Source organism: Panicum virgatum, chromosome 4N (genome assembly GCF_016808335.1).
Source record: "Panicum virgatum strain AP13 chromosome 4N, P.virgatum_v5, whole genome shotgun sequence".
Taxonomy (NCBI): Eukaryota; Viridiplantae; Streptophyta; class Magnoliopsida; order Poales; family Poaceae; genus Panicum; species Panicum virgatum.
This window is the reverse complement of record NC_053148.1, coordinates 39,481,527-39,621,799: the sequence shown is the minus strand read 5'-3', so window position 1 is coordinate 39,621,799 and position 140,273 is coordinate 39,481,527. Positions and strand designations below refer to the sequence as shown.

At 47.6% G+C, this 140,273-nt stretch overlaps 9 protein-coding genes and 2 pseudogenes across 15 annotated transcripts in view; 5 read left to right on the top strand and 6 right to left on the bottom strand.

Annotated features, from left to right (window-relative positions):
* Nucleotides 1-2,113, top strand: part of LOC120671628 (pentatricopeptide repeat-containing protein At4g02750-like) — a 3,530-nt gene extending 1,417 nt beyond the window's left edge. Inside the window, exons 2-4 of one of the 4 annotated variants that reach the window (XR_005673732.1) lie at nt 1-128; nt 672-1,141; nt 1,393-2,113. The exon at nt 1-128 is cut by the window's left edge and continues 98 nt beyond it. Coding sequence is in view for 1 of the 4 variants with exons in the window: in XM_039952018.1 (XP_039807952.1) it covers nt 1-128; nt 672-843 (300 nt within the window). In the remaining 3 variants the exon portion in view is untranslated. Of the gene's footprint in view, nt 1,142-1,392 lie in introns of all 4 variants that reach the window. The other 3 variants (XR_005673734.1, XM_039952018.1, XR_005673733.1) reach the window with 3 other exon arrangements.
* Nucleotides 2,114-31,149: 29,036 nt separating this feature from the next.
* LOC120671070 (serine-threonine kinase receptor-associated protein-like) lies at nt 31,150-37,270 on the top strand. The gene is made up of 7 exons (XM_039951307.1): nt 31,150-31,577; nt 33,586-33,721; nt 34,515-34,596; nt 35,213-35,388; nt 35,498-35,635; nt 35,724-35,863; nt 36,566-37,270. The coding sequence occupies exons 1-7, from the start codon at nt 31,460-31,462 to the stop codon at nt 36,790-36,792; spliced, it is 1,017 nt and encodes a 338-aa protein (XP_039807241.1). The 5' UTR covers nt 31,150-31,459; the 3' UTR covers nt 36,793-37,270.
* A 1,586-nt stretch (nt 37,271-38,856) lies between these two features.
* On the bottom strand, nt 38,857-41,086 carry LOC120671066 (3-ketoacyl-CoA synthase 11-like). Its single transcript, XM_039951302.1, has 2 exons — nt 40,926-41,086; nt 38,857-40,758 (listed from the first exon to the last, which is right to left on the bottom strand). Exon 2 carries the CDS (start codon nt 40,755-40,757, stop codon nt 39,192-39,194), a length of 1,566 nt encoding a protein of 521 aa, XP_039807236.1. The 5' UTR covers nt 40,758; nt 40,926-41,086; the 3' UTR covers nt 38,857-39,191.
* Nucleotides 41,087-42,581: 1,495 nt separating this feature from the next.
* On the top strand, nt 42,582-44,439 carry LOC120671069 (pentatricopeptide repeat-containing protein At5g04780, mitochondrial-like). 2 transcript variants are annotated; one of them, XM_039951306.1, is made up of 3 exons: nt 42,582-43,886; nt 43,993-44,124; nt 44,208-44,439. In XM_039951306.1, exon 1 carries the CDS (start codon nt 42,664-42,666, stop codon nt 43,624-43,626), a length of 963 nt encoding a protein of 320 aa, XP_039807240.1. In that variant the 5' UTR covers nt 42,582-42,663; the 3' UTR covers nt 43,627-43,886; nt 43,993-44,124; nt 44,208-44,439. The 2 variants fall into 2 exon arrangements, with proteins under 2 accessions (XP_039807240.1, XP_039807238.1); XM_039951304.1 differs by having other exon boundaries at nt 43,993-44,439.
* LOC120669390 lies at nt 43,689-45,933 on the top strand (annotated as a pseudogene).
* Nucleotides 45,934-59,457: 13,524 nt separating this feature from the next.
* LOC120671068 lies at nt 59,458-63,162 on the bottom strand (annotated as a pseudogene). Its single transcript, XR_005673486.1, has 9 exons — nt 62,711-63,162; nt 62,490-62,627; nt 61,651-61,719; nt 61,498-61,569; nt 60,806-60,888; nt 60,580-60,711; nt 60,161-60,371; nt 59,761-59,880; nt 59,458-59,598 (listed from the first exon to the last, which is right to left on the bottom strand). The product of XR_005673486.1 is annotated as an uncharacterized LOC120671068 (transcript).
* A 225-nt stretch (nt 63,163-63,387) lies between these two features.
* LOC120671064 (protein FAR1-RELATED SEQUENCE 5-like) lies at nt 63,388-67,068 on the bottom strand. Its single transcript, XM_039951300.1, has 2 exons — nt 66,492-67,068; nt 63,388-65,791 (listed from the first exon to the last, which is right to left on the bottom strand). The coding sequence occupies exon 2, from the start codon at nt 65,719-65,721 to the stop codon at nt 63,706-63,708; it is 2,016 nt and encodes a 671-aa protein (XP_039807234.1). The 5' UTR covers nt 65,722-65,791; nt 66,492-67,068; the 3' UTR covers nt 63,388-63,705.
* A 4,184-nt stretch (nt 67,069-71,252) lies between these two features.
* LOC120671067 (aurachin C monooxygenase/isomerase-like) lies at nt 71,253-72,933 on the bottom strand. Its single transcript, XM_039951303.1, has 4 exons — nt 72,673-72,933; nt 72,271-72,578; nt 71,940-72,150; nt 71,253-71,857 (listed from the first exon to the last, which is right to left on the bottom strand). Exons 1-4 carry the CDS (start codon nt 72,904-72,906, stop codon nt 71,330-71,332), a joined length of 1,281 nt encoding a protein of 426 aa, XP_039807237.1. The 5' UTR covers nt 72,907-72,933; the 3' UTR covers nt 71,253-71,329.
* A 4,165-nt stretch (nt 72,934-77,098) lies between these two features.
* Nucleotides 77,099-79,373, top strand: LOC120671065 (pentatricopeptide repeat-containing protein At1g31430-like). The gene has a single exon (XM_039951301.1). It carries the CDS (start codon nt 77,127-77,129, stop codon nt 78,759-78,761), a length of 1,635 nt encoding a protein of 544 aa, XP_039807235.1. The 5' UTR covers nt 77,099-77,126; the 3' UTR covers nt 78,762-79,373.
* Nucleotides 79,374-79,693: 320 nt separating this feature from the next.
* Nucleotides 79,694-93,629, bottom strand: LOC120671063 (protein argonaute PNH1). Of its 2 annotated transcripts, none has more exons than XM_039951297.1 (23): nt 93,438-93,629; nt 86,782-87,274; nt 86,466-86,677; nt 86,198-86,344; nt 85,749-85,882; nt 85,542-85,651; nt 85,252-85,358; nt 84,813-84,951; nt 84,572-84,688; nt 83,229-83,336; nt 83,040-83,111; nt 82,826-82,948; nt 82,561-82,720; nt 82,350-82,471; nt 82,124-82,261; nt 81,882-82,024; nt 81,699-81,761; nt 81,390-81,453; nt 81,176-81,311; nt 80,829-80,902; nt 80,415-80,509; nt 80,301-80,332; nt 79,694-80,148 (listed from the first exon to the last, which is right to left on the bottom strand). In XM_039951297.1, the coding sequence occupies exons 2-23, from the start codon at nt 87,187-87,189 to the stop codon at nt 79,979-79,981; spliced, it is 2,874 nt and encodes a 957-aa protein (XP_039807231.1). In that variant the 5' UTR covers nt 87,190-87,274; nt 93,438-93,629; the 3' UTR covers nt 79,694-79,978. The 2 variants fall into 2 exon arrangements, with proteins under 2 accessions (XP_039807231.1, XP_039807233.1); XM_039951299.1 differs by having other exon boundaries at nt 86,782-87,263.
* A 43,044-nt stretch (nt 93,630-136,673) lies between these two features.
* On the bottom strand, nt 136,674-138,194 carry LOC120671320 (auxin-responsive protein IAA23-like). Its single transcript, XM_039951623.1, has 4 exons — nt 137,807-138,194; nt 137,392-137,682; nt 137,238-137,299; nt 136,674-137,138 (listed from the first exon to the last, which is right to left on the bottom strand). Exons 1-4 carry the CDS (start codon nt 137,974-137,976, stop codon nt 137,116-137,118), a joined length of 546 nt encoding a protein of 181 aa, XP_039807557.1. The 5' UTR covers nt 137,977-138,194; the 3' UTR covers nt 136,674-137,115.
* Between the last annotated feature and the right edge of the window lie 2,079 nt (nt 138,195-140,273).

Here is a 140,273-nt window from a genome sequence, read left to right as displayed (position 1 = left end):
TTGATGGTTGCTAGGTATTTTCAGGATGGGAAGATTGACAAGGCTTTTGATACTTGTGGAAGAATGATGGAGACTAATCTCAAGTTTGATTGTGTGACATTGGCGTCCATTATCGTGTCAGTTCTGAGGTACTAAAGCTTTTAGATCAAATGCAGTCGGATTCAGTAATTTACCCTTTTATAAGAAATGTCAGTTTGAAGATGCTCTAAACTTATCCAACTTGATGCTTCTGACTATAACACGCCCCAATCTGAGCCTTTTAATCAATGGATTATCCCAAAATTGCATGCATCAGGAGGTATCGAATCTATATTGCAAGATGCAGGAAGTAGAGTCAGCATCCAGTCCAACAATCTATTTAGAAGTGATCGTCACTGTTAAAACTTAAAACTGCAGCTTCTGTACAAAAGGTGATTCAAGGATGCATTGTTAAAAAGGGCCTGTTGCTGTCCAAATCAGTGATACAATTGCTTCTGAACATGGCTAGTAGTTTTGATGATGGAGGTATACTGGACAGTTTAGTAAGATTGCTAGCTGAATGCTGTAAATGACAGAAATGGTCCCGATAATCTGGCACATAAAGCTGTACACATACTGACATCACTCATCTTTATTGGTGTGGTTGCGAAGTAAATATCCACTGTCCCTAACACATACAGGTCTATGTGCAGTAAAATCACTAACAGGCTTATGTTGACATCTCTGATATGGTATGGACTTGCACCAAATGGAGAGGAATTTTCTAGAGGTCAGAAGGTTCCAATCAGAAAACAGGCACCTTGTAGAGCGCGGACAAGCAAGAAAATAATGCTGCTATTTGTGTTGCCACAGAGCTTGCTCTGAAGCCTTGCAGGTACAAATGTTTGGCCCTTGAATTGTTTGCAAAAAGGTGTACTGTGACTACAAATAACATGTTGGGAGATGTTCACTGCGTTCGGCAGGCTGGAGCTGGAGGCTGGAGCTGGTGTGGTGTGAGAGAAAAATACTGTTACCTGGCTGGTGGCTGGAGGGCTGGAGACCAGCCGAACGCAGTGGTTGTGGTTATGTCTGCCCAGTTTGCTCAATTGTTTTTATCAAAACATGCACTCTGTGCTGGGACTTTTGTGGAATTGTTAGAAGATGCTATGGGCACATTATTGTTGTAAGTCCTGGTTCTTTTCAGACAATAGAATAACAGTATATTCCATACTGAAAAGTATAATTAGCTAATTTTGCATATCTTCCATTCTTTTAGATAAAAGTCTAGAGGATTTTAAAATTCCTTAATTTATTTGTCATCATATGATAAAAGAGTTCTCTAACTTATGGTTAGATTTTGAGATGTTCAACTCTTTCATTCTCTTGTGATAAGCATCAAAATTACATCGTTGACGAAATTTCTTTGCTGTTCAGTTTACAGGGTCTGAATAAGAAGCATCCCAATTTTCATAAATGGTTTGTGTTCATCATCAGTTCTTGTCAAGCAAATATCTACTGTTGCCAACATAAACAACTTTGTATGCATTAGCATATCTTACAGGCGTATGTTGCCATCTCTGATATGGAGTTGAGTCGGGATCTGATTCGAGTGGCATGTTCAGAAAGTTCCAATCAGAAAACAACACTTTTAAGAGCCGGAGCAGCGCACAAACAGTGGTGCTGTTTGTGCTAGCACAGAGCACCCTCTGAAGCTTGCGGCTACTGATGTTTGAATTATTTCTAGGAAAGAGCATATTGTTTGGCTTATAAATCCATATCAGGTTGACTGTTGCAAAATGTTGTGATGGCTGCTCAGTTAGCTCAATTTGGGATCAGACTCTGCGTTTTGTGCTGGCCCTTTTGGGAATCAAAGTCAAAATCTGTACTAATCACTGCAGTTGTTCTTTTCACAGTTCATCGATAGATTAAGTGTACATGCATACTGTGAAAATGTAATTATTTCCTTATACACATTCTCTTGATAAAGGAACAGTAGAAGAATTTTCAGATGATAAAGAGTTCTCTGATATACTGTTACTTTGTCAGTGTGCCAATCAATTTTCCATATCTGCAAGATGGGCATCAACTCCTTTAGAAAAAGGTTTTCAGTAGGCTCCTGCATTTTCATGGGTTCCGTTCAAGTATTTTTTGTGAGTATTTACTAAACAAAGTATTACTCATTTTTATATATTTTCACCCGTCTCAAAACTATGTTTCGTATATTTTTGTTGATGGCCAGTATATACCAAAAAATTATGTTGCCTATGTGTTGGGTATATTGAGTCACAACTAGAAAGCTTAATCCTTGTTCTTCTGTGTTCAATGTGGCTGAACTTTAAAAGTGATTACAAGTCTGGTTTGGTTCTTCTGAATATCATTATCGCACAGGATATATGCACCTGTCTATAACCAATATGTTTCTATTAGCAATGTCAGTGAAATGAAAAGTATTTTTAGGAGTTTGGTGTTATCTACCTACAGCACTAACTGTTATGTTGCTCTAATTATCCCAAATACATGGATCCGTATCTAATCTAAAGTAGTAGATGGCCTAGAGGTGAGACTGAACAAAGGAAACACACATGTTTGACTATCCCTTCACATGTGTTTTTTATGGCACATAGAACTCACTGCATAAAGTTGCAGTAATATGAATGAAAGATGTTTGAGGTGTCAAAAGCAGCCTTCCACGGTGAGAAGCTAATTATCCTTGTGATGCCTGGCTCTGATGCTTGGCAAGATTTCAAGCATCAATTATGCTACCATTGGTTGATTAATTTATATTTTCAGCAATTGAAGTTTCTAATTAGACCAATATTTCTTTAATTTGTTCCAGATTACATCCCTGACACAATTAGCATTACTTGTGTTGGTCCTGTGTATTTCATAAATAACACTCAATGATGAAAACCACTAAACAGAATGTTGTACAACAAATATTTTGGTGAAGTTTTATGCTTCACTAACCTATCGCCTAAATATGAGAACATGAGGTGCCTTATTTAGATGTGTTTTTTAAATTATTTTCATTAATCATATGTGTAATGTGTATTCGGTACATACTCTGATTTTACTGACTTGGGTACATACTATTTGTCAAACGAGTAGAAATGTAAAAATCTAGCACATCATTTCATTTGCAGGTAATGTTCTAATTAATAATGAATTAAGACAAGTTTTTACGGTGTTGCATGCTGGTGTTGCTACATTTTTTTGAGTCTTGCATGCTGGTGTTGCTTCGATTAGGCCATATTTTAAAATCATGTATCAATCAATAATCAATAATGAATTAAGACAAGTTCTTATGGTGGATTTGATATAATATTTTCATTGAACTATTATTATTGTTAATTTTATTTTATTGATGTGTCCATTAGGTGCTGACCAATATGTGATATATATTCTTGATCTGTCCACTTGACAGAACTCTTACACTAGTATATTATGTACTTCTATAGACACTACTACAAAAACTGATTAACCGAGACGCTTTGAAAAGGCCTCAGAGGCGGGCATGTTAATAAACCGCCTCGGTTAATGCCTGCGATTAACCAAGGCGGTCATTTTTTATTAACCGAGGCGGTTTGCAAAACCGCCTCGCGAAATCGATTAACCGAGGCGGGCACACTATAAGGTCCGCCTCAGATAATACTGGCCCAACACGGAGCCCAGATGGCCCATCACAGCCCGATATGACGCTCCGCGTATATAAACATGAGTTAGGTTTTCCTCCTCACTCCTCCCTCTCCTTCACTGCTCCTCTCCCGGTGGCGCACCTCCCTCTCTTTCACTTCCTCTTCCTCACTCCTCCCTCTCTCGAGTCCCGACGGCGCGGGGTCCGGCAGAGGCGGCGGGGCACGGTGAGGCGGCGCGCGGCCCCCCGGCGGCGGCGGGCACGGCGAAGGGGCGGGCGGACTAGGCAGCGGAACTGGCAGCGGGCTTGAGGCGACGGCGGGCCGGATCCGGTGGCGTCGGGGCCAGATCCGGGCGATGGTGGCCCTCCTTCGTCCTCCCGGCGGCGGGATCCGGCGGCGGCGTGCCCTCCTGGGGCCGGATCCGGAGCCGGCGGGGCCGGATCCGGCGGCGGGACGCGGCGGCAGCGGGATGCGGCGGCGGCCGATGGGCTCGCCGGGCCTCTGATGGGCTCAGTGGGCTTTTCTCTTTTTTTTAATTTTTTTCTGATTTACCAAAGCGGGCGTGAAAACCGCCTCGGTTAAATCACGATTAACCGTGACGATTCCTCCGAGGCGGTTGTGCCTGCCCGCCTCAGTAAATACTTTTCGACCGCCTCGGAAAATAATTTTTGTAGTAGTGAGAGTTGATATCGAATTAGTTTCAAACACGTGCCCCGTGCATAACCACTAGTATAAAATAAAGTATTATGAGATGGGAGTCTTTTTCCTTTTCTATTAAAGCCACATGTATTCCAAAACTCACAGATTATACATATGTCCATTAGAATGAATATAATCATCTACAATTCATCATTCATAAAATTAATTTGTTGTCTTCATATACACATATCCTTAGGAATATTTTATTTAGATTTTTCTCCATTAATCTTCAAATATGTTACCAAAACTATAACCTCAAAATGTGATCTTAACTATAACCTCAAATTTCTGCAGTAACGCGTGCGGAATTCAACTAGTCTACAGTAATATCCTACCCATACCCTCCCGATGAATGGGTATATCCATTCCCATCCCGTTTGAGATGGGTGCATCCATACCCTACCCGTTTGTTATGGGTGTGGATATGGTTAACGGATCCCGTTACCCAGCGGCAACTTTGAGCCGGAAATCACTTTTTATGGGCCGGAAACCACTTTTGTCTTTTAATGGCTCGTCACAGGCTGGCTGGACACAAGTTTCGGCGACTCCACGTGATCACGTCGCAGAAGACTGGTGCGCGCCCCGCACCGCGCGGTAGCGGAAGTTGGGGCCCGGCCCATTAAGCTATCGTTCGAAGAACACTTGCTTCAAAAGTGATATGTTTCAGGTTAGTTCGAAAACATTTCAGTGTTCCCAAAAATATTTGTGTGTATAAGAAAAGTTCAAAATAAAATATTATTAAATAATTTGGAAAGGTTCTGAATGTTTGAAACTTTTCAGATTGTTCCGAAACATTTCAGATTTGTACTGAAACATTAGAACATTTCGAAAAGTTCTGAACAACTGTTGTTAAACACTTTAAAATTTTAGAAACATTTCAAATATGTTTGGAAAATATTTCAGAATTGCACTAGAACATTAGAACATTTCAAAAAATTCTAAATAAATGTTGAAATGATTAAAAACAATTCAGGTTTGTTCGGAAATATTTTAGTGTTCCGAAACATTTAGATTAGTCTGGAAACATCTCACAGTGTGCTGGAAAAAATATTCACGAAACGTTCCCAAGAAATGCTGCTAAACACTTCATAGTGTTCTGAATGATTAAAAAGATTTTCAGATTTGTTTGGAAAACATTTTAGAATGTTCCAAAACATTTCTTCTAGAACATTAGAACATTTCCAAAAGTTCTGAACACATTGTATTTGTTTGAAATCATTTTAGTTCTAAAACATTCAAGACTTTGTTTGGGAACATTTTAGAGTGTTTCGAAACATTTTTTATTTATTTGGGAGTATCTCAGAACGTTCTATAAAATTGTTTACACAAAAAATTGTTCTGAGAAATTTTTGACACAAAAAAATCTTAATAATTTGTTGTTAAACACTTTATAATGTTCCGAATGATTAACAAATATTTCACAATTGTTTTGGAAACATTTTAAAAAGTTCAGAACACTTCATAATATTCTTAAAGGCACCCGCAATGGGGGTAGGAAGTGAGTAAGAAGGAATAAAAATACCTTACTGCTGCCAACAAGTATTGTGGGCATTGGCATTAACTACTACCAGGTAGTAGTCTTACTACCTGTCAGTAAGCAATAAAAGATTCAAAGGTTCTCTCTCTATTGATTCCCTTTCTCTCCACACATCATGTGGATGAAGCAACAGACAAATTTATTTTTTATTTGCTAGGGGACCCATCTTATTACCTGCTTTTGCATGTTGATATTGGCTGTGTTTAGATGGAGGGAAAAGGGATGCGAAAAGTCGCATCGGACACTGTAGCGTATTGTAGCACTTTTCGTTTATTTGTGGTAAATATTGTCCTATCATGACCTAATTAGGCTCAAAAGATTCGTCTCGCAACGTACATCAAAACTATGCAATTAGTTTTTTTATTTACCTATATTTAGTACTCCATGCATGGGTCATTTGCTATATTTAATGTTTCGATGTGATGGAGATGTGATGGAAAGTTTGGATTTGGGGGGGTTCTGAGAGATCTAAACACACCCATTGTAAAACTTTTAACAACAACTATCTATTTTTACAGGGACCCACCTTATTTACTGGTCTGTGAAGATACATTGCTGGCAGTGGCGGAGCTAGCATTCACTGCGTTCGGCAGGCTGGAGCTGGAGTGCTGTGAGAGAAAAATACTATTACCTGGCTAGTGGCTGGAACTGTAGGGATGTGAGAGGGAAATACTGTAGCGCTGGAGGCTAAACCACCAGCCGAACGCAGTGATTGAGGCCGTGTTTGGTTGCAAAAACCAAAATTCCAAAAAAATTTCCGGCACCTGCATGGAGACTTAAATCTAGACGAAATAAAAAACGCATTGCGACTGCTGTCTGTAAATGGCGAGACGAATCTAATGAACCTAATTAGGCTGTAATTAGATGCTAAATTGCTACAGTAATGCTACAGTAAATAACCTCTAATTGTCGGATTAATTAGGCTCATTAGATTCACCTCGCGATTTACAGATGAGTTCTGTAATTATTTTTGTAATTAGTCTATGTTTAGTATTTTAAATATAGAAAGATGTCTTTTCAAAAACTTTACAGAACGCAACCAAACACGGCATGATTCCATGGGGCAGTGCTACAGTGATCACAGAATCAGATAGCCTTTACGCCGAGGAAGAGGCTCGTGGAGCGCCCACTTGCACGTATCGGGCTGGCAACGAGCCGTGAAGTCAACCGTCCCCGTCTGTGGTTCGCGAGAACCAGCTCTGTGCTCTCTGGTCTCTGCCTTCTCTACTAGTGGAGTCAGCGATGCAAATGTTGCAGTGGGACGAAGCTGAACAGCGGGCATTCAATGTGTCCTGGATGGGACGGGGGGGGGGGGGGGGGGGGGGGGGGCAGGTCCCAGTTGGACCTCCACGCCGCTCCGCCACTGATTGCTGATGCCCTAATTATTAAAAACAACAGCTTTGTTTGAAAATATTTTAGAGTGTTCCGAAACATTTAGATTAGTTTGGAAATATCTTAAATTGTGCTGAAAAAGATATTTACAAGAAAACTTCCCAATAAATAGTGTTAAACTCTTTATAATGTTTTGAATGATTAAAAAATATGTCAAGTTTGTTCAGTGTTATTCTAAATGCTAAACAGTAAATAGTCGGTCACCTGCCATTTAGCTCATTATCCGAGTAAAACAGATGTTTAAACAAGAAACACGACCGTTTAAACAGTTGAAATAACCAATTAAATGCAAACGGTGTACCACTGTGCAGTGTGTAAACGGCTAAACAACCGTTGAAGCGAACAATGGGTTTGTTTGAAAAATATTTCAGATTTTCCAAACCATTTCATATATGTTTGTAAAATATTTCAGGAGTGTACTGGAACATTAGAACATTTAAAAAAGTTCTGAATAGATGTAGTTAAACAGGTCAAAATGTTTCAGAATTATAAACGTTGTTAAACGCTCAGTTTCAGCAGATGCAGCAGGGCATGATGGCGATGTTCGGGATGATTACACAGCTTTACACTCACACCGGACTCGCCCCGCAGCAGCCAGGACAGCCAGGCCTTCAGGGCGTTGGAGCACCTCAGCTTGCAGTCACTCCAGCTCCAGCCCCTACTACACCTCCAGCTACCTCAGCGACACCGGAGACCACGTTCTCGATGTCCGCACTACTTGGGTCTGTCGGTCGTCCACTCTTCTCACCACTGCCAGCGACTACACTCTTTCAGGACTCACCGTCGGCAGTGCAGTCAGTCGCCCTCCCCGTCGTACCACAGACACTACTTTCAGGGGGAGGAGGAGAGGGGTCTCTACTTCAGCAGTCGACACAGCCGGCAGCTTCAGCACTTACTACTTCAGATGTTGACACATCTTCTGCTGAGCCGGTTACCACTTCTACGGACCCTCTTCCAGGCAGTGCCAGCACGAGAGCCTCGACAACAGCTACACCCCCAGTCAGCTCAGATCCAGCAGGCAGTTCTGACCAGCAACTCCCGTCCGTCACCGAGGGTTCACCGTCCGACGACGACGACCATGACGATGACCCGGACCGCTTTCTCGCCGTACCGCGACAGCCGGACCAGTAGCTCGCCTTTTTGGTGCTTGGATGCCAAAGGGGGAGAGGGAGTTGGAGTCAGGGGGAGGGTAGAGATAGAGAGAGCTCGTAGTTATCAGGACCTTGATGTTTTTATATCTCATTTGCTGTTAATTCATGGATATGTACATTTGACGCTTGAGTATGCTGTGGTTTGAGACATATCTATGGATTTCGTTTGAGCCGTTGAGCTCCTTGGTTCTTTTTTCGAGTTTGCTTGTGTTTATCATGTTTTATCTTTCTCGCTCTCTCGTTATTAATGATTGTGTTGTCATCAATCACCAAAAAGAGAGAGATTGTAAGCATCTAGGCCCTCAAGGTATGTTTCGGTGATTAATGACAACAATTATTGTGACTAATGAGTTTGTGCAGCTTAATAGATCACTATCGCTCATTTGGTCATATGTCAAAAGAGGCCCCTCAATTTCTTTATTCAAAAAGGCGATCTCGGTATTCAACTCAATTATATGTCAAGACTAAGGATCTTTCTAGTCCTAAGTGTCATAAGGATGAGAAGGACACTTAGGTTAGTATAGGTTTTATAGTTTTGTAGTGATCGCACTATTAAGAGGGGTTAAGGCCAAGGAACTTGAGCATGGACATGGTCAATCAAAAATGGATGCACACTATGGTCACTCAGGTTTCTAGAAGTTCAAATAAGTGGTTTCAACTTATATCTCAAGAATATTTGGATTTCATTCAAGACTCAAATCAGAAAAGGCAAAATCAGAAAAAGTCTTTAACACCGGTTTAACCGACGCTTTCATTTTTCTATACGTCGGTTAAACGAAGTTAGCAGAGTCTGGACAAGTCAATACACCGGTTAAACCGACGTGTTTGAATTTAACGTCGGTGCATTAGTCCAGAGTTGGTTTTTCCAGGGTGTTTCAAGTTCTATACACCGGTTAAACCGACGCTGTTTGAATTGAGACGTCGGTGCAATTGACCAGTGAGATGGTTTTTCCGGGGATTTTTGAAGTTGTACTCACCGGTTAAACCGACGATGGTTTTGAGTTAATGTCGGTGCAGTTGTCCAGAGACTTGGTTTTTCAGTTGATCAGTGGACAACTACACTCACCGGTTAAACCGATGATACGTCGGTTAATCTGCCCAAGTTGTAACGGCTAATTTTCAGAAGGGGCAGTTTACATTCATCGGTTAAACCGACGCTGGCTATTGGAGGATCGTCGGATTAACCGGCGCTACGCAGTTTTCTGGCAGCTTTTCTCCAACGGCTCTATTTGTGTGAGCTGCCTATATATACCCCTCCAATGGGTCATTTTACACACTCTTAACACCAGGCTACATTCATACACTCATACATTATTGAGAGCCACCTTGAGCTTCATCATTCATACATATTGTTCATTCAATCAATCAAGAAGCAAGACTAAGGACTTGAGTAGAGAGAAGCTTGTGTGCATCCGTTCTTGGTGATCGGTTCTTGCTCAAGTGAAGGCCCTAGTTTGTTACTCTTGGTGATTGGCAGCACCTAGGCGATCTTGGTGATTGAAGGTGTTTCTTTCGGAGCTTGCCAACGATTGTGGGAGCCCGAAGAAGTTTGTATGTGGCTTGAGCTCCACCACGCCGGGATGGTGAACGGAGACTCTTAGTGAGCGCCCTCGTCTCGGTGACTTGGGAGGTGACAAGACTCTTAGTGAGTGTCACAACGTGGATTAGGGGTGTGTGCCAACACATCGACACCACGGAAAAAAAATCCGGTTGTCTCTTGCCCACTCTTTATTTTCAAGCACTTAGTTTCATGCAATTATTCATGTGCTTGACCTTAGAGATCATAGCTTAGCTCTACCTTGCTTAGTTTCATATCTAGTTGTATCTTTGTAAGCTTGTGTGGTTTGCTTAGCTAGCCGGTTGGTGAATTGAGCCTTACTAGTATTGCATAGGTTAAGGTTGCTTTACCTTATTTTAGAAACTTGAAAAAGGCCCAATTCACCCCCCTCTTGGTCCATCGATCCTTACAATTGGTATCAGAGCCTCGTTGCTCATTTGGATCATTAGGCTCACCGCCTAGAGCTATGGCCAAGATGGGTGGTTCGCCGCCTCACTTCGAGGGCAAGAACTTTGCTTATTGGAAAGTTCGCATGGCCGCATATCTTGATGCGATTGCCCCCGAAGTGTGGTTGGCAACTATGACCGGGTTCACCGGAACTCCCACCACGAAACAATTAAAATGGAATGCAAAGGCGAGAACTGCAATTTTCGAAGCCATTAGTGAGGAAGTATTTGCTAGAGTAAATGGCATGGACTTAGTAAGTGATATTTGGAAAGAACAAAAGTTCGTGAGCAAAAGTATCACTTGTTTAGAGCTAAATATGATTCGTTTAAGATGTTAGCTCATGAAAATTGCAATGATATGTATTCTCGCTTAAATGTCATTGTCAAGGACATTAATGCTCTTGAAGTTTCTAAAATTGACAGTGGCTCCATCAACCGCAAGATTCTCATGCTCCTACCGAAGCCCAAGTATAACATCATCAATGCTATGCTTCAAAAAGAGAATCTTGATACAATGGAAGTAGGAGAGCTTGTGGGCGAAATTCACGCTCATGAAATGGGTATCCTTGGTATGTCCGAAGAGCCAACTACAAGCAAGTAAATTGCTCTCAAAACCAAGGCAAACAAGCACCGCAAGCTCAAGATGGTCAAGCAAGAATCAAGCTCAAGCAATGAAGAAGAAGATCATCATGAGAGCTCATCCAATGAAGAAGATGATGGAGAACTTGCTCTCATGATGAGAAAGTTCACACGCTTGAATGACAAGATCAACAAGAAGGGTTTCAACTTTGACCCTAAAAGAAGAATGTTCCGGCCATGGGGAGATGTCAAGAACAGAAATTGCTACAAGTGTGGAGAAAAATGTCACATTGCTCCAAATTGCCCCAAACCGGACAAAAGAAAGAAGGACAATAAGAGCAAGCATCGTCATGATTCAAGCGATGATGATGAATATGAAAAGAAGAACAAAAACAAGAAATTTGGGAAGAAGAAGAGCCATGATAAGAAGACCAAGCTCTTCCCGAAGAAAAAGGGCAACACCAAGAGAACCTTCTTGGTAGAAAAACAAGAGTGGGTGACCGATGTCTCATCAAGCGAAGAGTCAAGTGATGAGGAAGAAGATATTATCACCATTGCCCTCACCAATGAAGAATCATCGCTACCTCCACCTCCCATGTGCCTCATGGCAAAAAGTAAAACAAAGGTATATGAGGTGGATAGTGACAATGATAGTGATGAAGAGCTTGACCCTTATGAGTTCACTAACCTCATTAATGAGTATACATCTGTTATCAAGAGGGAAAAGGGCAAAGTCAAGATTCTTGAGAGCACTCATGCCAAGTTAGAGCTTGCCCACTCCGATTTGCTTGGCAAGTACAATGACTTGCTCAAAAAACACAATGAGTCAATTGTACTTGCTAAGCAAGTTGAAGAGAGCCACAAAAAGCTTAAACAAGAGCATAGGGAGTTGGCTCACAAATATCAAGAACTTGAATTTGCCTATGAAGCAATTGACCCAAGTCTTGAGAACTTTGTCAATGAAACTATTGAAAAAGTCAATGCTTCTACTTCATGTGATGACCTACTCATTAATACAAATGCCACTAATATTGTGCCCAAGCTTGCTCCTTCTAGCGAAAAGGAATTGATGGATCAAGTGGCAAGCCTCAAGAGTAGTGTGGAGAAGCTCTCAAGAGGAGAATACATCCACAAAGAAATTCTCTTCAACAATGCACGTGACTATGGCAAGAGAGGTCTTGGTTCATTTCCGGAGCCAAATCAAGGCACCACTCCTTCTCCGGAGATCAAGACTAGCTTCATCAAGGAAGTTGGTTCATATTGCCAACATTGCCAAGTCACCGGGCACCACACTAGGGAGTGCACCCTACCATCACGTCCTCTTCCCACTTTACCAAAGAATTACTCATCAATGTTTCAAAATAACCATTTTCTCTTGAGTAAAGTGAAGGGCAAGGTGAAGGCCAAATTCATTGGCAAAATTACTAAGGAGTCAAAGAAGAAGCTCCCCAAGCAACTTTGGGTCCCAAAAGCTCTTGTCACACATGTGCAAGGCCCAAAGCTTGTTTGGGTTCCTAAAACTCAAAAGTGAATTCTCATGTGTGTAGGTGAACTACAAAGCCAGTGGAAATATTGGGTACTTGATAGCAGTTGCTCTCAACACATAACCGGCAATGATAGCATGTTCACCTCTCTTGAAGACCCCGGCGATCATGAACATGTCACCTATGGTGATAACTCAAGGGGGAAAGTCTTAGGTTTGGGTAGAATAGCTATCTCTAAAGATTTATCTATTTCTAATGTCTTGTTTGTAGAAGCACTTAGTTTTAATCTTATTTCTATTGCTCAATTATGTGATCTTGGACTAACGTGTACTTTTGACAAGAATGGTGTTATAGTAACTCATGAAGAAGACAAGTCATTGGTATTCACGGGGTTTAGGCATGGCAACATTTACTTGGTGGATTTCTCTTCAAAGCAAACAAGCACCATAACATGCCTCTTCACTAAGTCGTCTCTTGGGTGGCTTTGGCATAGAAGAATTGCTCATATCGGCATGAGCAACCTCAAGAAAGCCCACAAGAGAGGGATGATCACCGGCTTGAAGGACGTCACATTTGACAAGAACAAGCTATGTAAAGCATGTCAAGCCGGGAAGCAAGTTGTAACACATCATCCCATCAAGACGATGTTGTCTACCTCCAAGCCGCTCGAGCTACTACACATGGATCTCTTTGGTCCAACTACATACAAGAGCATTGGTGGTAACCTCTATTGCCTAGTAATCGTTGATGATTTTTCACGTTATACTTGGGTCATGTTTCTAGGTGATAAGGGTGAAACTCCGGAAATCTTCAAGACATTTGCAAGAAGAGCTCAAAGGGAGTACAACTCCCCAATTGTGAAGATCCGGAGCGACAACGGCACCGAGTTCAAGAACATGAAGATTAAAGAATGGTGCGATGAAGAGGACATCAAGCATGAGTTCTCCGCCACCTACACACCTCAACAAAATGGAGTGGTGGAAAGAAAGAACAAGATACTCATCACTCTAGCAAGAGCAATGTTGGATGATTATGGCACGTCCGAGAAGTTTTGGGCGGAAGCAATCAATACGGTGTGTCATGCATCCAACCGAGTGTATCCCCACCGACTCCTCAAGAGAACTCCATATGAGCTCATCACCGGGAAGAAACCAAATATATCCTACTTTCGAGTCTTTGGTTGCAAATGCTTCATCTATAAGAAGAAAAGGCTCGGTAAGTTTGAGAGTAGATGTGATGAAGGTTTCTTTCTTGGTTATGCATCAAACTCCAAAGCATATAGAGTATTCAATCAAACCTCCGGGTTAGTTGAAGAAACATGTGATGTGGAGTTTGATGAATCTAATAGCTCCCAAGAGGAGGTTGTTGGCTATGATAATATAGGTGATGAGGAGATTGATGAAGCTTTGAAGAAGATGTCCATTGGGGATATCAAGCCGGAAGAGGTGCATGAAGGCAATGATCAAGGGGGAGGACCTTCCTCATCTACACCAAGCACCTCCACGCCATCCCAAGTGGATAAAGATCAAGAAAAAGATGATCCACAACCTCAAGAAAATGTGCCAACGCCAACACCTCAAGTCCAAGAACAAGAAGAGCAAAATGTTTCACCACAAGCACAAGTCACCCATGATCCACCCCAACAAGCATCCACGCAAGTACCGCTAGTGAAGCATGGTCGTATCTCCAAGGATCATCCAATTGGTCAAATAATTGGTAGTACTTCCAAGGGAGTAAGAACTCGCTCCAAGCATGCTTCATTTTGCGAACATTACTCGTTTGTTTCTTGTATTGAACCCACTAGCATAGAGGAAGCACTTGAGGACTCGGATTGAGTGATGGCCATGCAAGAAGAATTGAACAACTTCACCCGCAACGAAGTTTGGGTCCTCGAAACTCCTCTGAAAGACAAGAACATCATCGGTACCAAGTGGGTTTTTCGAAACAAGCAAGATGAACATGGGGTGGTGATACGCAACAAAGCAAGACTTGTGGCAAAAGGGTTTTCTCAAGTCGAAGGTTTGGATTTTGGTGAAACTTTTGCTCCGGTCGCAAGACTTGAAGCTATCCGCATCCTTCTTGCTTACTCTTCACATCATAATATTAAGTTATATCAAATGGATGTGAAAAGTGCATTCTTAAATGGCGTTATTAACGAACTTGTTTATGTTGAGCAACCTCCCGGGTTTGAAGATCCAAGGAATCCTAACCATGTTTATAGGTTGCACAAGGCACTCTATGGGCTCAAACAAGCTCCAAGGGCTTGGTATGAGAGGCTTCGTGACTTCCTAATCATGCAAGGCTTCAAGATCGGGAGGGTGGACACCACTTTGTTCACAAAAAGACGTCAACAGGGATCTTTTCATTTGTCAAATTTATGTTGATAATATTATCTTTGGCTCAACTAATGATTCACTAAGCCATGAGTTTGCTACCATGATGTCTAGGGAATTTGAGATGTCCATGATTGGCGAATTGACCTTCTTCCTTGGTTTTCAAGTCAAACAATTGAAGGAGGGGACATTCATCCATCAAGAAAAATATACTAAAGATATCTTAAAGAAGTTCAAGATGGATGAGTGCAAGCCAATCAAGACACCCATGGCAACCAATGGACATCGCGACTTGGATGTGGACGGTAAACCGGTTGATTAATCCCTCTATCGTTCTATGATAGGGTCTTTGCTTTACCTTACCGCATCTAGGCCCGATATAATGTTTAGTGTGTGCTTGTGTGCCCGCTTTCAAGCAAACCCAAAGGAATCACACCTCTCGGTTGTGAATAGGATCCTTCGGTATCTCAAGCACACCCCAAGCATAGGCTTGTGGTACCCCCAAAGGCGCTAGCTTAGATCTCTTGGGATACTCGGATTCGGATTTTGCCGGAAGCCGTGTGGATCGCAAGAGTACCTCCGGGGGTTGCCACTTGCTTGGGCGTTCTCTAGTTTCTTGGTCAAGAAAGAAGCAAAATTCCGTGGTTTTGTCCACCGCGGAAGCGGAATATATAGCGTCCGGTGCGTGTTGTGCCCAAATCCTATATATGAAGCAAACCCTTTTGGACTTTGGTGTGAAACTAGATAGGATCACACTCCTTTGTGACAATGAAAGTGCCGTAAAAATTGCCAAGAATCCGGTTCAACACTCTCGCAAAAAGCACATTGATATTCGTCATCACTTCTTGCGTGATCACGAAGCCAAAGAAGACATATCTCTTCAAGGTGTGAGATCCGAGGAGCAATTGGCGGATATTTTCACAAAACCATTAGACGAGAGTACCTTTGTTAGGCTAAGGAATGAGCTTAATGTGCTAGATGCGGCAAACGTCATGTAAGTTGCCATGTCATATAGAAAAATGCATACATATAGGACACTTGTCTAACCATGGTAAGATAGTGATAAGCAAGGGTTTAGGTAGAGGTGGTGGTCCACTTGTTTTCCTCTAGGCTTGTAGAAAGGCTCATCATGAAGAAGCTTACCTTGGGTTCAAACTTGACAAGTAGATCTTAAATTCTTGCTATGCATTTCTTGTCATATAGATGTGCACTTCATGTTTACTTTACTTTCGCATGTGGTTGTAGCTTGCACCATCATTGCATGCGTAAGGGTCACAAAGGAGATCACTTGATGAAAATGAGACTTGTTTCACATACAAGATCTTGATTCATGTAAAGTGAAAAGAGCAAAGTGTTAGGTGCGTTATTGCCTAGTGAGTCATGTCATAATGAGTTTGAAGCTCTCTATCTTCAATATTCCTATGACAAGGCTCATACATTTTATTTGACGCTTTGTCTTGCTTTGCGGCTTTTCCTTGTGCTTGAAAAAAAAAACTAATAAGCTAGTGTGCTATCCTATTTATTTTAAGGGGTAAAGTCGCCTATGCAAGTCCATTAACTTGAGTTTATTTGAATTTTATAAGTTTATTGGACTTAGCATAAAAAAGTGAGCTGAGAGAAGGGTTTTTTTGGTTCACCGGTTAAACCGACGTTTAATGGATCTATACCCATCGGTTTAACCGGCGTTACTAAGTTGTGTCTCAGCTCAGTCAGTTTCAGGCGTTCAACCGGCGTATGCAAAAGTCAGTACATCGGATCAACCGGTGAACGTAATGAAGTTCCGTCCCAGCAATCAACCGGTGTTAGCAGCGTTTAACCGGCGAGTTCAAAATGCATTACGTCGGATCAACCGGCGATCAGATGAATTTTTTTGCTGGAGTCTCGGGTCAACTAAACCGACGCAATCAACCGGCGTTCAAACCTATGCGTCGGATCGACCGGTGTTAAAGAAAATTGCGGGGCCCACCTGTCATATATCCCTTGCTCACGGCCTCTGTTTTCTCAGTTCTTTCTTCTCGCCGCCGCCGCTCCGCACCCGCACCCGACTCGAGCCGCCGCCATCGCCGTTTCCACGCCGACGCTCGCCTGCACGCCGCCGGCCCAAGCCAAGTCGCCGCGCCTCACACCACTGCAGGCCTTCCTCGCCGCCAGCGCTTCCCTCACGCGCTGACTGCGCCCGCGCCGCTCAGTTCGCGCGCCGCCCGTGCACCACCGCCGCCTGCGCGTTACGCCGCCACTCGCCCACTGCTCACGCCGCCACTCGCCCACTGCTTGCACGCCGACACCCACACAGCCGCGCCTCCACGTTTTTCACGCCGCAGCCGCCGCCGCTCAGCGCTCACCAAGTGTTCGACGATTTGCCTGAACCGTTCTTCGCACTACTTTCGCGCCGCGTTTACGTTCCCACACACCCGCGCCACAGCCAGTCGAGATGGGTCGCGAGAAGAGGAAGGGGAAGGAGGTTGTGGTGGAGAAGCCCGTCCTCAAGCGGACTCGTGCAGAGAGGGAGGCCGAGAGGGCCGAGATGGTGGCCAAGGCCGCCGAGGAGCAGGCATCAGGCCGTGCTCGCCCGTTCGCGATCAGAGAGTAGCCCGCCAGGGGCAGGGGCAGAGGCCGAGGTATGGGCCGAGTCAGAGGTGCCAGGGCCACCAGGGCCACTACACAGCAGACCGAGGGTGATACGTCTGAGGGGGAGCCGACAGCTGCAGAGTCAGATCGCTCAGTTTCAGATGCAGATTCAGATGCAGTGCAGTCCGAGCAGACTCAGGGGCAGAGCACACAGGGGTCACCGACTCTACGACGTTCTGGCCGCACTCGGCAGACGTCCCCAGTAGGAGAGTCTTCACCAACGACCGAGCGTCGCACTGGACCGAGGACGCGAGGAGGTCGCCAGCCACAGGAGCCTCGCAGGTCCGCAGCAGCAGCAGAAGCAGCTCGTAGAGCCGAGGCCCTAGAGGCCGAGCGCGCAGTGTTCCGTATGGACACTGTTGTGCGTCTGGAGCCAGGTGTGCTGCTCCAGAACTTGACCAAGGCCAATGCGGCGAAGGTCAAGAGGCTCAGGTGGAGTCTTGGGGAGGAGGACTGGTTCCCCGTGACCCGTGACAGCAGGGTCGACCGTAGGTTCTGGACGCTTCTTCAAGCTAGTTTCTACGAGACCTACCAGAGGCGGGGCCACAGGATCTTCCCGCACAGAGTGCTTGACTGTGTGTCACTGAGGACAGCCGTAGGGGGAGCAGACGTCAGAGAGCACTTCGCTCACTTCAGAGGCCTGCCCAGGTTACTTTAGATAGAGCAGAACAGATATATCGAAGACTGGGTCAGAGTGTTCTATGCCATAGCTTGGATAGCTCCAGAGCGCAGAGCAGTACACTTCGTGTTTGGAGGCCAGGTCTTTGGTCTGTCCAGGGCGACTATAGCAGGGATTCTTGGAGTTGACTTGGTCGACGTCTCCCTGCACGAGATGGTATACGGAGATGCAGATCCACCGCGCAGAGCCATGATTGGCGGGATTGCACATTCTCACGAGGCGATCTCTCAGTGCTTCCACCAGCCGTTCCCAGCTTCGTACGCCAGAGTCCCCAGCCTACTGACCCTAGAGGCGTACGCTGTTCACATGGCACTCTAGAGGACTCTGTTACCGAGGAGTGGCTACCCAGAGGGGTTTACAGGTCTGCAGCAGCTGCTACTACTTCACATTCTCACTCACGAGCCGTTTGATATAGTTGACTTCATTTTGGCTGAGATCGAGGATGTGATCACTGGCGGGATGGGGGTCGTGAGGCAGTTTCCGTATGCTCACTGGATCAGCTATATCTGTTCTATGATCGTGCCAGTTGAGTCACCCGTCAGTGCAGTCTACCATCAAGATGAGGCTCCACGGTTCCCAGTTTATCGTCTGACAGCTCCCCAGGACCGGAGGAGGGGCAGACAGGCAGAGAGAGCTGCCATGGCACAGTTGTCGCCTGAGGCACAGGCCCGAGTGGCACAGGAGGATGAGGCACTGCTAGCTGCCGAGGCACAGCTTCCCGGAGGAGATGATGAGATACACTGGTCTGAGCTTGAGTCAGACTCCTCCGAGGACGTCGAGTACTTTCCTGCAGCAGCCCCAGCTAGTCACGACCACGAGGCAGGAGGGTCCCGAGAGCCAGCTCCAGAGTCACCGGCAGCTGCTACTGTTACAGAGTCCCAGGTGACTCAACCGTCCGAGCTCACCTCTTTACTTCAGCAGCTTGTCACTCAGCAGCGAGAGGATCGGATAGCACAGGAGGAGGCTAGGAGAGCCCATGAGACTCAGCTAGCAGCCATTCAGAGAGAGGCTGCCCGAGAGCGTGCTGCAGCAGAGGAGCGGTTTGTCGGGCTTATTGATCGAGTATCACAGAGGACAGACGCTCAGTTTCAGCAGATGCAGCAGGGCATGGTGGCGATGTTCGGGATGATTACACAGCTTTACACTCACACCGGACTCGCCCCGCAGCAGCCAGGACAGCCAGGCCTTCAGGGCATTGGAGCACCTCAGCTTGCAGTCACTCCAGCTCCAGCCCCTACTGCACCTCCAGCTACCTCAGCGACACCGGAGACCACGTTCTCGATGTCCGCACTACTTGGGTCTGCCGGTCGTCCACTCTTCTCACCACTGCCAGCGACTACACTCTTTTAGGACTCACCGTCGGCAGTGCAGTCAGTCGCCCTCCCCGTCGTACCACAGACACTACTTTCAGGGGGAGGAGGAGAGGGGTCTCTACTTCAGCAGTCGACACAGCCGGCAGCTTCAGCACTTACTACTTCAGATGTTGACACATCTTCTGCTAAGCCGGTTACCACTTCTACGGACCCTCTTCCAGGCAGTGCCAGCACGAGAGCCTCGACGACAGCTACACCCCCAGTCAGCTCAGATCCAGTAGGCAGTTCTGACCAGCAGCTCCCGTCCGTCACCGAGGGTTCACCGTCCGACGACGACGACAATGACGATGACCCGGACCGCTTCCTCGCCGTACCGCGACAGCCGGACCAGTAGCTCGCCTTTTTGGTGCTTGGATGCCAAAGGGGGAGAGGGAGTTGGAGTCAGGGGGAGGGTAGAGATAGAGTGAGCTCGTAGTTATCAGGACCTTGATGTTTTTATATCTCATTTGGTGTTAATTCATGGATATGTACATTTGACGCTTGAGTATGCTGTGGTTTGAGACATATCTATGGATTTCGTTTGAGCCGTTGAGCTCCTTGGTTCTTTTTTCGAGTTTGCTTGTGTTTATCATGTTTTATCTTTCTCGCTCTCTCGTTATTAATGATTGTGTTGTCATCAATCACCAAAAAGGGGGAGATTGTAAGCATCTAGGCCCTCAAGGTATGTTTCGGTGATTAATGACAACCATTATTGTGACTAATGAGTTTGTGCAGCTTAATAGATCACTATCGCTCATTTGGTCATATGTCAAAAGAGGCCCCTCAATTTCTTTTTTCAAAAAGACGATCTCGGTATTCAACTCAATTATATGTCAAGACTAAGGATCTTTCTAGTCCTAAGTGTCATAAGGATGAGAAGGACACTTAGGTTAGTATAGGTTTTATAGTTTTGTAGTGATCGCACTATTAAGAGGGGTTAAGGCCAAGTAACTTGAGCATGGATATGGTCAATCAAAAATGGATGCACACTATGGTCACTCAGGTTTCTAGAAGTTCAAATAAGTGGTTTTCAACTTATATCTCAAGAATATTTGGATTTCATTCAAGACTCAAATCAGAAAAGTCAAAATCAGAAAAAGTCTTTAACACCGGTTTAACCGACGCTTTCATTTTTCTATACGTCGGTTAAACGAAGTCAGCAGAGTCTGGACAAGTCAATACACCGGTTAAACCGACGTGTTTGAATTTAACGTCGGTGCATTAGTCCAGAGTTGGTTTTTCCAGGGTGTTTCAAGTTCTATACACCGGTTAAACCGACGCTGTTTGAATTGAGACGTCGGTGCAATTGACCAGTGAGATGGTTTTTCCAGGGATTTCTGAAGTTGTACTCACCGGTTAAACCGACGATGGTTTTGAGTTAACGTCGGTGCAGTTGTCCAGAGACTTGGTTTTTCAGTTGATCAGTGGACAACTACACTCACCGGTTAAACCGATGATACGTCGGTTAATCTGCCCAAGTTGTAACGGCTAGTTTTCAGAAGGGGCAGTTTACATTCATCGGTTAAACCGACGCTGGCTATTGGAGGATCGTCGGATTAACCGGCGCTACGCAGTTTTCTGGCAGCTTTTCTCCAACGGCTCTATTCGTGTGAGCTGCCTATATATACCCCTCCAATAGGTCATTTTACACACTCTTAACACCAGGCTACATTCATACACTCATACATTGTTGAGAGCCACCTTGAGCTTCATCATTCACACATATTGTTCATTCAATCAATCAAGAAGCAAGACTAAGGACTTGAGTAGAGAGAAGCTTGTGTGCATCCGTTCTTGGTAATCGGTTCTTGCTCAAGTGAAGGCCCTAACTTATTACTCTTGGTGATTGGCAGCACCTAGGCGATCTTGGTGATTGAAGGTGTTTCTTTCGGAGCTTGCCAACGATTATGGGAGCCCGAAGAAGTTTGTATGTGGCTTGAGCTCCACCACGCCGGGATGGTGAATGGAGACTCTTAGTGAGCGCCCTCGTCTCGGTGACTTGGGAGGTGACAAGACTCTTAGTGAGTGTCAAAACGTGGATTAGGGGTGTGTGGCAACACATCGACACCACGGAAAAAAATCCGGTTGTCTCTTGCCCACTCTTTACTTTCAAGCACTTATTTTCATGCAATTATTCATGTGCTTGACCTTAGAGATCATAGTTTAGCTCTACCTTACTTAGTTTCATATCTAGTTGTATCTTTGTAAGCTTGTGTAGTTTGCTTAGCTAGCCGGTTGGTGAATCGAGCCTTCCTAGTATTACATAGGTTAAGATTGCTTTACCTTGTTTTAGAAACTTGAAAAAGACCCAATTCACCCCCCTCTTGGTCTATCGATCCTTACACATATGTTTGAGACAAAAATAAAATTAGTCCAAACCAGCATCAAATCTTCACATCTAGACAACTTCAACCTCTCCTCGTAATGTATCTATGGTAAAAAAAAATCAGCCTCTCCTTGTAGCGCATCCTTATCAGGGGCGGAGCCAGAAATTTTTTTTTTCATTATTAGGGAGGCCAATTATGCTAATTTATATAAAAATTTAATCAAAATTTAAATGTTCAATGTAAATTTGGGAACCACTCTACTCCCACTCCTGCTTCCGTTGGGATAAATTTCATCATCAGATGGAATGTAGACACTACCGCCCCTATCGCATTGAACGTTCCTCGTCCCAAAATCGCATTATACTACCAGAAAGTCGTGTTCAAAAAAAAAACTACCAGAAAGTAAAGCAACCAGAAAGCACTGCCCGGTCTCCGTGCCGACCCCCCCCCCCCCCCCCCCCCCCCCCCCCCCCGCGTCTCCGCCCCTGATCCTTGTACTATAAAAAAGGCCCACGCGTTCGGGGGAGTTCTCAATCCGCTTTGGTTCTCCAGCACCGCACCACCACGCTCACGAGAAGAAGCAAGGCGTGGGCCGCGATGGACGGCCGCGCCGCCGCGATCGATCGCCACCAGCGTCTGCTCATCGACTCAGGGCGTGTCCTCATGCTACTCGGCACCATCGTCATCACGCACCAGCTGGGCCTGAGCGAGGCCGCGCCCAGCAACGCCGGGCACCTGCTCCTCGCCTTCATCCTCTGGCTGCTCGGCGCGGCGCTCGCCATGCTGTCGGTCGTCGCCCGGCGGTTCCCCAGGCTCGCGGCCGCCGGCGCCGCTCTTGCGAGGGCGCTGCGGAACTACTTGCTCGGCGGCCTCTGAGCCAAGCATGGCAGCCCCGCGGGGCCGAGGAGGAAGAGCACCGGCGGACTCTGTTCATCAGTTATCAGTTATCGTTGCGTCGTTCTGCATGCCGTTGCATCCTGCAACCTACATGGCTACATACCACATGCAATTTCTTTCAACCATCACGTTTGAACTTCTTCACGCTCAGACCTGTTTAAACAATAATAAAATTTCTTAATCAATGATGTTTTTGGTTCTTTTGGAAATTCTTCCCATGATTTCGGTTTCGCCCAGAACATGAATCTTCACTGGAGTTCTCTGCCGAGTACGGTGAGGTGAGTCCTGAGGCCCAGCCGCCGCCAGCCCAGCCCAGCCAATTATAATACATCCTCTTCCGGACACTACCCGGCCCATCGTCATTTCTGTAGCAAAAGGCCCACATGATGGCAGTACATCTCGGCCCACCGAAACGCTCACGAAAAATCCAAACCGTCAGACGATGATCCAGCGGCTCACGACGACCCCAGCCCGACACGCGACAGCTCCCCACTCGCGCGCAGTTGCCCCTCCCGCTGCGATCGCTCGAGCGCGTGCCGCTTCGCTCCGTCCCATCCATCCGCACTGGCGAATGCTACGCGGATAGCGTTTTTTAGCTTCAGCGGTCTCTTGCATCGCCTCCGCTGCCGAAGCGGATCAAGTGGTGAACGCCAAATCTAGCCTTGTAGCCGACCCAAGGTTTTAAATCGCCGGCTAAGACGTTTAGCGGTAGAGCTGCCGTTACGGCATTTAGCGGGCTATATTCGGAATTTAGCGGGCTATAGCCGGTTTTAACGGGCTAAATGCCATAGCGGCCGCCCTTTCTAGAAGCTATAGCGGTCTATAGCGGAAGCTATAGCCGGCTATTTAAAACCTTGAGCCGACCCCACCACCGCTCGCTGCTCGATGCCGCGCGCGCCATCCCCAACCAACACGCGCTGCTCCCTGCTCCCGCTGCCGCCGGTTCCATCTTGCTGCTGTTGCCGCCGCGGTGCGCCACTGCACAGAGCAGCTGCTGAACCGCGGGAGAGAGAGAAAGAGAGGAGGACGAGTTGACGGCGAGTGCGCGCCGCCGCCGTCCGGGTTGGAGGACGCGGCGGAGAAAACGACGAGCGCGCGCTCACGCTCCGCTGGGGGCCTGAGGCTCCGAGGCCACCGCGCCGCGTGGGTCTCCACCGCCGCCCTCCTCCTTGCACTTGCCTCAAGGACAAACCCATGCAGAGCCCCGCCTCTGCTCACCCTGCGGGCCACCCTGCTCCTTCGTGCCGCCGTCGATCCAGGGAGAGCAGGAGACTGAGGGAGCAGGGCTGCGAGAAGGGGAGCCGCCGCCGGCCACCTCCGCCCCGCCACGCGTGCTGCTCACGTGCGCCAAGCTCCGCCGCCGGAGGCAGGGACGGCGGCGCTGGATCTCCTCCGCGGCCAGCTGGCCCCGCTGCCCTACGGCACATGCCGGCGCTGCCATACGCGCCCACCGGGGAGGCGAGCTGCCGCAAGCAAGGGCCTCGGCCGCCGCCATGGCCCTGCGCGGAGGAGAAGGGAGGCGCCGCTGGCGAGGGGAGCGCGGCGAGGACGCGCGGCAGGGGGCGCGGCGAGGCCCCGCGCGGAGGGAGCGAGGAGAATCTGGCCGCCGCCGCCGCCGCCCGACCACCCCGCCGCGCGCGGATCCGGCCGGCGGGGTGGAGCAGGAAGGGGGCGAGCCGGCGGAGGGAGGATGGGAGAGAGAGAGAGAGCGGGGAGGGAGGGAGGGCGCTGAGGGCGTATAAAAAGAAAAAAAAATTGACGCGTGGGTACCATCCACAGGTAGTTGGTATATAGTAGAGTCAGAGGATGAATGAGTGCAGCAAAACTGGGTATATAGGAGAGAATCTCGCTGATCAGACAAAAATATTTTTTATAGGATAAATTTAGAGTACAACGAGTGCGGATAATCTAAGCACATCGCCTGAGTTCCTGCCCCGTTCCCCTTCCTTCGCCTAAGGAAGCCGGCCTCGCCTCCCTCTTCCCCCGTCCGCCCCTACCGATTCATCCACCCAATAAAGCGCCCACCCTTTTTTTATAAGTTACACCATATAACTCAGACACTCACAACGCACGTATACTCATCCCTCTAAACACACGCGCACAAACCTTACCTCTATGAGCATCTTTAAAGACTGAGCCGGCAAATCCTCAAGTTGACAAAGTCACCACAGACGCCTCGCTGTCAACGGGAATGTCGCCTACCACTGAAATCACAACACCGTAAAAATCTAGAATGTTCGCTCCCACAGGGAGTCAAATACAGGACCTTAGTTGTTACTTAGGCTACTTAGGCTCTGTAACTACTGAGGTACAGGTCCTTTCGCGCGCCAGCCCCCTTCCTGATCATGCTGCATTTGCATCACAAATTCTTGAGTCCCATTTTGTTTTTTCCTATAGCTCTAAAACAAATCCTCTAGCTACAGTTGTTTTAGATTGTATTAATTTCGCAAAAGGAATACCGATGTCCAGGTTAGCAAATTCATAAACCTTGTGCCAATTGATTTTAATTTTTGGGTAATGGAGAGGATCAGTTTGTTTTGCAGACAGGATGCATGTCAATTTTGCATTGTTTGATTTGAATATGTTGATCTTAACGTATTGTTTATGCTTTATGATTTATACTAAATTGTTGGTTGATGAAATAAAAAATCTTATTTACTAGGTCTGTTTTGAAAATATATCATTACCACATGTTAATCTTTGCTATAAATAAAAAAATTCTTATTTCTCGAATTTTGTGCAAACACGAGCGTACCCCACGCGGATCTCTGCTGGTCCAACACAAAAGAACTGCCGAAAAAGGCGAAGTGCAGTACATTCATGTGACTGTATCGCTTATGTGGGGCCAATCTATTGATTCAACTATCAATGGACATATTTGGATCAAGGACTAGAACTATTTTTAACCTAAAATAGCTCAGAATAGTCTAAAATTTTCAAATATGAGGGCTAGTTTGGACTATTTGCAATAGTGTATCTCAAAAAACTATCACACCCAAAAAGTGATTATTTGAGCTATTTTAGGTGAGGCCCACAATAGCAAGAGAGATAATGGGGCTCCAATGATTGAGAAAATATACTTTAAAGGCTAAATAGCCCATGAAGAACTATTTTATTATAGAGATATTTACTTGAGCTAAATAACTCTAGCCATTAGTTCCAAACATGCATTGCACGCAATCTGCGCATATCCAGCTACATTTGGTCAAAATGGATCCTGTCACTCAGATAACGAACACTGCAAAGACACTTTAGCCCTGCAAGCAGGTCTACGAAAGCGACGAGACGAACCCACTAGAAAGGAAAATCCTCGCAGAGCAGCGGCGGAACTGGGGATGGGCGGCTGGCCGGGGCATGGCCCCTCTAACAACACAACTATCTTTAAGTACCCTTTAATCGTAGGTCAGATTTTTAAATACATCTTAATCCACAATAAAAAATCACAACACCATTCCATTGGTCGAAAATCCACGATCCACCCTGATCTCTAACCGCCCGAAGTTCTCTTCGTTCTCCACACATGGCTGCTCACTGGATACAACTCATCAGTGTCTCAACGGAGAGTGTCAGAAATACCGATATTTTATAAATTATAATACAAATAATTCAAACATACTAGCTCAAGTGAATAAAAGAAGCTACTTCTTATTTGGTCTACGATTTCTAAAACTCATGAAAGTCTCGATTGTATCATTTTTATGCACCTCAAAGAAAATATCCCGCTTAATGAATGTGACAAAACAATCATCCAAAATAGCATCACTCAATTTATTTCTTTTCTTAGTTTTGGCTGAAGCCATTGTAGAAAATATCCTTTCAACACTTGTCGTCGTAATCGGTAAAAGCCATACCAATTTGAGAAGCGTGTACACCATATCATATAATGTGTGTCTATTTGTTTGCACAAGCTTTATTGGGATGTCAATAAGATTCACAAGGCCTTTGAAACTATCATTTTGCCTCACATCATCAATATAATTGTCAAGTTAGAAATCAAGTTTCATCAAATCATAGCCTTTAATGTTGTTAGGGTAGAACTATGCATCAAAAGAAGCAAATGAGTTGGAAGGATTGAAGGACTACATACAAGAAAGCAACTCCATTTTTATCACAACAAATCGATAATCAAGCTCTTAACTAAGTTAATCAATGACATCAATACCCAATTCTGATTCTACATTCGACCGGAGGTTCCAAACACACGGTCGAGCCGACCGACTCCCGCAGCGCACATAGTGGACCCGACCATTCCTTCTCCTTCTCTTTTTTTCCCCTCAAGCGCTCCCTGCTCCATCTCCTCTTCCCTTTTCTTCCTTTTCCTTTTTCCTCCCCAGATCCAACGGGACCTGACCGGTGCAGGGTTGGGCGGAGGAGGCGCGGCGTGGCAGGGATGCTCCGTGCTCGGGGAGGCGCGGCGGGCCTGCGCCAAGGGAGGCCCGGCGCAGTGGTTCGCCGTTGTTGCAAAAGTTTTTTACAAGTTTTTTTCATCTGGATTTTTCTTGGTTTTAGATGCAAATTTTTTTTTACTCCGAGCCTTTTTTTGTTTTGGATGCAAAAAAAGTTTTACCCGAGCTTTTTTTGTTTTGAATGTGAAAATTTTCTCTTCAATTTTTTTTAAAAATTTGTTTCTTAAAATTTTCTCTTCCAATTTTTTTTCCTGCTTCTCGTTTTTTCCCTTGAAATTTTTTTGCGAAAATTTTTTAATTAGAAATGACAAAAAATTACTAAAAAGAAAAAAAAGAAACGGTCGGAAAATCGACGTACGAATCGACCCCTTACGGTCACCCGTAAATTAGCATGCCCGACACCAATATTTACTAGGTGGACCAAAATATTTAGACCTTGTTTAGTTTTCTATTTTTGAAATTTTGAAAAGAAATCTTTTCATATTTGAAATATTAAATATAGACTAATCACAAAACTAATTATAGAACTCGTCTGTAAACTTCGAGACGAATCTAAGGAGCCTAATTAATCCATCATTGGAGCATATTTACTGTAGCAATTTAGTGTCTAATCATAGCCTGATTAGGTTCATTAGATTCATCTCGCGATTTACAGTCCATTTGTGTAATGTAATTTTTTGACTACATTTAATACACCGTGCAGACAATTTATAAATCTTTTGAAATTTTAAACTTTAAATGTAAATAAGGCCTCATGTATGCCATGGTACATGTGGCCCACCCATTTGGTAGGCCAGTGCCGAAGGACCAAGGTTGTTGGGCAGGAGACAACCGTTCTCCCTGCAACTGCAACCCTGTCAAGTCGAGTGACGCGCGAAGCCAGCCAAAAGCCACCGGGGTCAGCTCCATTAAATTGATGGGACCAAAGCTTGCTTACCTAAGCAAGTATACTGGTTAAGCTCTACAGTTCATGATTATCTCAGCAAGTACGTTCGTTAAGTTCTAGGAGCTCTAGGATTAGAATATGGGTTATTGCATTATTACCCCTACTTTGAAATATTTTTATTTGTTTGTAATTTTATCTATACGTTTTGAATTTGAAGACTCCGATTGCCCCTACCCATGAACAGCATGTAACACTTCAAATGAGCTGGGACAAGAAAAGTTTGGTCTTGCAAATATACCCGTACTTTTATGAGGATCTAGTGATTTTACCTCTGTTTGACATATATTCTTTAGACAACATTTCAAACAATCCAAAAGAAATTTTCCAACCAATAATATACTTTGAGAATCTTAGCATCTCAACTTACATGTCCAGCAAAAACAACAGCTAATATTGAGATATTACATGTCCAGTAGAAATGCATTATATTCATGCCTCTGTTCCTAACAATATGGCTAATACTTGTTCTCTTCTCCTCTTTCTCATCCATGTCTTTGGTGCCCAATCGGGCAAACTCAAAGATAAAGATTCCTAACAACTTCATAATTATATGATTTGACCTACAAATCACAGCAACAAAAACACAATAAGCTAATTGCCCAAAAGACCGAAGATAATTCTTCCGAGAATCACCCGCATTCTGAACAAAAAAGCTATAATTTTATCTGACCTCCAAATCTATAATTGGATTACCTCCCGCCTATCAAGGCTACGCACCCGCGTCTGGCTAGCATTCAGCCGGGACGCGCACCACCCGCATCCGCCCGCACCCACTCCTAGCTAGCACGCAGGCCTCAGCCCTCCTGCCCCTGCTCGCATCTTGATGCGTTGCACCGCCACCGCCGGCCGGACTCACCACCGCTCAGGCTGGGCATAATTAACCGATAACCAAAGATCGAACCAGATTAATCGAAACTGAAACCGAATTAGCCGAAACTGAGAAATTCGGTCGCTGGTTCGGTTTCGAGTTTTAAGTAACCGAAATAACTTCGGTGAATTCGATTCCAGACCTCGGGTAACCGAAATTCAACCCAGTAACAAATTTGGCCCAGCCCAGTACTGAAACCCTAGATATATAACCTCAATCCACGGCCACCCACACACCCGACCCCCTCCCTCCCACGCGCCTCCCTCTCAGGCTCTCAGACTCTCACGCCTCCCTCGGTGCCTCCCACGCCTGCGCCGCACCTCCTCCCTCGCAAGCCTGCACCGCCTCGAGCCTTCCCGTTGCAGCAACCGGTGTCGCCCCTTGGCGGCTCCTCCTCCTCCAATCCCATCAGGATCCGGCGGCGGCGGCTCCTCCAATCCCCGGTGAGGGTGACGGCGGCGATTCCAGCCGTCCCTGGCTCACTGCAGAGGAGGATACACAGTGACGACGGACTTTACAGCGGCCGGCGGACTCCGCCCAAGCTATAGCGGTGCGACACTCTCCTACCTCCGCCCGGGCGAGTAGCGATGGCGGGGCGGCGTCCTCTGCCCGGGCGAGCAGCGACGGCGGGGCGCAGCAGGGACGACACCACGGCGGGACGGCGGAGCAGCGACGAGCGTTGAACAATAGAGTCTTCAACGCTCGGTTCTTTAGGTTGGAATTGGAACCGAACCGAAAAAACTGAAACCGAAGTGCTCGGTTCTCAGATTTTTTAGGAACCGAACAGTTCCCATTTCCGAAGAACCAAATTTTGCTAAAAACTGAAGAACCAATCATCTCGGTTCGGTTAAACCTGAACCGCCGCCGCCATCCTCCCGCAGCCGCCGCTCCACAGGGCTTGCGCACAGTGCGGAGAAAGTGGTTGGGGAGAGGAGGGGCTAAGAAGGGCAGAATGAAAAGGGTTGAAGGGATAAAAGACATCTTTATCTTTTTTACCGTATAAGAGTTTTCTCTTTTTTGTAATTTTGTTATTTCTAGATGCAACTAACAGAATCGTTAATAGAGGCAAACAAATTTCAAAGGTAGGAGTAAAATCATAAACTGATAAAAATGAGGGTAAAATTACAATTAGATTTAAAAGTAGGGGAAATATCGCAATAACCCTATTAGAATATAGATTACATAATATAAGTCAAAGTAGTGGGCTATCGTGGAAAGAGTGCGATAAGATAACTCGTTTCCATTAGTTCGCACTGGACGCTCTCCAGCCAAGTTTACCAACCAGACCTCTATAAAAGGCCCACACGTTTTGGGGTACTTCACATCCACATTGGTTCTCAACCACGCTCACGAGAAGAGCAGAAGAGGCAAGACGTGGGCGGCGATGGACGGCCGCGCCCCCGCGATCGGGCGCCGCCACCACCAGGTGCTCGCCGACTCCGGGCGTGTCCTCATGCTACTCGGCACCATCGTCATCACCCACCAGCTGGGCGCGAGGGAGGCCGCGTGCAGCAACGCCGGGCACCTGCTCCTCGCCTTCATCGTCTGGCTGCTCGGCGCGGCGCTCGCCATGCTGTCGGTCGTCGCCCTGCGGTTCCCCAGGCTCGCGGCCGCCGGCGCCGCTCTGTCGAGGGCGCTGCGGAACTACTTGCTCGGCGGCCTCTGAGCCACCATGGCAGGCTGGCAGCCCCGCGGGGCCGAGAGGAAGGGAAGAGCACCAGTGGACTCTGTTCATCAGTTAACAGTTACCGTTGCGTCGTTCTGCATGCAGTTGCATCCTGCAACCTAAATACCACACGCCACTTCTTCCAACCGTCACGTTTGAACTTCTTCACACATAGATCTGTTTAACTACCAATAAAATTTCTCATAATTAATGATGATTCTAGTTCTTTTGGAAATTATTTCATGATTTTGGTTTTCAGAGGAGGAGGAGGCGGGGGTGTTTGCTCTGTTTTTCTCTGCGGAGTGCGTTGAGTCCTGAGGCCCAGCCCAGGGGGTTAGATGAAAAATCGATGGAGGAGGAGAAGGCCCAGCCACTTACCGGGCCACCATATAATCTCTCCGTAACGAAAAGGCCCATAAAATGGCAGTATTTTCTCGGCCCAGACCGTTCATGGAAAATCCCAACCGTCAGAAAATGATCCAGCGGCCCACAACGACCCCAGCCCGACAAGGCGACAGCTTCCTCCTCCCGCTGCGACCGCTCGAGCGCGTGCTGCTTCGCTCCGTCCCGTCCCTATATAACCACGGCGCCCGGATTCCTGCCCTCTTCCCCACCCTTCGCCCAAGGAGGCCCGGCCTCGCCTCACCCTCCCTCCCGCCCGCCCCCGCCGATCCATCCACCCAATAAAGCGCCTGTACAGATCCAACCCTCAGGATCCGGATCGCCCCGCCCCGCGCCGATCCGCGCGATTTCGTTCGATTTTTCCTCCGTTTTTTGGCCCGAATTTTTTTGTGGGTTTTCTCTCTTCTTCGATCGGAGCGCTAGGGTTTGGGCGCGCGAGGGGCGGCGCATTCCAGGGCCATCGTCGCCGGGGGCTAGGGTGATTTCTCACCGGGGGGAGGGGACCGGACCGAAGCGATGGAGAAGAAGAAGGTGGCGATCCCGCTCGTGTGCCACGGCCACTCGCGGCCCGTGGTGGACCTCTTCTACAGCCCCGTCACGCCCGACGGCTACTTCCTCATCAGCGCCAGCAAGGGTAAGCGAATCCCCCACATCCACTCCCGAGCGATGTAGTTTCATTTCAGTTTTGTGACTGGTTTGGATCGGATTGTTGATTGTGACGCGATGGCCTGCTGTTAGCTATATGCGTTTACGAGATGTTGGTTAGACTGCATGTCTGCATGTGCTTAAGTGATGATTTCTACACCATAGTTAGTTTTAACTGAATGGATCAATTGGTTGGTATGCAGTTTGTGCCATAGTAGTTCCCTGATGATTTAACCGTGTAGTTTGGTTGACTTGTGGGCTAAATTTTTCTAAACTACCTCTAGGCCTGCATAAATTGGACACTGATCTTTTGAACTGCTTCACTAAATGTGCTACACACCTGTCTTGATCAATTTAGTAAGGAACCTACCATTTATGGAATGGAGAGTCAAAAAGACACAACACCATTGTTTCCTTTTTCCGGAAAGCATCCACAGTCAAATGGGCGAAATTGATTGCCAATCTAGGCATGTTCTAGCTTTTTTCCTTCTAGCCATGTTTTAAAGCGCTAGGCCATCAGGTTGGCGTGTAGTGCTATTCACTGGTTATTTGAACCTGGCAGCCGTTTTGTCGTTTAGCCATAGGGCACTTAGCGGTATGGACTGTAACGGCAAGATGAGCTACTTGGTTGACTTCTGGAGAATAAGGGAGTGTTTGGTATACTCATATACATTATGTTGGTATATCAAACATCTACCTGTTCCTTCCATTCATCTGATCAAGTAGCCCTCCAATGAGTTATGGCTATGAGGGGGTGCTGATATTATGTTTTTTGTGTTGCTGGTGTGGTGACAGCAGTATGCAATTGAGTCCTTATGTTTATGTGCTTTTGATGTGTAATAATGTTAGTTATCCAATGCTATCATTAAAGGTATTGAGGTTGGCGTGGTGCAATTTTTCTGAACTTCTGAAGTTTGCCTTATTGAAGTCATTTGGAGGATGAATTAGTTATATGCGAACTTGTAGTTTATACAATATCTTGACAATTCCTTTTAGAAGCCCTATTGCTGGCCAGTTATGAATCATAATTGCACATGGGTTCCTCTTTGGAGCGTATCAATGATATTTCTGGTACTAGGTATTTGCATGAATAGTTAATTTATGACAGTTTAAATGGGTAGTATTAAATCAACACTATGTACAAGTCAGCATTTTTTATAGCTTCATGTTTTGAACACCACGGTGACAAGGGATGGGAAACAAAATGAAATGGTTAGATATTCATGGAGAACATATTAAAAGCTTGATACAGAAACGGATATGGGTATTGGGTACATAGAAATATGTGTGTGCATCTTTATTGTGGATAATAATATGTGGATTACCAAATAACATCTTACTTTATTGGTTCATGGTGAAGATAATACATGTTTTTTTTTTAAATTTCTGAAACCTATACAAGTAGGAAAACAGATTGCATGCTAACTTTTGCCTACCAACACCCTGCCCCTTATGTATATTTAAATATTGTCATGTCATATCAGGAGCATTCTCACCTCATCCAATCTTTTTTCCTTGCAATATTAGATGGACCCCATTTCGTAAGGATATAATTTATGGTCTATATTTGAGCTTCCTTGCAATTTCTTTTTTGTAGTAGGCATTGGGTTTGATTTATGAATGATATATTGAAAAGAATCTTATATGAAACAATACTAATTAGCTTATGTTATGTGTTCTTTGTTGTAAGCAACTAAGCATTATATAGCACTGTGCCTCAACTGGGTATTATGCATTGGGGAAGAGAATGGATAGATACTAGGCTAGGTCATGGGACCAAGCAACATTCGAAAAGGAATCAGAGCCACCTGTCAGGAGAGAGGGAGCTGGTGGACATGAGGAAGGTTTTTGTTTCCTCGGACATATGTGCATGTCCTCAGACACATGTTTATATATTGTTTACATATACTAGTGAATTGCAGTAGGACAATCATATCTGCCTTTTGTTATGTTGCGAGCTATTGAATGATTCTTTTGCCAATTGGTTTGTTCTGCAGATACAAATCCAATGCTTCGTAATGGTGAGACTGGTGACTGGATTGGGACATTTCAAGGTCATAAAGGAGCTGTTTGGAGCTGTTGTCTTGACAGAAATGCTCTGCGTGCTGCATCTGCATCTGCTGACTTCTCAGCGTATGATTTTCTTGCCTTTCGAAGTTCCAGTCGGTGTTATAGTTACTTCCAATTTCCTTTTGTAGAGAGTTAGATGCATCTTGATTACCATATCAAATCATGTTTATTTGATGGATAATTTCTACAAATTCATTCTTAATTTGCTTTAAGACAGGCATTATTGTACATGAATTTAGATGTGTTTTCATCATGCTAATCTGATATGCTAGTAACTTTGGATACAATCATATGTATACAGTGCATGTTAGTACCAAAATGTGTTTGGTTAGGACAAATGATTTATCATTAATTTGTAGCCCGTACTATACATCCTTTTTTGCCCAACTATTAATATGAGCAGGGGTTACAATGAATATGAGGAACACTTTATCTATCAATTGTTTTGTTCTTGTTTTACATCTTATAAGATCAGAAGTATATAATAGCTATATAAAATCTTGCAAGGATCAATTAGGATTGAAGAATTTTAGTAAAGGCACCATGAAAAATTATAAGCTGTAATCTTTTCTTAAGATTTAGGTGGTAAGTGACCTACCATTGTAATTACCATAATTATTTAGGAACATTGTGGATCATACAGGTTAGCTAATATGGTGTTTTTAGATAGGTTTTTGTTAGTTCAATATAATATCCTATTTCATGCAAAGCGATAACTGCCTAATTGGGAAGTTTGCATGAAAGTGTCTGTTGGCAGGTGTACGTTTTATACCATATCACTACAAGAGATGTTTCGGTGTTCATTCCCAACATTAATTTTCTCTGTTAGTAACTATCATTTATACCGTTTTTCCAGTAAAGTATGGGATGCACTGACTGGTGATGAGCTACATTCATTTGAACACAAGCATATAGTACGGGCCTGTGCCTTTTCTGAGGTAATGCTTGTTACTTGTCCCCAAACCATGATTGTCAGATCTAGTCTTGAGTGTTGTTTCACCCAAGAATGATACAGTGCAGAATTTTTATTATAGAATTTCTTTAATATGTCTTGAGTGTTGTTTCACCCAAGAATGATGCAGTGCAGAATTTTCTTTATAGAATTTCTTTAATATGATTAGGTATTGTGCTTTAAAGTAACTTGGTCAGTTACCTTAAATCTTGTCCTAATATGTTATGCTTACTGCAATTATTGACCATCTGAAAAACATAATGATAGTATGGTTTGTTTGCGCATCTTACGTAGCAGTAGTATCTGTTCGCTTTCTTTACTTTATACTATTGTTCCAAGTTAGTTGCCATTTTAGTTCCATGTTTATAGAGTTATTAGTTTTCACATGGCCTACCCTTTTAATTCCATTATCTGGCACTGCAACCAAGAGAGCACAGAAGAATTTGCTTCATCTTTTTTTCCTTTATAAAGCCAATAGATATGTATATACAAACTGAAATCAATTTGTGAAATCATATGTTTTTGGTCTTTGGGAAACTGCTTTACATTTCATCCTTGGAGATGTATTTTTTCATGCTCTTCTACTGGCAACTATGCTACAGGATACCCACCTGTTACTCACCGGAGGCATGGAGAAGACTTTGCGTGTGTATGACATGAACCGCCCTGATGCAGCTCCAAGAGAGCTTGACAAATCACCTGGTTCTGTCCGAACTGTTGCTTGGCTTCATAGTGACCAAACTATATTAAGTTCCTGCACTGATATGGGTGGAGTAAGGTGTGTGCACAAAAGATATGCCTCAATTAATAAAAACATGAACACTTGTTGGCCGCTTAGGTTTACTACAGCCTTGTTCCTCTTAATTAATTTGTATGGCTCGATGCAGGCTATGGGATGTGAGAACTGGAAAAATTGTCCAAACTCTTGAAACCAAGGCATCTGTCACTAGTGCAGAAGTAAGCCAGGATGGCAGGTTCATTACTACAGCTGATGGCTCAAGTGTAAAATTTTGGGACGCAAATCAGTAAGTTCTTTAAGTCATCATTTTTCTTAACAACTTTAATTGATCGATCCTTTTCCAACAGATGTTTTTATATTCTGTTTTTCAACAGCTTTGGGCTTGTTAAAAGCTATGATATGCCATGCAATGTGGAGTCAGCTTCACTGGAACCAAAGTCTGGGAGTAAATTTGTCGCTGGAGGAGAAGATTTGTGGGTTCATGTATTTGATTTCTTCACTGGTGAAGAAATAAGTAAGTTCATCTATTTTTGTTCTTAATCATTCATAAGATCTGCACCTTAGGACCCATGGTGTAGTTTTGCCCATACAAATAGAAAGATCAGCATATAACATAGCATGTTTGTTTAGCTTTGAATGCTGTATTGCTGTGTTATCAGTTATGTTCTGCTCCTCTGGCTTTCGCAGTTGAGATGCAATTGTCAGTTATATTCTTGTATTTTTAGCCTCAACGCCAGTCAAGCAAAAATTGAGTGCTTTTATGGAATCCTAACTCCTCCCCTTTGAGTACCACTGGCACATACACTCAAAAAGATGAATGTGGAAACGATTAGTTGACACCCTGAATCACTTAGTATTTTCAAATAGTTTTGATTATATCCACTTGATGATAGCTATAATTTTGGTTTATTGAGAAATATAATTGTAGACAGTATCTTGATGGCACTTGTATTCTGTTTTATATTTTCCTTAAATTGCTATAATTTTTATCACTAAATAATTTTAGATAGTATCTTGATGGCATTTGTGTTCTGTTAATATTTTTTCTTAAATTCAAGAGCTTTTATTGTGGTTTAGGTTTGTCTTGTAGAAATATTCTTTGTACATTAGTGATTTCTTCTCCCATTTCTGGTATTTCTAATGGAGATAGGCCTTTTTATTGTTTTATTTCATTACACTTGCCAAATGAATTGACGAATGTTCTTCTAATACGCAGCTTGTAACAAAGGGCATCATGGTCCAGTCCACTGCGTCCGGTTCGCACCTGGTGGTGAATCATATGCCTCAGGGTCAGAAGATGGCACCATCCGGATCTGGCAGCTTAGCTCCCCGAATGCTGATGACAGTGAGGCGGCCAATGGCAAGGCAACTGCTGGGGTGAACGAGGTTACAACCAAGATCGAAGGCTTCCACATCCCCAAGGAGGGGCAGACCGAGGGGTAGAAGTGTATCGCATCTCTGGCATGCTTAGCGGTGCTTGGTTATTGGGAGGAGATTGCCATCAGAGCCTCCGTGCTTATTCAGTTTCTCCCTTCCGAGTCATCATCAAGGCCTATTTGCAATCCAAGGATAGACCGGCTTCTTGAGTCATCATCACAGCACTGGGAGAGAACCATGTCCCTTCGTGAGCAATTGGTGGTGGTGGGTTTTTGTATGGGGCCCTCGCTTTGATAGGACAATATCAGCATAGCGCGTTTAGTGTCGTGAATAAACCAAGAGAAAAAAGCAAGTTCCGTAGCTTAGTTGCTGTGACTGCGTCCAGAAAGGTTTAGTATTTTGTACCGCTGCTGGTAACCGTGATTGTGGTGACCTTTTTTTTCCTCATCGTTTTAATCCGTACAATACAATGCATGAGGGCTTCATTGACCTGTAACTTCTGTGGCTTTTGAGGTTCGAATTCCGATTTCTAAAGTTGCGAACATTTCCTGACCTTAAAATTAGCTCAAGAGCGTCGTGCTGTGCTGCCCGACAAGTGACAGATTCCTCGTGTTCGGTGTTCCTTCCTAAAAAAAAAAAAGATTTCTCCTGTTCCGATTCTGATCGCTTGATCTCAATTCGCGACATGCTCTTGTTATGGTTGCTCGGAACGTGCGGCGGTGCTGATCAGTGACCAGATCCGCGAAACCTGCAGCTGTATTTGCCCGCATGTTACTGAGCTCGTATCTAAGGTCATAATTGGTTCCCCTATAGCATAAATATACTTTTCCCCGGGGGTCATCTGGGAGATGGCATTGGCGCATGTGTGCAAGAATGGTAGCACTCTGCCACTCCATCATCCTCGTCAGTCGTCAGTGCGTTCGCAAAAGGGAATCGCGTCACATGCCCCGCCATGTGAACCGACCCATGGCTGCGAGTATCTTCCGATGGGCCGCCTTTTCTCCGGCCGCGGCGTGCATCAGTGTGCATGTGGAGTCACTGTTCATGGCCACCTCAATACCTCATGATTGGCACCAGTTGCATTGTATACAGTACCCTGGTACTATTATTGCCAAGATGTCGTTTCATCCGGCAAATAAACTGGAGTTCTGTTCTACCAAACTGCTGTCGTATTGGACCATCTATGATCTATGGTCTACAACGTTCAGGTTTTTTTTTTTGTTTCCTGAAAGAAAAGAACCTCAGATCTGAGTGCCTAAACTGAACGCACACCGCAAGTTGTTTCTAAGAAAATGGGCACTGCAATGGACAATCTTTGCAGTTCGCAGTGCTGACCTTGTCTCGGTGCCTCGTCTTGTACTGGCCTCACGATGTGCCCCGGTGTCACAGGACGTTGTAGGCTTCTGCGCCGCTCCCTGCTAGGCTGCCTGCAACAACCAGGAAACGGGAAACGCCGTTCGATACCGATCCCGTTGCGGCGCGCCTGCACGGCAGCCGGCCAGCACCGGTTCCACGAGAGGAGCAGGGGGCGTTTCAGGATGTACAGGATCGGGTTGGCGACCGGAGCTGGGCGCTCGCGCTTCTGCAGCCACAGATGCAGGCGCTGGCGCGCGCGCCAGGCAGCAACAAATTGCGGGGACCTCATGAGGCAGTGCACGCTTGGCTGCAGGCTGGATTGATGTGCGTGTTCCATGGCCAAATTCCAGTGCCACCAAGATGAAACGCATTGTTCTTTCGTAGGCGCAGCTGCTACGAGCAAACGTATACCGCCTTCTGAGTTCTGACAGAGCACGAATTTCCTGTGCAAACATAAAGAGCATCCAGTGATGCCAGGATCAAGTGGTCAACTCTGGTTTTAGTTCAAAATAGTGCGGAGACAGACTACCACGCAATAGTTTGACAGCTTGGACATTGATTACAAGTTGAGTGCATGATTGACAGGCTCTTCCACCTAAAACCACCCGAGCAAAGCTCAGATCCACATCAGAAACAGCTGACGGAGATCGCTTGGAAAAATCATGGCATCCTGCACGCACGACCGGCACATCACGCTCAGCACCTCCCCACAACCACCTTGGCAATGCAAAAAAGCTGATGGTCTTGGAAGGTTTTCAGGGCAGAACCGATCAATTGGACAGGGGAATTCAAGTTTCAGCTGGGCCTGCAATTGAGACATCTCAATCAGGCGGCAAAGAATGTGACACCGTTACTGAAAAGCAATTGCTTTCCCCAATCTGAATAAACTGGACATATGACATATCAGACATTCAGGCAACCCTAGCGAAGAAATCACACCCACTACCTAATCAAATTGCCTACTTCAAGTGCCCCCACACAGATGCCATGCCACAACTGAAAACAAGAACTGACGGCGCGAACGATGGGATGATCATAAGCGTAAACCTCTGCCCTGGCACCTGAAGATGACCAACTCCACTTGCCACCTGGGAACAGCAAAGCGTCCTTCATGCGTTGCCAACCTTTGAGATCCTTGGAACATCCACCGGGAAGTTGTCAATCTCATCCATCCAGGGGTTCTTCTCCTTGGCCGGGTTCACAGTCCGGAGCGCCTTCCAGACGGCGCTGTTGCACTTGAACCCGGACCCGAAAGCGATCTGCCAGATCCTGTCGCGCTTCCTGATCCTCCCCTTGGCCTCGGAGTACGCCAGCTCGTACCAGAGCGAGCTGCTCGACGTGTTGCCGAACCTGTACAGGGTCATCCTCGATGGCTCCATGTGCCAGTCGGTGAGCTCCAGGTTCTTCTCCAGCTCATCCAGCACCGCGCGGCCGCCGGCGTGGATGCAGAAGTGCTCGAAGGCCAGCTTGAAGTCGGGGATGTACGGCTTGATCTTCATCTTGAGCACCTTCTTGGCAACCAATGTGGCCATGAAGAGGAGCTGCTCCGACAACGGGAGCACCAGCGGCCCCAGCGTGGTGATGTTGGTCTTGAGGGCATCACCGGCGACCGCCATGAGATCCTTGGACAGCGACACGCCGATCTTGCCAATCTCATCCTCCTCCTGAGTCACACAGCCGAAGCACTTGTCGTCGGCACCCTTGTGCGTGCGCACCGTGTGCACCAGCTCGTACTTGGACCTCCGCCTGTCGGACCGCTTGTTCGAGAGAAGGATGGCAGCGCCACCCATCCGGAACAGGCAATTCGACACGAGCATGGATCGGTTGATCCCAAAGTACCAATTCAGCGTGATGTTTTCCATGCTGATCACCAAGGCGTACGAATTGGGATGCACCTGCAGCAGATCCTTGGCGAGGTCGATGGACAGCAGCCCGGCGCTGCAGCCCATCCCGCCGAGGTTGTAGCTGACAATGTTCCCCCTCAGCTTGTAATGGTTCACCACCATGGCTGACAGCGACGGCGTTGGGTTGAACAAACTGCAGTTGACCACGAGGACGCCAATGTCCTTGGGCCTGACCCCGGTCTTCTTGAGCAGCTGATCGATGGCGCCGAACATGACGGCGCGCGCCTCCTTGCGGGCCTCGTCCATGCACGGGTTGGGGGGCACCCGGAGCACGGCGGGGGGCAGGTAGGTGTCCTCGCCGAGCCCGGAGCGCTCGAGGATCTTGCGCTGGAACTCGAGGTTCTCGTCGGTGAAGGAGCCGGTGAGCTTGGAGCAGTGCATGAAGGTCTCGCGCGTGCACTTGCGCTCCGGCTCCGGCTTGTAGCAGGCGAAGTCGAGCAGGTAAACGGGGCGCGGGCGGGTGAGGAAGTAGACCGTGGAAAGGAAGACGAGCAGCGTGGAGCAGGCGACCACGGAGAGGAGGTTGAAGCGGAGCTGCTCCCACAGGTCGGCGAGGTCGCGCGGGGAGACGGTGGAGAGCTGCACGGCGACGAGCGCCATGAGCGGCGACAGGAGCAGGTACATGCCGTGGGAGATGAGGTAGTGGTACCCCAGCTTCACGTACTTGAGCCGCACCGACTGCTGGAAGTCCGGCATCCGCCGCCGCGGCTGCGCCGGCTCCGCAGCCGGCGGCGCGGGGGCAGCATTGGGCTCCGCCGCCGATGTCCCCATTCTGAAAGGAAAAACAAAGATGCCCGTCAGGAAATCCCAAATGCCAGGATCTCAGGCAAGAACTTCTGGATCTCCGAATCGAGGTTTCAGATTGGAACGCCACGATAATCTAAATCTAACGCGGCCGGCTAATCAGGAGAAAGAGGGAGGCTTTCGCGTCGCGCGTACCAGGTGAGGGATTAGTTTCCGGGGGTGGAGCAGGGAGGCGGCGACGGAGAGGAGAGGAGAGGAGAAGGCTTCAGCCGGCAGAGTCGCCGCCCTTCCCTCTCTTGTCTCTCGATCTCCGCGGTAATGCGGCCGTGAGCGCCACGGGGAGGCGCCCAGCTCGGTGGTTTAATAGGGGGCCAGAGGAGGCCACGCGAGATGAACAAACGGAGAAGACAAGGCCGGAGATGAGGAAAATTTTCCCTCGCCCCCTCCATTAATTGTAAAATTCTAATGATCATGAAGGATCATACTGTATTTCTTTATTACAAGCTAATTTCTGAGTTGGCAACTGAGAATATTTGCCACCTTTTCTTTTACAAAGGCATGTTTCCATAAGGAATCATTTTGTAAATGCACATGTGTGTTTAAAAAAATATATTCCCTCCATTCATAAAAAATGCAACTATGGGATCTATGCCAATCAAACTAGTTTAAATTTGACCAAATTTATAATAAACAATATTAGCAGTTATGTCTCCAAATAAAATTTATTATGAAAATATATTCAATAACTAATCTAATGGTAGTTAATTCTTATCATGAATTATTATTTTATATAGTTTCAGTCAAAGTTTAAACTGTTTGACTCATCAAAAAGTGAGAATTTCATTCTTTTGTGGATGGAGGGAGTAGCTCGTTTCATTGTATTGGAGGCGAGACCTTCTGTGATTCACGGCACTGATGGACCAAATCGTCTTCATGTCCCTAAGATGAATCTTGTTCATTTTAGTAAGCCATACAAAAGCTTCGATCTAGATTTCATGGTCTTTAGAGCGTATCTTACCCTACGATTCTCGGCTAATTCCGAGACCAGAGAAGCAGGCCACGTCGCCAGCTTTTCTCAGTCGTCGGATCGGCCGGACAAACGGGCCAGATCTTGCGTTTTCGGTCATTTTGCACAAAAGACCTCGAACTTCCTAGAAATACAACCCTCCATCCACTATCTTCTCTTAGAATTTTTCCCAATAAACCCCTAAAGTTTTCTGAAATCAACCCGCAGTCCAGGCGACCAACGACCGACGGCTGGGCGAGGCCCTCCTCCCCGCGGCCCGCTCCTCACGGCCGCTGGCCGAACCCCCCCCCCCCCCACCCCCGCATGCGCCGGCCGGCCTCCGTGCGCCACGAGGCCCGGTCCTCGCGCAGGAGTCCCGCCCTGCAGCTCGCCGCCGGCCTCGCACGCCGCCGGCTCTCCTCGGCTCTGCCGCCAGGAAAGCGCAGGGGAATGGGGAGCGCCCCCACGAGCCGGCCACCGCCGCCCGCGCGCCACGGGGCCTCACCCGCCGCTGGCCCGACCTCCGGCCGCCTGCTCCCGGCTTGCTGCCGCCGGATCCAACTGGCGCAGGAGAGAGAGAAGGAGAGAGAGAGAGAGGGGAGGGACAGAGCGAGGGGAGAGGCGCAGCCGCGCAGGGCAACACGGCGCCGCGCGCAGGCTTCGCCCCCGCTGCAGGCGAGGCAGGTGCATCCAGACAAGAATCCCAACGACCCGCAGGCGGCCGAGAAATTCCAGGTCCTCACTGCAGCTTGATTCAGTCCATGTTCTTGCTGGACAGCGACTCGATTTAGCGGAGTGAATGCTTGTTGTCCTAGCAAGCTAAGTTTTTTCCCCACTCAAAGTCTCGATGATGTATTTCATTCTCTCGCACAAAAGAATATAGTATGCTGGAACTCTCTTATCTCTGGTTATAGTTGGAACGGCAAAATGGTGGAAGCAGATGAGCTCTTCAAGAATATGCCTGCAAGGAACGCAGCTTCATGGAACACAATGATTTCTGGTTACGCAGAAAATCGACGATTTGTTGATGCACTAAAATATTTCAGTGCAATGTCGGCTTCAGGGCAGATTCCGGGAGAAATTACCCTGTCAAGTGTTCTTCTTGCATGCGCAAACTTGTGCTCTTTAGAGGTGGGCAAGATGGTTCATGCTAAGATTGTCAAGCTTGGAATCGAACATAACATCTTTATGGGAACTGCACTCAGTGACATGTATGCCAAGTCAGGGGATTTGGACAGCTCCAAGAGGATATTTTATCAAATGCCTGAAAAAAATAGTATCACTTGGACTGCCATGGTTCAGGGACTTGCAGAAAATGGCTTTGCAAAAGATTCTATTTTGTTGTTCGAGAATATGATGGCAAATGGAATATCACCGAATGAGCATACATTTTTAGCTATTTTATTTGCTTGTTCCCACAGTGGTTTGGTGGAACAAGCCATACATTATTTTGAAGCAATGCAAGCACATGGCATCCCACCTAAACAGAAGCACTACACCTGCATGTTTGATGTCCTAGCTCGAGCTGATCGTTTGACAGAAGCCGAAGAGCTTCTCATGAAGGTTCCAAGTAACTTTGAAGCAAGTGCATGGTCAGCTCTTCTGAGTGCTTGCAACACTTACAACAACAAGGAGATAGGTGAGAGGGCAGCAATGAAACTTCATGAGTTGGAGAAAGATAATACAGCGGGCTATGTGCTACTCTCGAACATGTATGCATCTTGTGGTAAATGGAAAGATGCTGCTGAGATAAGAATACTGATGAAAGGAGCTAGCCTTAAGAAAGATGGTGGGTACAGCTGGTTACAATTGAAGGGACAATATCATGCCTTCTTTTCTTGGCATTTGATATTTTCCAAAAAGAAGAATGAAAATGAGAGGATGGTATAACGCAGCAGCAATTGGAACTTCAGAACTCCGAGAGTCGAGTAAATTGAGCTAATGTCTCCAGAATGGTCCTATACAATGGATCAATCTCGGTTGTCAAATATTTCAGGGACAACATACTGGATGGCACTGTTTTTTTCACCCTCCTTTTCGGGAGCGAGCTGTTCGAGGACTACATTGGTCATCTTGCAATGGCAACAATGGCCTCCACTGAGATGACAACCGACAACGACAACCCCTAAAAGCTTCAGGACAGGCTCAAGGTTAGAATTGACCGAGGAGGCAGGCTATTTCTGCACTAATGATATTTAGGCACTCCACATTTTGATATAATAATGTTGGTCTCATTCTATTTTTATTCTGTTCAAGAATGTACAAAGGGAAAGAGAGGAAAAGCTAGCTAGATTCCTCAAGGAATTCCTCTCCCAATATGTTCGTGGTGACAAAGAAAGATTCGCTAATCGTGTGGAAGCTGAGGCGAAGAGGCTCTCTCCAGCACTTGTCAATCTTCTGATCCTATTAAACCATTTGTACTTTTATGTTGTCTAGCATTCAACTCACTGTGAAAAAATGTCCATTTGCAGCATCTGGACTGGATATTCTTCGCACCATCGGATATATGTATTCTTGACATGCAGCAAAGGAGCTAACATCAAATGGTGTGTGGACAGGAAAGAAACATTAACAACAGCAAAAGAAGCCACATTCAGAATGTAGTTTATGTAAAAGATGAATTGTTTGTAGATAAAAATCCCATCATACAGAAACTAAGTAATATGAAAGCTCCCTTGATAACACGCTACATTGGTTAAGCTAGATCCCACAATGCATATACTACCAGCGTATATAAGAGGTGCCCCTGAAAATTTGACAACTTTGTAGTTCTGAATGGACAAGCATGATTTGCGCTTTCTGATCCAAAAAGCTTCGCACCATCGGATATGTGTATTCTCGACATGCAGCAAAGGAGCTTGGCAAGAAGGCCATGTACCTAGGAGTGCCATTCGCGGCTGAGTGGGTCAGGAACAAGAAGTCACAGATCACAGCAGCAAAAGGTGAGCAACTTTTTTTCCCGTAGTGGATTGTGCTCTGCTGATTAAAATTGCGAACTGATGAGAGCAAAAGGAGAAATGCAGGAGCCCTGCAACTGTTGCAGTTGCAAGAGGACGCCTGCCGGCAGAGTAACAAGGATGGCAATGCCACGGAGTAGGATGTTGACTTTCAGATGAGGATGAACAAGGATCTGATGATGAGCTCACTGTGGAAGCTGAAGGTTGTGGAAATTGAAATGACTCTCCTGCATGTTTGTGAAATAGTATGTATCTTGAGGTATCTGATTACATACGGTATGATAAGTACTAAGTAGTGCCTACAACTGTCTGGACTATGAGTACTTTTCTATTCTAGATTCATCTGTTGAAACTGTCTGCACACCAAGCTTATTTTATTTAATGGGGTTTTTATTTAGGTGCTTTACGAAAACAATGTCAAGAAAGAGGATCTAAAGGCCCGAGCAACGGCCTTGAAATTCTCGGGAAAATATTTCAGGTAAACTAATTTATATCACGATGTGCTCCACCGCTGCATCTTAGAGTTTAACCAGTGAAACTGACATTTACAAAATTCAATATTTGATCAAATGAAATATGAATACAGGGATAAGGAGGCATTACCTGGGCCAGAGCCAGGGCCGTCAGGGCCATCAAAACGAACAGTTCTTGATAATGACAGCAGTTTAGATGACAGTTCAGATGATGACATAGCTCGGACGGTGCCATATCAAACTCCTGCATTTACTCTGTGGAGAACCAAAGTTGTCCTCACATGCTCTTAGAATTTGCCAATCCGCTTTGTAAGGATATGTACATTACATAGTAACTATTTAATAGTTGATACCAATGGTAAGCAGAGCTTATCCCATCGTCTTACCAAATCTAAAATATATTTACTTTTCTTGCACATGCACCGCATGCGATTTATTTTCAACTTGGGAACCAAATCAACAAAAGGAAAAATGATGTAGTTCGTCAGGTGGGTTCTTAGAAGTTTCTAATTTCAGACTCACTTTGATGTCCAAACAGGGAAGGTACTACTTAGAAGTTGTTGGAGCATTTGCGTCAAATCTTCTAAGTTAGCAGATTACAATGGGCAATCTCAAAGGGCTGTCTAATGTACATGAATTTCATACAAGTAGTAGTCGGTCAATCATCATAACTGTGGAGATATGAATGCAGCTAGCCACACAAACTTGCAAGCTGTTTGGGTACAATGTACAAATTCTTTTAGTTGTTATATCAATCTAATTACATTTTTCTTCCATGTATCAAATAAAGTTTCAAATAATACAAATAAATGGCACAAACCAAGTCTCGCGCAGCAAGGCTGCGTGGCGTTTCTAGTGATTTCTAAGTAACAACAGTTTCTTTTTCTAGTTTGTGTAATATACCTATAAGGATTTTAGTCAATTAAGCTATCAAATATAACCATTCAGGTATCAAATGTAACCATTCTCTTGTTACCTCAACGATAATTGACAGCTACACTAAACTTAAATTACCGGATAGTTTGTAGTTTCACTTGAAACAACAATAAACAATCTAGACACTTCAACTCCGATTCATCAATTTTCAATCAAAAGAATATTTGAGAAAACTTAAACTCCAAAACAGGTACTCCAGCTATGGTCAAAATTGCAACCTATAATCCCCATGATTTTAGCGCAAGTTCCATGATAAGCGTGTCTTTCCTGTTTGTTACCATGCCACAAAATTTTGGGAAATTTAGATCTGTACCATTAAAAGATCTCAAAATTAGATATATATCATCGTTATCTCACTGACATGTGTGGTTCATAGGAGTCAATGATATGTGAGTCACGATGATATATATCTAAATTTGAAATTTTTTAATGGTATAAATCTAATTTTTCCCAAAATTTTATGCAAAGGTGGGGGCCAAAGTGTGAGGCGGACAATCCTTTACGCAACGCTTTATGCAATTAATTATGCCTACACAAATTCTGCGCGTTCTTTGGCAGAAAAGACGAAGAAATTCTGCGCGTGCAAGGATCAACGGCTGCCAGGGCGGCGCGGGCCGATACGGACGGCTGGATCGGGGCCCAGACCGGTAACAGGCGCCCACGTCGCGCGGGTCCTCCACTAGTGCCCGTCCACCCTATTCCAGATGCCCGTAGCCTTTTTTTTCCCTTCTCACGTGCATCTGGGGCCCACGTGGTGGTGCCAGTCGAAGCAGCAGTACGAGCAACTGGGCCAAATGGAACAGGTGGGGCCCCTCTGGCTGGACTAGCCGCCGAATCTATTCATCGCGCGCGATTTTTCGTCGCCGTGTCGCAGAAGCGCTCGCTCCTTCCCTGTTCTTCTTCTACCTCGCGACAGGGGAGGGGGCGCTGCCCCAGCGAGCAAGGAAGGAGGGGGGAGGGGGGGCGGGAATGGGTGGTAGGTGGGCGGAGCGGCCGCCGGTGAGGCCGCCGGCGACCGGGGTGGTGGCAGGAGGCGGCGGAGCTTTAGGGTTTCGGGTTGCTGGGGGCTGGGGCGGGCTCCATGGCTGCCGGACTTAGAGGAGAGTGCCGGGGGCGGGGGGGGGCGGCGGCGGCGGCGGTTCGGCCGGCGGAGGGCAAGGCGGCACGGGAGCGCCGCCGGCCGGGCAGGGTAGGACCTCCAGTGGGCGGAGGCTGGCGGCAGGGGCGAGAGAAGGCTGCAGCGGTGGTGGATCGACGGCGCAGCAGCGAGATTGGTTAGCATAGTGGTGGTGGAGGGCGGAGGCGGCGGAGGCCGCCGGAGCCGGGGAGGTGGTCGACGGCGGGGGCGGCCGGGGGTGCTCGCCTCTGCGATGGGTTGGTCTAATCTCGCATAGTGCGAGGAATAGACACCCCCCTGGACTAGCCGGGCTGGCTGTGCTCACGAAGGGTAGATAGAAGTGTGGTATTTGAAAATGAACAAAGATGTTAATTAATCGTTCAAAAAAAGAACAAAGATGTTAATTAACAAAAGTAAAATATTCGACTTCATCCCTGAATTAACATGCTTGGCCTTCATCCCTTATAACTATTAAAACGTTCAATTCAGTTCTCGAACTATCCGAACTATTTCGTCCATTCTCTGATGTGGTACGCCACATTGGCTCATCTTATCACCGGCTCAGTTATCTAACATGTAAATACCTTCTTTTTACCTTCCATAGAGCAGCTCACCCCCATACAACTTCTGTCAACAAGAGGCTAGCTGATCCTATCCTCCATCTACCTCTAGCAGCTCACCCTTTGTTTCAAAACTTAGTCCCAACAATGGCTACCTCCATTGCTTAAGCATCTGCAAATGCAGTTGCTAGTGGAAGTGCATCTATTATAATCGAGATAAGTACTGGCATGGCTGCTGGGACATCTGCAAAGGCGACCATTAATATTTCAGAGGAACCGGCTCAGCCAAGATTTGATCCACTTCAACTGGTCGTGGAGGACAAAGCAGCTCCTTTTGGAACAGATTAGGAAAACACAGTGTCATCGGAAAAAGAGCATCATGCAGTTTAAGTGTCTAGATCTGCCTGAATGAACAACTACTTTAATGTTTGATATCAAATGATATCGTTATAATTCTCACAATATCATTTGATATCAAACAAACAATACAGTTGACGGAGGCTGCATGGGTGAGCAGCTCACTGGGCAGGTGACGAGGCGAGCCAACATGGCGTGCTATATCAACGAATGCACGAAATTGGATTGATTTGGGTAGTTTGAGAACTGAATTGGACATTTTCATAGTTAAAGGACAAAATCGAGCCAAGCATGATAGTTCAGGGGTAAATTGGGCTATTTTGCTAAAAAAATAAAATGAAGAAAGATGCCCCTTTCACAACATTATTTCTAGAAAGGTCATTCTAGGAATTTTCCACATGGAAATTTCTCTCCGATTCAGTTGAAATTAAGTCAAAATTTGTATCTATAGATAACTAATTTTTCAACGACACAAACCTCAGAAAATAAAGGATAAAAATCAATGGCAACAATTTTTTAATTTTTCGACCGTAAGAAACGGGTCCGTCCCTTTACATGATGCACATATATGACTTTTTTTTTTTTGGCACAGATGTAAGATAGTTGGATGATTTTCTAAATTTGGCCTAGTGCTTTGGGGTAATGTAGTTGTTTCATTGTTTGCAGGTGTTCGAAATGATAAGATGATCTACATAATTTTGGCCTACTGATCGGAGCTAATGTAGGTAGTACTGTGATGACTCGCATGGTAAGAATTGTAAAATTTAAAACATTCCTAATATATTATTCTTGCATCTGCATCCAGTTGACATGGCTGCCGTGATATGCCAAAATTCTACTATGGTCTCCCATTTTAACTTTTACATGTCAAAGAACGCGCGGCAAGGTAAAGTGGAATTATGTATTGTCAAAATCGGCAACAGCTTTTTCACGAGCATACTTGGTTTGGATCCAAATTATTTATAAATATAGTATTTCATTATGCAGATGCTTACATACATGCATTGCATTTTCGTCTCCTACGAAGGTATATGGACACACCCTACCACTATTAACATGCATTTACAGCGGGCTAGTCGGAAGATATTAAGATCGGCAAAGGTGCTTTCACAAAACACAAAAAGATTGGTAAAGGTGCTGTTTGTTTCACCTTATGGTTTTGAAGGTTCCATTTTAGGAAACCCAAGAGTCAGATGAGTCCTAGAATCGGGAATTTATTAGATGATTATGGATTCTCGATTAGTCATACTTTTGGATTTCTCAAAATCAAACTTTAAAAATTCGCCATAAGCTGAAACAAATAGGACCAAAACCTTACATGGGTCTTGTTGCCAATGGATTGTTTCTCAATATTAAGTTTGTTTGAGTTTCTGATAGATTTTTAGGGTGAACAAACTATGTACGAAGTTCTGGCGAAGCTTCCGGAAAGCCAAAAACTTAGAAAAGCTCAAAGTTGACTTTATATGGAAAGCTGAAAAACTCAATTTTCTAAGTTTTTTGTAGCTTTTTTAGTCCAAAAAGTTAATAGCATCGTCTAAAAAATATTATTGGCTTTCCAAAAGAAAAAACTAGCAACAACTTTCCAGAAAAGGTTCAAAACCTGCAATGCAAATAAATAGGCTCTAAATTAGCCACACATGTAATAAAAAGAGTAAAATGCACCAGAATTCATCAACTTGTAGGAGGGTGTCATTTAGGTCCATCAACTTCAAAATTGCATTTCTGGGTTCATAAATTTGTAATTTGTGTCACTTAGATCCACGAACTTTGAAAGTTCATTTCTAGGTCCATAAACTTATAATTTGTGTCACCTAGATCCATACCCCTCCATCTAGCCTTCATGCACTGATATCACACCAATATGAATCTACACAGTTCCCACACATTGATGGAGTTTCATTAATTAGAATGGTGAAATTTGAGCCCCAATTTCTAATCAAGTGCATAGGGAGGGGAGAGGGGGATGAGAGACTTATTTTGGAGGCTATTGACATGTATTGGGATTCAAAAGGGGCTTTTGGACTGCCATTGGTGAGTTATGGAGCTTATATCCAGATATAACCCATAATATGTGTGGAGAGTAGGGGTGATTGCTTTGGAAAGATGGAGGAGGTTATAGAGGAACTCAACAACATGTGTACCGTGGTAGGGGATATTATATACTCCATGGCGTGGGTGGCAGGATATGGTGGTTCAAATTATTGTGGCGAAAAATCTTGTGATCATGTTAGACTTGGGTCAACCCAGAATAGTTCTTGGTGAGGGGTTGAAAGACATTCATGGACAGCTATATCAGGGCGACTTTTTAAGGGTCTATAGCCACACGATTGCTCATGGATGAAGTTCATGAACCTAAAAATGCATTTTCAGAGTTTATGGACTTACGTGATGCAAATTACAAGTTTTATGGACCTAAATATGCACTTTCATCGTTTATGGATCTAATTGACACGAATTTCAAGTTGATGGATGTAAAGATACATTTTTAGATTCGTGGACCTAAATGACACATTTTTACATGTTGGTGGACCTCTGATGCATTTTACTCTAATAAAAACAAAAAAAAAATACGGGCACCGTTGGTGAATCCGAGACCTGATCCCAAATTGCTATATTTTAATCCCAATGAAGTGCTCTCTTTTTTATCTTTTTAAAAAACTTGAGAACCATAGACATTAAAGTTTTATATATGAATATTTTGTGACTTAGTATCGAATTACCAAAGTGATCACTATCTAAAACAAACCTACCCGACAAGTAAAAGGAGATGGGCATCACGTGTGGAAATTTATGCATTCAAACCACCGAATTTTAATCTACTCGCGTTAGGTGACACGTTCTCCGTCAAACATTTCCGGCCAGCCACACGCGAGGACACATCGCGCAGGGAATCAAGACGGAGCCCAAGTACAGTGGACGCGGCGGCTGCGGTGCTTTCCGCGACCGCCTCCTGCCATCCACAAGCCTCGAGACTTTGAACCGAACGGAGAGTCGTAGAGGGCTAGAGGCACGCCACGGCCGGCACGGGCGCCGGTGTTGATGACGATCGAGCCTGCGAACCTGAAGGTGGTGAGTACAAAAATCGATCGATCCGTGGTCTGGTTCCTACTGTCCGTTCATGGCCTCGACCCACATTTATTTACCTCGCGCCCGGGAGCTAGCTAGGCGATGTGAGGACTTTTTTTTTTGAACTTTGTGATGCGAGAACTTGAGCAATCGGGATTCCCTCAACACTGTTCTCGTGACTTTTGAGCCTCTGTGGGCCGTCCGATCTGAGATGCATGGATATGATTGATCGCTACAGTACCCATGCTACAACATTAGATGACTTTTTTTTCTTCTGTCCACCGAACACATGAGGTCTACCGCGCTGGTGCCTTGCGAGGCCGGTCTCAGCATGGGAGTTTTATAAAAAAAATTATGGGTATTAAATTTTATACAACGCTAGTAAAATTTGCTGACGTAGCAAAATTATTATGAGGAGAGAGAAATGAGAGTTCCATAAGATGATATAGGAGTTTTATTTCGAGTTTTCAATTTTAGTAACTATACAATAAAGTCATGCACTCAGATTGACCTTATAGTTATGAGCACCTCTCTCTCTCTCTCTCTCTCTCTCTCTCTCTCTCTCTCTCTCTCTCGAATAGACGGGTGTTGACGAAATCAGGGATAGGATAGTCGTAACAGAAGGGAGAAAATCTACATCCATTCTAAATTATAGATCATTTTAAATTTTGTATATATAAAATTTTTTATTTATCTAAATTATACATATCTAAATTTGGAATGGAGAGAGTAGCATTTAACAGACTGTTGTATCAGCAATTCAATGATCGATATAGAAGTTTTTTGAAAAAATGATCAATGTAGAAAGAAGTTAATAAAGAAAGAGAAAGAAATTGTTTCTCAAGCAACGAAGAAAGCGGTACACTTTCATGACAAAAAAAAAGAAAAGAAAACGGTACACCTATGTGTTGGGGTGAGTGGTGTTTCTCACCACTTGTTTTCTGGGTCCCCACCGCTATATGAAGCGGTAGCCCTGTCATCGCCCCTACCCGAGAGCTCAGCGCCGTCCCTGCCTGCGCATGGAAGCTGTGGAAGCTTTAGAAGCTTTAGATTTGGTGAGTTGATAGCTATGGAAGCTGTATTATTTTAAATTAGAATTGCCCTAAGTTCATTTTGAGAAACTGTTTGGTGGGAACAACTTCTTTTGATATGGGGAAGGCGGAATACATATAATTTAGTTGGGATAGTTTTAGATTCCGGTTTCCTTTCGAAACTGAGTGATTCTCTTTTGATAATAATACTATAGCAAGACTTATCACTACTTTTATAAGTATAGGAAACAACAAATTATTGGAGGTTGATTATGTCATCTTCCCTGCCTCTCCAAGTCTAGATAGATACTCCCTCCTTCTCTAAAAGAGTGCAAGTCTCACTTCCCGAGAAATCAACTAATTTTAAATTTGATCAAATTTATATAAAATTACTAATATTTATGTCTCAAATAGATTTATATGAAAATAATTATTAATCTATTGATACTTATTTTTGTAATAGAGAGGTTAATACTATTTGTATAAACTAGTGGAGATATACATGCTGCATGTACGTATTTAATTTTTCTTCCATTAAGCAACGATGTCATTTATTTTTCTTCAAAAAATAATATACATCTTTATTTTCCTTCCATAAAACAATGATACACATTATTATCCTTCCGAAACAAGTAATGACGTAAATAATGGATATGTGCAAAGGAAAGTAAAGTGTGTGCCAAAGTAAAGTAATATGCGGGTACAAAAGGTGAGTATTGGAAATTGCTAGTATAAAAAGTATTAGCTTTTCGGTAGAAATATTTTCCTTCTATTAAAGAATGGGTCTCCACTCTGTTTCGTTAAACCTTTTGACCTGACAAGTGGGATATTCTTGAGGGGTACGGTGGGTCTAATTTTAGTTAGAAAAAGTTTCAGTTATTTCAACTTTTATAGTATAGATTTGGTCAAGTTAAAACTATTTAACTTCTTGGAAAATGATAGTTGCATTTTTTTGACAAAGAAAGTAGTTGAGAAAACTGGTGTCACTAGGCAACAATCTCAGTCTCTCAGAGTGGTGGTGGAGCTGCTTAAGCCGTCGGGGTCGCTGGACCCGATGAAATTTGCAAAGTTTAGTGTGGAACACTGTTCACCACTGTATTAACCCATTGTGTTGGGAGAGTCGACCCAATGACCTGAGAGTACAGGCTCCAGACACTACTATAGTAACTGTTCGTCTACACGGCCATTTACACGATGTGTAAAAGCTACTTAATGGGTAGCCGTGTATGCCGATTAGTCGTGTAAAACCGTTTTGTTCGTTTAAAAGGCTGTTTAAACGATCGTGTATTCTGACTATTTGCTAAACGGTGGGTAACCGATCGTTCACCATTTAACGTTTACATTTAACGTTTACATTTAACGTTTAAGTTAACATTGACCATAGTACTAGTGTGCAGTTGTGCCGCTAATGCACAGATCTCCCAGAGAGCGATGAAACCGTTATTATGCTTTTTTTTTTGAAAGATATGAAACCGTTATGCTGCCAAGCAATGCAAGGATCAATCTGCCGTGGGTTGGTGGTGGTCTGTCCCTTTCCTTGTGCTGCAGGCCTGCAGCGGCACCGCATGCCCCGGTAGCTCATGTAAATGCGCCCCCGGCGCGCGGCCACCGCGGGCACGCCGCACCGCAAGCGTGAACTGGCTGGCACATGACGCGGCAGCCCATGTGACCCCTGCCTGGCCCCGGCCTGTTCTCTAGCATCTTCTTCTCCTCCTAGCCTCATCTCCGTTCGTTCTCCGCTCTTCAAGCTGAACCACCAACAATGGCCACCTATGGCATGGCGTGCAACTCCAACGTAATGAGACCATGGCTGGCCACGAAAAGGCGTGGTGAGTCACCACACCACACCATACCAGAGATGTAGTGCTGGTGTGCTACCAACCATGGCTCCATCGAGTTCTGGTTTCAACAAAGAGGAACCATATGGCTGAAAAGCATTTAGCAGTAAAAAGTGTAAAAAATACAGAGAGGCAAATCAATGCGGTGAGCAAGATCACCAAATCCTAAATGCAGTGGTCATCTCTCTGATGAGGGCAAAAGGGAAGGTAGTACAGTGGTCAGTAGGGCTGGCTGGCTGGCAAGAGGGAATCCATTTCACCATTTGCCTGCATGGCATGTGCACTGTTGTACCTTCATCCCGGACCGGACCACCCGCGCCAGATGGCAGAGACTGGCACTTTGCCTCCATGGAGGCCCATCTTGAATTTTTCTTTTTTTTCTTTGGTAATTTTCTCTAAAGATCCGGCCCGTAGTCAGTGACCTGGATGGTCCTTGAGGGTACAATGTACAGACTACAGGCGTACGTACGCCGTCATAAACACGCATGCCGCGCGCAGAAGACATACAACTATACAAGTTGGTCCCTTGTGATGGGCATCAAATTTCAGACCACTGTGCAGCTGGGTATGTCTCGCTGCTGCACCAGGGAGGCATGGTGTGGTGCCCAGCCCAACCACAGGAATTACTACCACCCTAGCATATGCTCTAGCTCTACTATATTCTATGCACGTAGCAATAGCTAATTCACATTTTTTTTCTCTGAGATTACACAACACAAATCAGACACTTACAACACACACTTACTTCTATGAACACACATACGACAAACTCTATCCCTTTAAATATTTTCGATGACTAAACCGACAAATCCTTGAGATTGAAGAACTCACCACAAGCATCTCCCTGTCGACTGCAGTGGCGGATCTAGGAATGGATTAAGGGGGGGTGATTTTCTTCTTCCTCTCTCTTGCTTTAATTTCTTCCTCCTCCTTTCTCCAAAAAAATGGAGGGGGGCTCAAGGAGAGGCTCCATTGTTTGTGGGGGGTCTAGCCGTCTAGGCGGGAGCCTCATAGACCCACCGCTAGATCCGTCCCTGGTCAATGGGAACGTCGCCTACCACTGAAATCACAATGCTATGGAATCCTAAATTATTTGTTTCTACAAAGAGTCTAACTCAGGATCTGAAGTGCTACCGAGACTCCTATAACCACTAGACTGCATATCTTTTCGCTACTTCACACTTTTGTTTCCTTCAAGTACATGTACACATACCACGCGCCTACAAATAAACTAATACAAATTTTGAAGACATCACATCAGAAAAATGTGTGATTATTGTGTTGTTGTTAAGAGAAATTTAGATGCAATCTAATACAGATTTATCTTGCCCTGAGGTACCTAGCTAGATTATTAGATACACTGTTTCAACCAAAAATCTAAGGGTCAAGGACGACCTAAGATCACCAATGGTTCCTCGTACTTGTGTACGCATTTGATAGGGCCTTTGAAAGAAGAATGAACTAGGAAACTCAAGTGTTTGTTATCTAGTGACTAGTGAAGATTATTGTGCATGCGTGCGCATGCCACGGTGAGGAATGTTGAGTACTCTATCCTGCTTGTGATGAGTGAATTGTCAACCGTGCGGTGTGATTGTGCGCTTGGTCTTTGGATTGCAGGTACACGGGCGTCGAGTGTCGACGGGGAGCTGCCGTGGAGGTGCTGTGGCCGATGGACCGTGCGGTGGACGGCGGTGAAGGGCAGCCGGGACCGGAGCTCGGACCGGGCGGCGGCTGTGGCGTCCACTCCTGGATCGAGGGCGCAAGCGGCGACGGAAGGCGGGTTTCTTGGTTTGCGCCACAAAACCAAGGAGGCGGACGGCGGTTGAAGACGCCAAGTCGTGGAGGTGACGGGCGTCGGTCTCGGGACTGGCGGAGGCGACGGGCGTCGACGGCGTCTAGGGCCTCGCTGCGGGCGAGAAGATGACGGGCGTCGGGCGGCGTCTAGGGCCGTCAGAAGGCCGAGGCGTGAACGGCGTCTAGGGCCACGGCGTGGAGGCGGGAATCTTCCCGCGCGTGAGGTTTTGGCGGTTTTCTCAAAACCGGCCACCTACCCGGGTTTCGCGGACCCTCCAAAACCGCGGACCTGATCTTCATCAAGATGGCGGCATCGCGGAGAAGACTTCATTTCGAAGAAAGAACCTCGGCCGTCGGATGAGATCGTGTACAGGGGGTGCTGCAGGCCAACCGGTCTGACCGGTCTAACCAACCGGTCTGACCGGTCCAGCGTACCTGTCTGACCGGTCCCGCGGGTATAAATACCCCTTCACTTGTGTTAGGTTAAGAGCGGCTTTTAGAACTTGTCCGTGAATTCTCTATTCCTCCAGGCCGCCGCCCCTGTGTCTCTCTCCTTCCGTTCTTCTTTTTAGGGTAGATTTAGTTGATGGATTGTTGAGACCTTGTGTGGGATTTGTTTGGGAAAGGAGGCCCTATCCTCCTCGTGCCCTCTGGGCTTTTGAATCGATTCAATATCATCGTTTTTGTGCCTGTTTGTGATGAATTTTGGTTTCGTTTTTTGTGCACACGATTGCGATGGTTCCACGAGTTCTTTGTTGTGATTCCCGTGCTTCTAGCTATGTCCTAAACTCTCTGGAATCACGAGCTCTTCAGAATTGAAGTTTTTGAGGTCTTGAGAAAACCCCACCCCTTTTGATCTCATCCCGAAATTATTGTGCTATGAAAATCTTTAGGGCGAGATCCCTTGGGGATATGTTCACGGGGTAGGTACGAAGCTTTCCTCCAAGTTTCATCGATTTTCGTGGTCGTTTGGTTGAGATTCATAGTTTGAATCCAAGTTTTCGGGGGTTTTTTGGGTGCCACCGGTCAGACCGGTAGGCGAGACCGGTCAGACCGGTCTGCTAATTTTTGAACAGCCGCGACCGGTCAGACCGGTCCAGTGCACCGGTCAGACCGGTCCTGGTAGATCAGTTCTGCGGTTTCTCTCGATTCGCTTCCGATTTGCTTCGCGTTTTCGCTCGCACGTTCGAGGCCATTTGTGTTGGTTTAGCTTTTCAATAGCTACTCCAAATTTTGGTCAGAACGCTTGAGGACTTGGGTGATTTTGGGACATAGGCCGACGATTCGAATTTCGAAGAAATTTTGATCGGCTCCCATTCACCCCCCTCTGGTCGCCAGCTTCGGTTCCTCACACGGAAGGAATTGAAGCCTATTTATGGAAGAGCTGCTCTCACACTGATGGCGCCACGCCGCATCATCAACTGTTCATACGCTGACCCATCGAAAATAACTCACAACTTCCCTACTGCTAGCATAGTTACATCAACGGTTATGGCAAATAAAATGTAGTAGCTAGGTGTCTTTCAGTCTTGACAACTTTTTGAATTAGGCCAACAAAAGCTTTTAAGAAATAAGATGGGACATTTTTTACATCAGAACGAAGATTATGGCAGTCAGCTTTCAGAGTTTCAGTGTTGACTTTCATGTTTGTTTGCAATGAGAGCCCTGCCCCATTTCTACCTTTTCGCGCTGCGTACTTGGCATTGAAGTGGATAGGTTTTCGAGTTTCAACACGTAGACTTCAAGATATCAACCTTCCCAGAAAAGGCACAGATTAAACGACCAACCAAGCAACAGGCTTGACTTGAATTTTCATAGTTTTGAGTTAAGCAGCATGACAAAATCACGTGTCATACTAATATAAAAAGTGCCCCGCCTAACTTTATCAATGCAACCATTGACTAAGCACAACAAGAACTCTCAGACATAATTTTGGTGTTACGTATGAAAAGCAGCCAAATTGTAACTTTGGAGTGCTTTTGATGGAAGGTATCTGTATGTCTGATGTCATGTTCCTGGCTTTGTTTTCCAATTGGTGATCTCACTCTCACCTGATAAGCAGTAGCTTTCTTGTGATCATTCAGCCATTCGCGGAGCAAGACCAGATAGCTGGGATTTGACATGTTTTAGCTTGGAATTGCACCAGAGTACATGAAGTCAGACGACTTTGATTACTTTATGTATTCACCACGCACCATGTGCAATTTCTTGCAACTTTAAGATAAGTTTCTTGATATTCAAGCCAAATTGTGCTATAGCTCTCCATGTGCAGCTCCTTTTCTTTGTGTAAATAAGATACCAGGACGCTTTAAGATGATATTCATAATAATACAGGAGAGGAACTGAAATTCAAACATCACTTGGAGGGTTTCAGACTTTTCTAGGTTTTTTAAATTATGAGTTCAGTTCCACAAGGAAAATGTCTCACACTACATCCATAGTAATAGTACACTCAGTGCAGGCCTAGCCAGTTGTATTCATGCTACTCACGCCGCATGAAACATGAAACACTGGTTCACTCAACAACATGCTGTCATGCGTGAAGGCCTGTCCATTGGCTTAACGCATGAGCGAAAGATGGATGAGAACACTCGCACAAATCATATGATCTAAGTTATCAATTACGTGTACAATGTACAGTTCTTTAGACTGCCTATTTCCTCCCCCAGTTTTGCACTCTTTTATTTCACATATCTTTTGCAAATAAACATAGTACCTCATTATAAGAACGCTACACTGAATTGCTTTTGTGAAACAATGCAAATAAATCAATGTTGTAATCAAATTTAGTTCCCTCAGCCATCTTGTCACATCTTCTTGAAATTCTCTATTGCAGCTTTACTTTGATCAAGTATATGAAGCAGGTAGCAATATCATCCTCATAGACATTCTGGGGGTGTTATATTCGTAGTGTTACCTTCCAGGGTTTCTTAAACCTATTCGGTTACCTACGATTGCAAACAGAAAGGGGATGAATGGTTCTGGAGGCATCTCAGTTCTCACCTACTACTAGGAGTACGGGTTGCATGCCTGGAGGGGAAGGACAGCTTGACAAGGATACAGATACACCAACCTTAAGCATCTATGGGCAGTGGGCACGGACTGGATTTGCATGCACGCCTGGGGCTAGAAATAAAACATGCAATGCAACAATCGCTATCTGACCAAACATACTTATGGTAGTGCTGAAACCTGATTTGGATGATGTGTTTGGTGGTCAGTCAGAACTCAAAGGAGGCAATTGCATTTCATAATTAGACAGCCTATATATTATTCTTGCCAGATTATGCGGATTCAAGCTTCCACCGAAATGGCCCATTTATTGTGTATGCTTTCTGACTGTGCATGGCAAGTGTATAATTATTGTTATCAGCTAAAGCCTACGGACAAGCGTTGAATTCTAGTTAGACTTGAGCACAGTCAGTTCTGCTAAATTTTCATAGTCAGGGAGCCCTAGTTCAGTTCAATGTTCAGTGTTAGATTGTACAGGGCCAAAGTTGGCCCAAAAACAGATCAGTACACCCAGGATGTGACAACCCAATCCAATTGTAGAAGCACGAGAAATTAAGGCCCGGATTAAGACTCAAGAGTCTTCATTCTAATACTTTTTTCTGTCAATTCAAAATATGGTGTATAAACATAATAGAGTGATCTATTGTTTTATCATGTAGCTTATTACCTTTCAGAATTTCACATTTACATAAAGCACATCCACCCGTTAACAAGATTTGCCCTGCACACAAACCAAAACCAAATGCAGCTCAGACTCAGACAGACTGAAAATGCAGCAGTAAGAATGGTGCACGGAATTTAACATGTAAAAAATGGTTCAAACAAAATACATGACTTCTAATTCATGTGCAGGTGATGTTCACAAACAAAATATCATATTTACCTTTCTAATGATGCGCTGAAATATCCAAGCCCAAAGCCTAGTGTTACATAAATCTGTTGCCAGCTATGATGATTACAACTCCAGTGTGAACTCATTTAGCCGTATCAGCACCTCGTTCCTCTGTGGACAAGAAAGAGCAGACTTTTAGTTTAAAGGAACAATCTAGAATACAACTGTTAAAAGATCAAAGTGGTTTTTTTTGGAACCGTGGGCAGATATGGGTAATGCAATATCCTAGAACATGAACAATCTAATTTTCCGAAGGAAATCCATGCAGTTTTCCTAGAATTATGAGAGGGTAATTCATCTAGAATTTCATAAAACAACATAAAAGGCACAAAAATTGATTAGTTTCATACATTGATTTAAACTAAAATGGAAGATATACAAGGAAACATACCATTAGGAAGCTCTTTGTCCTGGGATCATTATAACGTGCAAGCAAACAGCCTTGTTGAGGCTTCAATCCATCTTTAAGTAATTGGGAGCGTAGATCCTTTTCCTTCTGGAGCACAATTTCTTCTTTTGGTCGTCCACTGAATTTTTTTACTGCAACAATGCCTCCTTCTACCTTCCGCAAAGTAACCGCTTCTGTATTTGGAGCTGGTAAACTGATACAGAAAATACCATTAGCCACAAAGTAAAACCATACAAATTATTAAAAAATATCCCCTTCATTTACCTTATCAAAAAAATATAAAAAACACACCCTAAAAATATAAGAATCAGAAGAGAAAATTGGAAAGTGGCAAAACACAAAGGAAAATTGATAACAGGAAATAGGAGACCTGGAGCTGAGATCTGAATCCCTGGATATACCTGTTCAAGTCTTTGTTCATCGGCAGAACTATCTGGATGGATACATCTGAAAGTGTGCCATCAGAAGCTTGAGTGAAGACAGGTGTAGTCATCGGAATCTTTTCAGATGAAGCATTCTTGCCAAATATATATCTACATGTATAAGTACTTTGGGTGTTGAGACACAAGGAATTTCGAGAATCCGTTTGACATATTTACTGATACTGTAACATGTAGAACGACTCACCCAGTTACATTATTGAATCCTGAAGATCCTGTCAGTTTATCTCCTTTTGCTTCAACTATTAAGAATGGTGAATAACTTCTAACCTGAAATTAGTTATGCTCATAAATTTCACCTCCTGCAGAAGTATCTGAAGAACTAAAATTTATAATTAACCTTTCTACTGACTACTACTCTACAAGTGTGGATTATGAGGGCATGTTAGCATTTGCTGTATATTTATAAATCAACATCAACACGTGGAATCCATGTTTTCGAAAATATAAGAATAATATTGTTATTCATCATTGAAAGAACTGGAAGAAGTGGCTTGGTTAGACATAATAGTGCAGTGGTATCTGAAATATATTTGTCTAATATAATAATTACTGATAAGCACCAAACGAGTATGGGCCATTAGATGCCAATTGCCAACAACCTGAGCCTTAGATAGCTCTGAGTACACAAAAGTTGTAGATGAAGCAGATTGTCAATCAGTATAGATGATACATTATAGTGCTCTGAGTACTCCAAATAGTAGATCAAGCACATAGTAAACCAGTAAGATGATGTATTAGATTGCTCTAGGTACATGAAAATTGAAGATCAAGGACGTACTAAATCAGTATAGATGATGCACAAGATTGCTGAGCACACAAAAATTGTAGATCAAGCACAAATCAAATAGGAAATCAGTATAGATGATGCATTAATACCTCATAATGTGTCGTCCTCTTTAGAATAAGGTAATTTGGTGTTTCTATGTCCGGGGTCTTGTAAAACCGTAGCTGTGCAAAATGCCAAAAAAATTAGTCTCTAAATACTTGTTAATGTGTGAAAAGGAAAATAATAGGTTGATGGAAGATTACCTGCTTGAAAACATCCCATAATCCTTCGAAAGAGAAGTATTCATTATTTTCGATCGAATCCCAAAGATCCTGTAATTCAGCGTATTAGAAAATTACAGTACCATTTAATGAAAAACATTACATTTCTGATCATTACAATCTAAATGAAGGATTACTGTAGCCATATAGCAGGTGACAGCAGGACCAATATAAATCAATGAGGTGGCATGCATTGTCATATCTCAGCAAAAGCCTAATGTATCGGTAATTTTCCTTGGTAAAGTATTGAAACTAAACTGCTAGTGTAGAACTTCCCAAGAGGGTAGACAAAACTTGACGAGTGGGAAATGATTATCCCTGGCTTTTTCCTAATGAGGGAGTACCAAACGTTGTATGGCCACAGAAGACACTAAAACCAGTTCTCAGGGAGGTAAGTAAGAAGCACTGCAATGTAGGGGGGAACATGTACCATGAACACTTTGACAAAAAAGCCTTTGTGTGGCATAACTACCAACTACAAATGGGTACACAGCACAGTGTGAGACTAACTATTGTGGAAACAGGCAGGCAACTCGTCGGAGAAATCTCTGATAATTTTTGTGGTGTGCTAACTAGTTGACCCGACAACCAACCGATAGTCCTGATATTGGTCTTTATAATTTCTACTATTGCCCATGGTCCACATTGGCATGTACGTATATGGCTATATGCTTCATCTTAATTCTCAAGGGAGGTACCAAATATTGCACATACTCCTATACTAGGAAGTAGGAACTGCGTGGAGCACATAATGGCTTGCACGAGCTGCACCACTATTTTTCTGGAATCTTCATTGTCCCTTGATAGAAAACAGTGCTTACCACATGGCTGTTGAACTTGAGATTCTGCGGGTTGAGGCCCATGATCGACAGCCCGGTGAAGACCAGCTCCGGCTTCCACGGCAGGAGCATAAACTTCATCACCATGGTCCACTTCGTGGTGAGCTCGTACGGCCCTGTCTAGAACCAAGTTCAGCAGACTCAATAGCCACCACGGGCCGCGAAATCCCGCCGCGTCCTCGCCCGAGCCGAGCGCGCCGAACCTGCTTCACGGCGTGGAGGTAGAAGTCGGGGCGGAAGAGGAGCTTGAGGAGGCGGATGTTGAGGAGGTAGCCGTCGATGGTGTCGTGCCGGGTGATGGGGTCACGGAACCGCACGCGGTCGTCGTACGCGGACCGGTCGATGCCCACGTCGTCGAACAGGTGCGGCAGGTCGGCGCGGAGGAACTCGCACAGCCTCTCCGCGTCGGCCGCCGACAGCCCCTCGCCCCCGCCGTTCCCATCCTTCTCCTCCGCCGCCGGCGCCGCCGACGACGACGCAGGGGCCACCGCGCCGCCGGGCGGCGCCGCACGTGCCGCGAGGCGGAGGTTCCTCCGGGAAGAGGAGGGGAGTACGGAGGCGCATGGGCGGAAACGGAGGGAGACGGCGGTGGTGGGAGGATGAGGAGGCGGGAGCGGAGGGATGTGGTGGTGGTGGCCATTCCTGACGTTTGGTTTCGTTCGTGTTAGCTGTTTCTTGTTTTTTTTTTTTCTTTTGCAATTCCCTCGCTTCATTTTTGGGCGCGTGTTAAAATTTGGGCCAGGAGATCTGGCTGGTGGGCCTTGCCCAATTCCTAGCCACAGGCCCGGAGTGAACGAGAGTGAAGTTCTACTACAGTAACCCACTTAGTCCTCATAGTTTGTACATGAAAATGAACAGATTCCACTTAGAAACGGAACAATTGAACAAACAAGCTTAAACTGCACAAGGCAAGCACACCGTCAGATGTTTTTCTTTTCCAAATAAATAAGATAAACTGTACAAGAGCAAGCACACCATTGACAAAAGTCAGGTGGAGACGGAAGGATGCACTGTAGCACTGACATATACAACTCGATCCGCAAGATTGGATTTTCTTGACAACAGCCTGACATGTAGGTCATTGTTGCAAGCAGGTAAAGACGTAAAGGTTACCCTCATGGTGCGGCAACAAATTCTTCACAAAAGATGCACAAATCACTCTCAAATGCCCTCCAAGACCTCAAGTTGCTGCTATCTGCTATCTACTTGCTGCAGACTGCAGAGCATCCTTGTTCAGTTTCTCCCTAAGACCCTTGATCTCCGTGAACGCTTTACTCAGCACTTCCTTGGCAACTTTGAAGGTGCCGGCTGATACAGCTCCCTTCTCAGCACACTTCATCGCGTCACGAACAAGATCATTGTATCTGGAAACCACTGAATCTGCGCTGCCACTTTCATTCCCGACATTAAGCCCAATCAGTTCCGGTCCCGTCTTGGCCTTCTTTGTCCATCGCTTCGTGATGCATGGCTCCGGAAGCATGATGACACCAGCCAAGACGAACACCCCAAGGACATGCCTGCAAAGTATCGCTGAGAAGGCAAACCGGCAGCAATCGCACCAGGCCTTCTTCTCAGCTACGTTGTAGAAAACGGTATGCCTGGTAGGAGGATCACCATCTCTTTCGACATCGTACTTCATGTATGGTCCATCCTGAACTTTAACGGCATAATGCTGCAATGCTTCAATCAATTCCACCTGGAATGTTTCAAATGCAGCTCTGGTGTAGATGCTTGCCGCTTGTTTTTCCAAGACCATGTTGGTTTTCAGAAGTTGTTCAGGAGGAAATGAAATGACGTCTTTCCGGGCTTCACTTGCATACAAACCATCCATGTACTGATCAAATCTAGTGATAAAAGTACTCAAAGAAACTCTTGCACTGAAGTTATTCCTATGAAACCTGCTGACTGTTTCTACTCTATGAGTTAATGACAACTCAGCGGAGAAGGAGCTGGTTAGGTATGCAGGAACCCATTTGTGCCTTATCTCATACAGTGACTGAAGCCAAGTATCATCTCTCAGGCCATACTTGTCAAGAATGGAGCCCCAGACCATGTCAAAAACAGGCACAGTATCACACTCGTTGATACATCTCTTTAGCTCATCATGGAACCCAGGAAATCTCGTGTAGACATCAGTCAATTTCTTCTTACATCTGGACAAGATTCGCCATCTGCAAAGACGATGAAAACATTGAGGAAATACTTTAGCAACTGCAGCTGCCATTCCCTTGCCTTCATCGGTAGTAAAGGAAAATGGCAACCGTTTATCCATCGCTGCCAACCATGTCTCAAAAATCCAACCATATGAAGATTCTGTCCTGTCCAAAATTAAGGCACAACCAAAAACAACAGTGTCACCATGGTGATTCACACCTGTGAAAGCTGCAAAGGGCAGCATATTCTCATTTTGACTATAAGTAGTGTCGAAGTAAACAGCATCCCCAAAGTATGTGTAGGCTATTCTAGCTCTTGCATCAACCCAAACTGCATTGCTTACACAGTTCTTATTGTCGACTTGTATAGAACAGAAAAAACCAGAGTTCTCTGACTGCATTCTCTTGAAGTAATCAAACAGTCCTTGAGCATCTGTATCTCCAAAGACATTCCTTCGCATCTCCTGCAATTGGTTCTCATGCTCCTGAAATTTCCCGGAGAGGCGGCGGAGTTGGACCTCCCGTGCCCGATCTGCACTAGCAATAACATGGTTGTGCTCCAGCACCAACTTCGTGATAACCCACTTATCTGGGCCCCTACGCACCACCTCCATCATCGCTGGACACCCATCCCGTATAGAGAGGCGCTTCCTCTTTTTCTTGTTGCTAGGCTCCACAGGCTTCTTCTTGTGATGTCCCTCTTTCAAGCACACAAAACGCTTCATAACGAGCACCTCAACACCCTTTCTCCGCTCGCTACGGGATCGTGCAACACGGATCCCAAACCCAAAACGTAAGGCATATGCGTTGTAGAACGCCCGGGCAGCTGCATCAGATTCAAACTCCATGCCCATGCGTGGTTCATCATTTCTGCCCACCACATCAGCTGCCATCAGCAGCTCATTTCCAGTTGGTGGCATGGTTCCATCAGAGGGATGGATAGCATGAATCTGGGAAGCCACCACAGCAGTTCCTTGGTCAATATTCTCAGTACCCGTATCATCCTCAACATCGATGAAATCTTCAACCAATTCCTCATCTTCACTTGACGAATACTCCATTCAACAGTTCCAAATTTCAAGGGAAATGCAGTTCTTCGAGGGCAATAAATCGATGCAATAATCAGATCGCCTGGCCAGACAAGGATAAGACATTAGACATTTTGACTTAATTTTTTTTTTGGGGGCGGGGGGGGGGGGGGGGGGGGGTTGCTGCAGGTAGGCATAGCAAAACATCATGGATGTGGCACAAATTTGACACCTGAACACCAAGTCACCAATAGAAGAACATTTATCCTCAACTAAGTGAAAGACTTTTCTAAAAAAACTAAGTGAAAGACACTTAAATTTCACCGTTCCTATCAGCAGCCAAGAGCGCCCACATCACATACCTTAGTAGACTCGCTAGTATCACGACTAATTTCAAATTGCTCTAAGCATCACCATCGCTACAGCTCAATCTTCAGGCAGTTCAGTTGCGCAAACCACTCAACTGCAGACACATAGCTAGGGGCACTGGGGGTACAGTTAAACCCCAAAACTTAGTGGAACATAAACCGCACCCGCACCTCGGCACCAAGTTTCCTACTGACCCAACTGAAATTGATCTCTCGCACTGAACAATAAAGCAGAGAATCCAATCAAACCATGGACTTATGGATTCCTTTGGCAGTGATAACTCAGCAAGGCGAGCCAGCAAATCCATAACTAAGCGAATAGAGAGAAGGTGCCGGAACTAGTTGCATACAGAGGCACACAGCACATGCTCACTACGACGAGGTCCCATAGAACGAGACGAACTCTTGAGCAACCGCAAGGCAGGGGGTGATTACCAGCTGAAGGAGAAATCAGCTCGGAGCCCGGATGGATCTCCACTCTGCGCGCCGAGCGCCGGTAGAGATGGCGGGACGAGGAGGAGGGCTGAGACGCCGCTCGACGAGAGAAGGCCCGGTGGATGGAGGTACGGGTACGGCTTGCGGTATGCCGCCGCCGGCGGTGAGGGGCAGGTGGTGGGGCACGGCGTAAGGAGAAGAGAGTGGCTGAGGGTGCGTTGGCACCACTCTGAACCTGCTCCCCCGCCGCTCTAGCTCCACTGCTCCAGCTTCACGCTGCTCGTGCACCCAGCCGCGCTAGCACCTCGAACAGCCCGTTTGGTGGCGCTCCCTTGTGGCACCAGCTCCGCCACGCCCGCGATGGGTCAGCGAGCAGCAAATCGAGCTGCTCCTTCCATGAATCGACCTCGTCGAGTAGCAAATCGAGCGGCCGCCGGGCGGGCGAGCGGCCACCAGTCCTACGGGCGAGGGGTGGGTGGCCGCCGGGCGTGGGGAGCGAGCGGCAGGCCTACAGGCGGAGGGCGAGCAGCCGCCGGGTTGGGGAAGCCAAACGCATGCTCGGATTCCTGAGTGGGGAAGAAAACAGCAGCAGTTTTTTCTTTTTTAAAAAAAACTGCATCAGCATGGTATAATTTTAGTAGATTTAAAGATTTTTTATTTTTTGAAGGGTATTTAGATATTTTTCATGTGTTTGGATTAGGTACTGATGCTAGAAATTACTCATCCATTCAAAAAAGAATGCAACTTTCAATTCTCGAGAAGTCAAACATTTCCAAATTTAATCAAATATATATATAAATTACTAGCATTTATATCTCTAAATAGATATGAACTGAAAATATATTAAATATTTAATATAATGATACTTATTTTGTAAAATTATTATTATTACTATTTTGAATAAATTTAATCAATTTTAAATCTTACTATTATTGATTGGAGGCTCATGAAGCCACGTAGGATTCTAGTTGATCACTCTAAATAAATAGAGAAATTTTATAAATTCTCACAAAAATCACAAACATTAGCCATCAATCCAACAACTCTAATTATAATAACCATCAAATCTATTATTTTTTTCTAATAAATTACCCACATCTAACATTATGAAAATAGACTAAATTAACCCTCTTAACATGTATTTAAATTACCCACCTATGCTATTATAAAAATAATACAAATATCCCCCTAAATTTGCATATACATTATCTAATTGTATCATTATTATTACAAGTTAAATTACTGCTAAATCTGAATCTTATATAATTATAATAAAAATATTAAACTACATCAATATAAAATTCTAAATTATTATTTCTACTATTATTGTATTATTTATATTATTTTTTATACAAAAATACTAACCACGGTATATGTCACCATGTATTTATGTATGATGGAAGAGATAAAAAATATCAATTCACAAACAAATAGTACAACTAAATATATATCGAATTCATATAAAATTGTGATGCAAAATAAAATTTATTGTAACTAGATAATGATATATATATATATATATATTAAAGTATGTGTTACAGTATTTAATAAATTAGAAAGGGTGTCAGATGAGTAATTATAATTATTAATCTTATTTTTTATTAAATTTTATTAGCTCGTGCGAGAGAATGGATTGATAGACTAGTTGTTCTCAATGAGAGTTAGATGATAGGCTTTCCTCGCGCTTCTGAGCCAAGCCGATGGGCCACACGCGCGCAGGCCGCTCGGCCTCGTGCCCATCGCTGCGATACTTTGTGAGCCGGCTAGAGGAGACCCAAGCGTTGAAGGAGATCATTAGAACGATACAAACTACATAATACGTTTGCACAGTGTTACCAGAGGTGCTAGGTTAAATTTTTCTTGAATTTATGTTGGACACGAGTTTCCATGTCTCTGCCTCTCTGGTGTTACGATGAACTTCAATGAACTCATGCAGTTCGCGAGCACGAGCTTCAAAGATCTATATATATCGCCTAGAGCGTACCACCCGACCCTTCCCCTTGCTATTGGAGAGAGAGGCGACACAAGGGCGAACCCGTGTCCGGGCCGATTCCGCCGCCTCCCCTCCTTCTCCGGCGGCCTCGCCGGCGCCGGAGAACGAGGGGAGCGGCGAATCGACGGCTGGTGTGCATACTAGTCTAGTAGATCTAGCTCTAGGTGTAGTTAGGTTTGCTCGCCGAGGATGTCCTTGGCGGAGCTAGGGTTTCCGCGGGTGGCGGCGGCGACGACGCTGCTTCGTCGGCGAATAAGTTTCTTCTCCGGCTGGGATCTTGTCTTCGCTGGTGAAGGTTTTGTTCCTCATCATTTCTCCGCTGGCGATGGTGGCAGCGTCGCCTCCGGCGTTCGGTTAAGGTATGTTCTGGTCGATCTTTTTTGCGAAAGGGTCGGACCTTCTGTGCTCCCTCGTGAGCGTGTTCCGCGTTGGTGGTCCATTCACCGGCGTCGGAGTTGTTGCTGGGGTGGTGCTTCCTTGTCGGAGTGCTAGCGCTAGCGGGTCTCTTTTTCTGTTGTCGGAGAGATCGCCAAGGTTCTTTCAGCGGCTCAAATCCATCTTGGTTGGAGTTCCGGGGTGGTGGCTTCCGCGGCTTCATCGATGTTCGAGGTCTTCCAGCGGTGGAGAAGGAGCCCTGGGATTTGCACTCGAACGGTTCAGTCGGCCGGACCGGAGCAGAGGAGGAAGACAAACAGGGCTTCTAGGGTCCTTTTTGTAATTTTCTTCTTTGCTGGGGTTTTGGTTGTAAGAGGGGATGTACTGTGATCCAATCTAATATATCTTTCCTTTCGCAAAAAAAATATCGCCTAGAGCAAAAATGGATAATTTAAACTCATATTGGAACTAAAATAGTATATGCTTTCGGTTTGCAACCAGTCATGAGCAGACCATTTGGTCATCGAAATAGAATTGCAAGAATCGCACACTTGTACATTAAATTAGTGGATTTCCACCAGCTAATTGATAGATAGTTAATTTAGCTAGGGCGGATCCAAATAGGACCGCCTGATCCTTCTAACTGGCTAAGTAGCAACTATCCGATTACTCGTAAAAAAAAACTATCCAATTAGCCGATTCAACCTAGCTAATTCTGACTAACTAGCTAAAAGATTAGTTGAGTGGATCCAAATATATTTTTGAATTGGGGGTATCAATTGGTGATCCTTATATGCACCTTCAATCATTTTTAGCTCAAAAATTTGTACTACTTCTCCAAAATAAAATTTTATTTTAGAAAGTAAAAAGTCTATATCACCCCCCAACTATGGGGGTGGACTACATAACCCCCCAACCTATAAAACGGTCTATATCACCCCCTAGAACTTTTCAAAACCGGTCAAATGACCCCCTAAAGCAGTTTTGAAAAATCATAGTAAATCATAGAAAAATCATAAAATATAAAATCCAATTATGTTAGACTCCAAATGAGTATATCTACACAATGAATATATAATATGGTACACTTTAGTATTTTTTGCTGTAGCTTTAAATCTATGTTTTTCTTCGTAGCTGTAAAAAAATATACTGAAGCATATCATATTATATATTCACTGTGTAGCTCTACTCATTTGGAGTCCAACACAATTGAATTTTTTATTTTATGATTTTTCTATGATTTACTATGATTTTTTAAAACTAGCTAAAAGATTAGCTGAGTGGATCCAAATAGCTTTTTGAATAGGGGTATCAATTGGTGACCTTTATGTGCACCTTCAATTCTTTTTAGTTCAAAAAATTTGTACTATTTCTCCAAAATGAGATTTTATTTTTAAAAAATATACAAAATTTTGAACTAAAAAGGGTTGGAGGTGCATTTAAGGATCACCAATTTGCACCTCTATTTTTGAAGTTTTCTCACGATTCACCTTGTAGGCAAAAGTTCACAAAGGAGAAGATCAGAGCGAAATACCCAAAAAGATTTGGAAAAAAGAGTGAAGAATACGAATAACCATACAAAGACGAATGGTTTTCTTTTTTAAAAAAGTTCGGATCCACATCTCCATTTAGGAGACCACGATGAGCTGGTCTTCAACCCTTTCCAGTTTCCACAACCACATGCAATTCGAAGATCTAAGTTTGGGTCCTTAGTACTTACTCAAGTCACCACTTGCAAAGGAGGGCAATACAAACATGCATTTAGGACTACTACACCACACGATCTGCATGCTCTTCTTATCATGATGCTAATGTCTACAAGTGTGCTCTGCAAATAGTTGAGACTCATGTCTGATGGCATGGCACTATAGTAGTTTACAAACAATTCAGGCCATGTTTAGTTCCCACCCCATAAACCCCGTAAACGCAAAAAAAAACCGTCACATCGAATGTTTCGACACATGCATGGAGTACTAAATGAAGTTTATTTACAAAACTTTTTGAATAGATTGGCTGTAAATCGCGAGACGAATCTAATGAGCCTACTTAAGCCATGATTTGCAACAGTGATGCTACAGTAATCATCTACTAATTATTGATTAATTATGGATTAATTAGCATAATTAGATTCGTCTCGCGATTTACAACCCATCTGTGCAAAAGATTTTGTAAATAGACTTCATTTATTACTTCAAATTAACAAGATTCCAACGAAATTTTTTTTGCGCTCCAACTAAACAGGGCCTCAAGTTCATGTACCTATTTCTTGTTCCTAAATCAGCGTGTCTTTTCTAAGTTTTCTTAGTGATTTTTGTTATCTCTATTTTTTTAACACGAATTTTTTATCCTTGGGTTTCATGGAACCGTTAGTTTGATGTGTTGTGCTATGAAGGTTAGGTTTAAGCACCTTCGTTGTGGCTGCTCCTTGGATTAAAAATCAAAGTACAACACCTTCGATTTCTAACACGAATCACAAACTGCCATCATCTGCGGTGGGCACGCCTCCAAAGAACGGCATCGTCCTCTGCCGCAGCTCCAGCGCGGCCTCCGCGGTCGCCGTCCTCACGTCGAACCCCTCCGCCTCGCCGTCCACCGGTAGGCCCTGCTTGATCCGCCCGAGCCGGCGCGCGTGCAGCACCTGCGCGGCCACCACGGGCAGCCGCGCCGCCTCGTACTCCGCCAGCGCGCGCGCGGGCGTCGGCTCGGAGCCCCACCTCGCCAGGCACCGCCCGAGCGCGCGCGCGTCCGCGACGGACATGTTGGTGCTCCGCAGGCCGTGCGGGGTGGTCGGGTGCGCCGCGTCGCCGACCAGCACCACCGCGCGGCCGCCCGCCCACGACAGCCGCGGCGGAAGCGGGTCCGCGTCGTAGATCACGTTCACGAACGACGCCGCGGTCTCCCGGACCAGCCGCGCCAGCTCGGGGCACCAGACGCGCTCGGCCTCGTCCCGCATCCGCGCCACCATGGCACCGGTCGCCTCCATGGTCACCGAGCTCCCCTGCCCAAGCGAATCGCTCCGGTGAGGTCTCAAGGAGAGTGGCACACTAGCACGGGCGTGAAGGGGATCGGACGGCTGTTACCGTGAGCTCCGGCTCTGGGCCATTGATGTACCAGAGCCAGTTGAGCCTGCTCCTCGGCAGTTCGTAGAGCACGGCGTGCGTCTTGTAAGCGAGGTCGAAGTAGAGGCAGTTGCCGAGCTCCGGGTAGGCTCTTCGGATGCCGACCATGGTGTCGGAGCTCTCCTTCCCGGTGAAATCGAACACGCCTCGCCACGCACAGTACCCGGAGTACCTGCACCGGCCATGGCGGGCGAGAATTGGGCATCTTTCTTCCGGAGCCAATCGACGAATCGAATCATCGAGCCGAACGCGCGAGAGCGCCACGGATTCGTAGGCTTGGTGGGCAGCTGACCTGAGCTTGAGGTCGGGGAGGAGGCGGCGGCGGATGGACGACGTGGAGCCGTCCGCCGCGACGAGCAGGTCCCCAGGGACATCAACCGTTTCCCCCGTCCACAGCACGCGGGCCGTCGCGACGACCCCGCCGGCGTCGCCCGGCGCCTCGAACGACAGGAGCTGGTGGCCCCAGAGCACGGTGGCCGCGGGCGGCAGCGCCTCGTGCAGCCGCCGGTGCAGGTCGCCCCAGTGCGCCGCGCGGAAGTTGAAGCCGTCGTCTCTAGCCAGCGTCCGCCCCGCCTTCGTCACGCTGTCCGTTGCTCTGTTCTGCGGCGGCCGATAACAAAGAGCAGCGTCACGAAGCTCGCACCCCAGATCTCACCTCCCGACGAGCGCGGGCGATTCGGAGAGCACGGCGTACCAGGTCAACGGCGAGCGGCAGCGTGGCCGCGTCGAGGCCCCACCCGGGGATCCAGCGGGCGAGCGTCTCCATGGACTGCGCGTCGAGCCCCAGCCCGGCGCCCGTGCCGCCCCCGGCCGCCGGCGCCGCCGCCTTCTCCAGCACAACCACGTCCCATCCCGCGCCCGCCACGGCGTGCGCGCACGCCAGCCCCGCCACGCTCCCTCCCACCACCACGGCCACCCTCTTGCCCATCTCGCCAGCAGCTGCCCCCAACCATCCGTGTCGCTCTCCCGTTTGTACATGGCACCCAAAAGATCGCTCAAGTCTAGTCAACGCGCGCTGCTGGGCTCAATTCAGTCGCAGAAGCCTAACGTGTGCTTTTGCATCTTTTTCTTGCTGCGGCCCATTAAGTTGGCTGTCCTCATCTTGCTCTTTCTATTCCGTCGGCCCATTGAGCAGAACTTGTTTGAATAGTTTGCAACATTTTCAAATTGCACACATTCTGAAATATTTCGAACGTTTTCAAATATTTGATATTTCAAACGTTATAGAGTGGCATATAACTTTTTGAATGTTTTGGAACATTTATAAATGTTTCAAACATTCTGAAATAGGTTCATAACTTTTTTTTTACCAATGGTTCAGATCTTTTTTGAATAGTTTTATGCAATTATTTAATTCATAGGGCTGTCTAGGTCACACCTGGGTATTTAATCCTCCCATACACTTGATTTTGTGACCGTTGGATCTCAGATCAACGGTTGAGACCTTGCCTTAGGCTGGTTCCAACAGTGGGTCTGCAGCCCCAGCCCGCAGCCACAGCCACATCAGCGACACGTCAGCTCTCGCCAGCCCACTCGACCCCAGCGCTCCATCAGTGAGCCTGCAGCCTCAGCCCACAGCCACGTCAGCGCCACGTCAGCTTTTCCATTCCAAACTTAACCATTTCAGAACGCGTTCTTTTATAATTTAAATGGACACAATAACCTCATTTTATTAAATTTAAAAATTCAGAAATTACATAAAAATTCGAAATAAAAATTACACGACAATTTAAAATAAAGGAAATTACATAAGAATAAAAAAATTACATAAATCTAATGATGATTTTTGTTCCAAACATGCTCAATCAAATCCCTCTGAAGCTGTGAATATACTTGCCCTGATGTCATCGCGGCCTCTCTCTGAAGGCGAATTGCTAGACTCGGCGGTGCGTTGTAGTGGATCGCTGGTCCGACGAAAGAAGTGACAGTCTCATAGTTTTCGTCAAACGATCCGCCTCGCTCGTCATCGATGATCATGTTGTGCAAAATAATGCAAGCACGCATGATCAACCCAAGAGTACGTTGAGAGTAAGAACGTCCGGGAATGGCGAGTATGTTGAACCTCTTCTTCAATATCCCGAATGCACACTCAACATCTTTCCGCACTGATGCTTGCTGCTCTGAAAAAAAGCGATGCTTCTCCAGTTGTGGAAGAGGCACGCCCTTCATGAACACCGGCCACGAGGGATATATACCGTCAGCAAGGTAGTATCCCATATTGTACTCATGGTTGTTCACGGTAAAGCGCACCGTGGGCTCCTGTCCTCTAATGGCATCAGTGAACAACGGGGACTGATTGAGCACGTTGATATCGTTGTTGGATCCCGCAACACCAAAAAAGGCATGCCAGATCCAACGGTCATATGAGGCTACGGCTTCAAGGATGATGGTTGGATGCTTGATGTCCCCCTTGGTAAATTGGCCCTGCCAACCCACTGGACAATTGCTCCACTGCCAGTGCATACAATCGATGCTCCCTAACATACCAAGAAACCCACGCTCCTCTGCCTTAGCTAGTAGACGCTGAAGATCCGACTCAGTAGGCCGACGATAGAATTCAGCCCCATAACACTCAATGATGCCCTCACAAAAATTCTCTAAACACTCTAAAGCAGTAGATTTACCTAACTTGAGGTACTCATCGATCGAATCTGCGGCTATGCCATACGCTAACAGGCGCAAGGCAGCAGTACACTTTTGCAAAGGAGATAAACCTCTACGTCCAGTGGCATCAACTCTTTCAGTGAAATATGAAGAATATTCACCTAACCTTTCCGTAATACATAGGAAAAGACTCCTACGCATACGGTACCTTCGCCGAAAGTAGTTGGGAGGATAGATACAGTTGTCGGTGAAGTAGTCGTTGAGCAGCCTGGTGTGAGCGTCTTCGCGATCACGATGGATGTAGCGATGAGGACCCCGCCGTCTTGAGGATGAAGCTTCCATCTGCGCCTTCAGCGCGGCGATCGTATCCTCAACGGCGGCGAAGAGAGCATCGCCTAGCCCGTCACTTGAACTCGAAGAAGACATGGCGTGGGTGAGGAAGTGAGTGAAATGGGGAGTGAGAGGTGTGGAATGAGCTCCAACCAGCCCTCTCTATTTATAGATGAGTTGGGGACGAAATTTGTGATTTTTTGGAATTTTTTTCGAATTTTTTGGAGTTCAAACGGTCAAAAACGGCTAATTACAACGGCTAGCTGACGTGGCAGCCGTTGGCCAATCACAGAGCGCCATGTGGCAGCCGACCGGACGCCGGGTCGGTACCGACCGGCCGGTACCGACCGCGCACGGCTCCAACGCCGGTCGGTACCGACCGCCCGGCCGGTCGGTTAGCGCTACCGCCCCGCGCTCTCGGTTTCCGCGCTTACCGACCGGCGCGGGTCGGTAGCCGGGTCGGTACCGACCGGCGGGGGTCGGTACCGACCCCCGTTGGAACCAGCCTTATCATATTTTATCCCCCACCCACCCCCCCACCCCTCGCGCCTCCAATCGTGCGCCCGTCACTCCCCGCACGCCATCGGCGAGACGCAGCTCCTCCACCCTCCCTCCATCCTCCGTCTTTTGTCCCTGTCGCCCTTCCTGTCTCTGACACCTCCCGCTGCCGGAGAGGACACCGCTGTCTCGATCGCGCTTATACTCCCGGTACAAGTTGCCGCTGACGCTCTCCCCTACCCCTGCACAGCCCAACCGGGGGACCCCAGCCGCTCAGCTCCAGCGGCACCCTCGCCGCCTCCGCTCCACCGGAGTCTCTCCCGCCGCCACCACCCGCTACCCTGCTGCCCCGAGCTTCCTCTAGATCCGTCGGACACAGGTACGCCTAAACTCCCAAACTCTGAACCCTAAAAAGTTCACTGGAGCTCGCCGGACTTGTAGAAGTAGGTGAGATGAGGGAGAGTAAAAAAATCGTGCGTGGGAGAGATGAAAATGCTCGACTGTGGTATAACTTTCCCGTTAATTTAAGTTTTGATAGCAACGTTTTCTTCAAATGAATCCAGATTTCAGTTGTGTTCCTAAAGCTGATAAGCTCGTTGCCCTATTGGAAATGAGTGCATTTTTCAATCCTGCGCTGATAATGGGCCTTCAGTTTTGCCCCACGAGTTTGCTCGTGTGCGCGGCCCGCTCGGAAATTGCTTCTGCGATATGAGCGCCCCAAATCGCACATGACGTCCCCAAAAGATTCCGCCTTCGCCACGGCTGGGCATCGCCCCCGCTACAAAATCAAAGACCATCGCCTGAACGATCCGAACTGTCCATTTAATTATTAGGCCCAACAGTTATTTGTTTGATGCAGCTTATTTAGACCACATATCTTCCTTTTAACACTATTTCTTCCTTGTGAGCACTTCTCATTCTATCCGCATACAATGCTGTTTAACTAGCCACCTGCATGCTGCATGCACATGCATGCAATGGAAGCACCTTTCTTTCTTTTTTGTTTGTTTTTATTTGATTTTTTCTTTTGTACTTATTTCCTTCTTATCATTTTTTACTGTTTCTTTGCAATGCTCATATTTTTTTCATTCATTTGTTCGCAACGCTAAATTATTATTATACTATACATCTAAAAGTCTCTGATAAGTAATATTTTATTCATTGCACATTACTATTTGTTCGTTATGTTTAATCTTTTTGTTCGTAAAAAATAATTTATTTTCTTAAAATATTTGGTCCCAATAACAAAAATTAATTATTTAGTATTAGAAAAATATTTTAAAAACATCGTGATCTTCTTTTTTATGCATGTGCAGAACCTCTCTTCTATTTTTGTTGACAATATGCATGCGTCATTTTTTTTTTGTGATGTTCAAATTTTTGTCCGCAGTGTACAATTATTTGTTTGTAGAGTTTAATATTTTGTTTGTAAAGAGATATGAATTTGTTCGCAGCAGTACATATGTACGAGCTTTATAAAAAAATTAAAAATAAAATTCTCCAAATATAATCAAGTGTGGTCTTATATGGTGCAATCGGAATTTAATTTGGTTATTTAATCTGAGATTTATAGATTTTTTCTTTAAATTTGGTTACATGTGGGTAATATCATTATTTTGTCTTTTCTGCCTCAATCGTTAGATTTATTGGGCTATAAAACGGCCCACCACGCATGGAACTTCAGGTGATGGTGGATGTCCCATCGGCTTTAGCGACATGTGCCCTTCCGCCTTGGCGCCTCCTACCCACGCGTCCTCTGAGGCTCTGATGGCGACGGCGTACCACCATGCCATGCCGCTGCGCGACTGCAACGTGCTGATCAGGACCCTGGCCAGGCGCGGCAGCTTCCCGCGCGTCATGGCGGTGTACTACGACCTCCGCGCGCGCGGCCTCGTCGCCGACAGCTTCACCTACCCGTTCGTGCTCAGGGCGATCGGCGTGATGAAGCTACCCGTCGAGGGTCGCAAGGCGCACGCGGCCGCCGTGAAGACCGGGTTCCGGTGGGACGCGTACACTGCGAGCTCGCTGGTTGACATGTACACGATGCTGGGCCGCGCAGATGTCGCGCGGAAGGTGTTCGACGAAATGCCGCAGAGGTTCCTGGTGCTGTGGAATATGATGATCAGGTGCTACATCAGGTGCGGCCGCTTCAAAGCAGCAGTTGCGTTGGCTGAGGAGATGGAGAGAAGCGGTGCCACACCTGACAGGGTCACCTTGGTGACTGCCGTGACCGCTTGCTCCAGGGCAGGAGACCTGAGCTTGGGAAGGAGGATCCACTCATACATGGATGCAGTCTTTGGATTCAGCCTCCCAGTTGCAAATGCGCTTCTGGACATGTATATGAAGAACAGGTGCTTGGAAGAGGCAGTGAAGATGTTCGAGCAAATGCCGGAGAGGAACATCATTTCTTGGACTATACTCGTGTCGGGATACGCCTTTGCTGGTCAGCTGGACAAGGCAAGAGCACTCTTCTATCAATGCACGGAGAAGGATCTAATTCTGTGGACTGCAATGATCAACGCTTGTGTGCAACATGGGAACTTTGAGGAGGCATTTGCATTGTTCCGAGACATGTGGTTGCAACAGGTGGAACCGGACCGGTTCACTGTTGTCACTCTCCTGACATGCTGTGCCAATATCGGCGCTCTAGATCAAGGTGAATGGATCCATCAGTATGCTGAGGGTAGGAAGATGAAGATTGATGCAGTTCTCGGCACAGCATTGATTGAGATGTACTCGAAGTGTGGGCATGTTGACAAGGCACTGCGTGTCTTTGGGCGAATGCAGGGCAGGGACGCTGCTGCCTGGACTGCCATCATCTGTGGCCTGGCCACACATGGGCAGGCCAGTAGAGCTCTTGAATTGTTTGAGGAGATGCAGATAAACAAAGTGAAGCCTGATGGTATTACGTTCATTGGGGTACTGAGTGCCTGTTGCCATGGTGGCTTGGTTGATGATGGACGCAAGCATTTCCAAGCCATGAAACAAGTATATCGGATAGAACCGAGAATCGAACACTATAGTTGCTTTGTCAATCTTCTAGGCCGTGCCGGAGTACTAGATGAAGCCGAGAGGTTGATCAATGACATGCCTGTAAACAAGGACACTATGCCACTGTTTGGTGCCCTCCTCACAGCTTGCAAGGCTCATGCCAATGTTGAGATGAGCGAAAGGCTGGCCAAACGAATTGCCGAGCAAGATTCCCCAAACCCTGGTGTCAATGTCCTCATGTCTAATGTGTATGCAACAGCAAGTCGATGGGAGGAAGCAATAAGAGTAAGGAGCAAGATGGCGCACCCCACTGTCAAGAAGACTGCAGGGTGCAGCACGATTGAGGTAAAAGGATGCTGACGATGGAACCAATACTGGGATATATCTAATGTTGGTTAAGCATTCATCGCGATCAATTAATCACAACATGCTTGATCATATAGTCAAAGAAATTTAACTCAGTAACAATTTTAACCAATTTAGTGGTCAGCCTGGTTTGTCTCCCAAAGCTATCAAACCAAAATGACCATAGCACTGTAGATATTGAAGTGCCCAGAGTTCTCTTGGACGAAAAGTAAAGAGTACTAGACCTGACGACTCACAAAGTAGGATCAGAGGTCTACTTCTCGCAAAAAAAAAAGGATCAGGTTTCTACTAGAAACAGAGGAGAGCAGAATTTAATTGGGGAGAGCAGTTTATGAGCATTTTAGGGCCTTCTGCAATTAGTTAACTGAAGGAACTTCAAAAAAAAAAAAGTTAACTGAAGGAACATCAGAAGACAGCTGTATCGATTGCAGCATAGTCCACAGCAAAGCACGGTGTATGTTATCATAGTCATTAGATCCTGTTCTGTAATATTTTTTTTATTTTGCTTGAAGCAGTTTATCGTGGCAAAATGCATGGCATTTTGAGAAAGGTGCAAAGTAAACCTCACACATGTGCAAGGAAATTGGCATGCCAAGTTATATGCTATATCTCAAGTCCGGAGTATGTGAATTCAGTTTGCTAGAATTGACCAAAACTCTAGACCCCTGATAGATCGACTTCAGTCCGTTCCAGTTGTAGTTTCAGACATTCATCCTTACTTGATTACAGACTGAACTCCGTTTCAGTTGTAGTTTCAGACATTCATCCTTGTTTACAGACTGGGCGCACAAATCGCACCAAAGTTACTGCATTTTAGAGTTTATTATATTATGCATGTTTGGTATATCCTAAGGTCACAAAAAGAGATTAGATATGGCATTTTTTTTTCTTCAAAACCCTGCTGCATTGGCAATAGATCAATCATATGCATGGATCTTAGGCAGTTCTGTCAGCTGTCAACAAAATCGACCAGAAAAAGATCTGCAGGTCTGTACACCGTCTTTGATTCCTAGTGTACTTTATCAGATTGGATGCCATCTGGTCCAAGAACTATTATACAGGCGCTTCAGAGTACTTTACATAGGCAGTCAACAGATTGGTTGTTCAGGATCCAAATGCTCTTCTCGTCCATTCCTGGAGAAAGCTAATCTAATCACTACTAAACTCTACCAAGTTAGCTACAGCATGTGAGTGGTTAAGTGGTTTCCTTGTCAGCAGTAGAACATCACCCTCTTCACCTTCTCCTTTAGGGCGGGCAGGGGCTTCACCGATGCTCCATTGGTGCCGTTGGAGCTCTTTGATGTCTGGTTCTCTGACATCTCCGGTTCCATGTAGAACCGAGCCCGGAATGCGGCCAGGTGGGCATAGTATGCAGGCGGGACTGTTAAGAAGCGAAAGATACGACATAACAAGTCAGGGTTATTTTTTGGATTGGCATGAGCACGCCAGAGTCAACAACTAAAATTGAGAACTCCTTTCAAAAAACAATTTTTGAGTAACTGAAAAATGTTTGTAAAGTACAGAAGAACATACCAACAGAAACCGAGCGTGTGCACCGGGCGTAACTGCATCAACATGTACATCAAGCTAAGAATTTTTTTTTTAAAGTGCAAGGGTCAAGTATAACATACAGCAGAAGTGCCTTACGTGTAGCAAAGGTTGTTTGTCAATGTCTGCATTTCGTCTGCTGTGAAATTGTTCTCATCCCAGAGGACGTGGTAGTGAGCAGGCCTACTTGTTCCCTGGCAAAATCACACATCAGTCATTCTAGTACAGCACGGAGAATCCCGCTATATATTCCCATGCTACGGGACTCAAGTACCAAGTACCATAGTTGTACAATCACATGGTTAAAAAGTTGACCATAGGATTAGTCTGTTATTCTTTTAGCATGTGGCCTTCACCAGGTAGCTAGGCGTAGTGATAGCTTGTGGAATAGACATATGACAGGTCTTTTCAATACTATTTTATTTAATAAAAAATGATAAATTTAGTACGATGGAATATTGCAACTGAAATGTTATGTCAGGATTCCACGAGGGGCTATCACAGTATTCTTACCTGAATTCCAGCATGACTACAGAGGTAGAAATCAAACTCCGTTGGATGGCATATCTTAGAATCAACGACTGTTCCTGTTTTCATGCAACAAGCGAGCAGTCATCAAAACAAGGTAATAAATACAACATATTGCAATTTACCCCCCCCCCCCCAAAAAAAAAAATCTGACTATATCTCAAAAGAGTGGCCAGATTCTTAACATCTTGACAAGGTAAAGTTTTTGAAACATCTTTTTACTTCAAAGCACTTGTTAATTGAAATAGTATATATGATAGATACCATTTCTTTAAAATAAAAGTGTGATAGATGCACATATTAAAGATTTAGAGGAATGAATTATTGATTACCAGGCAAAATATTTCCACTCTTGTCCATGCTGCTTCTATCTTTGTGATTGTTTGCAAATAGTCTTGTATGATGACGTTTTTGAACCACCACAAACGTTACAGGAGGCTGGTAATTTGGTTCTAGGGATGCACATGCCTGAAAGAAAGCACTTGTTAGTCAACTCTAAGAAAGCGATTAGAAGAATGATGTAAGAAAACATAAAGTGTATCCAACCTTTCGGATAGCATCTAACTCGTAAAGGAGAACTTGATAGAATTGACCTTCACTAACACCATCCCTGAAAGTGAAATTTCGTGAACTTAACATAAGCATTATTTAGTTTTTACAAGGAAATGAATAATTTAGTTGCAAAATAAAGGAGCGTTAACAATGGCTACTTCCACTCTATGATGAATCGCTAAGCTACACCCTAATGTATTTAGGGAAGATTCACATGGAATGATGGAAATAATAGTCATCAGCAATATGTGACTATTGCCATCTACCAGCTAGAGGCAATTGCCAGCATTTACACAAACATACCTGTAGAAAATTATTCTCAATGGTTTCTGCCCAGTGGCTTTCCTGAAGGATATTAACAGCTCCCTGCAAAACAAATATCACAGAAATTAAGTTCAATGCAGACAGTTGGATTATGTTAATAGATACTACTTCATCTAATTATATTTTCCACTTTAGAATGTAACATTATTCGTAGATGAAGACCTGATCATGCCGCCTGTTACAGTCCCTCTCTGAGGATCATGCCATGTCTTGTAAAGGTCCTGAATGAGCTCCTGCCGGTGTGCCTGAGCACAAACCAACCCGGCATACTTTGTAACTTCTGGCCAATCTTGAGATGCAACAACCTGCAAGCAGCATGTTAAAAAGTTTTTTGAAACCAAGATAAGGATTATATGACGAAAAATACTAAGCGTAGATGCAGAAGAAGCAGTAATGAGCCTGACCGCAGCAATTGATGGACTTGAGTCCTCCCCAGTTTCAGGATGTGTTACATCTGCACCAAATATAATCGTTGGTATGTCACTGACCAAAGGAATCCTCCAACTTATAGCATCCAAGAGCACGGTGTTTCTTCCTCCCATCTGAATTAATGGCACCATTAGTCAATAATACTGTCTTATCGATTTACAAATCTATACCATATTTGATGCATAAACAAGTGGTAAGTACCTTAACATTAATTTTCAGGGAGACATTTGCCAAGTACTGCTTGCTGATCTTAAAAACATGCTTTGTTAAGCAACATTGCGATATCAATCCCAAATCAGTTTCACAAATACGTTTGATGTCACCTGAAAATATAAAGTTATATCTGGAAAAATATATAAGGGTTCAAGGAGAAGGGACTATATATGCAAGGCAATTAGCAGATGACACTTACCATACAATGGACCATTATTGTCAGGGAGGATGGCCAGAAGAAGCTCAAGTTCTTTACCCTTGAGTTTGTTCAATGCAATATTATACACATGTTTAAGTGCCTTTACTACTTGATCCGGTCTAGCTGAATATATTGGTATCACAGGCTCACTGTTAAATTCCTGTAATATTCATTCAGAAGGTCAAATTAAAAGATGCACATAGTTTCAGTTTACACATGAACTTGTATTGTGCGTAAATGTGAGCAGAAATGAGAGGTATAGTACCATGCCGGAAATCTGGCACATTTGTGCCAATTCCTGGCAAAACCCCCGAGCAGTGGCTTCTGGAACACTCCGTGAGAAGTTTATACAGGCCCAATGGCTCACCTTGCATCCGTTGATCACTTTCTGTCAAAACGAGTTTCTTTTAAGTGCAAGAGTAGTTGGATCAAACACCATAATCGCCAAACATGAGATGCCCAACAGACTGGAATCTTACCTTGTTTACCATGTTCCATTGACCAACCTGTGGCAAGCACTCTTTCTCTTTTCCAGTATCATGATATTTCAACTGAATCCATAAAAAAAACACGTTTAATGCATCAACAATGAGCAACTCCTCATGAATAATAAAGTAATGTAGTCTCGAAAAGAAAAAATGAATAACATGGCATAATATTATTCCCACCCAAGGTGCAGGAAGGACTCGAGCTTCAACGGAGGTTAGCTTCTCACTTATGTTGATCCCAAATTCCTTTGCATATGGATCTTGCTCGTATCCATTTTGATGAACGGTCTGAAAGCAGTAATCCTTTTTAGTCTTTTGAACCATTTTAACTAAAAGTGTTGATTAACAAATTCCATCACTTACGAAAGTGAAAACCCTAGCAGCATTAATGGCTGTCTATTCAAGGTCCACTGCATAGAATGTTTGGACCACAGGCAAACAAAAGTAGGGACTCTTAGGGTAGAACAATGAACAGGCATAGTGCGCGACTTGCTGTCTTTAGGTTTGTTTAATGAAAATACAAACCCTAGAAGACTAGCACATCTAGCTATACATATCATGTGTAACAACCCACGGGCCAGACGGGCCGGGCCGAATCCCGGATTAATGTAGCTCGACTACTGTAGCGCCGAAAAATACTGTAGCGTTGGAGGTTTAGTCCCATACTGAGAAAAGAAAGAAACCCAGACCAGCTTAAATACCAGGCCCAGGGTAGTTGAATAACTCCGGTTGCAACTTTTTGCGTGAAGCGAGGACGAAAGCGCAAGAGAGTTATTTAGCATGTGTGATTTACTCAACGTGCAGAGTAGATCTTAGCCGTTACCCTGGGTCGGGTCGTTATAGTGGTATCAGAGCCGACTCTCGCGATTTCATGCCACATACGAGCAGAAGTGTGCGGGCATGAGCACAGACACGTGCGGGCGCAGATGCCACCGGCATGTGGACGGGCGCGTGCGAGGCACGGACGTCGCACAGGGACCGTTAGCACTGGACGCATGGACGTGGCACATGGGACCGTTAGCACTAGACGTATGGGACGTGGCCAAGAGAGAAGATCCTGGTATTTAGGTTGGTCTAGTAGTCGACGAGGGCGTCGAGTCCTAAGGGGGTGATTGTAACAGCCCACGGGCCATCTGGGCCGGGCCGAATCCCGGGGTTACTGTAGCTCGGCTACTGTATCGCCGAAAAATACTGTAGCGTCGGAGGTTTAGTCCCATACTGAGAAAAGAAGGAAACCCATACCAGCTTAAATACCAGGCCCAGGGTAGTTGAATAACTCCGGTTACAACCTTTTGCGTGAAGCGAGGACGAAAGCGCAAGAGAGTTATTTAGCAGGTGTGATTTACTCAACGTGCAGAGTAGATCTTACCCGTTACCCCGGGTCGGGTCGTTACAATATGTATTATGTAAGCTTTCAACAGAGAACATTCAGTTAAGCCCTAGCGTAAGTAGCTCAACATACAGCATGTGTGTTGAAAAGTTATTTCTTCTTTAATAATGGAGTTAAGATTAAAAAAGTTCACCTGAAGAATATTCATCTCCTGTTCTCTAGGTCTTTGGCATGTAACCTTTAGCAGTGATGTGATCTGTTTTTCATTCAGCCTCTTCGTGTATCTCTGGCCCTCAACAATCTTGCAGGCCTAGTATGAAATGTCTCAATCTCAACATTGCAATGTTCACCACTAGAGTTTGACACTTACTAGAAACATAAAAAGAATTGACAAGTGAGCATAAGTTTGTGACTTCATTAGCAAACATACTGACCTCCATCGGAAGATAGTTTGCCTTCTTTTGGTTTCCAACCTGAAGGCAGGGAAGGTGAGGATGCTGAATGGTGAACCCATACATTTCCTTGAAGTACTCCACTACGGATTTCATATTCATTTGATCATCAATTGGGAAACTGTCAAAAAGTAGGAAAAAAGGCAATTCCATGATTTAGAAGACTGCACTTAAAAGCATTATTAACAGCATGTATTTCATTAGGTCAAATCATTTCAGTGATAACATGGATTAGGAAAGTCAAATATAATCCCAATTTGGGTTTAGACTTTAGAGGTTGCATGAACTTTGTTCCTTTTGTATCTACAGGTTATACCGTTCGTTTATGTTCATTGAACCAGGTTAGATCATGTCTCAAAACAGATATGCAAACAAGACATGGTCAGGGGCTAGTGAAAAATCAGTAAGGATCAAAACATACATCAGTTCATGAGTTGGTTGTGTTGTCAGTCCAGAAATGCGATACTTCCGCCTTACATTTCCTCGGTGAGTGACCTCAACTTTTACGCCTCGCAGTGCCTTCTTGATCTGCTTGGCATAATAAGCAAATTACCCAGCTAAATACTATGAATTACTGTACTTCATTACGGAAAGCACAAAACTCGAAGGACATAACCAGCTAACAGTCCATAAGCAAAATGGACCAAATGGCAGCTGTTACATGTCACTGTAGCTCTATGCTAGATTCCTTGCTACCTATAGTAAGATTACCTTGATTCGGTTAGCATCGGACAACGGCCTTGATATGACATCCTTCCCTAATATCTGGGCCACGAACTCGATCACCGGCAGCGGCTCGATAAACGCTGTAGACGACATGTCTAGCGTCCACATCGCCATGTAAGCATCAGCCAGAGGACAAACAAGAAATCACATGCATGAGGGCAACAAATATTCCCCAGCCGAAGCACAACTCACCGATGTTAAGCGACAATCCCATCTGGGTCGGCCGGATGCTCTGGTAGAACCCACACCAGGACTGGAGGCCATCGCCGAGCCGCTGCGGCTTCCTGATATCCGGCGAGTAGAAGGACCGGCCGATGGACACGTACCTAAGAACGGGGAAGAAGCGCCATTAGCAACAGCTTCCTCAAATCCAGGGACGCCAAGGGGCAACGCGTGGCGTTGCAATCAATCATGGTTTTAAATAGCGGGCTAAGGGGTTTAGCGATTGGACTCAAAAAACAGTTAATAGCGGGCTAAATGAAGCTATAGCGGGCTGTAGCGGGCTAAATGAAACTATAGCGGGCTGTAGCGGCTAAATTACACATGAGTTCAAATAGCGGTATCATGCCTCAAATAGCTATAAAACTATAGCGGGAGATTTAAAACCTTGCAATCAATGCAGGCGCCGGTGGAGTAATTACCTCTGGTTGGCGAGCTCCCGGAGCACGATGTCGAGGACCTGCAGGGCCTCCTGCGGCGCGTCCGCCTGCCGCCCGGCGATGAACTGCCGGAGGTGGTGGAGGTCGGCGCGCGCGGCGAACTTGATGGCGACCCTGTACTCCCTCTCCCTGCGGGGACGGCGCAATCTCGCGAGTCAGTACGACACGGGCATTAAGATCTTTAAGGAAGACGTACGAGGCGGCGGCGGGCGGCGCGAGTGGTGCTGGGAACAAATGCGGGGGCGCGTACCGAGGTGGGACGCCGGTGCCGTCGTCCTCGTCGGCGAGGCGCACGACGAACTCGCGCGCGTCGAACGGGAGGGTCCCGGCGGTGTAGAGGTTCTTGCGGCCGTCGTAGGCCGGGAGGCGCATCCCGAGGTCGGACGCGCGGTAGAGGCGGACCAGCTCCGCCATGATGGCCCGGTTCACGGCCCGCGAGCTCACCTCCGGCGTGATCTTGACCTGCGAAACCACCCGCACAGGAGAAAAGGTCTCACCTTTTGATCTCAATTGCGGCCGAGCGCCGGAGGTGGAATCATGAACGGAGAGAGAGAGAGGGCGCTTACGTCGTACTGGGTGAGGTCCTTGTCGGGGAGCTCGGCGAGGAAGTGGTTGGCCTTGACGACGCAGCGCGCGCCGATGGTCCCGAAGCCCGGGCGCCGGCAGAACGACAGCCCCTTGCTGGGCACGGGCGGCCCAATGACCGTGCGCGGCGGGGGCGCCGGGAGCGCCCTCGGCTCCGCCGCCGCCGCTTTGGCCCGGCCGCGCCCGCCGCGGCGCCTCCCTCCTCCTGCGCCGCACCGCTTGCCTCCCTCCGGCGGCACGACGGCCGGCTCCGCCTTGGGCTGCGCCACGCTGCTCTGCAGCGGCTGCTTCCTCCCCGTCGCGTGGCCGCCGCTGGCGCCCCTGGCGCCGGCGGGCCCCTGCTGGTGCCGCGACTGCGGCGGCGGCGCCATGTCCAGGACCTCGAGCATGTGACCGACCACTGGGGCGGGCGCGGCGGGGCGGCGAGCGAGTTCGTTACCCGACAGCCGCGGCAGCAGCCCCCCTGCGCGAAGGCTGATAACGTGACCAGCAGCGGGTAGTAAGAAAGCGGCAAGGCGAGAGCGCGACGGTGAAAACGAAGCGAGGTCGCAGCGGTAAAAATAGGCCCTCCACTCCTCCCCCTCCCCGCGAAATTAATGCGGCGCGGGACAGAAAGGCATTAGAACCTCTCTCTCCCCCGGCACGGCAGTGATGGGCGGCAGCTGAGCTGAGCTGGGCGGAGGCGGGCAGGTTTGACCTGCTGAGGGGCCTAGGTGGCGTCGTGGCGACGCGGGGACGGTGACGCGGTAATAGTCACGGCGGTGATTCGAGTGCGGGGGCGGTGAAGCGCGGAAGCGGCAGCGGCAGCCATGGATCGGAATTGACATGGTGTTTAGTTGTGAAAATGTCTGAGTTTGGCTACCATAGCACATTTCGTTATTATTTGATAATTAATATTTAATTATAAATTAATAAGTGTTATTGGATTCATCTTGTAGGAATTAATTAGACTATTTAATTAGTTATTTTTTCAATTATATTTAATACTCTATTATAATGCTATATATATCTGTCCAAAAATTTGATATAACGAGTACTGCATAAATTTTTTTTTACAACTAAACGCCCTCCCTCCTGCTTTTACCAAAGGTGGCAGGCGTCGGAGAACCGGGGATTGTGCTGATGGTACTAGTGCGCTACGGCGCCGCCGTTGCCGTGCCCCGGACCGGTGGCAGCGGCAGGCAGCCAGGCCCCGCACCGGGCTTGGGACGGTGGCGTTCCCCAAGCGCGGGATGGACGACGGAATGGAACGGGATGGATGGGGATTTTTATTGAAAAGTGCAGCGCATGTTCGTGTGGTTGGCGCCTAGCGTTCGCCGCCCCGTGGTGTTCGGGGCGCTGTTAGGCTGACCACAGCGGATGGAGTAAGATCAAATTTGCTCCCTCCTCATTTTCCACGTCTTCTCTGTCTACAGTACCAAACAGTGTATCTATAATGTCAAACAGTATATTTGCTCCTTCATTTACTCTTCCACTGTGGACGGTCTTAAGGCGCGGATCGTGACAAGGCGCAGCAGGTGTTCGGTCTCGAAGCGCACAACGAGTCCCATTTCGACAGAAGCAGAGCCGGGAACGAAGAGCTACCGTGCCCGAGGCGACTGAAACGACCAAGATGCAGAGATAGGAGGAGTGGTAGTATTTTAAGGTGCCGGCCGGCATGGCATGGCATGGTCCGCGGATTATAGAAAAGCCCATGCGAAGCTTCAGGCCACCACCGGGCTCAGGCTGGGGCGCTGGGCGCGAGCGGGAGCGGCGGCGGCAAAGGAGCAGCGCCGCCGCGTGCGCTAGCCTCTGCTGCCTCGACGGCCGTGCGCGCGCGCTTTGTAAGCGTGCCCCCGACAGGAAGGCACTCCACTATTGCAGAATAGAATCGCCGCAGAGGCACAGGCAGAGGCCAGAGGCCCCCTCATGGACTCATGGTCATGGGCGCAACAAGTTTTTTAATCGCCCGCGCCCGGCCGGCCCAGCAGGCAGCAGGGCCCCTGTCCTCGCCGCCGCAGCCGTCTACGAGAGAGCATGCGCACAGAACGTGCCGTCGCAGGCAGCAGCGGCCTGGCGCGCCCCGGCCTGAGCCGGACGCCGGCCGCACACGCCCGCCGGGGCGGCACGGCACCGCACGGCAGGGCAGGCGGAGGCGGCACGCAGCACGGGCGCGCGTGCCGAGGCTCTGGGGTAAGGGTGGCCCTGGTGGGGCGGGCGCCGAGGGACAAATCGGAGCGTTCGGGCAAAGCGGGGCCCCGGCGTGCAGCGCGCAGGCGGGAGCAGCTAGCGCCGCTGCCTGGCCCGGCTGCCGGTGCCGGGGGACCAGCGGCCAGCGCGCCACGACACCGGAGCCAAGCAGCCCAGTCCGAGGCCGCGGCCGCGGCCGGAGGCTGGAGCCGCCGCCCGCGCGCATCCGATGCGTGTCGTGGCGCATCCTGTGCGCGCCGCAGCGGCCGGGCGTGCGTTGTCCGCCGCTGCCGGTGGCTGGTAGTGCTGGGGGCCGGCCGGTGGGCGGTCGCTAGCTGCCGGCCGGCGTGCTGGAAGAGTAGATCGAGTAACTTGAATTGGTAGGCATGCATGCGCCCTCCTGGTGCTTGGCCGGCCGCTCAAAAGGCGCCATCATGGCCTGGCCGCCGTCGACCGGCTGGGGCCGCGGCTTTCCTCCGCAGACAGGGCGCGCAGGCGGACACGCTCGGCTCAAACACCGTCAGAGTAGCAGGCGGAGGGGCTCGTACGGACGGAGCATGCCGGGACAATGGGGGTCGGGGGATACGTCGCCGCCGTGGCACGCGCCCATGATTGATCGCGTGACCGCCGAGACCGACCGCGCCGGGGGCGCGCGGCACGCGCCGGGGGCAGCCAGGACCACGCCGCGCCGCGACGACGCGCAACGGACGCCTCGCCCTCGCCTCGCCGTCCATAGATCGGCACGGCACGGCCCCGCCGGGAAAGGAAGCGAGGAGAGATCGCCTCGGTACGGGCCTTCGTGAACGGCGCAGCGCAGCTTTGGTGTCAGCAATCATGCCCCCCGTTGAAACAGGAGGAAGGGCCAGGGCCAGGACGCCCATGATGGCGAGCTGAGGTCGTGCCGCCGCCGTGCGCGCTCCCGGGCCCCGTACCAGGCCACCAGCCGTCCGTGCCGTGCGTGCGTGCATGCATGCGCTCCGATCCCAACAGCTCCGTGCGTGAGTGAGTCTAGAGTTTTCCATTCACGCGTGCGGATGTGGTGGTGCCTGTGGATCGGGCGAGAAAGTGGCTGCCTCCCTCCCTCCCTCGTCTTGTTCAATAGTGTATCCGAAAGGGAGAGGAGGGGGGCTGCGTCACGTGCGCAATGCCCACGCCGGCGCCGGCGTCGCACTCGCGGCCGCCCCCACGCCCCGCGCCTTTTGCGTGAGTGGGCTGGGTGGCGGCATGGCAGCGGCGGGGACAGCGACGCAACGTGCAGGCCGCACCAAAAGAGCGGAGCACGCCGGGGGGGGGGGGGGGGGGGGCGGTAAGGCCACGCCGCCGCCGGGCACGGGATCACGCGCGCGTGCTCGCCCGACCTGCTCCGCCCGTGCCCGGTCGGCCGGCACGGCAGCCGCCGAGATCGCCCGCCCGCGCACGCCGACGCCGCGCGTGGCCGTTCCACGCCACGCCCCACGCTAGACGAGATGGAAGAAGGTAGTAGCTATAGCTGCCGCGCGGCATCGTACGAGCGAGCGGCTGGTGGGTGGTGGCGCTGGTCCCGGCCCCGGCGGACGGACGGAGCACGCCGCTCGCCGCGCGGGCTGGGGAGGGGTGGTCCGGCGAGCTCCTTTTTGCCCCGCTTTGCGGAGCACGGCCACGGGCGCGTTCGTTCCTTTCTGGGAACCCCATGGCCCTTTCCTAGTCTTTCGCTGATGTTGCGGCAGTGCTGGTTGCCGAAGCGTGGTTGAGGAATGGGAATAGGATGCTCCGTCTGGCCCAGAACCATCCTAGGGTTGCCACTAGCTTTGATGGATTGATCCACTCTCCCATCGTTGCATTATCCATTGTGCTTGGAATCACTGCGGCAACTTTCCCCCAAATGCACGGGCACGGCCACCAAAGTCTAGCGCGCACGTTTTTCGAAAAGAAAATCTCATCAAATACTAAATAAAGTCTATTTATAAATTTTTTTAGAAATGAGTATAACTTTTCGCGACGAATCTAATAACGGTAATTAATCAATGATTATCTACAGTGATGCTGCAGTAACCACCCTCTAATCACGTGGTTAAAGGTCTCATTAGATTCTTTAAGATCATTAGCGTCGGGTTCTGAAATTAATTTTATAAACTGGCTTTATTTAACAGTGTAATTAGTAATCAAAATTATTACTATTCTTAGTGTGCTATAATTGTAGAGCGAACCAAACAAGAGCAAGACCAAACATCTCCAACGGCGCGCCGTGCCGCGGCCGTACCAGGCAGCGACGCCGGGGTTGGCTTGCGGGCGATCCGTGACTGCAGCAATGGCCGCCGCGGCGGGCAGCAGCATCCAGGCGTCACGTCGCCCGGCCGTCGCGCGGCGCGCGGCCGGAAGGGACGCGGCCACGGGCGCGTCGCGTCACCGTCTCAGGTCTCTAAACCCCGGCCAGGTGACCACGGCCAGCATCGCCACCGGAGCCCATCATGCCGCCGCGCGCGGTGACGCGACGGGCGATGCCCCCGGGCCTTCTCCGGAGAGCCGAGATGGTTGGACGGACGGATGGGACGGGTGACCGGTGGCAGGGAGGCGCCATGTCCATTGCCAGTAGGATAGGGTCAGGTCAGTCACTCACTATGCTCTAGCCAGAAGCTTTAGGCTGACCGGAGGGAGAAGAGCAAATTTGCTCCCTTCAAGTTTCCCACGCCATCTCTGTCTACAGTGCCAAACAGTACATCTACAGTGTCAAACAATGTATTTGCTCATTCATTTACCCCTCTCTCTCTGCTGCTCTGGCTAGGCGGGCTGGCGAGAGAGAAGCTTTTGGCCCGGACCTATGAACCGGGTGGAGGTTTTGGTCATGTTTGGTTAGAGGTGAAAAAATTTTCATAAATTTTTTTTGTCCCTTTAACCAATAATTAGTGTTATTAAATAAAGTCTAATTACAAAATAATCTCCACAATTATGGTACTGTAGCGTCTTTAACCGCATGATTAGAGAATAATTAGGGACATTTACGGTAGCATCATTATAGCCAATCGTGGTAGAACTTGCCTTATTAAATTCGTCTCGAAAAATTACACACATCCATAAAAAGTTTTGCACATAAATTTTGTTTAGTATTTCATGCATTCATTCGTTTTTGTGTGAAAAAATTTCAGGGGCTAACCAAACACGGCCTTTGTTTAACCTCCTTGCTGTGGTGGACAAAAGCGGCGGCGTGCTTCCCTTTTGCATGCGCTCTCTTTTCCTCTCAGAATTCCACTTTTGTTTCCTTTTACGCGCAGAGAGGAGATGCGGGGGGAATCTCGCATGATCTACCAAAGGCTGCTCGTGTGTATTGATGAATGATGATCCGTATTACCACAACAAAAGTGGCTTAGAATGCAGCACTTTCACCCAAGAAAATTTAAAATGCATTGTTCATTTTTTTCAAATAATACGAGTTCTTGTTCTTTCTAGGAATACCAGAAAAAGAATGCGAGTTCTTTACTTGGCCATTCATCAAATGTTCTCCTCCCCTGCTAGCTAGCTAAGTGTCTCGCAGTGACAGGAGTACAGGACAGGCCATTGCCCATTGGTGCTGGCACGCGAAGGAACAACGAGGGTGGCGACAGGGGGCAGGAAAAGGGCCACGGATCAGTTATTCAGTTCGGCTCGGGCGATGGCGAACCGCGACGGCGAAGCACGGACGGAGGAAGACGACGAGCGGAAGGGAACAAGCCGGGCAATCATGAAAATGTTGGCGCGCATTCATGACCGGCGCGCAGGCTGTGCAGGGGAGGGGGCGGCGTGCGCGTACGTCGGCGCTGATGCGTGACTAGGATCTCGACAGTGTAGAGAGAGAAACCGGGGGGGGGGGAGCGAGAAACCGTGGTCGCTGTCTTCACGCCAGTCTCTGCTTTGGGTGGGAGCGAGAAGCCGGTTTGCTAGCTCGCTAGTCGCTTCTGCGGCGCGCTGGCAGGGCACAGGCTCGGGCTCCGCTCGCGCCTCAAAAGCTCCGACCGACCCGAGCCACGGCCACAGCGAGAAAGAAGAAGCAAGCAACGGCCGGCCGGCCGGCCGGTCTCAAAAGAGATGGGGAGGGAGAAAAGAAAAGGAAAAAAAAACTCAAGGAGCATGGCATCCATGCATGCGAGCCTGCAGAATGCGCGCCCATAAATGCCACGGCAGGGCACAGCGTGCACCAGCAGAGCAGGCACCCCATTTGCTGCCCTATCCCTGTATCCCAGTAGTATTCCTGCTATCCTTGCTCTCACCAGCAACGGCACTGCAGATGCGCGCGCCAGCAAAGGCATGGATCAGCAGATTCCTGTGCCAACTCTTTTTTTTCCTCAGGAAGAAAAATCTGGCGAATAGGATTAGGATTCACTGCTGTGCTGTGCATGGAAGCAAGTTACGAGTATCCTTGCTCACTTGAGTCAGCTAAGCTCGTGAAAACGCAAGCTCTACATGAACAGTTTGTTTAACATCCAGTTTGCACGCGCACAAGAAGGTAGCAGCGCACCTGAAGAGCCTGACGAGAGGTGGCGGTGGCCTCGAAGATGAATGAACTCGCAGCGCTGCCCGGAAGGAACTCCCAAGCCGGGTGGGTTGTAGAGACTTGTGGACTTGCAGAGCAGCAGCAGAAGCAGGAGCAGTTCCTCCGTTGGGCAAGGGCAACGGCACTTGGGCTGCTAATAGGCTAGGATGCCATCCGGAACGTTGCGGCACGCGACGAGCTTATATAAAGCCGTGGGGGAGAAAAGGAGAAGGGCCCAAAGCAAAGCAAAGCAAAGCAAAGCGCCCTGGCCGCCGGGGTCGCGCGCGCGCGCACGCTCGGAGGGCCGACTTTTTACGTGCGCCGGCCGCTTCTTTTCTCGCTCGCTCGCCGCGCCCCCTTCCTTCCCCTTTTACGGTGTCGACGCGCGACAGGCCCGGCCGCGGCCGGAGCCGAGCCCCGGTCGCCGCCGTGAAAGCTCGAGAAAGACGTGCGCGCCCGGCGCGGCGCGGGGGCCGAGGGAGGAGGGCTGCCGAGGAATGTCTTTTTTTTTTTCTTTTTTGACGCGAACCGGCCGCTGTTCCGTGGATGGACGTTGGACCGCGAGTCGGCTGCACCGTTCCTCGAGATCTGGCACCGCTTCCGCTGCTGCCGACGCCGGCGAAGACGTGCGGTGCCTGCCGCGGCGGCGACGACAGGACAGAGCGAGTCGGCTAGAGGCTCGCTCGCTTGCATGGCGTGGCAATGCATGCATGCGCCGCAAGGCTGGGCCACTAGGAGTAGCCAAGCCACTACGGCTAGTCGGAGGGTAGCCGAACAGAAAGCAGTTTTGGCTTTGTTTGGATCTCAAAATTTTATACTATAAAACGTCACATTGAATATTTCAAAATATGCACGGAGTATTAAATAAAATCTATTTATAAAAATTTTTGTGCGGATGGGTTGTAAATCACGAGATGAATCTAATGAGCCTATCTAATCCATGATTTGCAACATCGATGCTACAGTACTATCCACTAATTATAAATTAATCATGGATTAGTTAGACTCATTAAATTCGTCTCGCGATTTACAACTCATCTATATAAAAAATTTTGTAAATAAATTTTATTTAGTGCTCCGAAATAGTAAGATTCTCTTCCAAAAATTTACACCAAAAAATCTAAACACACCATACGCACACGGGCCGCAAGGGCTCTGGCCGGCTGCCCGGCGTGTTCCCTTCTGGTCCTGTCGAACCGTCGAGCCCGCCGCCCGCCGGCGAGGAAGGAAAGCAGCGGCAAGCCGGCGCCGCACGGCATGCAGGGGGCTGCTGCCGCTCTCCTCCGTCTCGATGTCCATTCCCCCCTTCGTTTTTACCCTGGTCGACGCGAACTGTACAGAAACAGGGCCGGAGCTGGGCGAAACAAGAAAAGGCCACACCGGCTAGGCTTGTCCCGGAGGAGCCGCCGTCGCTGTTCCATGGTACACGAGGAAAAAGTCGGCCGCCGCCCGTATGGGCAGCTCGCTCGCCGCGGGGCCCTTTTCATGGCGGAAATGCGGACCGCGCGCGGGAGCCGGTGGCCCACACGTACGCCATGCGCGGCAACGTCCGAACGCTTTCCTTCCGCGGCGCCGGCGCGCGAGCCCGGACGACGGCGAGCTCTCGCTCTCGCTCTCGCTCTCGCTCACGGGCGCGCCGATCATCGCGTGCCCGCGCCCCCCCTGTAGTGTCCATCTAAAGGGTTCGGCGCTAAAGGCAAAGCGACCTTTCGTTTCTCATCCCGTCTCCTACGCTTGGGAGCTGTTGCTGTTCCCAGAGTTTTTGGTCCAAAATCATCATCAGCCTTTGGTTGAACCCAAGGAACAAAGCAAAAGCCTTTTTCTTTCCTGTTTTTTTACTCGGGCCCGATCAAGCTGACTCGAAATTTTACCGCGGCGTACCTTTTCACATGGTATGTGCAAACTTTGATGCGTCCCGGAAATTACCATGGGTGTTTCTTGGCGCAGATTTGCTGGCCACACGCACGAAAGTAGTGATGGATGTGCAACAACATGCGCGAGGTCAGGCTTCATAATACACCGTTTTGTTTGGAGAAAAGGAAAAGGCAGTTCCATTGGGCATGTAGCAAAACAAATACAGTTTCCCTATCTCCTTTTCTCCTCGTTTGAGCTAAATTTTATCGTGTATAGTATGTTAACTTTATGGTTAGGAAATAGAATTTAACAATGATTTTCGTAGCAACCAAGAAACTTAATATTCCGTAGTTTTACATTAAATGTTTTTTTCCTCGGCCTCTTCAAGGTTCAAAAACATTTATCCTTCAAATCGAGTGGTTTTTTTATTTGTAAAATATTTGAATCATGCCTCGATGTTCACAATAAAGTGGAAAAAGGCATGGATTATATGAAAAATAATTTAAGCACTCTAAATGTATTATATGAACAAATCAAAATATTATCTGAACAAACCAGAAGAACATTAAAATGTCTCTCCACATTGTTGGATTAGATCTTAGATATTAAAGTTGTTCTCTTAGCAATCTCAGTGGTGTCCGAATAATATTACCCCCTCGGTTCTTTATTACCCTCTCCTTCCACTTTTATACCCCTTTCATCCCAAAATAAGTTTAGTTTTAGTATACAGAGTTTGTCCCACAAAACTGTTGTTTTAGCTTGTAATAAGATCCATCTAATTAAAGCAATACCAACTACCAAGAAAATATTGTATAGAAAAACACATAGAACCAATCAAATAAATATTTAGTAGATATTACTTTTGTAGTTTCAATGCAGATGCATTCATTGGGGATCCATGTAACACCCCAGGTGTTTCATTAGCTAAACCAGGGTCATTAGCACCAAATCATGTACCCTTAACCCAATGCAAGTCTACATGAAATGATTAGGAATTCAAAATCTTTGTTGTGTTAGATTTAAAATAACTTTCAAACCGTGGTTTAATTGAACTTTTTCCTGAAATAAAATTTGTAGAGTTTTAAAGGATGAACAATTTTAATGCTTAAATATTTTTAAGTTTTTATACAAAAGTCGAAGAAAATTTGAATTTAACTCGAATCGGGTAATAACGTACATTCGTCGGTTTTCAAATTTAACTTTTCATTTGAGTCCCAAATGAAAGTAAACTTGAAACAAAAGTGGTAGGGTTTGAAATTTGGAACCGCTTTTGTATTCAAAACTTTTTGAGTGTGAATTGAAAATTTTGAGAAAAATTCAAATTTGAATTAGTCAAATTTCGTTCTCTCTCTCTCTTCTCTCTCACCCTCCCCTGTTCCTGCCCGGCCGAGCAGAGCTGCCGGCCGCGCGCCGTTTCCCGGCCACGAGCCGCGCCCTCGTCGCGCCCCCAGCCGCTCCGCCCCGGTTCCTCTCTGAAGCTTCTCGCTCCTGCCACGCGTCGCCGATCCCGTGTGCGCACGCCGAGGATTGCCGTCGAGGCGCCACGGCGACGACGTACCGTGCTGTCCGACTGCGTCTCGCCCTCCCCCTCGCCTTGACTCGCCCAGACCCTTCCCTCGATGCTCAGAGACATCTCCGTCCTTCCCTTCGTCGCTCCTGAGCCCGAGAGCCGAGCCCCGCGCGCCCCTTTGCCGAGAACGGCCAGCGCCGCCCGCCATTAGCGCCGCCGCTCGCCGGTCTCCCGCGGAGCTCCCTCCTCCACCCTTCCTCGCGCCCAACAAACCCCGCAGCGAGCTTCCTTGACCTACACCGGTGCTCCCCGACCCACTCGCCGCCGCCCAGGCCCACCGCACCACCGCCGCCGCCGCCAAACGCCGCCGCCGGAGCTCCTGCTCCGCGGAGGAGCCCCTCCCGGCCATCCCTAGTCTCAACCGAGCCCACCCCTGGGTTCCTCTCGACGCCGCGAAGCTTCCCCTGCTTCAACTCCGGTGAGCCCCCACGCCGGAATCCGGCCGCCCGCCGCCTCCCCTGCTTCAACTCCGGCCAGGGGTGTTTCTGCGAGGAAATAAGTTCTTCTAGGGGCCTCTGCGCAAAAAGTTCTTTATTTTCTCTTTTGTTTCCAAAATAGCAAACTTTGAAAATGCCTAGAAATTCGTAGAAAAATAAGAAAAATGCAAATACAAATGTTCTGGAATCCTTGCAACAAGATCTACAACTTTCATTATATGCACATGTTTATTTTATGTATATATTTTAATCTAGGAAAAAGATTAGATTTCATAGACTATAATTATTGTAGGAGTTCTACTTATCATATATGGGTGATTTTTGTCTGGTGGCTAATCCATTCCATGCTTAGTGTTTTGTAAAATTTTGAGCACCAGTTAACACCTATAACTAGATGAAACCCTAGTCTTGGCTAGATCTAGTAGAATCACTTACTTTTTATTTCTGGATGTTTTTTTATGGATATGTGTATGAAACTTTTTCTATGTGCTTAACATACTAGATGAACATCACTGTTCAAGTTTCATTATTTTTAGATTTGTGTAGCTAGCTCTGTGATTTAATCTTTAAAAATGGTGCTAAATTGTTATAAATATTTGTTACATCAGGAAAAATCTGAAAATTTTACCATGGCTTAGTCTTCAGAAGATAAGCTATCATACAAGTTTTGAGAGCCAAAAACACTTTGTAACTCTCTGTGCAAATTAGTCTTGTTGTATGTCAGTTAAATTTGTCAATTTTATTACTCCTGTTTTATGTCTAGAAAAATTCTGATAAATTTAAAGTGTGTTTAGCTTTATATGTAGACTCCTCTGTAAAATTTGAGGTTCAAAAGTGTTGTGGTTTGATCTGTGTAAATTCATCTTGATCCTAGCATGTTATCGTTAGTGTTGTTAAAGGAAACAACTTTTGGGTGTTTTGGTCTGTGATGAAAACCCCACCTTGACTTTATGAACTAACTAATATTGTTTTCCTACTTTATAAACGATTGCCCAATGAAAGGAAAATGATAGTGTTTTATTTTCTAATTTGAGTCTTGTTGTGTTACACTTTTATTGTGAACTAACTCATAAATTATTACCATCACAATGACTCACCCATGTGCATTGCATCTCATATTGATACTACTACTCTCGCTGACGGAACATACGAGCTGGTGCCCGAGTCCGAGAGTGAGCAGCGTGAAGCTCAAGTTAATCTAACTGAAGCTGCGCAAGACCAGAACCCGAGTTCGGAAGAGCCCAGAACTAGTTACGCCCAGGAAGGCAAGCCCCGGAGCATGTCCTACTATTTTAAATTTATGCAACTTATTATTGTTACTATCTATTTGTGCATTTAAGTTTACAGGAGTTGACTGGAACCTTAGTTGCATAATCCTAGGTACCGATGTTTGAACACTAGTATGTGTAGGTCGCTAGTTGGCTATGCTAATGTTTCGGTAGAAGTCGAGTGATTTCCTGTCACTCGCGAGAATTATAGGAGTTGGATGTTTACTACCTGCTGCAACTATAAGGCCTACGGGGCGGGACTGTGGTACTTGGGATGTCCCGTCTGTTTAGTGAAATTTGATAAGGCCGCAGTGTGTGGTAGCGGTAGTTAAGCGTTTGAATGTACTAAACACATGCCGAGAATATGGTAATCGGTAAGCTTAAGTACCTGATTGGCCCGTCGAGTGGACTTCTCCCTCACCTTCTTTGAACGTCGTTTCTCATGCGCGCACATGCGGGTGCAGAGTCGTCGTACTCTGTAGTCGAGGACGGTGACCCTGATCCACAACCCGGAAAGAAAGGGGAAATGTTGCACGTGTGACTCTGGGAGTAACCACGTGACGTGTGTTTAGGTCTGCCTTGCAAGGTTAACAAATTCGATTCGAATCGTCCGCCTCTCACGGATAATGGGACTGCTTAACTCTTCTGCCACATAGAGTAAGAAGTGGAACTTGATGATGATGATGAATATGGTTGATTGATGAAAGATAAATATTGTTCACCATGTATGTTTTTGGATAGATGCTCACTTAGAATTGTTAATTGCACTAGAACCTGAAAGCTAAAATATGAAATTAAGGATCTATTCTTTACTGCTTTTCGGCAAACAAACCCTTCAAGCCAAAAATCTTGCATGTCTAGATAAAGGGCTAAATATACCCTTAGTCGGGTAAGCCTTGCTGAGTATTAGTGTACTCAGCCTTGCTTGTGGCTATAATTTGTTTCAGGTGAAACCTTTGAGGATATGATTGCCAGTCTGACCTGGCCTTGCACTCTCCCGCCTGGTTGGTCCGTGGAGTGGGATACGTCCCCGGCCACCGATGACAAGAACGAGTGATGTCATGAAATGGGCTTCATCGTGACACCCTTTTCGTCGTTAGTTCTCGTGTTTACTTTCCGCTAAAATAAAGTACTCTGGTGAACTTCTTATATGTTGGCTTTGAAAAGTACTTTGTTAAATTTGGAACTTGGTTTGTAATTCTACTATTATGTTAAACTCTGTGGTGTAATATATTGTGAGGTGTTGTAATCTCTGGACTCGGCTTCGCGTGAGTTATGCTGCTTTGTTCGATCCAGGTTTAAGTGGTTTTATCGGGAATTTACCCGACAGACCTCCGATGTGCTCCGTCTGCTGTGCGAGTTAAACCTAATTGCCTTTGCAACAATGGTTAGCGCACTTAAGCCGGTTTATGTCGGGCGGTTCTGCCACAATCCAGAAAACCAAATAAATAACACGATTTTCAATCAAAATTGCTAGAAGTAATTAGAGGTAACAAAGTTATTTCTTAGGATGAGTAATGTGTCTGAAATTTTCTAAAACAACCCTTATTTTGGGACGGAAGGAGTAAAGCATAGTATAACATGGCATGGTCCTTCAAATAACATTTTAACTATTTATTTATCATATATTGTATCACTTATGGTTGTAAACTTATAATCATGGTAAAATATATTTGATTACGACTCCAATCATATAAAGTGTGCATTATAAAAATAAAGATTATTAGTTAAAGATTATAAAGTTTAAATCTTAATATACGTGCGCGTCTTATAAAAATAGAAGGAGTATAAAACTTATTTAGCTTTGTTAGGACAAGCCTTTGACCAACCATTACTCTACGAGTACATACTTTTTTACACAAAATTAATATTATTATATACATCTTACTATTACTAATTGGAGGCTCCTTTGAAGTCTTTACATGAAGCCACTTAGAATCCTAGGTGGACACTCTAGAAAAATAGAGAAATTCTATAAATTCTCACAAAATTCAGAAACATATAGCCATCAATATAACAACTCTAATTATAATAGCCATTGGATCTATTATTTTTTCTTATAAATTACTCACCTCTGCCATTATGTAAATAAACTAAAATAACCCCCTAAAGATGTATCTAAATTACCCACCTCTCCCATTATAAAAAAATCTAAAATAACCCCCTAATCTTCATGTAAATTACTCATCTATGCCATTATAATATAAATATCTCCCTAAATTTGCATATAAATTATCCAATTATATCATTATTAGAAGTTAAATTACTCCTAAATTTATATATAAATTATATAATTATAATAAAATATTAAAGTGTATCAATATAAAATTCGAAATCAATATTTCTATTATTCCTAATATACTATACACGATATGTATCACCATGTATTCATGTGTGATGGAAGAGATAAGACTACCAATTCACAAACAAATAGTTTAACTAAATATATATCGAATACATGTGAGGTGTGATGCAAAATGAAATTTATTGTAACTAGATAACGATCGATATATATTAGAATATGTATTAGAATATTTAATTACTAAAAAAGAGCGTGAGATACATAATTATAATTCTTGAACTCATTCTTATAATAATTTTAATTAGGCCGTGCGGAAGTACGGATTGATAGGCTAGTATTAAATAAATGCATAGTTACACATAGTAATAAATTTGCATCACATAATTGAAATATAAATGACACTGAAGCCTACTCTCAATGGTAAAAAGACTGAATGTTAAAAAATGACAACGGATGAGTAATATTGTTGATTGTCCGCTCAAAGCTTACTCCAAACTCCAAAGTTCGCGCAAGTTCAGAGCTTTTGGTGGGTGGTCGCTGTCGGCCGAGACGGTGATCAATGAAGAGGGCGCATGTCTCGAATTGTGGACTGCACTTTTTGCCATTTCCAAGCAAGAACGGAGCTTAAATCTAAGCCTGATATTTCTCCAACAGCACACTGGATCGTAAGAGCAAATATTATAAATGACTGTAAGCTGTCTAAATTCTACGTGGAAGAGAGAGAACAAACCCGACGTCTCGCTTACCGCCGGCCTCAACCCGCGCTTCAGACTCTGCTCGTGGGCTCGGATATCATGACTCATGAGTCGCTCGCTTGCAGCCTTCTGCAGGCGCACGAGCGGGCGTAAAGCCCCGCACACAGCCGGCTAGTAGGATGTGTTATTAGCCACGCCCTAACACTATCGGAGAGAGAGAGAGAGCGCGCGCTCTAGCCACCAGCTAGCTGCACTCAACACCGAGTGAGTCTGATCTCCCCGGATCCTCCTGGATCCATTTCCCAAAAGCGGATGTTTGATCTCTTTCCCGGGGGAAGCTTTGTTTAATCGCATGAGCTCACAGGAGCCCGGTGGCGCATCAATGGCGGCCGTGTCCTTTGCTCGCGAAGCCCCGGCCCCACCGAGTACCTCCGTCCTCCGGCACTGTGCAGATCGGGGGGCAGGGCAGGGCACGCATGGCTGCCATTGCCATCCATGGCAGGAGGGGTTTAAGATTATTCCCGCGAGATCCGGATCGCCCCCGCTCATCATTGCAGCCGGAGGCTAAAGTACGCCGATTAAGTTTACGGGTGCCATGATGAGGGGCCATGATTACTGGCGCGGACTCACTCGGATAACTGTGCCCACCAGCATGCTGGCGTGTGGGGCCGGGTGCCGCAACCATGCATGCTTGCGTGAGCAACAGTGTGCCGGTGGCCGCGTCTGCCACGCTTGGAGTGTGCATGGGAGATACATGGGAGATTCTTGCGTCTGGTGGTCAGCATAAGATCTTGGAGTGAGGTCATGGGCATCTCAAAACCGTGTCCTCCCGGCACGGCACGCACTGTTCTATCTAGTGTTTTGGGTCGGTAGCACCGTAGCAGTGTGCAGTTAGGCTTTGCATTGCTGGATTCAGAATTCCTGGAAACTTAAACTGGTATTGGAAGTGTGCTAAGCAGTCTGTGTGATTATTTGCTTTCCAGATGGGGGCATTAGCATGCCAAATATGTTTGTTGCCGGTTGGCACTGCACGAGTGTTAGTGAGGAAATGCGTAGTTTCAGGATAAGATAGGTGGTGCCGTGGTGGTTGGGGTTTTCTCATGTCATTCCTGACCGTGGCGGGTGAATTTGGAGCATGTCCCGGTAGCAGTGTCCAAATTATGCAAACAATACCTTTCGCATAATTTGGAGGCTTGCCCAATGACCCCCAGGGTTCTTCTCCCCTCCCCATTTCAGTTTTCAGTCACACTTTCCAACCGAATTAACACTCTTTTTATGTGCATCTTGAAAATGTTAATGTGGATTCACTTTCCATGCTGTAATAGTTATGGTATTCAAAATTTGATGGCCCTTGGTGCCGGTAGGGCCCCAACCTGTTCTGAATTTGGTTTGCGCGTGCAAGCATGTGTCCAAATGGCACCAGATTTTGTCTAGAAATATTTTTGTGTGTGTGTGGATAAGTCTAGTCTAAAGAGATAGCTTTGGATAGAAGCGCTTGGAGACTAGCTATCAATGTGTCTGAACCTTGAACTTATTTCTTTCGGGTTTCATCTCTAGCCTATCCCAACTTACTTGGGAAAAAAAACTATGTTGTTGTTGTGTGTGTGGATAAGTCTAGACTTGCAATGCAACCTTACAACCGTGAGATTCCGCCCTGCACTCCCTCTCTTTCCGTCCTCGTTGTGACTTGTGACGAGAGCCATGAGATGCCTGCATGGACTCGAAATGCAGTGATGGCCACTGCTATTTATAAAATCGCCGCAGAGTCTACACATGGTACCTACGGCGCGCGACATGGACGCACAGAGTCCCCAAAGGAGAGGAGGCCCAGGCCCTCCTTCCCTTGTCACTGCTGCCGCCTCATGTCATCCGAGACCGGGAGCCTCTCTGAACGAGTCATCGCACTAAAGCAGAGATGCTTTGGAGCCTTTTTCATCGATCAAACGAGCTGCTGCTGCGGCAGCAGCTGCACTGCTGCTGGAGTCGTGGCCACTTGCCACTATGGCCTGTCTGATGGTGAAAGATGGGGGGAACCCATTTTTATATGCCTGTGTGGCCTCATGTCTCCGTTGCTGAAAGAAAGGACGGCTTGGCAACCGTGAGAGCCTGATAGGAACATGGGAAATTGAGAAGTTTCATTCAGATCATTCAGATGACATGAATTGGCCCCAAACAGGTCCCAGCAGCAGCCATGACATTTGAACCTCGGGCCACGCTTGGGGCATGGAAATTTCAAAAGATCATTTTGTGTGAATATCTATCCATACTGTTTGATGTTAATTTCCTGTAAATTTCGTATGCGGGTTCAGAAGTTCGACCATAAGCTATCAGCAAGGCCCCAATGACAGTGTTTCAGTAGTGCCGTGTGCATGTTCAGTGACTGTTCCCAAACGGTGTGAAGTGTGAACCACCTGGTTGCATCCAAGATGGGGCTTTTGCTGGGCCATCACCTCCACTATGGCCGCTAATGGGGAGCATGTCTCGGTTGCCTGCGCAGGCAGGTCCTTTTCGTCCATGCCGCCATCATCGGTTCAGTTCATCAGTGCTCGGCTGGGCGCTGCTGCTGCTGCGTGTCGTTCACAATTGTGATGCGTGCAGCTGCACTGTGCCCACTCCTGAAAAAATTCAGAGGATTGGTTTGGTCGTGATTGATTGAGTGGCCTCCAGTGAGAGATGGCCATCATGCAGGCAATCATGCAGGTAACGGCCACTGATGTGAATGCGATGCGACGTCCATGTCCGATGGCCACATGTGCTGTGTTTAGATGAGGGGAAAAGAGGGAAAAAAAGTCACAGCAGTCACTGTAGCACACTGTAGCACTTTTCGTTTGTTTGTGGTAAATATTGTCCTACCATGACCTAACTAGGCTCAAAATATTCGTCTCGCAACGTACATCAAAACTATGCTATTAGTGTTTTTATTTAACTACATTTAGTACTCCATGCATAGGTCATTTGCTATATTTAATGTTTCGATGTGATAGGGGATGTGATGGAAAATTTGGGAAGTTTGGAAATTTTGTGGGAACTAAACACACCCATGTTTTCCTTCTGTTACTAGCTGGGGCGTGTGTGGTGTTAGCGCTGATGCTAGTGGCATGGAATCCTATAAAAACTGAGAAATGTTGAGTACTCTTGTGATGAGTGAATTGTCAACCGTGCGGTGTGATCGTGCGCTTGGTCTTTGGATTGCAGGTACACGGGCGTCGAGTGTCGACGGAGAGCTGCCGTGGAGGTGCTGTGGCCGATGGACCGTGCGGTGGGCGGCGGTGAAGGGCAGCCGGGACCGGAGCTCGGACCGGGCGGCAGCTGTGGCTTCCACTCCTGGATCGAGGGCGCAAGCGGCGACGGAATGTGGGTTTCTTGGTTTGCGCCACAAAACTAAGGAGGCGGACGGCGGTTGAAGACGCCAAGTCGTGGAGGCACGGGTGTCGGTCTCGGGACTGACGGAGGCGACGGGCGTCGACGGCGTCTAGGGCCTCGCTGCGGGCGAGGAGGTGACGGGCGTCGGGCGGCGTCTAGGACCATCAGAAGGCCGAGGCGGGAACGGCGTCTAGGGACACGGCGCGGAGGCGGGAATCTTCCCGCGCGTGAGGTTTTGGCGGTTTTCTCAAAACCGGCCACCTACCCGGGTTTCGCGGACTCTCCAAAACCGCGGACTGGATCTTCATCAAGACGGCGGCATCGCGGAGAAGACTTCGTTTCGAAGAAAGAACCTCGGCCGTCGGATGAGATCGTTGTACAGGGGGTGCTGCAGGCCAACCGGTCCCTGGCACCGGTCTGACCGGTCTAACCAACCGGTCTAACCGGTCCAGCGTACCGGTCTGACCGGTCCCGCGGGTATAAATACCCCTTCACTTGTGTTAGGTCAAGTGCGGCTTTTGTATTATGTCCGTGAATTGTTCTGTTCTCCAGGCCGCCGCCCCTGTGTCTCTCTTCCCCTGTTCATCTCTTTAGGGTAGATTTGAATGTTGTTTGTGTGAGAACTCTTGTGGATTTGATTGGGAAAGGAGGCCCTAACCTCCTCGTGCCCTCTGGGCGGTTTGAATCAATCCATCTCCTCGTTTTGTGCCTTGTTTGATGAAATTTCGATTTCGTTTTTGGTGCTCTTGATTGCGAGGAGTCCACGAGTTCTTTGCTGTGATTTCCGTGCTTTTAGACCTGTCCTAAACCCTCTAGATTCACTGGCTTGTTCGAATTCGATTTCTTGAGTTCTTGAGAAAACCCCAATCCCTTTTGATCTCCCTCATAATTCTCAAGATTCGTTGATTTTTAGGACGAGATCTTTTGGGGATATGTTCACGGGGTAGGGGCGAAGCAATCCCCCAAGTTTCATCGATTTTCGTGGTCGTTTGGTCGAGATTCACCGTTTGAATCTAAGTTTTCGGGGTTTTCTGGGTGCCACCGGTCAGACCGGTAGGCAAGACCGGTCAGACCGGTCTGCTGGATTTTGAACAGACTCGACCGATCAGACCGGTCCAGGCAGATCAGTTCTGCAGTTTTTCCGATTTGCTTCCGATTTGCTTTGTGGTTTCGCTTGCTCGTTCGATGACTTTTGTGTTGATTTAGCTTTTCAATAGCTACTCCAAACTTTGGTCAGAACGCTTGAGGGCTTGGGCGATTTTGGGACATAGGCTGACGATTCAAATTTCGAAGAAATTTTGATCGGCTCCCATTCACCCCCCTCTAGTCGCCGGCTTCGGTCCTTCAATTGGTATCAGAGCTTGGTTGAGGTTTTCAGTACCTTAACCGGTTCAAAAACCACTTGGCGACCATGACGAGTCTTGGTAAGATCCCGGTGTTTTCCGGCGAGGACTATGCCTACTGGAAGGTTCGCATGAGAGCCTTCTTGCAGAGCATGGGAGCCGAGGTCTGGGAGATTACCAAGAACCAGCTTTACGAGGTGCTTGCTGTTCGGACCATGCCTCTTCAGGTGACCCAGCACGAGGTTAACACCAAGGCCGTCAATGCCTTGTTCACTGGTGTTTCTCGTGCGGAGTTCTCACGCGTCCAGGGCTTTCAGGAAGCCCACAAAATTTAGACGTGCCTTGAGAACTACCACAAGGGTACACCTCAGGTGAAGGCCAGACTGTTCGAGACTCACCGGCGTGAGTACGAGAACTTCACACAGGAGCCGGGTGAGAGCATTGACCTGATGTTCAGTCATTTTCAGTCGATTGTGAACAAGGTCAATGCGAACAGATCTGCTGGTGCCCTTGAGTACACAGAGCACGAGAAGGCTCTCAAGTTGCTCTACGCACTTGACCGCTCTATGTGGGATCTCAAGGTAAACACGATCATTGAGTCTGCAGGCTATGAGACTCTGACCGTGAACGAGCTTTTCAGCAAGCTCAAGGCCACGGAAGTGGATAACCAGACACGAGCCAAGCTCAATGGTGCCCCTCCTCCCAAGAGCGTCGCTCTTGTGACTGGCCCAGGTGGATCGAGCTCTAACGTTAACTCTGCTCTTGGCTTTTCTCTTGCCTCTCTGCCTTCTGTTTCAGATGAGCAGCTGGAGACGCTGGGCGACGACGACTTGTGCCTTCTCATCAGCAAGTTCCAGCGCGTCTACCACAACAGGCAGAGGAAGAAGAACCCCGGGTGCTACAACTGCGGCGATCTGAACCACTTCATCGCCGATTGCCCCAAGAAGTCCGGCGGTGGCCAGAACAACTCCTTCGACTATTACCGCCACCGCGACCACGACGAGGGAGGCTCCAACAAGGAGCGTCGGTGCCACAAGCACCGCAGTCGTGACCGGGGAGGACGCTTTGACAAGGAGTCGCTCAAGAAGCGTTTCCAGTACAAGGCCAAGAAGCGGGAGAAGGCCTTCCTGGCGCAGCTCAGCGACCTCGACAAGAGCTCTGACACCGACCGCTCTTCTTCACCGACCTCCGACGACGACGACAAGAAGAAGAAGAAGCGGGACAAGGAAGCCACCGGCTTCATCGGCCTTTGCTTGGCGGCCGGTCGGCGCAAGAGCTTCTGCACCATGGCGGGCGAAGCCGATGGTGCTCGTGCGTATTCAGGTGGACATGCTACACCGACGCACTCCGGCTCTTCTCCTGGATCCGAGAGCAATTCAGAGGTAAACTCCACAATCAACCTGCTTGATACAGAGGTTAGGGAGTTGTACGCCGCTCTCGACAACCAGAAGAGGCTGCTTAAGGAAGCAGCTAGAGAGCGTAGAAAGCTTAGGGCTGAGCTGGCTTGTGCTAGGGAGAAATCTAGTGAGGATGAGTGCGCTGGCTGCATATCTCACATCAACGATCTTGTTGCTCTCCGTGCCAAGTATGATGAGAACATCGCGAACTTAGATGTTGCTAAGATTTCGCTTGCTGACCTGTCTCATGAGCTCGCTAAGGCCAAGCATGAACTAGAACTAGTTAAGGATGCTCCTATTGTTAGCGATGTGCTTGAATGTGAGGAGTGTCCTATCTTTAAGTCCAATCTAGCCTTGTTGCAGTCCAAGTTTGCTACTGTTGTGTGCGAGCTAGAGGATATGAAGTCTATGCCAGTTTTGCTTGGTGCTTGTAAGCTTTGTCCCATGCTTAGGTCGGAGCTAGAGGAGAAGAACGCCTTGATCAAGTCTTTTGAAAAGACTAAGGTCGTAGAGTCTAGCCCACCTATTGACTGCTCTGTTTGCCCTGGTTTGATCTCTGATTTGGATAATCTTGCGGTAGAGAAAGCCAACTTGGAGAATGAGAATACCTATCTTAGGGCGATTCTGAGTTGGGTTTCTAGCAGTGAGCCGCAGTTGGGCATGATGATTAAGCAGTTCAAGCGTGGTGATGGGTTTGGGGTTGGTTACACATACACGAAGTCAGACTTTGACAGGTTGTATGGTAAGATTGGCAAGGCTGCTGGAAACACTGCTAGCACGAGCACGCAGCCTTCGTTTGTTGACCCCGCGGATGGTGTGCTTAAAGAACCACCGAAAGCACCTCCGCAGAAGCAGGTTTGGGTTCCAAAGCCCAATGAGCTGAGGAATCCCCTCGACACGCTCCCTGCTGCCATAGCCCAGGTTGCCCAGAAGAAGAGGGCTGCTCCTCCCCGTCCGCAGGCTAGGCTTCCACCTCCCAAGCGTGAGGTGAGGTACCACTGCGAGTTCTGTGACAGGGAAGGTCACCTGGAGGAGTTTTGCTTCAGGAGGAAGCGGGCTGTGAGGAGAGAGCAGGAGAGACGGAACGCGGACATGTACTCTGCTCGGGTGCATGGTCCTCCTCGGCGTGCTAATAGGCGAGATGCTAGGGCGCGCCGTGTAGGTGGAGGTCAGGGAGACGGTGGTGGTTACCGTGCTCCAGCAGGTGGTCGCTTTGCCGGTCGTGCTCCTGGTCGTTTTCAGTACGGCTATGGACCACGGGACCGAGGCTTTGGAGGAGGTTTTGAGGCTCCACGCTTTCCTCGCGGTGGTGATCGTCGGCCTTGCGGTAGACGGGACAGGGGATACGCTTTGCCTGACTTTGGTTACCCTTCTGTAGAGCAAATGGCTCGTCACTGGTTTGCTTCTCACTTTGCTAACCCCAGTGTCGAGATGTTTGCTCCCCCTATGTCTCGTTGGTGATGCAGGTTGGTGGCTTAGAGAACAAGTGCTCCATGGATCTTGGTCTTATGCAGGTTTGATCAAGACTTGATGGTTCTCCAAGGCTGATGGATAGCCCGTGGTGGTTTGTGTATCATATGTACATTTGAGTTTGCTCTTTCAGTTCTTTGTACACTTTCTGTTTGTGACTTGTTGTAGATTCTTTATCTCATACTTGCTTTGTTTGCTAGGTCTGTACTTGTGCTATGGTGGACTATCCACTCTGTTTGCGAGTTTTTGTGGTTTTCATTTTGTCATGACTCTTGCTAGCTCAGGGTGTGTGCTTTGTTCAGTTCCCCTCATGCTTGTGTAGCTTGTACTCCTTAGGTCTGGTTGCTAGCTCAAGTATCTTCTTCATATAGTCTTGCTGCATTGGTTCATGTTGTTGAGTGCCTTTAGACTTTTCTAGGAATATCTTTTGTCTTGATATGTTCTAGAGTGTCTTTTGGTATACTTTTACATGTAGCTTGACTAACACCTAATCATTTGCTTGAGTTTTGCTCTGGATTTTTTGTGTTTGCTATTTTCTTGTGTCCTAGCTTCTCTTGTGCTAGGTATCACTTGTTGAGGGGGAGCTCTACCTCAGTTGCCGATGATGATCCGGAGTTACTGTGCCGGCTGCAGGCTCCGGCCCCTTCTGTTTCGACTACCTCAGCTCAGGAGGACGATCCAGTACCACTACTTCCACTTCGATCGTTCACCTCTACAAGAACCTATTCGAGCAGAAGGTGGACCCGCTGAGGATGCAGGAGGAGGTGACCTCGAGCTTGCTATGCTCTAGGTCCAGCGGGATCTTCATCGAGGTATGTGAGCATTCGGCTTGTAAGTTTTCCTCTCAGGATGGACTTGTGGATTTCTGATTGTTACCTTTTCCATGGTACTTAGTTGGATCCATTTGGTCTAGTCCTGCGTGTCTTTGAGCCGTTGTATTTGCTGAGTTCTTCAGTTGCTTAGCTTTTGTTTTTTCTTTGTCCTTATCTTAGTTTTAGCTTTGTTAGTTGCATTGTGCATATGCATTGTGCATATACATTGTACATGTTTGCATTTTGCATTGTCTCACTTGCACTAGCATTCTTGTATACATTGCTATGATCTTCTAATTCCTGCTAGTGTGAGTTGATAAACTTGATCATGTATAGCTTGCTCTATTGTGTATATGACATCATCTGAGTTAAGCTATTTTGATTTGAAAATCTGAAAACATGATCACCCTGTCTTGGCTACTAGCATGTTAGGGAATGTTGATGTGCTTTGCTATCTTATTCATGCTAGTGTGCCTTTTCGTTCAACAATTTATACTTGAAATGATCTAAATCTGATAAAATTGCTTGAACTATTCTTGAAATGGATTGAAAAGATCCAGGTGGGATTGCTTGTCGCACTGATCGAGCTTTCGGGACGGCTCACTTTGCACTTGTGAGAACCCGGGCAAGGCTGTGCATGACTGAAACGAGTGCTTTAAGCTTCTGATTGTCTTTTGGCATAGGCTTGGCCTCGTTGCTAAATGAAGCATGACAAGCTTTCAACCCCTGGCATTAAGAATTGCTTGATATAAAATTGATTGAAAAATGAAGTTTGGGAACTTGTTTTGGCTGGTTTGGCTCACCTGTATGAGTTTGAGTAGCACTGCTTTCCATTTCCTACTTGTTAGTGCTAGATCATGGGTGATGCTTTTATTTCTCCTAAACTGAACTTGCCTAGCTCTAGACTGATTTGATATACCCTGTTGAGCTAGATGCAGGTCTAGTTTATGGATGCACACGTGCTTGTGACTAGATGTTGCTCATATCTTTGTATCCCTGAATGCTTTCACTTACACCTCCTGCATCGCATTCATCGCATAGCATCTGTTTAGGGGGAATTTCAGCTTCAGGGGGAGCTTTAGGTCTTTTTAGACTTGATGTGTGCATGTGCCAACAAGGGGGAGAATTTTGAGAGAAGTGATCGAACAAGGGGGAGACTTGAACAAGGGGGGAGACTTGTTTGATTTTTTGAAAAACTTGTTGTGCACAGGGCTTTGAGAGTGCATCATTTTGGGAGAGTTGCACATGTGAGAGGGAAAAACTTTGCTTGTGGAGTTTCTGCTTTGGTTTTGGCTCCTAGTTTTCCTCGTTTTCCCTTTGCCTCTTGCACGACTGTGTCGAGCGTTACCTCTGTCTTTGAGGAGTCATGTTTTGGCTTTTGATCGATTGCGTCGAGCCGTTGCCCTTGTCTTAGGGGATCGATCTCTGCTTGAGTAAGTGACTGTTTCTGCCTTTCTGAGCTTTTTGTCACTTGCTTGAGTTCTTCACTTCTTGATTCTCTTTTTATCACTTCTCTGCTTTCAGGTGGTGTGTTGACAATGCACTCATCAAGGGGGAGATTGAGGAATGTTGAGTACTCTATCCTGCTTGTGATGAGTGAATTGTCAACCGTGCGGTGTGATCGTGCGCTTGGTCTTTGGATTGCAGGTACACGGGCGTCAAGTGTCGATGGGGAGCTGCCGTGGAGGTGCTGTGGCCGATGGACCGTGTGGTGGACGGCGGTGAAGGGCAGCCGGGACCAGAGCTCGGACCGGGCGGCAGCCGTGGCGTCCACTCCTGGATCGAGGGCGCAAGCGGCGACGGAAGGCGGGTTTCTTGGTTTGCGCCACAAAACCAAGGAGGCGGACGGCGGTTGAAGACGCCAAGTCGTGGAGGCACGGGCGTCGGTCTCGGGACTGACGGAGGCGACGGGCGTCGACGGCGTCTAGGGCCTCGCTGCGGGCGAGGAGGTGACGGGCGTCGGGCGGCGTCTAGGGCCGTCAGAAGGCCGAGGCGGGAATGGCGTCTAGGGCCACGGCGGGCCACGGCGCGGAGGCGGGAATCTTCCCGCGCGTGAGGTTTTGGCGGTTTTCTCAAAACTGGCCACCTACCCGGGTTTCGCGGACCCTCCAAAACTGCCGACTGGATCTTCATCAAGACGGCGGCATCACGGAGAAGACTTCGTTTCAAAGAAAGAACCTCGGTCGTCGGATGAGATCGTTGTACAGGGGGTGCTGCAGGCCAACCGGTCTAACCTGTCCCTAGCACCGGTCTGACCGGTCTAACCAACCGGTCTGACCGGTCCAGCGTACCGGTCTGACTGGTCCCGCGGGTATAAATACCCCTTCACTTGTGTTAGGTCAAGTGCGGCTTTTGTATTGTGTCCGTGAATTGTTCTGTTCTCTAGGCCGCCGCCCCTGTGTCTCTCTCTCCCCCTGTTCATCTCTTTAGGGTAGATTTGAATGTTGTTTGTGTGAGAACTCTTGTGGATTTGATTGGGAAAGGAGGCCCTAACCTCCTCGTGCCCTCTGGGCGGTTCGAATCAATCCATCTCCTTGTTTTGTGACTTGTTTGATGAAATTTTGATTTCGTTTTTGGTGCACTTGATTGCGAGGAGTCCACGAGTTCTTTGCTGTGATTTCCGTGCTTCTAGACCTGTCCTAAACCCTCTGGATTCACTGGCTTGTTCGAATTCGATTTCTTGAGTTCTTGAGAAAACCCCAATCCCTTTTGATCTCCCTCATAATTCTCAAGATTCGTTGATCTTTAGGACGAGATCTTTTGGGGATATGTTCACGGGGTAGGGGCGAAGCAATCCCCCAAGTTTCATCGATTTTCGTGGTCGTTTGGTCGAGATTCACCGTTTGAATCTAAGTTTTCGGGGTTTTCTGGGTGCCACCGGTCAGACCGGTAGGTAAGACCGGTCAGCTGGATTTTGAACAGACTCGACCGGTCAGACCGGTCCAGTGCACCGGTCAGACCGGTCCAGGCAGATCAGTTCTGCAGTTTTTCCTATTTGCTTCCGATTTGCTTTGTGGTTTCGCTCGCTCGTTCGAGGACTTTTGTGTTGGCTTAGCTTTTCAATAGCTACTGCAAACTTTGGTCAGAACGCTTGAGGGCTTGGGCGATTTTGGGACATAGGCCGACGATTCAAATTTCGAAGAAATTTTGATCGGCTCCCATTCACCCCCTCTGGTCGCCGGCTTCGGTCCTTCAAAAACTTGATCTTTACTCAAGAACGTGTCTGTTGGCAAATGGTGCGCAAGTCTGTTAAAGATTCAATAATCAATCATCAAGGGGGGGGGGACGCTACAGCTTTGCTCTAGCTACTTCGGTTTTTAGTATTTGGATATTTGTATTTCCATTTGTTGCCACTGGATTTGTATTTGGTTCCTAATAAGGCTAGTTGTATCTCATAACACCATCTTTGGTCTAGCTACTACTACTTTTTGCTCAATATCCACTTTATACATGTAGAACCGCTGAACTTCATAGCCAGCTATTTATAACATTGAGTAGAAGTTCATCTTTGTTTACAAGAGGCTTGATACAAAAATCTCAAACAATATTGAAGTTCTTAAAAATTCTTTCGCTTATATATCTTACGTTCTACAGCTTCATTTCTCCGCACAACTTTGATTTCCTAGTCGACCAATGCGTGCTGCAAAATTTTAGCCGGTTATGGCTATCTTCACTCCAGCGGTGACCATCTTGATTGGTTTGTTACTCTTTCGCTTTAGTATTAACTGGTAAGAGAAGTTTCGCAAGGATACTACTGTAGCTACAAAGTATTTGTCTCGCAATAGTTTCCTAACTTTTTTCGTGAACATGTCGGAGCACGTATTTTACTAAGAGGGAAGCAATACCATCGTTACAAATCTTAATAGGTAGAGACTATTAAGGCAGTTACAAGCACCACCAAGCAGATGGTAGTCGACCACAACACCGAACAAGAGCAGCAAGAACTACGGGGAAGAAACACACAAACCCAAAAACCTAGACACGACCACACCCCTGAACCTCCTAAAAGAGACCACGACAACAATGGCATTGTTTCCTACCTTTTAACATGATTTTTTAGGCCTAATAAGTCGCATACCCTCTTCCCCTATCATGTGCTAGAAAAGTGGCAAAAAAAAACAAGTTCACATATGGATTGCATGAACGAACATAACAAGAACCTGGAAAGATGACCATATATAAGTTTTAACCTCAGTTTTAGCTAAGCTCGGTGGTAGGATACTAGGATATAGATGTTATGATATGGGTCCTAATATGTAGTGTTAGCAGCACACGGACTATTGGCATGAACTCATCAACAGCTTTCATATATAATCACTTCAACACCATTTTTCTTGTAAGAATGATACAAAATGCCTTCTTCCACAATAAATTTGGAGGGTTTCTAAGATGAGAGTCAACCTAAATTTCATTTGTGCCTGTCTGTCTCACTTGATTTATGTGTGTTTCTAAGCTCTATCTAAACGTTCAATTTTGCAATTTCTCATAGGATTTAATATGCCATGACATCCCAATATACAGTTATTATTCCTAAAGAGTCCTTAATATGATGCATTTTGCATAGCAATTCAATGAATAAGAACAGACAAAAAAAACAATCACTATATATCAGTAACAAACTACAATTTGAGATGACAATTTGTTATGTGCATGACCTTGTGTAATTCGGCCTTCAATTTTAATTTGCTTAGATGATTCATGATTGTACTACCGCCTATCTTTTTTATGGACTAATCATTATATATGGAAAGTTGAATTCCCATAAGCACGTACAAATGAGAGAGGCATGAAGGATGAGCAGTCTAGATCTTTTGAAGAACAGCTTAGTTTGTTTTCCGTGTGTCATGGCCTCATGGGCCTGCTTTCTGATGGTTGCGGCCTTACAGGCCACCTAAGCTGCTGCAAGTCTAACAAGAACAGGGCTTAACCCATTTGGATGGGTTAAAAGTGAGGGGCTAAAAGTTAACTCTAGGTGTGATAATGATCTAAACATATGCTAATTATGAGATAATGAAGACTAATGGGTTCTTACCGAGTTAACCCACAATTAGTCTATGTTTAGTCCTTCTACTTAGCATCCAAATTTAATAAGGACTAAAAATTAGTCCTAAGATCCAAACGGGACCTACTTTTCTACATCTAATTTGTAATATCGTAGATCCTAGTCAAGTCAATCAAAAGTTTACAAATATAAACGTGAATGTTTTTGGTTCACTGCATCACTCGCAGTTTTTTTATTTTTTGCGCATTTTCTCATGTGAGACTGTTGTGAAATTTAAGCGCTCTAAACAGACCATAACAATTTAGAAACGAGCCAGCACTCTGAACTTTCATCACACGGTGCACATGAATTTGATTCATTGGTTCGGGCGTTCATTTCTTCCTGATCACAAGCAGTAACACCTACTAGATCTCATCGTTGCAGGAGGCAACCATGACTGACATGACCAAATCATTCAGCGTGACGGTGAAACCCAGCACTGATAGATTGACGGTGAAAAGATGAGCCGGTTTCATCACCAGGGAGGCAGGGACTGCTTCCTCGGTGGGATGGCTTGTTGGGCCCTCATCGACAACCTTAGCTACGAAGCATCACAGACGAGCTCACTTCATGGAAACTGATAAGTTAATCTGCTGTTACTTTTCTGACGTGATCTGCTCCATGAGGTGATGGTGAAAGGTAGCTCTGCGCTTGTGATTCATGGGAAAAGACGACGTCACTGAAGAACTCATCTGCGGTTACTTCTCTGACGGCTGTATGGAGCTGAGACCGGGTCATTAGTCTGCACTTGTGGTCCTCTATATTCATACTATAAACGAAATATTCCGTCATAGTCATCAAAATTCTCTCCTCTATTTTTAGTTTCGCTGTACTTATTCATCCTCCATATCTCCCTCTATATCAACTACCAGCCTGCGGGGTCCACACGTCATATTATTTTTTTTTTATTTTTTTACCAACCGAACCCTCTCTCTCCCATTCTCTCTCTCCCCGGCCAATCCCCCTCGCCGGCCCTCTACTCTCCTTCCTCGCCGGCGCATGGCCCTCCGCCCCTCCCTCCCTCGCCGGCGGCCGGCCCTCCGCCCCTCTCTCCCTCGCCGGCGAGGCTAGGCCGAGCAGCCGCGCCGCGAGGCTGGCCGCTCCCTTCCTCCGCCGTAGGGGCTCCGGCGCGAGGCGGCGGCAGCACCTCCTCCTCCTTGGGCTTCGCCGTGGCCGGGAACTGCACCTGCAGGTCGGGGGCGGAGCCGCGCCGCGCCGCGCCGTGAGGCCGCGACGCGAGGCGGAGGCGCGGCTCGTGACGGCCATGACGAGGCGGCATGGGTCCATGGCGCTCGTGGCCGCATCCTCTTCCACCTCGCTACAACCTTCCTCCCTCCCCGCCCGGCCTCTGCGCGCGACGCGGCCCTCCTCAGCTCCCTCCTCTGCCCGGCCTCCTCCGTCCATCTCCCTCGCCGGCGCGCCCTCCTCCGGCCATGCACGGCCGCCAGCTCGCCTCGCCATCCCCGGCAGCAGCTCTGGGCGGCACGGGGCGGCGGTGGCGGAGGTCTGCTCGGGGGCTCGCGGAGGCTGGCGCGGCACCCCCAGCGCGCCTCCAAGCGCGCGGCGCCCCGCCCAGGTGGAGCCCCTCCTCGCCTCTCATCATGGCGGCGGCGGCGGCGGCCGTCGGGCGCGCGCGGGCAGCGCATGGCCGCAGCGGCGCCGGGCGCGGACGGGCGGCGGGCGGGTGGCCGGCGCGCGCAGCCGTCGGGAGCGAGCTGCAGCGGGCTGGTCGGGGGTGAGCTGTGCGGCGAGCCGGTCGGGCAGCCGGCGGCGACAACAGCAGTGGAGGCGGGTGCGGCTGCCAGCGCGCAGGCGAGTGCGGCCGCGGGCGAGCACGGCCGTGCGTGAAGCGAGGGTGGGGCGGGGTGGGGCGGCACGAGGTGGACTGCGATTCGGCGAGGGGGCGCGAGGTGGATGGCGATTCGGCCTCGAGTTGTCTTCCCCACGGCCGGCTCCTTCCTCCGTGGTTCCCCATCCCGACCGGAGGTGCAACTCCTCCGGAAAGCAGACGCTAGTGCGCATGCTGTCGAGGCCTCCGCGATGCTTCCCTCCCTTTCTCGCTCCCGGCCGGCGCCTTCCTCCGCGCGAGCTTGGGAAGGGAGGCTGCCATGGCGGAGTAGCAGGGCGGAGGCCGGATCTGCGATGGGCTCGGCTCGTCCCTATAGAACGGCGGCGCGCGGGCCGGCGAGCGCGCGGGACGGCGAGCACCGCCTCCGCGTGCTCCGTAGCTCCCCCTCCTCGGTCCCGCCTGCTCCGCAGCTCCCCTGCTCGCCTCCTCAGCAGCGGGGCTGGGCGGAGTGGTGGCAGAGAAGGAGCGCGTGGTGGTTGGGAATGGCACGCGTGGCATCGTGCGGAGGCAAGGTGGGGTCGGCGCGGCGCATAGCGGAGAAACGCCATCACGGTAGATTTGGAGAAAACACGCCCCTTCTGCAAGCATAGTGGACCCTTTGCAGTACGCCGCTACAGCGAAATTTTCGCTATCCGCGTCCTGGAGGACGCAGTTGCGTATGCCACTACGGATAGCCTCAGGTACCAAAGCTGGTTCAATCACAAGTGTTGCTACAGTTAAGAACCTGGTAGTGATAGTCACCTGGTTTCCCTTGGTTACTTACTTACTTTACTCGGTGAAGATTGCATTAACACTGGTGTACGGCTTCATCTGCATGTCGATCCTGTGCTTACTCTTATTCCAAATTACCGTGAGACCTCTATCCGTGTGGCCCCAAATCCATTTTCTTCCCGGAGCCCAACTGCCTGCCAGTACTCAGCACCCTGCAGTCCTGCACAGCCGTGGCTCAAACTTCTTCCGCCATCACCGTGATCATCGTCATGGCCTCGTCGTGCCACCACCGCTGCCGTGTATAGCCGCACGTCATCGTTGTGCAGAGTAGTGCCGCCGTTCAACGTGACGTGGCTCTGCACCCTCTCTTTGAATCTTCAGCTAGGCGCTTGCCAGCTGCCTCACTCCAATGGCAGCTAGAGCCGGCGTTGGCACCATCGATTAGTGGGGCAGCGGCGGGCATGGTTTTTCTCGGGGCAGTCTCACGGAGGGTAGAATGTCGTCGAGGACGAGGGCCTCATGAGGCTGGACCTACAGTCTGCAACTGATCGTGAAGCCTGTTGGCTCCTTGAGAGGATGATCTGATTGAGTTGAGGGTGGCCGGTAACAGTGTGACATCGTAGAGCAATCAAGTTGTTGGTACTGATTTACAGAAGTTATACTGAATGACGTAGACATGTGGAGGAACCTATCGCTTGCGATTGCATGCTGTTGGTGTTTTGTTGTAATTAGTAAATGTAAAGAACTATTGTGTAAAGTGGAGAAGATAAAACAAGAGAAGAGCTGTGGGAAGAAGAGATCCAGCAAAAAATTTCCTCCAAATCAACATGGTATCAAAGCTAGGGTTAGGGTGTACCACCAGCGTTGCCGTTGCCATGATTAGCTGTCGCTAGCATGCAAGGCTACTACGGCGAGAGCACGCACGGGACCCGCGGGTGCTGCTGCAGTGCGAGGAGGCGCAGCCTGGGCACGTGCGAGAAGGCACAAGCGCGCGGGGTCAGCGAGCAGCGGCGGAAGGTGCGCGCAGGTTCTGCGAGGGCCGGCGAGGAAGTAGTGCGGAGGCGTGTAGAGGAGCTGTGGGCGGCAGGTGCGTGCTGCTGCGCAAGCGAGCCAGCGCCCAAGCGTGTGGCCGCGTGTTTGCTGTTGCAGGTGGCTGTGCGGGTAGCTGCTGCACTGCGCAGGCAAGCAAATGTCCAGGCGAGTGATTGTTGCTGCGGGCTACTATGCTTGAGAAAAAAAGGGGCTGTGGTCCATGGTGAGTTGTAGCACGTCAGGTGTTTTTCTTGAAGATGGTTGTTACATGAAGAAAAAGGAAGAAAATGGGGAAGGAAGTTTGGTTGGTGTGCCTATCGAACAAGTGTTGGTAAAAATGAGTCCAGAAGAAATCAAAGCAAAAATAAAGGAAGAAGTAGCTGCAACAAAGGCAGTCACATGTGGTGGTTCATGAGAAATTACAAAGACTGAGATGATGAGTAAGATGAGAAGTATGATTCAGGAGCTCATGGAGATAGGTTTGATTGGTGCCTAGACAATATAGGCTTATCTAAGTTGAAGTTGGAGCTAGAACGCAACAAGAATTATTTGAGCTGGTCAAGGAGAGTGCGTGTGCTTCTAGGAGGTAAGGCAGTGGAGCATTATTTGGAGGAGACATGTGTTGAGATGGTTGATAAGTTCAGCACTGAGTGGAGAGTTTGATATGCAACAAACTCGGTAATAGTGGCATGGATATTGGCATCCATGTCTCCCATTGTTAGCAAGAGGGTAGAAGCCATGCGCAATGCATCAAAGATATGGAGGACCTTGAGTAACATATACTCTCGGAGGGGAAACGTGATGATGATGATGAAAATTCAGGGCAAGGCAGATGCAAAGTACTTGTGCGAAGAGCTAGATCACTTTGCCCTTCTCCAAATGGAGACTCCATGTGATGCTCAGGCTGTTCATAAAATGGGTGGAGGATAGGAGAGTGACCCACTTCCTGAAGAATCTAGACCCAGAGTTTGAGAGTAGGAGAGCTGCCTTTTGTCATTAGGAGAGTCTTCCTACCATGGATGAGGCCGTTTCAGCCATGATTGATGAAGTGAGCAGGCTTCGAGTGATGGGTAGTAGCAATTCTATGAAGCCGGCCTATGTTGCAGTTGAAGACAGGGAGCAACCACAACCTGAACAAGTTGCAGCTCCAGTCCCACATCCCTCTCCAAACTCCTCTCCAGGAAGCTCGCCAGTCCCGACTGGTAATATTCCTTCCAACATTGAGCATGTAGAATTGCCACTTGCACAACATAATGATCCTAGAGCCAATGCTGGAAAACCTCCTTCTCGTTATGGTTTTAAGCATGATTGTCGGTGTCCGGACCTCGCGGTCTAGCACCAACTAGTGATGATGCTGCGTGTCCCTGTCTCCAGATGATTGGTACAAGAAGAAACACAATGACACGGGATTTATCCTGATTTCGGTCGGTGAGGCCGTACGTCCAGCAGAGTGTGCGAGCACTGTATTATCTTGCACCAGGGTGCTTGTAGTAGGGGGTACAAGCTTGAGCGAGAGAGGGAGAGAAGCTCCCAAGTCTCTGTGTACGCTAGGGTTGATTGAGGCAAGTGCCAATATCAGAGAGAATGAGCTCGAGTGAGTGTGCTTGTGTCTGGGAGAGTTCGCTCTAGGTCGCCCCCCTGGGGAGAGGCCCGCCTCTTCCTTTTATAGGCTCAAGGAGGGGCGGATTACATGCATGGGTTGTCCTAGGTTTCGTCATCCTCTCCCTGAATTGGGGGGGAGGGGAGGGAGCTATTGATAGTCGCTGTTGCTGAGCACTGTGGGGCGTGGCGTTGGGCGTGGTTGTTGTCCTTGGAAGCTTTTAGCCATGCATGGAATGTGCCGGCATCCTATGGCGCCAGTGGACGGCGTGGTGATTGCTGTAGGGCGTGCTGTCCTCTGCGTCTGACCAGGCGGAATGCCGAGTGTCCTGCTGACGGCGGTCTTGTTCTGGTCAAGGGCCGAACAACGTTCGAGGGTTCTTGCCCATGTCTGTCGAGGGTCCTGCAGAGGAGAGAGTACACGGGTTTGGCTGCACAGTGGCGGGAGCAGTGTCGGACATGTTCGCACAGCGTCCGGCAAGTCCGCGCGGCGCCGAGAATGGTGGCACAGTGGTCGAAGTTGGAGGACGGAACTCCGGTCATGTCCACTGTGCGACGTGGCTGCTGACGCCGCCTGAATCCCGCACCACGCTATGGAGTGGTTGGTAATAAATGTGCCTGTCCCGCTGAGCGGGTGGGTCACAGTCCCAGTCTACCGAGGGGGCCTCGAGCGAGGTGGAGTTTCCCCCTCGGACCGTGGCCCCATGGAGGGTTTGGCCTGTGGCGGAACCACCCAAAACACTGGGTCCGGGTGCACTGATCTTTGTTGCTAAGCAACTCGGACCCAATTCGGCACGCACCGGCAGTTCCTCGAGTGAAGCCTTGATAAAAGCCACGCTATTCCAGGATCGCGTAGACAACACTCACACGAAGGTGAGACTAGAGATTACAACACAAAACATCTCATACATCTCAGAGTGATTGTAGCGGAAGTTAACTTTGTTACAAACCAAGTTCAGAGTAGTAAAGTACCGCAGAGTTCAACTACTCAAATTATTCAAGTCTCATTGTTTCAGCGGAAGCAGTAAAAGACAACTAGCGAAAGGATGTGACGCATCGATAAAGCCCATATGAAACACGTCACTCAGCGTGAGGGTGATCAGCACCAGCTGACGGGCCATCCCACTCAACAGACCAGCCCGGAGGCAGAGTACACGGCCAAGTCAGACTCGCAATCAAATCTTCAAAGTTAGTACCTGAAAACAGTGCCACAAGTAAGGCTGAGTATATTAATACTCAGCAAAACTTACCCTTCACCGGATATAACATAGTCTGATAACTAGACATGCAAGGCTTTTTGGTTTGTGGGGTTTATTTTGCCAAAAATACCACTAAGAGTTGATCCTTACTTTCTGATTTTATTTTAGCCACCTTCTAGTTGGATTAACCATTCTAAGTTTACAACTATCTCTACTCGAACGTGGTAGAGCTATCATTTAATCATACAGCAGTATTATCAACATTATGTTCCACTTGTTACTCTATGTGACCGAAAATATTAAGCAATCTCATGCAGTGAGAGGCGGACGATTCTAAATCGAATTTCAACCTGGCCAGGGGAACCTAAACCACATGCATGGGGATCTACTTCGCCCCCGCCCATGCTACTATTCCCTTTTCTTTCCAGTCCGTGGATCCGGCACACCCTCCCCGACTACAGAGTCCAACCACTCTGCACCCGTACGTCCGGATAAAAATAAACCTACTTCTACCAAGAGGGTGCGACATCGTTCCACTCGCTGGTCCAATCAGGTACTTAAGCTTACCGATTACCATATTTCTCGGTATATGGCTAGTACTTTCAAATGCTTAATGAAATGAGCCACACACCGCGACCTTAACCATTTTTGACTACACCAGCGGGGTATCACAACTACACAACTCCGCCCGTTGTCCTTATATTTCAGCAGGAATTTAAAGTCAGTCAATTCCTATATGCTCGCGAGAGGCAGGAAACCACTCGACTTCTACCGTTCCTAATTAGTTGGGCAACTAGTCGATAAAAAGGTCTGGATATCAAATATAGGTACCTAGGGATCATGCATCTAAGATTTTCAAGCAACGCCTAGAAAACGTAAATGCGCAATAAAAATTATTACAACACATACGAATAGTTAGATGAATAATAACACTGAAAATAATGGGATTATGCACCGGGGCTTGCCTTCTTGGGCACTGTCAGGCTGAGAGTCTTCTGGGGCTTGGCCCAGGTCTTGAGCTAAATTAGTGCAATTCAAATTAACCTCCTGAGTAGCAAGAGAATCCGCGGGAACTAGCTCGTAATCTCCATCAGCAAGATTGACCGCGTCTATATGCAATGCAAAATTTTAATGGTTACAATAGGATAAATGGTTTCTTTCCTTCACGATAAAGTTGTAATCTAACAAAATTAACTTAATGAGGATCTTTGTGAGTTCATTTACTGGGCAGTCATTTATGGAGTAGTATTTACCACTATGTTTCTTCATGAATGAGTGCGTGGGTTGGTTGTCATTTTTAGCATTAAAATATAGCATGTTTTCACCATTTCATAACAGAAGAACTACTCATGATCTAGTGATGAAAATTTAATGTAGAACAACTCAGACAATCTAGTATCTACTTATAAATTTCAGCATCTAACCATAAACCATTTAATCATGAAAATCCATGCAAACAGATCCCTATAAAGACTTTACAATTTTGCACAGAATATTTGACATGGGTTCTGATGCTACAAAATTTACAGGAGAATTTAGGTATCATCTACTCAGCACTGTAAATTTTCCAGGTATTATTTCCTTAGGCATCAGGGGTTATAAAATTAACAAAATCGTTAAGCTATTAAACAAAATAATTTTTGCAAAGAGTTATACCAGGAATATGGATTGCAAAATTTTACCAGAACCTAGATATGACCTAAGCATGCTCCAGGAAAATTATCAAGCATTATCTCTACCAGATAAATTAATTATGCATTTAACTTTACATGAGCTAATATTAATTCAAGGTTTATGATGATCAGTATTGCATGTGAAACTTTTACCATACTAAATAAGTGCTCTAACTAAGAACATGTGTAAAAAACATGGTCCAATATGGTTTACTTTACTCAGAACAAAAATAGCAAATCTAGCCATGATATACTAAGTATGATTTTTAACTGAAGCAAAACTCAGTAACTATAGCTAAAACTTTGCAGGCATAATTACAGAACTAAAATAAGATTCTAGTAGTAAACCTAGATTTTTCTAATCAAAATAACTATATATGGTGAATTAAGTGAATTAAACAAGCATTAAACATGGTATATAACAAACTAACTCTAAAAATTCTGAAACTTATAGATTAGCAAGATTTCAGTTATATATGCATCCAGGAAAAATTCTAGAGCTAGATCATGTCCATGCTTTCCAGCATTAAATCATAAAGTGCATTAACAGATTTGAGAATCTTGGTTGTTTAAGTAAGCTAACAGATTCAATTGTGTGTCATCTTTGTATCATAAGCCTAACATTCTACCAGAACCAACATACCCAAAAATCAAAGTCATTTAGTGAGCAGAACTTTCAAAACAAACATTTAGTGTTTTTGCTATTCTTTTTCATAGATTAAAATGGATTTATTTTCTGAATTTTTGGTGTAACAAAAATTATAGATTTCGTTACAAGGATTCCAGATCATTTGAGTTTGCATTTTTATGATTTTTATGTGATTTATTATGCATTTTTGAAGTTTGCTGCCAAACTCTAAAAAACTTGCATCCAGACCCTCGAACGAAAAATTAAAATTACAACCGGGTCCTTCGCCGGCCTTCTCCGCAGTTGCATCTTGCCAGTGGTGTTATGCTAGGCAGGGCTTACTGGGGCTGCAACGGGGAGGCACGCTGGGTAGAGGAGTTCGAGAGCTACCTACCAAAGCCGGTGTTCGGGTCTATGGTGGCCGGAATCGATGTCGCCGGCGTCGATGGCAGCGGCGGTGCTCGGGTAACCGGTGGTGTTGATGAAGAAGAGCTCAGGGTGGTCGAACGTCGAGCTCGAGCACACGAGCACCACGAGAGCGTGAGGAAGCTTCTGGGGTAGATGTCGTGCTCGGTCTTCGCCGGAATCGGCCGATCCACGGTGGGCCTTCAGCTTGCCAGCGGCGGTGCAATTGGGCGGCGGCGATTGGGTGGGTTCTAGTGGGATTTGGGGCGCACGTGAGCTGTACTGGGGTTGGGTGAGGCTGCTGGGGCGGTCAGGTGAGGAAATGTGGGTCGGGGTTGGCCTGTCCGTGCGAGCTTGAGCTCGCCGGCGATGGCGGGTGGCGGAGGAAGGGGAAAAATGAGGGGGTCGCGCGACGGCTGGGGTTCGGGTCCTATTTATAGGCAGGAGGGCATCGAGGCAAAGCTAATGGTGCTTGGGGGAGGTCGGTCTGGGCCGGGACGCGCTCGGCGGCGAGGTGGCGGCCGGAGGAGGCGGCACGGCGCATGGCGAGCGGCGTGTCGCCGTGCCAAGGGGTCAGGGACGCGTGTAGGCGCGAGGAGAGGCCAAGCGGACATCCAGGTGTCCTCAGCGGCCTTCCTGGGCCCAGATGGCCGCGAACGCACCGTGGACGAGGTCCACCGGCAGCGTATGGGCGAGCGGCGGCGGAAACAGAGAGGGAGATGGAGGTAGGGACCTATTTGCAATTTCTGAATTCTTAGGGACCTCTCGGTAAACTAAAATTTTCTCTATTTTCCTTGGCTCAAATGAAAAAGTGTTGAATACCAAACTTGTGTAACTTTTCAAGATCTACAACTTTTGTTTTAGGCAAATTTTGATTTGAAGTCCACATTTTGAACTATTTTAAAATTTCAAACTTACACTAAAGGGCTTTGATTTTTATCTGATTTTTGGTGGGATTTTGCTGAAAGTTGAAATGAGCACATGTCATTTAAGGTACCATTTAAAACCCAAACTTATTTTTGTGCATATTTTTGAATAGGATTCTAAGTAGGTTTTTAAGCCTTTTACTCTCTCATTATATTTCCAATTGTATGGTTTGACTTTTATTTGACTTTTTCTTTTTGGACTTAATTTCCAAACCCTTCCTATAATTTATTTGAGTGATTTGCTTTGGATTTTAGTGCACAGACACCAGAGGTGTCACACGGCCGAGGGTGGAATTCGCTTATTCTCCGAGGGTAGCCTCCTGCCCTCGGGCAAGGCGGAGATGAGGCTACCGGGGGCCTCGGTGGGGAGGCCTCGGGCGAGGCGGAGATCGCTTCACGGGGCGGAAAGCCTCGGACGAGCCGTACTTTGGTATTGGGCCGTGGGCCAAGTGCGTATTGGGCCTTTGGAACCTGGAGGGGATTGGTCGTGCAAGCATAGATGATGGCAAGCGCTGGGGTGGGGCTTTCTACACCTGGAGAGGATTTGGACGTCCAAGCATAGATGATGGCACTGCACCCGGGGGGCTTTAGCTTGGCTGCTTGAATGCGTTTTGCGTTTTTAAGGCATTTTAGTCCCTAGGTTAGGGTTCCCCATATTATGGTACCCGACAGTAGCCCCCCGAGTCTTTGTAGGAGTGTGTATCAGTCCTGCAGAGGCTTGAGCCCTCGAAGTAGTGGCCCAAGTGCTGATCTTTTATTTAGTCCTCGAATTCTTATGAAAAATCCTCCATGGGGGCGCGTTAGCGCACCCGCGGGTGTAGCCCCCGAGGCCTTGGAGGAGTGGGAGCACTCGTCCAAGGGCTGTGAGTGTCGCGTTTGAGGGGTCAATCGGGTGACGCAGCCATTCAACATTTGTTTCAGCCGGTTTTGGCATTCCTTTTAGCTGGTAAGGCGGCCCTTTTCCTCTTTGGACCAATCAAAAACAGCTCATCGAGTGTGCAAGGAGGCTTGTTTGACATGTGGGATTTCACGATCGGGGGGTAGCCGATTTTATTTGAGGATATGGCCTTAGTCATGATGTGCGAGGAGCCCCCGAGCCCTAGCCCTTGTGAAGGCGATCAAGGAGTACCCTCGGCTTAGTGTTATGACCCTCGTCGCCCTTTCGCAAGGATGAGGGGTGAAGCGAGTCATGCTACCCTTGCCCGGGCGGCGAGCCATGGATGCTTCGGTGAGCTGTTAGCGGGTGGTTCGAGTGGACGTCCGTGCCCTATTTGATAAGGGTTGGCTCGTGGTTCGGAGACACGTCCCATAAAGTGCTCGCAAAGGTTCGCTAGGCAGGGCTCGGACCCGTTAGATAGGGTCCGAGGGCTCGATGCTTTCCCTCGATGGGATCCCTCGTGCTAGGCACCCTCGTCTGGCCTCGAACACAGCGTAGGATGTCTCGAACTCGCATTCGAGGCTAGGCTTTGTATGAGCACGTCCATGCTGTCCCTGACTCTGTTGATCTGGGGCATCTGTCAAACCCTTGGTGGGCCAGCCTTCGAACCCCTGATCAGTAGGGCTCGAAATAATGTTCCTTCATCAGCAAGGAACCCCTTGGGGGAATATTCCATCATAGTCCGTGCGCGGCGCGGAGTCGTGGGTCATGCGCGGGGGTCGTGCGTGATGTGGCCCGGTGCGTGTGGTGCGGGCGCGCCTTTGGAGGCAGCGCTCTCGGGCAGACGAAGCGGCATGGGCGGCCGCCGAATGACAGGACGTCTTCTACAATGCGCCTGTACCGCTTCGGTAACCATAGCGCTGCAGTTAGTGCGCGTGCGTGCGGGTTTCCATGGTCGTGCGGCCCAGCCAGTAGTGACAGCAAGATCTTCCGCATTTAATGCGGTTGATCTGGGACGGCCGCGGAGAATCCGCCTGGTGCCGCGGTTATAAGCGAGGCGTGTGGGAGTCTGCTCGGCTTACCCTGCCTTTGCCTTTGCCTCCCTCGCCACCACCCTGCATCAGAGCTCCAGAGCTGAGAGGCGAGAGGAAGAAGAAGAAACGAGCGCGCCTTTCCCTTGTTCGAGACCTTCCCCCCTTTCCTTTTCATCGACGCCATGGCGCAGCTGGTCGACCCCATGCCGTGGGGTAGGTCCATCGCCGACCGAGCGTTCTTGGAGTCGTTGGTCGCCACCGGGGTCCTGCCGCCGAACACTGATCCGGCGCGCCCGGTGTGGATCGCTTTGGCATCGACGGAGACGGACCCGAACCCCCGACCGGCTACGTTGTCAGCTTGGTGCAGCTGCACGAGCGGGGCTTCGGCATCCCTGCCAGCCGATTCTTCCGCGCGCTCTGCCACCATTACGGGGTGGAGTTGCACAACTTCGCCCCCAACGCCATCTTGCAGGCAGCGGTCTTCGTCGCCGTCTGTGAGGGCTACCTGGGGGTGAACGTGCACTGGGACATGTGGAGGCACCTATTCCGGCGGGAGCTCCACACGGACTCTATCTCGCGAGGGGTGAGGAGGCTCGTTTGCACCGGCGGCTTCACGCTCCCGGTGCGGGAGAAGAGGAAGGACCTGTACATCCCCAGTACGATGATATCGAACAATCGTGACTGGGATAAGGCATGGTTCTACCTACGCAACGACGACAGGCGGCTCCCAACATACAACGGCAAGAACCTGACAGAGAGGCCGGAATCCTGGGAGTACGGGGTGTCGCCCGTTGAGCGCCAGGCCAAGCTCAAGGTGTTCACCGAAGTGCTGCGTCGCCTGGCGGACAAGGGGCTGACCGCGGCCGTTGTCATCACCAACTTCCACCGACAGAGGGTCCTCCCCCTCATGGAGAGGAGGCTTCCCGTCTACCAGCTGATGCCCAAGGCCTCGTCCGAGGGTTCGCAGATGATGGAGGAGCTTCTATCCCGTAAAGTCGCCGCCCAAAGGGCAAGGCGTACGATGGTGGCTCCCCCATCCAACCCCAGAGAACTCTGGGCGATCAAGATGCGCCCTGAAGCGGGGTACATCTAGCTGGTAAAAATCACTTTTGATCTTTGGTGATTTTGTGTTGCCCTCTTTCCCCTCCTAATCTTCGTCGCGTTCACAGGGGCTGACCCATAACGGGTATGTCTCGGAACGCCCGCTCCCCGAGACCCGCACTGCGAATCGCCAGCGTGCGGAGGCAGAGAAGAAGTGGAAGGATGCTGAGAAGTAGTGTCGCGATAGGAAGAGGAGGGAGAAGGAGGAGAGGGATAAGCTGAATTGGGCACGGGAGAGGGAGGGCCTCTCGCCGCTGCCATCGCTCGAGCCCACACCGGAGTCGGACGATGACTCCTCATCTGACGATGTCAACCTCTCGTTGTTCCAAGATCTCGACATGGAGGTGGCCGGGGCCGACCATCGGTCCAGCAACGGCCTGGCGTCGAGGCCTTGGCGTCGACGGCGGGTGAGAAGGCGCCTGCGGCGTCAGTGTCAACGGCGAGCGAAGGGACGCCCGCGTCAGTGTCGGTCGAGGGGACGCCCGCGCCTGTGATGGCGACGGGTGAGAGGACGCCCGCGCCCGTGATGGCGGCAGGCGAGAGGACCCTCGGACGGGTGAGCCTGCCGAGGGCTTAGGTTGGCTTGGGGGCCCCGCCTGCCGGTCAATTGTCGGGAGCCGGCGGGGTGACGCGAGCCCCAAGGAGTTCGAGGAAGTGCAAGATGAGCGCCTCCTCGAGGTAAATACTTCTTCGTCTGCTCTTCGTTCTTGTTTGGTCCCCTGGTCCCCGCTGACCTCGACCCTTCTCCCCGTTCATCTCAGCCTGAAGGTTGCCGCGACCGCTCCCTCGCTGGCGCCTACAAAGGCCCTCAAGTTGGGGGCAAGCGGCACGCCGCGCGCGTCGGCGCAGCCCTTGACCGGAGGGACTCGGATGGCGGAGGAGATCGCTGCGGTGTACCGGGCGGCGATGGCCCGAGGAGCGGAGTGGGCCCGGGCGCAGGGGGGCACGGTCGACAAAGGTTGGCGCAGTGTAGAGGACGCTGCCCGGCTGGACGTCGGAGAAGACGCCGGCCGGGGCAGCACACGGGATGCTGCCCGGCCGGATGCCGAAGAAGATGCCGGCCGGGGTAGCATGGGGGACGCTGCCCGGCCGAATGCGGAAGAAGGAGGGGAAACCGTCGGGGTCGCATCGAAGCGGCCCGCCGGCCAGGTGGAGGAAGAGGTCCTCACCCCAAAGCCCATGGGGGCTGGGGACCAGGAGGCCGCGGCGGCAGCAGCGTGGATGGCGCCGGGAGTGGAGGTGCTGGCGGAGGAGACGCCGGAGATGGCGGCGTCGGAGAGGTTCAAGGACCCAGGAGAGGTCACCTCGAACACCGCGTTTGGTGCAGCCGGCCCGTTCGCTGACATCGCCACTACTTCCGAGGGTGGCCTCGGGGCTGGTCCGTCTGAGTGGCCCAGCGATGGGGTGCGCTAGGCGGTCAACCAACCCGGGTTCCCCGAGGAGTTTGTCCGCACGGAGCAGGAGGAGGACGAGATCTAGGAGGCGCAGCTCAACATCGACGCCCAGATCGACTCTGGTATCGATAGTGTCCTGCCGCTTCACTGGCAGGAAACATTCAATGTCAACACGATAGGCGCCTTTCCTCCCGTTTGTTTATTTCTGATCATGTTCACATGGCATCCGCTCATGTCCTATTGCTCGCAGCAGCTGATGGCCATGTCGCGCGACAAGAGCATTAAGCTGGCCCAACTGTACTCCAGGGTGGACTGGCTTGGGAAGTACAGTGCCAGCCTGGGCATGTGGCTGGGTGAAGCCAATGCCCAGGTGTCCGCCCTGGAAACATGGAACCATGCGCTGGAGCTGGAGCTGGCCCGAGTCAATGGCGAGCGCGATGCGCAGAGGGCCACGGCCGAGTAGAAGGCCCGGGAGGTCGAATCGCAAGCGGCCACACTGCGGCAGAACACGGAAGCCCTTGTGGCGGGGCGGCTCAGCTCCAGCGCCAGGAAACGGCCATCGGAGCGCCTGTCAGCGCCCTCGCGCAGAAGGATGCCCTCCTTGAGGTGCAGGAGGAGACCGTCCGCAACATAGTGGCCGCCCTCGAAGAGAGGGGGCCTCCGTGTCGGTGCTTCTGCAGCAGGTGGATGTCACGCAGGCGTAGCTGGAGGAGGAGAAAGGGCGCACCGAGGGTAAGTGTCTGGATTTGTTCGAATTGATTTGGTTAGCGGGAGCTTATCTTTGTGTTTGCTCAGCGCTGTGGAAGGCGGTGCGGAGGAGACCGCGGTGAAAGAGGCTCTCCAGGTCGTGTACTCATCGGCGCAGAGGGACTATGAAGACCTGGAGGGGGCCACCGTGGCCGCGTGCCAAGGGCTCTAGGGGGAGGGCACATCTAGCAGCTCGCTGGCTAGTCGCCTGAGGTCCTTGAGCGATTGGCTGACCGAGCGCCTCAAGGGTGCCCTCCGCCTCGGCGTCCAGAAGGCCCTTGGCGTCGTCTCGACACACTACATCGTCAACTTCGAGCAGTTGGCCATGGGCTACATTGTCCCCGATGGCATCGAGGATACCGCGGTCAACGCTATGGAGCAGGCTGATGCAGCTGTAGAGGAAGCCGCCTGCGCCTTGTCCAAGCTTTTTGAGGGCGACCTCATCCCCGACACCGAAGACAAAGAAGACGAGGGCCCACACGATGGGGAGGGCGACCTGTAGGGAGCCTGGGCCGTGGAGCCCAACTAGATAGATTAGGATTTTATTTCAATTATCTTCCTGTGTAAAGAAATTGAAGAAGTAGCTTTTAACCACGTGGCGTTCGAGGCCTTTTTGTATGTTTATGCATATCATTTTATTTACTACATTTTCGTGCTCTCGTGTGTAATTTAGATAAATTTTTGCGAGGATTTTCGAATTCATAAGCGACTTAGGCGTAGGGAGGTGAGTGAGGATGCCGTATCCCGAAGGCGTAGGCGGTCCCGCAGCTTGGCCAGCCCTGTCCCGTAGTTGCTTATGCCCCGGGTTCATTTTTCTAAGTATACGAGAGGTTAGGTACTAAAATCCATGCCTCGACTCCCGCACCATGCTGTGGAGTGGTTGGTAATAAATGCGCCTGTCCCGCTGAGCGGCTGGGTCACAGTCCCAGTCTACCGAGGGGGCCTCGAGCGAGGTGGAGTTTCCCCCTCGGACCATGGCCCCGCGGAGGGTTCGTCCGAGGGTGGAATTCGCTTACTCTCCTAGGGTAGCCTTCTGCCCTCGGGCAAGGCAGAGATGAGGCGCGCTGCCAGGGGCTACGGTGGGGAGGCCTCGGGCGAGGCGGAGATCGCTTCGCGGGGCGGAAAGCCTTGGACGAGCCGTACTTTGGTGTTGGGCCGTGGGCCAAGTGCGTATTGGGCTTTTGGAACCTGGAGGAGATTGGTCGTGCAAGCATAGATGATGGCAAGCGCCGGGGTGGGGCCTTCTACACCTGGAGAGGATTTGGGCGTCCAAACATAGATGATGGCACTGCACCCGGGGGCCTTTAGCTTGGCTGCTTGAATGTGTTTTGCGTTTTTGAAGGCGTTTTAGTCCCTAGGTTAGGGTGCCCCATATTATGGTACCCGACAATGATATTGCGAAGTATGTTTCATACTCTAGTGGCTCACCTGCATATAGGACTTTAGTTTTTGTTTATTCAAAGAAATATAGGACTTTAGTTGCATCTCTGCAAATAGTGTCTATTCCGAAGGATTGGAGGTGTGCTGAACAGGATCCAAAGTGGAAGGATGCAATAAAAGAAGAGCTACTTGCTCTTCAAAATAACAAGATATGGAAACTTGTTCATCTCCCATAAGGGAAGAAGGCTGTGGGTTGCAAGTGGATCTTCACAGTGAAGTAGACTCCTGAAGGAAAGGTGAATAGGCACAAAGCAAGACTGGTTGCAAAGGGGTACAATCAAACAAACATATGGAATTTATTATGATGAAATTTTTGCACACGTGGTAAAAGGGGTACGATGAGGATATTGATATCATGTGCAGCTAACTTTGATTGACTACTTCATCAGCTAGATGTGAAGAATGCATTTCTTCGTGTGGATCTACAAGAAGAGTTATATATGGAAATTCCACCTGGGTTTGCGAATGAACAGCCTCTTGGGAAGGTGTGTAAACTCAAGAAGTCACTCTATGGCCTGAGCAGTCACCATGTGCATGGTTTGACAGATTCTGACGAGCAGTGTGTGATATGGGGTACTGCCAATGCAATGGAGATCATACAGTCTTCTACAGACATCAAGACCCTTGTATCACTATCCTGGCGGTATATGTTGATGATATAGTGATCAGTGAGGATGATTTAGAGGAGATCAATTAACTGAAGGAAAAGCTAGGTAAAGCCTTTGAGGTAAAGGATCTTGGACCACTTTGATATTTTCTTGGGATTGAGATTGCTAGGTCATCTAAGGGAATTATTCTCTCCCAAAGGAAGTATGTCCTTAATTTTTTGGTGGAGACAGGGATGCTTAAGTGTCGTCCATGTAGATCACCTATTGATAGTAATCACCAAACTTGTGCTGAGTCAGGTGACCCTGTGGATCGGGAGAGATATCAGAGGCTAGTTGGTCGGTTGATATATCTTTGCTATACTAGGTTTGACATTGCTTATGCAATGAATGTGGTGAGTAGGTATATGCATGATCCTAGAATTGGGCACCTGGAGGCGGTTTATCAAATCCTAAGATATCTGAAGGGAACCCCCTGGTAAGGGGTTGTGGTTTAGAGCAAACTGCCATTTGAATCTAGAAGGGTACTGTGATGCTGATTGGGCAAGCAGTAGGGATGATCGGAGATCCACATCTGGATATTGTGTATTTGTAGGTGGTAATCTTGTTTCATGGAGAAGCGTGTCTCGGTCTACTATGGAGGCTGAACATAGAGCGATGGTCTGACTTTGTGTGAGATGATGTGGCTGAAGAGTTTTTTGGAGGAGCTTCGGGTGTTGAAGAATAAGACTATGTTGCTTCATTGTGATGTGGCAATCAATATAGCAAATAATCCAGTTAAGTTTGACCGAATGAAGCACATGGATATTGACAGGTTCTTCATCAAGAAGAAGATGGACAGTGGGGCTCTAAATTTGGAGTATGCCAAGTCTTGTGATCAACTAGCTGATTGTCTCACAAAAGGTTTAGGTTCTCAGAATAATGAGTTGCCATGTAATAAGATGGATATATTGAATATCTTTAGCCCATCTTGAGGGAGAGTGTTAGTGTTTTGTTGTAATTAGTAAATGTATAAGGACTATTGTGTAAAGTGGTGAAGATAAAAGAAGAGAAAGGCTATGGGGAGAAGAGACCCAGCCAAAAATTTCCCTCAAATCAACACATGCTTTGTGAATTGTGATCAAATTAGAAGCACCTTTAGGTTTGTCAATTCATTGGTCACTGGGTAAGCAGGTTGGTGTATAATCACGAGAACATGACATCAATAAAAGGAAACATGTTGCAGAACTGGGAAGGGCAACACACTTTCTAAAATAGAGGAGAAGATGGTAGATTAGCCTCCTGCAATCCGGTGGAACGTGACATGGGGAGCGAGATTTGAATTCTAACCGATCCTGCACTCTACTAGGGACGCAACCCGCGGGATTCGAACTCTGGTTGCCAGCCTCGCAGCCACACGGGCTAGCCAACCGAGCCGAGCCCTGCTCCCGGAAGGGCAACACACCAGCACCAGGTGTGCATGCCTACCCTTTGATTGCCTGATTGGTAACTGATTGATATCGGCAGATTGTTTTTTCTTCCATAAAAGATTAAACCTTTTTTATGTTCGTAAAAGATTAAGCCTTTTACAAAGATTTTCAGCTACTGGTAAATTGCATGTTGACACAAATTAAAACAAAGGTCCTTGCGCCAGAGTTGTTTCCTGTTACATACAGTAATTGTTTAAGAGCGTTACATCTATCTGTGTTATCTGATCGTGCTTGCTTGATCATCCTCTTATTCACACTTGGTGGAAAAAAAACCTTTTATGCGTAGCACAATTACATCTTACTGAACTTAATATTTGAGACATGAATCTTTTAAATATCTGCATAAGTGCTGGTTGATTCATGAGTTCTTAGGAACAGAAATTCATGTTCAAATCTGCCTTTCATTCTATTGCTTCTTTCATTTAGGAGAGCTCTATTACGCAGCCTGCCTCCTACTGTTCTTCAATATTTAGCAGATTGCCAGTTGAAGTTGTTGCTCTCACAGACCAGAGCTGTAGACGATCATGGATACTGAGTAGAATACGTGAATATTTCACTATATTGTAATTCTGGCTGAATTTGCAAAAATACACTGATATTTGAGCCACATAAGTTATGATTCTGCTGCATTCTGAATTTTTACTCAGTTAGCAAGACAAGGATGTTTGTTCATAAAAATACCCTTTCATATTTGTAGTAGAGTACAACTATTTTTTCTATGCCTCTGCAGGCTGATGAGTTCTCAACTGAGGAGCTTTTCAGTGGCATCTGTCTCTGAGTAATTCATTGCATGCCTTCATATAGCTCCTTAAAAACTGAAAAGATTGGCAAATCCTGCCTATTTTTAAAGGGTTTTCTGATAGATGGTACAGGTACAATTTTTTCACAGTTTATAGTCTCAGTTCACCTATACTTGCCTGCAAGATTTGTGAATCTTACTATTACTAATTGGAGGCTCCTTTGAAGCCTCCACATGAAGCCACCTAGGATCCTAGGTGAATACTCTGAAAAAATAGAGAAATTCTGTAAATTCTCACAAAAATTAGAAACATCCAACCATCAATCCAACAACTCTAATTATAATAACCATCGGATCTGTTATTTCCTATTAAATTACTCACCTCTGCTATTATGAAAATAGACTAAAGTAACTCCCTAAACATGTATCTAAATTACCCACCTTTGCCATTATAATAAAAATCTGCAGTAACCCCCTAATCTTTGTGTAAATTACCCACATATGCCATTATAAAAATAATACAAATACTCCCCTAAATTTGCATATATATTATCCAATTATATCGTTATTATTACAAGTTAAATTACTCATAAATCTGAATCTAAATTATACAATTATAACAATATCTTAAAGCGCACCAATATAAAATTCTAAATTGCTATTTCTATCATTATTAATATATTATTAATATTATTATTTATATAAAAATGCTACTCATGATATATGTCATCATATTTTCATGTATGACGGAAGAGATAAGAATACTAATTCACAAACTAAGTTCAACTAAACATATATTAAAGACATACGGAGGTGTGATGCAAAATAAAATCTATTGTATTGCATAATGATAAATATATATTTTAGAGTATGTGTTAGAATATTTAATAGATGAAAGGAAACGTATCCCCGTTGGATGTTGATCTGGTGGCCCAGATTGGAGTTTACACGGTTTACACGAAAAGGTTGATTTGCACCTGATATGTTTCCTAGATGAAAAGACCGTGAGATAGATAATTATAATTATTGACATCATTCTTATATTAATTTTAATTAGCCCGTGCGGGAGCATGGGTTGATAGACTAGTTATATATAAATGATAAAGAAAAACCTTTTACTCTAACAACTTTTGAGGTCAGAACTGAACTTTAAGTAATATGTAATCATGTTTTTTTAAAAGAAAAATGTTTGGTAACCTCTGGTGTATGGCTAAGCTGTATAATAAAGTTTATCCACTTCATCCTTGACTGCAAGATTTGGGACGAGCTTGTCATTCTGTAAAAGATTTTTTTTTCTCAAATAATGTTTGGTATCGTGCGCTTGTTGCATTTTCTCAACAAATGTACATGTCTTTTCTTTACAAGCCCTATATTAGTTATCTATAACATAATAACGGCACGTGTTTGCCATGTTTACCACTTACCAGGGAAACTAGCTTCTGAAAAAAAAAATCAGTCTCCCAGATTTGAAAAATGTAATGTTTAACAGATGGCTGAAGTTTTCGTCATGAATGAGTGAGTCAAGCAAGAATATAAATTTCAATGGGAGTGAAGACAATTTGATTTACATTGGTGACGTTAGTCCTCCGGAAACACAGGAACAGCAATGCAGCCGCAAGGTGCTGCTTTCGGCAACAGACATCCTTGCGCAACCACCGGTATAGAGAGACATAATCCAAACACGATCCTTTGACATTGCCTTCTGAACGAGACTACACCGAGCACTGGTCCTGCAGCACCCTTACTAAAAACCATGGGCCGAATCAGAGCTGGTGGAGCAAAACGACCGGGCAGAAAGAAAGAGAGTCTTCTGCAACAGGAAGTCTGAACTCTGAAATGCTAGGTCAAGAGGGAAACATTCAGCCTTTGCGCTTCTGAGCCTCTGCTATGATAGTTTCTAGTGACATGAGAGGAAATGTTTATGACGAAATGGTAGGACCAGATGAAGTTGTAAACTGCACAGAAAGGTCAGTTCTTTGGATGGCCCAGGTCAGGTAAACAGCAGATTAGGCAGCTGGACCTTTCAGCATTCCACTTTGGGTTCAGTCCCTGCGCAATTTTCTTCAGTGGATCAATTTGTCCAAGGTGCCGCAATCCCAGCACACAGCTTTCCACTACCATTGCTCCCCAATCTTCCACAGCAATCGCCATCCACCAAACCGAGCTCAGAATTTTCAAACAATGGAACAAAAAAACACCACATATCAGTATCAGGAACGGATGGGCAAGAAGACCAGGCTGCCGGAATCGCAAGAACAGTGACAGTTGTATTCTTTGACCTTACAATGGAAACAGCACACAGCATGTACCATATTCGTGTATACATCAACGCCCCTCGAGACAAGATGACCGAGGGCAAACAAAGACCGGCATGGAAGCCCAAGTCTGAAACGATCTGAAAAACGGGACTAACAATCTAGCTGACAAAGCGGTGGCGCCGCCCTTCTCGCCGGCGTCCAAAAACCAAACCATCCGGCCGAGAGGAGGGGCTCCTGGAACTGAGACAAAGTTCCCATGGGGGTGTGTGTGTGTGGCCTGTAGAGAGCACAACAACAGACTCAACTCTGATCCTACGGTGTATAAGGTGCATGGAGGACCTGAGCAGCCAAGCCTCTTCCACTGCACGCTTTGTTGTGAACAAATTCAGACAGATCAACCGCCTAGCGCATACGCGTTCGGTCGATCATTGGGATGATGTCCTTGGAGCTGCATCGAGCAAAGAAGAAACGTTAGCACTTGTGTGATGATCAGCCAAGTCTTTGGCATCTTGTAGCTGGGACATGGATTTGGGTTCTTAGTTCTTACATAGGTTGACGGCCTCGGAGCTCTTCATGAGACGGATCCGCTTGCACGAGTCCACGAACATCCTGCGTTCATGGGGAAGAAACGGATCAGCACGCTTGATGACAATCCAAGTGGATTAGCAAGAAGAAGAGGAGGAGGCAAGTTAATTACTTACTTGAAGGGGACGTCTCCGACGAGCATCCAGTCGCCGTCCTTGTCCTCGTAGGTGGGCACGTACTCGGCGCCGGTGGCGGCGTCCACGAGCCTCCCGGCGGCGCCGGCGCCGGGGCAGGCGGCGAACATGCCGTGCAGCGCGCGGAGCAGCGGCGCGTACCCGTCGTGCGCCGCCAGGTCCACCTTGCGCAGGTACGGCGCGCCGTCCACGGCCACCTTGACGAGCTTGGCCTCGTCGCGCAGAGCGTTGCGCCGGTACGCGCGCACCGGCGGCCACCCCACGGCCCGCGCCCTGCACGTCGTCGCCGCGGCGTCCGGGTCAGTCAACGAGGCCGCCGGGGCTCATGGCCGTCGTGCCGATCCACGCGCGGCGAGGAAAAGAGGGGGGAGAGGATTGAAGGTATGTGGGTGCTTACTTTGGGGAGGGCGGCTTGTCGTGGTCGGCGGCGGCGCGCTTGCGGTCGGCGGGGTCGGCGGCGGCGGAGGAGGAGGATGAGCCCGGGAGGGCGAGCGTGAGCGCCGTGTCGTCGTAGTCCAGGCCGGACACCGCCGGGGACGCCGCGGAGTTGGCGGAGCTCGTCGACATCGTCAGTGACGCGCCTCCGTGCAAGCACTTGCTCTGGTGCCGATATGCTCGCGCGCGTTGTGCGTGGTCAGGGCTGCGCAGCAGAGGACGGAGGCGGCTGCGGAGGAGCGGTGCCGGGGCCGGGGACGACGACGCGGTTGCGCGGTCGCTGTCGGAGGCGAGGGCGAGCGGTGTGGTGGTGGTGGTGGTGCGAGTGCGAGTCGTGGGGTGGCCGCGCTGCTTGCCGCTGCCTATAAAGATGCGCGCGGTCGGCGCGGGGCCCGCCGTCCGGTGCGGTGCCCCGCGCTCGCGCGTGTGGGAGAGAGAGGCACATCCGGCGCAGCCAGCCACCGGCTTCTGGGGCTCCCAAATTTTTACTGCCACTGTTGCTGCCACTTGTCAGGTGCTGGCCGCCGCGACTCCCACGAGCTTGTTGAGCACGTTCACAGTCAGTCAGACCAGGTTTGTTGTAAATTAAAAGAAATCTTATCATTTATGAGTATTAAACTAAATCTATTTATAAAACCTTTTACACAAATAAGTGCCAATTCGCGAGACGAATCTAATGAGCCAAATTAATTCATAATTTGCTACAATAATTCTATAGTAACCATCCGCTCATCATAGATTAATATATCTTATTAGATTCGTCTCGCAGTTTAGCCTCGGAGTTTGTAATTAGTTTTATAATTAGACTTCATTTAATACTTATAGATACCAAGATTCTCTCTGATATAACATAGTCTAAAGTTTAGCTTCTGAATCCAAACAACCCAGCACTCGCATGAAACTCGATCGAGACTCAACGTCAAAACTGGAATTACAGATGTTTTGTCAGGATTAAAAGTTGGTTTGATTTTCTTTTTTTACAAAAAGTCGGTTCGATTTTTACTGCCACTGTTGCCGCCAACTGGAGGCGAAGAACCTTTCCAACGATAGCTGAAACTCTCGTCCAGACTTGAGAGACCAGAGCAAGATCGAGCAGGAAACAGACAAGCTTGCAGTGCAATGCAAGAGAGGACAAAGGGGCGGGACGGACAAACGACGATCCGTCCCCACTCCCGGGTCCCGATCCGGCTGACAGGTGGCGCGGGGGCACGTGAGACCCACTGGTCAGGATCCGGGACCACGCGCGCGGGGTGCCAAGTCGCCGGAGCCCGGCGTCGCAGTCGTCGCGTCGGGGGCAGTTGGCATGTCGGCGCGCTGTCCCCTGCTCGCCTTTTCACGACAGCCGAACCCGATGCCGTCCGGCCGGCCTCCTCCTCCCCGCGGATCGCCGGGTCAGTGGGTTGGTGGTGCGTGCCCGCAGCGCGGCCGGAGCACCACCGACGACGAGCTAGCCAGCCCCCTGCCACGGGCCCGGCCGCCTCCGCCGCGGCTGGGCGGGGATACTGCCGTACCCGTACGTGCTCTTTCCTTTCCCCGTCGACCGACTCTGACCGAGCGCGGCTTCCTCCGCACCCGCCCGGCCTGCTGACTTTCCGGCCGCGCCGCCCGGCTTCTTTGCGCTTCATCATCGCTCTCCGGCCACTCGGTGCTTTCGTGTCCGGCAGCTGCTTACCAGTTTCCTTTGGATACTTGCACTAGTACCTACGTAGGTAGCTCGCTGCGGCTTCCACGATGTGATCGGATGGCGTCGTCGGACCTCTGATTCCCGGTGCCACAAGCAGCTGCCGCGTGAACTCACTGATCTTCCTGCAATCCTCCACGGCATTCCGAATTTGTGATGCCCGGAAGACTGGATTACCTACTGGAACACGTACGTACACAACTGCCGGGCTTGTCCATGACCATCAATTTGCCTGTTCCAAAACTACTCGACCTGACCACACCGGTCATGCAGAGATGTGCCCAAACTGGCAACAAGTTTCCTGAACCGATCGCGTGCATTATCCGTTCGGTTCAACGACCCAAGCCTCAAGGCACTAGCACTACACAACAGTACAACTACAAGCCTAGCTAGCTCGCGCTACCAACCGCAGTACCCCCCATGTGTCTTGCAGTTGCCATGCCAGGCCATCAGCTGCCAATGACAGGCATCATCTCTCGCAAAATCGTATCTGAAGGAGATTGAGATACCCATGATGCGCCTTTCTGCCGGAATCGCCCCGGGAAATCAAGCCCTACGCCCATACAATACAGGCCTAGGCCTCGCCACCATCTCTCGGCTTTGGGAGCGAGCCCTAGGTAGTGGCCGGGCACGAGGAGATGTTCTTGCTCGGCCCCCCACACGCACGAACCAACCGCTCGGAACCCTAGGATAAGAAAAGGGCCGAGAGGGGTAGTAGATAATGGAGCCGGGCGATGGGGGATCGAGG

What these genes read in the sequence shown, in the direction of transcription:
- LOC120671070 (XM_039951307.1), top strand. Translation starts at nt 31,460, where the DNA reads ATGGAGAAGAAGAAGGTGGCGATCCCGCTCGTGTGCCACGGCCACTCG. An exon ending in ACTGATATGGGTGGAGTAAG is followed by an intron (nt 35,389 to 35,497) that starts GTGTGTGCACAA and finishes GGCTCGATGCAG; the next exon opens with GCTATGGGATGTGAGAACTG. An exon ending in AAATTTTGGGACGCAAATCA is followed by an intron (nt 35,636 to 35,723) that starts GTAAGTTCTTTA and finishes GTTTTTCAACAG; the next exon opens with CTTTGGGCTTGTTAAAAGCT.
- LOC120671066 (XM_039951302.1), bottom strand. Translation starts at nt 40,757, where the DNA reads ATGGGGACATCGGCGGCGGAGCCCAATGCTGCCCCCGCGCCGCCGGCT.
- LOC120671069 (XM_039951306.1), top strand. Translation starts at nt 42,664, where the DNA reads ATGGTGGAAGCAGATGAGCTCTTCAAGAATATGCCTGCAAGGAACGCA.
- LOC120671064 (XM_039951300.1), bottom strand. Translation starts at nt 65,721, where the DNA reads ATGGAGTATTCGTCAAGTGAAGATGAGGAATTGGTTGAAGATTTCATC.
- LOC120671067 (XM_039951303.1), bottom strand. Translation starts at nt 72,906, where the DNA reads ATGGGCAAGAGGGTGGCCGTGGTGGTGGGAGGGAGCGTGGCGGGGCTG. An exon ending in CTCCCCGACCTCAAGCTCAG is followed by an intron (nt 72,151 to 72,270) that starts GTCAGCTGCCCA and finishes TGGCCGGTGCAG; the next exon opens with GTACTCCGGGTACTGTGCGT. An exon ending in GCCCAGAGCCGGAGCTCACG is followed by an intron (nt 71,858 to 71,939) that starts GTAACAGCCGTC and finishes TCGCTTGGGCAG; the next exon opens with GGGAGCTCGGTGACCATGGA.
- LOC120671065 (XM_039951301.1), top strand. Translation starts at nt 77,127, where the DNA reads ATGTGCCCTTCCGCCTTGGCGCCTCCTACCCACGCGTCCTCTGAGGCT.
- LOC120671063 (XM_039951297.1), bottom strand. Translation starts at nt 87,189, where the DNA reads ATGCTCGAGGTCCTGGACATGGCGCCGCCGCCGCAGTCGCGGCACCAG. An exon ending in CAAGTCCATCAATTGCTGCG is followed by an intron (nt 82,025 to 82,123) that starts GTCAGGCTCATT and finishes TGCTGCTTGCAG; the next exon opens with GTTGTTGCATCTCAAGATTG. An exon ending in GTAACAGGCGGCATGATCAG is followed by an intron (nt 81,762 to 81,881) that starts GTCTTCATCTAC and finishes TTTGTTTTGCAG; the next exon opens with GGAGCTGTTAATATCCTTCA.
- LOC120671320 (XM_039951623.1), bottom strand. Translation starts at nt 137,976, where the DNA reads ATGTCGACGAGCTCCGCCAACTCCGCGGCGTCCCCGGCGGTGTCCGGC. An exon ending in GTCGGAGACGTCCCCTTCAA is followed by an intron (nt 137,300 to 137,391) that starts GTAAGTAATTAA and finishes CCATGAACGCAG; the next exon opens with GATGTTCGTGGACTCGTGCA. An exon ending in CTCCGAGGCCGTCAACCTAT is followed by an intron (nt 137,139 to 137,237) that starts GTAAGAACTAAG and finishes TGCTCGATGCAG; the next exon opens with CTCCAAGGACATCATCCCAA.